Below are 144,179 nucleotides of genomic sequence, written 5' to 3'. Positions count from 1 at the left end.
CATGGTCGAGTTGCTCGTGAGCGGGCTCTTCTTACCTGGCGGATAAAGTCCTCGACTCCCATATCACCGGTGCCTCTTATTTCTCTAATCGTTCGTATTGATTCGGATGGGCTCATCAACCCATTGTCTTGGTATATCGACTCACCTGGAGGGGGACGTTGAAGCGACGCGTTATCTATCCCTCTGTTAACTGCCTGTTCCTCGTCCGATGTGACGTCACTGGCTGGTTGCTGGTGTGTCGGGCGTGGCTGTTGGACAGGGCCTTCGTCCTCTGTTACCAACCCAAGGGTTCGTCTTCCCAGGTCGTCTATTTCTTCTTGGCGTTTGCGGTTCTCTTCTTTAGTGTAAATCGCGAGTTTAGTAATCATTTCGCGTGTAGCTTTCATCTCACTCTGCAGGCTGGGAGTCTCAGCCTCTATTGGCGATGTGGCTCGTGACATTTTCGGTGGTGTAATATAGAGCAGATGTACTCCGGTATTCGAATCGTAATCGATTTCGGTATTCGAGCTCGTGGAAGATAGTATGGAACTCCGCGGTTCGCGATAGCGTTTAAATAATGAGTCCAGGGTTTTTACCTTGCTCTGCTGCGTAGTGGTCCTTTTGCCTGTTTTGTGCTTCGCTCTCCGGTTCTTCACACAAAGATCCGTGCCGTTGATCTCCGTAGATTGATCGTAGCAGACGGATCCTGGCATGATCGCCAAATTGTTACGCAGTGATTGAAGCACTTGTTTTTTTTTTAAAGGAGCTGGAAAGCTATAGCTTTCCAGCGTGTCTTTTATTTTACAATATTCCACAAATTAATTCACGCCGGTCTGGGACCTTGTCCGCCGCGCACAATATGTACCTCCGGATTACCGATTGTAATGTCAATCAATCACTGCTGCGCGCATAATTAGCTCCCTACTTATACCCGCGTCTTATCTCTTGTAGGGACTGAGAGTGGGGCGGGAAGGGTCAGCGTTACATGAGTGATGCGAAATGTTCGAGTACTCCTGCGGAACCGGGTTCATTTTTATGTAAATTAAAAGAATCAGAAAACAAGTGCGAAAGTGAGAGAATGTCACGTGTGCCGTATAGAGGAGCCATCGGATATAGAATATGCAGTCAACAGTGCCGCCAGTCAGTTTGTGGATTCGTATGGCGAGGAACATTGGCAAGCAGTTAAGAGAATAGTTAGGTATTAGACGGGCACTCGCTATCATGGGATAGTGTTCAGAAAGAGTGGGAGTTCAGTTCAACTTGAAGGATTTACTGATGCAGACTATGCAGGATGCACAGAAACTCGCAAGTCAAGAAGCGGTTTTATATTTATATTGAACGGTGGACCAGTTTCATGGTCGAGTAAACGACAGAGCGTCGTTTTTCTTTCAACTACCGAAGCCGAATATATTGCCCTAACATGTGGCACACAGGAAGCTCTTTGGCTTCGCCGCATTTTGTTGGAATTAAAATTAACATGCGAAACCGTGCTAATGTTTGTGGACAATCAGTCCGCCATTAAATTGTCGAAGAACAATGAATTCCACAAACAGCAGCTGATACCCGTTTCTGCTATTGTATTTAGTTGGTCCGGCGCAGCATTCGTAATTCTTTCGAGGCATTAACGGGGTTTGTTCTTCGCGCGCTCATTTTTCTTAGGAATGGGTAGAATCCGCAGTCTAAATTTATTCTTCGTGTCTCGAACGTGTTCCAAACGTGCAGTGTTTCAATCGTGTCATTCAGTTACACCGCTTCCACCGTTCAATTTCAATTTGAGACTGTTCTGTTGAGTTCAACAAGATAATCAGTGCCGTGCGGAAGTTGAGCAGCTGTGTGGCTTTGACAAGTCTGGCAATTTCATTGGAATAGCATTGTTTGATAAATACAAGATGTTTATTCAAGAAACGTTGTTACAGTGGTGATTCGCGCATCCTAGTGTGATATATGTATATGTATGCACCTGAACGCGAATATGTCTATCTTAGCAGCTGTTTTTTCCGTCCGTTTCTTGGGCTTCTTCAGTGGATCGTACCTAACGTTACAATTATCGAATAATTAATCGAACTTTGTTATTCTTCTGTTCCGTTTAGTTTTGAATAAAATATTTAATATTCATTTATTTTGTTTATTTCTGAATAACAAATTTAATATTCATTTATTTTATTTATTTTTGTATACAACTATTTAATATGCATTTATTTTGTTTATGTTTGAATACAAATATTTAATATACTTTTATTTTGTTTATTTCTGAATAACAAATTTAATGTATTTTATTGGATAAATATAAAATATAAAACAGTTATGTCCGAAAACAAACCAAAAGCACAGCAATTGGTCACCCCACAGTGACCCACAGCTTTGCGTATTCTAGTCGAAAAATGCCCACAAGTACGAGATCAGGGACTACAAGAAAATGTTGAAGATAAACTACAGACCAGATAGTCTCAGTAATTAAGGTACCAAGTCCGTACGATATTTTCCACTACTAACGACCTACTTTTGACATTTCTTTTTTCTACAGCCGCGACTCGTGGCTTCGAACGTAGAATAATGTATCGAACGGTCGAGTATCCGAAAAATCGAAGTTCCGCAGCATGACTCGACTGGAGGTCCGCGGAACGGAAGTCCTGTGCCGAAATTGATCTGGATTCGTGGTTTAGTATCGAGTCGGACGGCATCTCTATCTATCACCGGTGAAATATCCAGCCATCGGGCCGGCCTCGCGCAAAGAGGGCCGACGGGAGCGCAGAGGCCGGGGTCGCGTGAGATTTACAACGATTAATTCAAGCATGCCAGCTGTGTTTCCTGATCGCGTTGACGCCACCTTTGCCGCGGTGGCTCGTCGCTACGAGAAGATCGGGGCCAACTTCAATATTTGAGAAAGCCTGGAATCCCGGGCGCACGTTATCATGTTCGGGGTTACAAGGCACACGGAAATCGTGCAATCCTCTCCGCACCGCTCCGATCCGCGGTGAGTCCCCGCGCGCGCCCGGTGCAACCATTCCGTCCTTGCTCGCCTAGGCTCCTCCTCGCTGACTACCGAGATTTACAATGAGTTTCCGGTCCAAACTGGAAGGAAGTTTGCTCGCGCCAGACCGCTCGTACCAACCTCGCTACATAAACGTTATCGACGACGTATCGCGCATTCGGATCTCAAACAGTCCTTCCGCCAATGCGGAGACGCCTTCGTCGCGGTAGCACGCAAAGAGACGAGGACCTCTCGCGGGCTGCACGCCGTCCCCGACCGCAAAAATATATTGTTCCGCTCGAACAGACCGACTCGAACTTTTACTTCGACCACTGACGGTGAACGAGCCATTCCGCGCGTCCACACTCTTACTTTTTTTCGAGCGTTTTTCACAGTGGTACCTTTTCTCAAAAGACTGGCCAAAAACGCAATATTTGAGATATATAGCAGCAAGAAGCCCCTATGATACATATGCTGCATAGATTTTGGAGTAAAAAACGCCGTTTGAAATTTTAAAATGTCGTGCCTGGTTACTGAGACGTAGACCATCACTGTTGCCGTGCTTTGTAATAGCTCACAGGTGATAATGAGATGTTAATACGTCAAGATAATTTTAATCTGTAACGAATCGATTGTAGAATATTTTTAATCGTTGTCATATTACAGGGTGTCCCAAAATTAAGATACCTCCGGGAAATTAGAGATTCCTGCAGTTGTTCGAAGCAAGTTTTTCCTTGGCGAAAATGCAATCTGTGGCTTCGTTTACGACTTATTAACGAAAAACAATGACTAATGAAGGACGAGCTCGCCTCTCATTGGTGAGCGTTTTTCGTTAATAATTCGTTAACGATGATTCGGGGAAAATTTTTGTAAAGGAAAAAGTTGCTACGAATGACCTCAGGTATCTCTAATTTCCCGGAGGTACCATAATTTTGTGACACCCTGTATAATGTAACGGTAGAGGAAAATCAGTGATAATCACCGAAAGACCTGCTCTAACAAAAATTTTGGCTTACAGTAAAATATCAATTATGACATCCATTCGAAAGATTTTGCCCGTTTTTGACCATTTTTATTAATCATCATTAGATCATCATATTAATTTTTTATTCTAATTATATGATCATAGCTAAATATCAGAGATTTATTGATATTTACGAAAGATTAAGTTAAAAATCATGCTTGTGTCATCAGTGATTGATTTCCCATTTTGTATTTTGCATCTTGGATAACACATTCGAATTCAGCAACCTCGGAAACATAAGAGATACCACCGTGTAGCGTTTCGTTATCCTCTCGCGTCGGACAGTAAAATGCCGACTTAATTGATTATGGCAGCATTTTTCATTTCGTGAAATAGCAGCGAGAATTTGTATAAATTACAGTCGAAGATTCAGCAAAGTGTTCGACACGGTGTACCAATGCTGTTCAACATTTCTAGCAAGTTGTCCTGCAAGATGCACGTTGTTACTGCACAATGTTACTTTCCTCCGGGTTCCTGTAGTCTAAACATCTTTCGAAAACATCCATTTAGGTGTCAAATGATCGACTGCTAGATAGAAACTGCGTGAAAAGCCTAAGGGAAAGAGTCTAGGTGTCGCCGCATGCTTTCACACGCTTCATCGCGACGTACGCAACCTTCGCTTCAGCTGCATCAAATGCTACTTATGGTTCCAATAAACGTCGGCAGAGTTTGCGCGAAATGTCAGATGGTAGTAAGTTAAATGTGGGGGTCATTAAGAATGTAGCATCGAATGGTTGCACCTCCGATGCACGGAAATGCATCGCTGTACAACAATATTGCGATAGTCAATTCCTTCGCCGAGTCATCGCTTATCGGATGCGACGACCGATCGGGTAGATAATTAGGTGCAGACGAAACTTCGATTGAGTTGCGCGACTTTTAATGACGGTGCAGTTTCTGCGGTGGCGAGCAAAATACGCTATTCATGCATCATAGTTACATTGAACACGAAACGATTAGTGCACACTGCTGATTACTCGCCAATCTAATTATGTCATCATTTTGGAATCGTTTGTGCAAATGATAGTTTGAATAAACTAAATGAATATGATCGATGATAACTGTGATTCGTAGACTGCGGATTTTATGCAATTATGACAAAAGCGAGTAGATTAGAATGCAAAACAGTAAATGCAGAGGATACAAAAAATGCTGTTAGATTATTTTCAGCTCGTTAAAAATATTACGAATAAAAATTAATTTTTATTTATCTCCTGTTCGATGCAATCGAGGTAGAGAATTTTTATGCAAAACAATAATTGTCTGCAATATTCACAAATCACAGAAACTGCATAGGCATTTATTGCTTTCTTTAATTATCTTATTCGGTTGAAAATAATGCAATAGTATTTTTAAATTCCTTAAATGTTTTCACTGTTTTCTGTTTGATCCATTCATCCTCGTCATAAATACGTAAAGTTATTGGTCTGGTTATCACTGATAACCAACGATCGTGCGACAATTCCTCCCACGCCAGAAAAATTCACGAAAGGTATAAAGATACGGTCCAGACTTAAATGCTGCCACTGGAGCTTCGATGCGCACCTTGACCGACTCGTCCCCCGAGGGGATGGGATGGCGGTCTCGTTAGGCCGCCTATTGCCCAACCCCGGGGGACCAGGGGATTGGGTGCGCCGCCTGTACTTGGGCGTGGTGCGCTCCATGGCCTTGTATGGCGCTCCGATTTGGGCGCCAGCCGTGATGGCCAGCCGGCGCAGGGTCATATTACTGCGCCGGCTGCAAAGGCGGATGGCCATCCGCATTATCAGAGGCTACCGCACCACGTCCACCGTGGCGGCGCTTGCTCTGGCGGGAGAAATTCCCTTCGAGCTACAGGCGGCGATGCGCGCCTATATTTATAGGCGCATACGCGTCGCTGCCCAGGCTCGGGGGGAACCGCCAGAGCGAGAGGCGGTCGAGCGGTACGAGCTCCGGACCCGGCGACTAGCGCTCGCCAAATGGCATGCGGAACTCTGTTCCCACGCCGGCGAGCGGGTCGCCGGGGCCCTCCTGCCACACTTTACCTCGTGGCGGGAGAGGCGGCATGGCAGGCTCACCTACCGGGCGACGCAGGTTTCACCGGGCATGGCAGCTTCGGTGTTTATCTGTGTCGCATCGGTAGGGAAGCGACGACGGTGTGCCACCACTGTGGCGTGGAGGAGGACTCGGCGCGGCATACGCTGGAGGAATGCCCCACCTTTTCAGCGCTGCGCCGAGTCCTAAAACGGGAAGTCGGTCACGACCTCGCTCTCTCCAGCTTAGTTGGGGCCATGCTGGAGAGCCCTAGAAAATGGGCGGCAGCAATCTCCTTCTGCGAACAGGTAATGTTGCGGAAGGAGGCTGCCAGGCGAGGTCGTGAGCTGGACCGACTAGCTCGGGGGCGTCGTGTGCGCCCACGCCTCGAGCCCCCGTGCAGCTGAGGGTAGGCGGGCGGCGGGAGAACCAGCTCTTGCTGGACTTAGTGCACGCCGTCCGCCAATAGAAGAGGTCCTCCCCTGTTGGGAGTGGGGGGTGACGACTCGCCTCTTCTTTGAGGTGACTCGTCGCCCCCCCCCCCCCCCCGGCGGCCGCCGTGCCCAGGAGAACTTCTCGCCCGTGAACTTCTTTGTGCGGCGGCCGTGACGCGGCGGTGCGGGGTGCGACCCCTCGCACCGCCGAATCAAGAAGATTCAAGGGGAGAGGATTCATCTCCCCTTGGGACGCGGCCGGCCACCGCTTTTCCATCCTGGTGGCCGGCCAGGCGAGGGGGAGCCATGGTAGTGTTCTACAAGAGTTCCCGTTGCTCCCCCGTAATCCGCCAGCGACAGGCACAGCGTCCCTAGGTCGCCGTGGGGGTTTTAGCGGGTCAAACCTCGTACTACCCCCGCTCCGCTCCCCCGGGCCGGGCCGGGGTGTCTGGCCAGCTGATTTCCCCCACGTTAAAAAAAAAGACTTAAATGCTCATTTATCCCAGGGCGTAACGGTTGACCCAGCGGTTAAGTAGCCGTATCGCAGCATTCGAACAAAAACCAAGCCGAGAAGCAAAAAGGGCAGGGCTTCTGACAAGAAGTCAAATTCAGAAAACAGAAACCCGTCGTGTTTACAAGTATAAATTTATTACGACACGGGGACAATGATCACGCCGAAGGAATAAATCTCCGCCGGCTGTCCACTGGCTAGTCAACGTTTGTCATTGACACAGCACTTATGTTCCGCGGTCCAATATCCTTGCCCGTTTTATTTATCGTTCCAGTGAAAGCCAGCGTTGACGTCTCGGGCTGGGTAAGTGAATTATGAATTCTGGAGATAAGGCGACCGCCCAGGAAATCTATCGATCGATCACTGTCGGATCCCTCAGGATCAATGCTCAAACCGTGTCTGTTAACACGCGTTTCCACTCTGATTTCGTCTAATCCCGCCCTCCTTATTTTCGCAACTTATTCTCTTATACTGCTATTAATCTTTGAAATATGCCCTGTGGGAACCGTGTCCCAATTATGTTGTCAAAGTATAGAAATGATTCTGCAAGTAGTAAGAAAGTTTTCAAAATTATGTACATTATGTAAAAGAAGAGACCGGGATTACACATTCTAAAGCCCACGGTGCCATGTATCGGACCAATTACTTCTATGCAAGTATGCACCACTATACAACAAATTCTCCCTAATTTTTCTTCTGCTTGTAAACAAAAATGGACAATTTGGAAAGAGGTGATACGATTATTCGAGCCTTGCGGCTCATTTTTATAGTTGCCTATTGTCAATAATTATAAAAACAAGGTGCAAGGCTCGAATATTCGTATCTCCTCTTCCCAATTTGTCCATTTTTGTTCACAAGCTGAAGGAAAATTAGGGACAATTTATCGTAATCAGTTATGACGCGCAATTAGATTGCGTTCCATCGACCATCGTATTTACATCAATCTACGATTTAGAACAGAAAAAGTAGAACAAAATATTCGTCCCAATTTGTACATTTCAAACGAAATTTCCTGTGCCGATTTCGAGTGACTCTACATTCATGAAAAGCGTCATAATAAACAAGTCAACGAATCTTCAGAATATCGCTTCGGAAACGAACGCAAACCAAAAAGCAGCGTCAAAAACGCTAAAAATTTGTGGTCGCGCTCATTAGTTTTTTTTTATTATCGTGTCTCTGTTATATGTAAATCAGAAATATTGGTCGGAAACGATGAGATTTATGCAAAGACGATTCTTGCTACAAATCGCACTCGTTGATTTCGGAACGCAAATTTTTAACCAAAATCGAGCATTCACAAGATATGACCCTGTGCGACTTTCTTATATTTTGTAAACTGAAATTCCCACTTGGAGAAGACATTTTGAATCGATTGAAGCCATACAGGAGAATTCGCAGAAGGGATTGAAGAACAATCTTCTTCAGCGTTTGGAAAATGTTATGAAAATTGGCGGAGACGTTAACGTATTTTGAAAACGACGAAATAAATTTTCATGAATAAATAAGTAGTTTGCGTTTCATTTATAAATTCCGGGTACCTTTTTTTACACAGTGTACGTTCACCGAAAAAATAAATCGAGCAAGAACCGAGGATCATTCACGACTGCGCCGAATATATCATTGTTTGAATTAGCTGTTTCAACAGATAAATTTCGAATGACAAGATTCATCGTCGAAAGCACGGTATCGCATAATAATAGTGTCGGTTCCCTTCTCTCTCTCTCTCTCTCTCTCTCTCTCTCTCTCTCTCTCTCTCTCTCTCTCTCTCGCTGGAGAATTTTCTGCATGAACACCCATAATAATAAAGTTAATACATACTTGCGATTCGAGCGCGGCAAACGAGATAAACCGCCATAGCGCCGCGTCTTATAAATATTGTTCCGATAGTCCACAAATAATAAAGCATACGGGTCAGGGCGCAGATGAGCCGTTCGGTTGTCAAACAAGCACGGCGCGTAATATTTCGCGTGTAATAAACTGGCCCTTCGTCCGCGCTCCGGTAACGAGATCGCGATCCCCGGCCCGCAGCTTCTTCATTTCCATTTCCCTCGTCGCGCGACATTCTTCACGAACTTCACGATCCCGGCCGTTGAATTTATTCCGCAATAGAGTCCGCAGAAATACGATCCGCCGGCTCGCGCTGATTCGAGGGCCGCGCTCGAAATCGCGGAAGAGTTAATTAAAGCTTGCCACGCGGAGAGACGTATCCAGCAATCTCTCGGTCGCGCGTAGCTACTCTCGAAATTTCGAAATAAGAATCGAGACGAAACCACGGGATTAGCGACGCGGCAGACCCGGGTCGACAGTGAAGAAGAATAACGATCTGGTCGATGTCCTCTCTCTTTCTCTCTTTCTCGACGCCTCCCTTTCTCGTCGCGCCGCGCCGCGCCGTTTCGCGAGCCGGATCGGCGTTGTATCGGTCGAACCAGTTCCGAGCGGAACAAAATTACGCTCGAATTTCACGGTGCCGCGTAAACGAAAGGCGCGTGTCGCCGATGGACGAAGAAAGAACGCCGGCGGAGCTTTTTACGAGTCATAAAACCACTCGTGCTTCTCACGAGCCGCTTCCGAAGAGCAGAACTCGACCCTCTTCTGCTCTTTCCTCCCTGGTCCTCAACCTTACGCCGGCTAACTGATAGTAATGCCACTTTTATTGTACAATAACCCTTAAACGGCCCGATAAAACGTCCCTTTATGACGCCAAAAATGAGCCAGTTCGATGCGCGTTAGTTTGCGGGGGAATCGAATATGCGGAACACGCTAAAATCCTGGGACTCTCGGCCGTTATTCGGGTGACTGTCTTCGTCGGGCGAGGATCGTTTAGTAATGATTTATTTTGGAGGAACGATTCACTCAATTACGAACTCGTCTCGATGTCTGTACTACTGTAGCAGTTGTCCCGAAGACAGACTATTTTATACTTCGAGTAATACTGTTTCAGAATTATTACAACCACCGGTTTCACATTTTCTATTTTACAATTATTCAAATCGTGAAGCTGCTTCCATTGAAAGTCGTTGAATATATTTCTTTATTCAGCCACACACTGTCGTCAAAATTCTGATAAATATTAATCAATTTAATCTTGTGATTCTTATAAGGTAATACACACATACATCGGTTCACTTTTAAACCTCGGTACGACCTCCGTACGCCAAAATAAAATTACATAGAGTTCGTTTGCAGGTGGCACAAAGAAATATCGGAGTCTCAATTCCAGAACAGTGCAGATTGACTTCCTATGAATATTTAATCAATCGTTGCAACCGGCAATTAAATAAGAAAGATAATCAATAACCCTGGGAAATATTTATATCGCCCGGTGCTGCATCGAATCGTCTCATATTCAACACGAACTCAATGCAAAATGAAATTGCAATCAGCATCGAACCGCCGACAAGGAGTCACTCAATATCTCATTAACATTCAATCTATTCTTAAATTGTTGCAGAATTCCCTCTGCAGATGGGTTGCACTAATGCAATTACAAAATGCACTTTCAAATCGGCTAACATGACGGGGGTTTTACCACAATATTTTCAGGCAATTTATAACGTTATTAATCTAATTAAGAGCTAAACAATACTCGAGGCGATACCGCTCGCTGCATCTCCCGGCACCCAATGGAACTATGTTCCGTTCGCCATCGCAATCGCGTCGCTCACCGGCTATCCGCGGCACCATTTTTGCCGCTGGTACAGCGATTTATGCGATAGCTTCATTAATACGTAATGAATATTAATTATTTGCCAACGGAGGCGACCGGCACGACGACAAGGGGGGTGCCGGGTACGGGACCGGTACCGTAATTTGTAATCTGACGGCGTGAAGCCGCGTATCCACGCGGTCCGCTGCGTGCTCTCTGCATCAACGCCTGCCGTCGCTTCGTTAACGTGTAATAAACCGACGTGCCAGGACACGTTACGTAACGATGACAAATTTTTGTCGAATCGAGTAGCTCTGCACGCCATTCCGTTGCTCGCCCTCCACTCCCGATTTAAAAAAAAAAACACGCAACGTGCTAAAAACGCACATTTCAGACATCAAAGGAGAACGATTTTCGTGCGAACAGAATTCACCTGGCTGTATTATTGCTTTTTAGCACTGATTTACTGTATAATTTTGTCCATTAACCCTTCGCGGTACCATTCACTTCGAAAGCAAATGCTTAAATATTCACAAAAGAACAAATTTTTATTCTAGCTTAAAGAACGGAACAACATTCATGTTTAATAGGTTATTTCTAGACGTTTGCATCGCAAGTCAGTGATATTGCACAGATTCTATAATACTTGTGCATCGTTCGGATCAATACGTTTTTTATTATATGTTTTACTAGAGAAATATACAAGGCAAGTTTCATTCTTTGATCGAATTACAATTTTGTTCAAACAAATTTCCTTATTCACTAATTTAACAACTTTGAACTAAATTATTTATTTACCATAGTAGTTCGTGTGGCTATTGACAATGCACGTCTTTTCTTTCATCCGTCAAAGAATCGCACGAATTTCTTGGACAATCTAATATAACTATTTTTGATGTTATGTAAATAATAAGTGCAAATAAATATCAGATAATATAAAAAAAGGAACGTATGAGGGAAAAAAAGAACGCTTTATCCGTATTCCAAATTAAACATTTCCAATCCGAGAATCTGCGATCATGTTTTAAATGAAACGCGAAGAAGAAATTAACCGAAGCCGAAACAAATTCGCAAACTCGAACTAAGAGAGAGAGAGAGATAGAGAGAGGCAGTGCGAGGCTGAAGCATTTCGGCCCCGTTATCCTGCGAAAATCTAATAATTGATTCGCAGATGAAGAAGAAACGCGCGAAAACGAACGAGGGCAGAAGAGAAGAGGAAAATGAAGCCGGTGGAAAGGCGGCGGAAGGGAAGGGAAGCTGGATGATGGAAGAGGAGAAGAGAAGACAGCAACAACAGCAGCAGCGGCGGCAGCAGCACGGGCCAGTAGTTGGTGCTCGGCTGTATTTTAATTATACCGCAGGCTGCGCGAGAGCGCCTCGACCAATCTCGTTGCTCCTCTCTCTCTCCTTTCTCTCGCCTTTCGGTCCTCATCTCTCCGTGGCTCTTCTGGTTTCGCAGGCCGGCCACCGAAACGCCAAGAAACAAAAGCAAAGGAACCGAGGACGGCCCACCGCTTCAGCCCCTGAACCGTGCAGCTCCGCTCGTCTTACCGCCTCCGTTCGTTTCTAGCATTTTGCTGTTTCCTTTCTTCAAAGAATTTATTACTCGGTAAAAAAGAGGGAACGCGTCTTTACGAATTCTACCGAAAGCCGCGGGAAGCAGAGGACTAGAGCCTTGCGGAATTTCTGAACGCAAATTCTGTTGGGTCGTTATGTTGTTCTACACATTTGCGGAGTACAGTCTGTGTTCTTCAATGGAATTGAATGGAAACTCCATTCAGTCAACTCTTTGCTAGACCAAATTTTAAAACGTATATGTATACTTTAGATAGGTATTGTGTAGACAATGGGATTATTACTAGGCTACCTATCTCTTTCGAAAATAAGAAGATTCTTCATCAGGTTCTGATGACATATTTGCAGTTGGTATTAATCGCGTCATCTATCGTGTAACGATAGGCGAAACGATAAGCGAGACGATATCGAGTCTCTCGTGAAACATTTTTCTGTGCGAATATCCTGCTTCTTGCTTCGGCAGCCGTACAGTAAACACATATTGCATTATATATAAGAGTGAAATTTCGAAGTCATATTTACACATGATTGAACTTCGAACGGGACGAAAGAAAATTGTCAGAAACCAAGATAATTTGATTGCGTTGCCCTCGGCTGTCAAGTTTCGTTACAAGTTCTGTAACGTGCCGGAAGAACCGCTGTCAATCTCGCCCGATCGACCGAAATCCGTTGAATATTCAACCGACGCAAATAGGACAAACGAAGCACTTGAGAATCTCTCGCGTCGAGATGCCAGCGGATAGCGTCCGAGGCAGAAAACCAGACAAATTAGAACTCCGCCGGGAGATCGTGTCGAGTTCCATAATCGTGTTACGTTCCTCGTTTGACTCTAATCGACGATCGCGACGGGAATCCGATATAAACGGAGGACCGGTTGCGCGAATGTTGCGAGCGGTACGCGGTCGATCGATTATGAATCACGCTCAGATAATTAGGCCGGTCGGATGAATGATCCAGTCGCCACGGCGGTATTCCGCAATGAATCCTCGTCTATTTCTGTAGCCACGGAAGACGCGACCTCCATTAGCGGCTATTAGCTTCCTCCGTGTTTGAATTTGTCCCAACTGTCATTCGCGGCCTTGGCTTGGACCGAATCACATCGGACCGGACCTGTCACGATTGTCTCTTCCGCGAGGGACATCGGATGGTCCAATTTGGAACGTTTTCCGCTGACGAATCCCATCACTCTTCCATTTTCTTATACCGCCTAATGGGATTCCGCTGTACACATTGCTTCCCGATCTTAATTGAAGGAATAGAGATAATAGCGTTCCGGAGTAAAACGTCCAGAAATACGGAAATTAATTCGACGAACAGTGTGCTTTCTTCCCGCCGTTCTACATATTTATTCTCTCGTTTCGCCTCTACTGGCGAGCCTTCTTCGTTGATACTTCCCTCTCGAGTGATATTTTAGGCAGGCCCTAGCGTCGTTCCTTAATCTCGACACGTTTTCCTTACACCAACAGAATTCATTCGTACATCAAACTGCGGATTTGATGCATTCGTGACAAAAACGAGTAGAGTAGAACTTCATTTGTGCGAACTCGACGGGAGACTGCCATGAACCGGATAGGTTCATTACAAGTCCGCGGATTATCCCTGCTATTTATTACTTTTCATTGAAATAACCGGATTTCGCGTTCTGGCAAATGGATTTAAACAAACACTTAACTCGTTTCTCAGATGATAACAATATTTAAACCCTAGGTGGTCACGTAATTGGAGCAACGCTCGACGATATAATGGGTCAGATAATAGAGTTCAACAGAAGTTCACATCGGGTACTGCTCAAGATTTCGTTCCAGTAAATCGAATTCGGATAATGGAGTTCTACCGTAGCTGCTAAAAACTCGAAGAGAATACAGTAAATTCTCCCTAATCGATGCTCAGATTGTACACAAAAATGGACAATTTGAAAAGCAGAGATACGATTATTCGAACCTTGCGGCTCGTTTTTATAGTTACCGATTGTCAACAACTATAAAAACGAGCCACAAGGCTCGAATAATCGTATATCCTCTTCCCAAATTTTTTCTTTTTTGTGCACAATTTGAGAGTCAGTTAGGGAGAATTCACTGTACCTAAATGACTCCTGTTTCTTTCAATAGAATGACTTGATCCCGCACAGCGATGTACAGTCTACAGTCATTACAAATTACGAATGTTCCAGAATTATATACTTATCACCGCAGTAGAAAATCCGTCGCGTCTCCAATTTTCTGTTTGTTTCGAAGCTTGCGAAATTCTCTAGAAATTGGAAGCATCGCGCAGTTCATTGATCTTCTAAAGGTAAAACATATTCGCGTTTCCCGCGGAAATTTAAATTTTCCACTAATCTAATCAGGAATCACAAGTTTTCAAGAATCACAAAATAACCGTCTCCCATTTTCTGTTTGTTTGGAACCTTGAGAAAATATCTCTAAAAATCCGGGGCAGTGTGCAGATCGCTGTCCTCGTACAGCTGTTGGAACATCGTGTTTCCCGCGGAAATTGCAGCGACGCTGGTCGAATGGTTGACAAACCGAGCCGACGCGTGATTCGGAGACCACTGACGCTGTGCCTCGCTTCCGTGCAAGTTTACAAGTCCGTCCGGTGCGTGATTTATCGTTTTTTCATGAGCGAACCGCGCCGCGTTTGATACGACGCGGGTTTCCGATCGAAATATCTGGACCGAGATATTCTTGCATGAGCCGGGCGCGGGCATTCACGAGTGTCGGGTATAAATCTTCGTTGAATTACGGTATACGTAGACGGCGATGTACCCGCGGCGTAAAAGCCAGCGACAGCTCGAGAGCGGGAACGCCGCGCTGAGCCAAGCCGAGCCGAGCCGAGCCGAGCCGCACCGCGTAGCGCCGCGCCGCGTTCCGCGCGTGTGTGGCGGGGCTTATTATTTCACGGTCCGTGCATACTCATTATAGGCGCTTTACATGGCGGCCTGTTACGTTTACTGGCCAATTTGGTGGTGAGTTGCCTCGTCTTCTGCCAACTGTTCGCCTCGGCAAGCAGATAGTCTCGTCCGCGGCTTTCTCTGGATACCGCCCACCAACGATCCACCGCTATTCAACTACGGATCCGAGATTTCTATTGATCATTCTACCAGGTTTTGGGATTAACCGATCGAAGACTGAGCGATTGTTCTCGGATTTCGAGCGCTGTCTACCCCAGGCATTTTATACGATCAATGGTATTCTTTGTAATCGAAAAAATTACTTTTCTAAGTTTTAAGAGTTTTTTTGATACTTTTATCTATCGCAACTCTGCTGTTAATCGTTGATTAGCAGTCGCTTTATGTTGTTCTGATAAACCGAGGTTGAAAGAACTCTCCTCATTTTTGTTTCTGAGACCAGACTTGAATGAAAATTTATCTAGACAAAAGTGTATTCGAATAAGAATTTATTCGAATAGGAATTTATTCGTACAGGAATTCGTATGGAAAATAATCGATTTGAATAAGAATGATCGAATGGAAGGCGTTCTTTTCATAGTTTATCGATATGTTTCTTGTCGTTATTCGAATAAAATATTTGACTAAAAATAATTCATTCGGATAATTATCTTAGATAAATATTTATTCGAAACAATTCGAATAATAATCAACTCTGTGTGAGACAATGATTAATGCAGGTTTTGTGCGTTCCCGACAAAAATGAGAATGGTGCAGTTTAAAACAATAAAGTATAATTTTAAAAGCATTTTAACAATCGCTTCTTTAAATTCGCTTGTGTTCGCTCTTACTAAACGTTGACGTATGAATTTTTCACTTTGTTCAGTTAACTGCAGCGAATATCTGTTTTAAAAAAATAGTTCAACGCTTTAGATTATCGTGCGTTTCCATTTTCTTTCGAACGAAGAGTTTCGCGACAAGAGCAAATTTCGACGGTGACCGCGGCGAACGCATTAGCGCTAATGCGTTCATTAAGTCTTTAAGAATGATTCATACGAGCCGGTGAGAGAACAGGGACTTTTTTCCCGGCGAAGATGAATCCGCCGACTGAAAATGATATACAGTGGTTTGGCAAGGTGATACGTGGGATCCCTTTCAAGCTTGTCGTCGTCGGTTGTCGTCGCGCTCTCTTTACAACGCTTCTACAACGCGGTCGACATCAATCTCGTCATTAGTCTTCCTTTTCCTTAGTCTTCCTTCCTTTTTTTCTCGCTGGAGTGTCTTGCTAGACTCTCGCTGAAGTTATTGATAATTTGTCACAGAACCTCCGACTGCAAGCCATCCATCCATCATCCGCCTCGACCATGGACGAACCGTTATTCTGCGATCACTTCTGCCAGATCGCTGAGCGGCGTTTACTTTTCGGTGACCTATTATGATTATCGTGTCATTGCAGGAATCTTTTAACGTTAATGGTGAAACGATCGGCGAATCAGAGCCTCGACATTTCGAACTTTCTCTTTCGCGCTAGTGTCACATGACGGAACTTTCTGCGTTTATGGTGATCAAAATAATTGGTGGAAAGCAATAAGTGCAATATTTAGTAAATGATACCGAACATCAATATGATCAGTAAGGACAAAATCATAAAATGTTACGAATTCGGACAGGACACGCTAAAGTGTCACGATTATATGTACAGTGGCCCACAAAAGTGTTCGTACACCTTTTAAAACGCAATAACTATTTTAAAATCGAACTAAATCACTCGATTCTTTTTTATATGATGGAAGGACTAGTCTACTAGATGATGACTGAAATGATCTTTTTTTTGAATTTTGCTATTCCTTGGAGTGGCAAAAGAATAAAAATCTCTCGTTTTTTTAACGTTTCCATCGGAGTCTATAACGGAAATTTAAAAAATGCCTTTCGTAGATCTCGATAACTTATACGCGTGCTGAAAATTTCATCGGAATCGGTTAACCCAGAGTCGATTTCTTCCAGTCTGCAGATTTCTTCCAGGTTTTAGTCAAAAACGTGATAAAACTACAATTTCTTCCAGATTTAATTTGTTGTAATTCATAACAACGTCAACCATTTTCGATAAAATTTTCAGCATGCATATAAGTTACCGAGATCTACGAGAGGTATTTTTAAAATTTCCGTTATAGGCTCAGATAAAAAAAATTAAAAAACGAGTTTAAAAAAATTTTTTTCTGTCATTCGAAACAATAGCAAAATTCAAAAGAAGCATTTTAGTCATCATTATCATCCAAAAAAATATTCAAGTCACTCGGTCCAGTTTTAAAAAAGTTATTGCGTTTTAAAAGGTGTACGAACACTTTTGTGGGCCACTGTATTAATTAAAAGAGACAGAAGCCGCCACTACACTAAACATTTTTCTATTCACATTTTTCTCACCCTGTATAGATCTTTGATACGCTCGATTTTAGAATATGGATCTGTGTTATAGTCACCCTGCTTTAAAAATCACATTACATTAATCGAGGACGTACAACATAGATTTGTCAGGATGGCTTTTTATTATATAAATACACCAATATCAATTTACTGCCACGACTATGCCCATACATTGTCAGATCTCGGATTAATGACCCTCGAGCAACATCAAACAACAGCAAATCTCTTCTTTATACATAGCATCATTAATCACCTGATCATGTCATCTGAAATTCTACGATTGCTTTCCGCATTCCCTCACGTTGCCTTAAACACCGTTTCCATTTTGTTCCTCTGACTCATTGGACTACATTCGGCAAATATAGTTGTTTAAATCGTATATGTATAAATGCTAACGTTTATATTGACTCTTTAAAAGCTCTGTCACGAATGTGATACGACAAATCAAAATTTTCTTTAACCTCGTAGCATCCGCTTTTATCTCACTCTTATGTTATTGTTTAATCATCAATTATAAACATATGATGTTGTTATCCTTGTAACAATCGGATTTAATCCGTATGTATTAAATAAATAATAATAATAATTTTAAAAATCACGATTAAACACCTACTGTACAGTAAAACCTAAAAATAGCAACATTGCTAATAAGCTAGCAATAGATGCGACGCTAAACCAGGAAAAAGTTATAAAGGGTGGACTGGAATTCATAGTAAAACCGTGCAGAGGGTGATCCTACGTGAAAAAATAAGAAAGAAATTTGGTATAACATTTTTTTATTCGGAGCGCCGTTTTCGAGAAAATCGACTTTATTTAGTTTCTTCATCTTGGTAAAGGATTCAGTTGTGGTCCATTCTTCTACCCCAAGTGTTTCCATTCAAGTTTACAAACATTGACAACGATGGAAACATTCTGTTTACTACTTACGTAGTTCGCAACAATTAATGTTTGTAAACACTATCTCGGACGGAGGCAACTGCAGTAATATAGACACTTAAATCCTTTACAAAGTTGTACAAAATTTAAAGTCGATTTTCTCGAAAAGGAAGCCCTGTATAAAAAAATGTTATACCAAATTTGTATCTAATTTTGTCCCGCAGATTCATCCTCTGCTCGGTTGTACTACAAATTCCGACCTATTCTCTATAGGAAAACAATATATGAGTAACAAAATATTTAGTAATATTCGATGCGGTTTTGTTTAATTTGTACTTTACTATATATTAGATACACCTTTTTTATTCGATTTTCTAGCACCTTCTTAATTTTGCTGGATTACCTATTCATCTATTCCTCTAGGGCTCCCATTAATTGTCCTGTCTTCGCGGAAACTACGGTCAGAAGTGTTCCCGATAGACTAAGAAACAAGGGGGGGGGCACAAGAACAGCCGGTGAACGAGTGAATACCAGAGGAAACGAGTTCCCCGCCCTGAGACGCCTCCTGTCCGTCACCGCGTCATCCCCACCCCTACTGACTCATTTTATTTCCCAGCGTGACCTCAACGATTTTCGTTCCGTCCCCACCCAGCCACCTACCTGGACATAATTACAATTGACGAAACAACCGCGTGAAACGTATCTTTTCATTCCCCGTCATCTTCTGTTATTAATTTGCTAGATGGAATTGATCCTCGAATTCCGCGCTTGACAGATTGAATCTCGACGTCCGAGTCAATCTATTAACGTTTCTAATTTCCTCTGACGACGGCGTTTCGTAGTATCCAAGTAATAAGAACTTGTGCATTATCACGCTCTAGTTGACAATTATATCAGTATTCGCATACACCGAGGAATTTGCATTTAACATACTAATGTGGCCGCTACTAGAATCTGTACAAGAATTTAATCGACTCCACTTTGCTCCTTTTGTAATGCATCATTTCAGGCTTTCCTCTGTAAGGTTCCATGGTGCTTGACGCTTTAGCATGAAACGCTTATAATTAACTCGATTATCATTGCACGTATCTTCACTAATTATACAGTCGCAGCAATTTATAATCTTAAAATGATGGATATCCTGCATACACGCCAACACAAAACAGTTTATCAGATTGCGGATATCCGTGCAAATTAAGATAACTCGAAGTTTCATAGCAAATATGTTGTAAAAGAATGAAGAGAGGGCAAGCAAGAAGATGCTTCGAACGGCCAACGAAACTACTGTAGAACCACAATGACATGAACGACTTGAGGCCGGACCTTGAGGTCTTTATTTAAACCCTCAAGTGAACCTAACCTCTATTATCTGTGCTTACTGAATACTCTTGATTATATGATGGCGTGTTCTATGTGGGTCACTGATATATAATATTTTGCTCTTATGTATGTATATGTGCATGAGCACAATTTATGCCAGAACGATATACCATGTGTATACTCATTTCCATAATGCAAGATACATATTCAGTATAATAAAACATAATAATAAACATTGTGATGAAAATTTTACTCTCCATCTTCATAGAATTAAATAAAAAATTAACTTCTATCATACTTCCTCTCGTAATAGTTAACCGATAGCCAGATATATTTTACACTCTAAATGACAACAATGAACATTCGAGAATTCTCGTGATTGATCATAAGCTCTAGAACAGAAGAACGGAAGAGTTTTCGTGATCCGTTCGCAACGTGTTATAACGTCAGTGACAATAATTAAATTTCATCCGAAAGCTTTGAGCTTGCAAGTCGCTTTGAATTATTCAAATATTGTGCTTTTAGTTATGGGGTGTTCTTATAAATAATTGGTGCGTGCGGTGTAATTACTAACTTTATTGGATAAGTCTTTCTTTCGTCAGAGGTATGAGAGGTATGACAGGTATCAGAGGTATGAGGTATGAGAGGTATGAGTAGTATGAGGTATCAGGTATGAGGTATGAGAGGTATCAGAGGTATGAGAGCGAGCGTTTCACTACTGCTCTTTTTATATTATCCTGTTTGCCCCCGGCAAGGGCTCTGGACACCTCCTGATTGGTTGACCCGCGAATGGGTTTTCCCAATCAGCGTTGTCCATTTCCTTCTCACCGCCTTGTCCCTTACACCCTGAGCGCGTCCTGTTTTGGGACCGCGTGGTGGTCGGAGTGGGTGCGTTTTTTATGATGTAACGGCCTGGGTTTTCCTCAGGGCTGTTGCGCTCGGACGTCCGGCGTTCAGGTCCGTTTTGCGTGCCCTTCGGAATTTCCGCTTATTTATGACGGTCTCATTGACTATCGAGAATCAGGTAAAAAAACTCTACTGGCTTATTGCCATCCGGACAAGAAACAGCTTACTCAAAGATAGCCTTTTCGAAGGAGAGTCATAAATATGCTAGTCGTTTGCACGAAAAATAAATCTTTTCTTATGCGCGCCGACTGGCCGCTACATGCTGTATCAACTGTATCAGATTTTGTTTGTGCTTCAAACCATTTATTAGCTGTCGTTGACGCTGCCAGTGCGACATTGTCAGTAGGAGTTGACTCGGTATAGTTACTGTAAAACGTTTAACCGAAATAAGTAACGCGAATAAGTAAGTTGCACCGAATACAAGATACGAACAAACCGACCATTGTTTACGGACATATCTATTACCCAAACTATATGAATGATGGGAATAGCATCATACCTCGATTAACTGAACATAAGGACCTCTATTATCTGAACCGCTCGATTATCTGAACTGCCTTGTCCCCCGAACTGTTCACATGAACGAGGTTCTAGCGTAGAACCAAGGAAGCACGATCTTCTCCGACGATCAGGAAAGACCAGCAAAGCCCGGGGTGCAAAGCTGAGAAAGAGAGAAGCAGGCGATTTTCGTTCCAGGATAAGCCGTCTGGTGCCCCTCGATTTCATGATTTAGGGGATCGCCTCGAAAGTACCACTTTTATGCCATTCCGCTACCAGCCTATCCCACAAGTCATTTCCACACCTAGGCATTAGGAGAAACGAGCCGAGCCGAGCGGAGCGAAGAGCCGAAAGGGAGACGAAGCGGCCGCGCGAGACACGAACAGACTGTCCGTGTCCGTGAACGGATCACAGCTGCGCGCCACGAAATTGCAGCTTACAAAACCGGCCCGGGAATCATTTCCACCGTTTAATCGCGGTAATGGTAGCCCACGCGACGGAACAAATTTTCCGGCCGCGAAGATTACGATGCTTCGCACGCCGGATAAAAGTTGCTCGCCGATCTTCGGCCCGTCACTGTCGCTCGGCTATGATTAGGCGAGTTGTTACAGGGGTATCGTCCGCTCCTATGCTACCGTTCGCACCCCCTTTGCCCACTCCACCGAACGGACGCACCTCGTGTAGTTTTATTTATCGGATATCCATAGACATCTAAGAAATATCGTCTATTTGCATTCAGCCGCGCCGTACAATTAACGTCACACGCCGCGATATTTATCGCTAGACAACGAACGTTATAAATTCATAACGCGGGATAAATTCACCTCACGTCCAAGTGCGTGGAACGTAATGAAATAAAGCCCCTAGCGAGAACAAATAGTACTTTTATGCTGGTACCGAGTTAATAAAATCCTTGATTTACGAATCGGCGGTTTCGCTCGCCCGGGCACCGCTCTGAAAATTTATGTAAACATTCGCGGACGTTTACCGCTCCTGTCGGCGGGGTGATCAAAGATCCCGGGCTTGTGCTCGTAAGAGCTCGTAAGAGCTCCGGCTGGGAGGCAGAGCCGGGACGAAAAAGAGAGAACGTGAGGGAAAAAGGACGGAGAAAAATCGAAAAAATATTGCGGGTGTCGGGGCTGCCGGTGGAAGGAGAGAGAGGAGGGAGAGGGGTGCACCGGAGGATCATAGGGTGAGGCGACAAACCGTGACCAATATGATACTAAATCAACTGACGTGCGCTTCGTGCTCGATCACCCGCGCGCGTACCAGCCCGGAGCCTATGTAAACGATATCGCGCGATGCGAATACGCTCGAGGAAGTATCAGGTGAAACGGGGCGTCGCGCACGATTCGGTCGGGGCCGGAGCTCTCGTCGACATTTTCTTTCCTGGGAGCAACCGGGCTTCCAATTCGTGGCTCTCGCGTTTCTTCCGATACATTGACAAATTCGAATCGGTTGTCTAGAGTGCCTTCTGATCCGCACTTTTGTGCTGTGTGTTTCTTGGTTTTTGCGTGAAATCTTACGTTGTGTCTGTAGGCCATTTGTTTTCGCATCTTTGTGCCGTATCGCTTTGGCTTACAAATATCAACGGACAAACGCTGCATTATTGCCTATACGTATACAATTGAACGCACGGAATTATGATAAACAACGGCGAGACACAGATAGGAAGCTTTTGATTTTAAATTTGATTTCGGTGAATGAATGCAGCAGAGAAATTGCAAACAACCATGGCAGAAAAGTACATTTTGAATTTCTCTTTTGTAACTTCGTGTTTTAATTGGATTATTCATAGCAGGAACACAAAAAGTTCTAAGCGCAATCAACTTCAATGACATCGATCATATTCTTCATTCTTGTTTATTCTTCATTCACGTTGCTTTACTATTTGTGCATGATGCAAATAATTATGATGTTGGCTTCATTTTACCACAGTTTCAAAGAAAAAACTCCATTATAATTAAATATTATAGGAAAAATTTATAAAAATTGGTTCTACCCCTATCTAAAATCAATTACAATTTAAATTTCTATTAAAAATCTATTACAATTTAAACTTCCATTAAAAATCTGTTAGAATTTAAATTTTCTATTTGTCCGTTATAATTGCGTATGTTGATGCAAATATAATACATCAACGTCCATGCTTACTTACGGATGATCAAAATGAACACAAAAAATAAAGGATGTCTAATCTGTTGTCTCATCGTAGCTGCTGTTGTAGCATAGATCGTATTGTAGCAAACACCGTGAAGCAAATAACACATTTTACGCACAACAATTGCACGATTCTCCAATTATAATTCGAATTAAGAATATGCCCTTCTCTGACGACTCCTATCAACCACCTTCACGCGTTCGAACACCCTATAGAAAAGTTTGCAAACAGCGCTAACAAGCCCGGCATGTGTGCAGATGGGACTGTGCTGGGAAACATTCAGTGCGCCGTCCATTTTATTATTCCCCGCGTGAACCCGTGTGCGAGCAGCGCGGAATATTACCAAGCTTCAAATATTTGCCCGCGCGTTCATACGGAATCCCCGGTCGGACGGAATGATAACCGGCCGCGCAACATGAATATCGGCCCGCGGATGCGTCCGCCATTTTTTTCGTTCTCGTTCAACCGCACGGAAACGTTAATGCATAAATTATGGAAAGCGGGCGCAGCCGAGGCGAGCGCTCGCGAGCTGGTTTGAAATTGAAACGGGACCGGGCCTTGTTAGGGCTGATCTTACTCGCGAATGAGCCAATTCCTGCGCCTGGCTCGGCTACCAGATCACCTTGTCGTGATTGAGTCCTAAGAGCTATGGAAACACAGGAAACGGTTTAACGTTGATCTAAAACCGATGGAGAAGAAGACGCCGCGCCGGCGAGCAAAAAGCAGGAAGCACGCGATGATGGCCGAGGACGTGAAATCGGATCCGCAGTTAATGAACCCGATAAACGCTGTTTTACGGAAGCTTGTAAAAGTTAATAACGAGCGCCGTATTATCTCGTTACACCGTATACGACGCAATCCTTTGGAAACATGATTGAATTTATTTCGAACGAAATTAAATACGAGTACAAACCGTGCCGAGTCGATAACTTTTTCAACGGATCAAAACTGAGACATCCAACAGTCCCATCGTAAGAGCCTCTTACTAAGAGGTCGCTAAACTTCTCGTCCGGATAACAAATCTGCGCAACTCCGAGCCGAATTCCCCGATCCGAGACCGGGGTCGAGCCATTGCTTACAATTTGTCGGCCATTACTTCAACATAAAACTAATATTATTTACATAAAGGCGCGATAGTGTTGCGCCGGAAAGAAAAGATACCGGCGGGAGCACAAACCGCGGCGTTCATTAACCGGCCGACGTATGCATCATCGCGGAGCGGAGCACCGGCGCGCATTAAAGATAAAGTTCGTCGGTAAATCAGCGCGGGCCGGGATGTATGCTGACAATCTCGGCCGCCGTATAAACCGTAATCGACGTTTATTAATCAGAATCCCGGGGTCCGTTGTGGGACAAAAAGGAAAAAGAGCAAAAAGTAGACCGTCCCCGTTTAAACGATCGCGGCGATCGTTCCGTTCCGCGGGTGAAATTTGTCTAAAGCGCGCGCACCGCGACACTTCATCGTGCAGAATTATGGTCGGTTCGTGGCCAGCGTCGCGTAAAAAATCAGCACGATCCTTGAGCAATTTGAAACATAAATAAGCTCCGCGGACTTCGTTTCTTCCCTCTTGGACCCTCCGATTCTCGCAATCTTCGGCTGCGCGCTGCGCCGCGAAAATTACAAGCGTCGTCTCCCGCGGCGCTTCGCGTCGTCGCGTTGGTCCGCGGCCATCCTCATGGATTATTATTGCCAACCAAACGAAAATGAATCACGGGATGCCTCAGGGCAGACAGTGGTCCCGGTTTACACGCGAATCCGCGGGATTCGGCCACGCCAAGGAACGCAGAAGCGTTTCGCGTGATCGTCCGATAAATTAGGGTACTCCAGTGTCTTTACGGACTCGCCGTTCCGAGTATTGCTGTGGGAGGAATTATTATGTTGCTCGATGTAATTTGGGTTTCGATGGGAATTAATAAATGCCCGGATCAGCTGCGATTCGGTTCGGTCGTAGAAAAAATTGAAATGATTAGCGCTCGATATCATCGGCTCGCGTTTTTTGGATTTGCTAGTTTGAGAAGATTTTGACACGATTTTGATGAAATTTGTCATTGAGTTTAGTGCAAGAGCAGATTACTCGATGGGGAACCCTGCGGTCCGATGATACAAGAGTTTTGTCGGTAAGAGACCTTTTACTCCTTGCATTGTGCTTTTTGAATCGCAACTTTGAATTCAGAGCTTCCTAGTTGTTGAAACTCTTAATCGTTCCATATTCTGCTTCCTATACAGTTATAAAGTAACATGAAATGATATTGTCATGACGTGTGTATCCTTGCGCCCACTGTACACGTGGTTTCTTCAAGCTGCGGTGACGCTGCAAAATACTTACACACCCACACTTCTCCCGTAATAAGAACTCAGACACTTGCTAACCCTTCAGTTTCATCGACATTATCACCTTCATCAACATTGGCAATTGTGTCACCATCTACATCTTTCACTGTCTCAGAAAATCATTCGAATCCAAAGAGAAAAATGGGCTATCAGTTTTTCACTGGATTTGTTTTTGTATAGTGTTGTATATTTTTAATTAGTTAAGTTCTGTTTGTGTTTGTGTTCGGGTTATTTTAGTTGCAATTTAAAGATTAAAGTAAGTTACGTTGATTGGTTTTTACTTTATTTAAATATAAATTAGGATATTACGTTACGTTCGATATAAAACCAGATTTGATTTCAATACATTCTTTTGGATGTTTTAGTGATATGTGTATTGTTTTTTTCTTAAGACAATATTGATATATAAATGTTTTAGTAAACACGTTAGACATGATTTCTCTTTCGGTAACGCGTGATCGCCGTACGTTTCAGAAATTTCGAACGTAATTCCAACAACGCGGCGTGAAAAAACGCATTCGTTCAACCTGCCGCGATCAATAATAGGCACAACGATAAACAATCGTCTTTACAGAAGAAACTGTACGAAACACGTGTAGGACTTGTTAAGAAAGTTTGATACAAGGGACTGGCGATACGAATTCACATGATCGCGGGTCTGATCTCGCGGGAATCGAAGGGTGCAAGGGCGGCGGAGAGGCGAGACTTGTCAAGCAGACTCTCACTAATTTTAAGTGACGCGCAATGAAGGCGTCGTCGAGTGTATCTCACGGAGTAAGGAGGGTTATTTATCGTTCTGGAAATTGCGAGGAGCTTCTTCAGAGTTAATATCGTCAGAGTATAATTCTATCTTTATAATGACAACGATCTTTTCTCGCGGACGAGTCCGAGCATATTGCCGGTAGTTTATTTTCTACTGGGAAATTTACGTTCTCTCGAGAGGATCTTTGGCCCCTCTCCGGTCTTCGCTCTGCTCTCCTCTGCTCTCCTCTGCTCTCCTCTGCTCTCCTCTGCTCTCCTCTGCTCTCCTCTGCTCTCATCTGCTCTCCTCTGCTCTCATCTGCTCTCCTCTGCTCTCCTCTGCTCTCCTCTGCTCTCCTCTGCTCTGCCCTGCTCTGCTGTGCAGAGCAGAGCATTGGAAACGTTGCAACAGCGTGTTCGAGCAGATAATTCGGTCGCGATTAAAACTGTTATTTATATGCATTTACGAAAACTGTTCCAAAGCGGAACAAAGTTCGCGCATCTCCCGTCGGTGGACTGCATCCCAGGAACTTTTAATGCCCCAAAAACATTCATGTCATCCCGCTAAACATTAACCAAGATTGCCGCGATATTATTTCCCGAAAGTTTCTTATTCCTTATATTTGGAAGCTACGTGTACTTAATTCAGTAATTAAGAAACTTCCACCTGATGTCTAACATGCGCCGGTAATCGCTTCAGCGAGGACGGCGTCGCGCTGAAGCAGCGCGCGTAGATGTCTGCAACAAATTTTCGAAAACATCGGAGGGAGACTAAATCCCTGAGTTGCCGACGTTATGAATAATTATGTCCAAATGGTAACAGAAGAATCCTCATTCTGGAGAGGTTCTTTATGCATGTACTGAAGCTATTTTTTGAAAATAGTTTTAGTTTACACCTGGGCTTGGTAGAGGACCTATCAGCATCTAGGAGACCCTAGCTGAACGACTGGACACAATTGTAACAAAGAATGCTAGAGACTTGTTTGTAGCAAGCAGAGTCTTGTAAAGGACTCATCCAGGATTTTTAGAAGGCCCTAGAAGTGGTCGCAGAAGTATCTGGCAGACTGTGGACTCATCAGTCTCTTGCAGATCCTAGTTGAAGACTCATCAGTATTTTGACTAGCGCTGCTAGAAGACTAATTAGAGTCTAGCAGGTCATGGCACGAAAAATAAAGAAATTGGAATTGGAATAATTCTCGTTTTATTTATAAATTCCAATATTCAGTCATCAGAATGCACGTTCAAAAAAACAAAAGCTTCCCGCATCTCTCGATCCGAGTCCACGGCTCCTTCACGGACGTTGTGGCCGGGAAACCGACCGAACGAAGATTTCGTCGAGCGAAGATTTGATCGTGCAGAAGCGCGGTTTCCTTTTCGCAGAGGCGTGCACGTTTGCGGAGAATCAATCGCCGAGGATACCGGCGAGGGGCAAAAGCTCTGTTTCCCGGGCGGCTGCATTCCGCCGTGTAAAAAGCGGCTTCCCCGTGGCCGCTATTTCACGAGGTACCCATTTTTCTCATTACCACTCATTGCTACGTTCTTAATGAAAGCCGTTTTTCTCGGCGCCGCTCGCTGCTGCATTCTTAGCCCAAGCGCTCTCGAACATGCGCGCACAGCCCCACGGCCGCCGTTTTATGAGCCATTATTGGCCGACCTGCTCCCTCGTTACGGGCCACTGATCTCCCGATGAATGTCAAGGAATCGGAGGCCGGGGATTTGCGGTCACTTCGTTGTTCCGTTGTCGCGTATTCATAGTCACGGCGTGCGCGATGCGTTCCCGTTGGCATTGCCTTCCGTTAATATCGTCTAACGATCGCCGGTCGGCGACTCCATGTTTTTCATTTGCCCCTTTCAAATCCACGCTTTCTCTACGGGCATTCAGTTAAATTACCCTCGAGCAGGTGTTTTGAGAAATTATATTTTTCTTTCAGTCGATTATGATAAGCTGGATGATATTTATGGGGTAATAATTGAACTTCTTGAAATTAAAATAATTGAACTTGTAGGAATTTGTAATTGTTTATTTACTAATAATGCAATACAAATATGTTGATTATTTGCTTGCAAATAATCAAAGGCAGAGTTTTAGGTAAGAGTATATTTATTGAACACATAAAATCTAATCTACAGGTTTGCTCGTAAGAGCTTAGAGACAACGAGTGTACTCGTAAGCTGATCACCGACGACTGCTTGAAAACGCGGAAGACCAGCAAACTGTGTGTCGAAAAATCCTTGGTGGTCATAAATAACCAATCCGTGTAACGGACTTTCGAGTCAACGCAGGTTTAGCGCTCACGTACCCTGCAGATGGACAGCAAGGGCCGTTTTACCTAAAAAATTTTATTAAAAATTAACCTTTTCGATAGCATCGAAAATGCCAGACATTTACACTCCCAATTAATTTGTATGTTCTATTACTCTAAGTTTTTCTCGCAACCCAATGAATATCTGCTTAGGCAAGGGTTTCGTAAATATATCCGCAATCTGCTCCTTTGACGGGACATATATAATTTCAATTTCTTTTTGACTCACAATATCTTTTACGAAATGGAACTGAATATCTATGTGTTTTGAACGTTTGTGAAATTCGGAATTCTTAGCAATACTTATGGCTGATTGATTGTCTACATGAATTTTCGTGATCTTACATGGTGATTCTAGTTCTTTTAACATCCGTCGTAACCAGAGGGCCTCTTTTGTACCATGAGCTAAAGCTACGTACTCCGCTTCTGCAGTTGATAGAGAAACAATACTTGGTTTTTGACTCGACCAGGAAATAGGACCCCCTTTATAAAAGAAAACAAAACCACCTCTTGATTTTCTCGTGTCGATACAACCAGCAAAATCTGCATCGGTATAACTAACTAAATCACGTTGACTCCTGCTGCATCCATATATTATCACGAAATTTTGCGTAGCCATCAAATGTCTTATTATTCTTTTAGCAGCATTCAAATGCTCTCTACCGTAAGATTCGAAAAACTGACTCATATAATAACCGAATATTCTATATCGGGACGAGATACTCTTGCAGTAAACATTAAAGATCCAATCAACTCTCTATATCGCACACTATCATACTTCTCATTCGATACATTCTTTCGCAGACATAAACTGGTTCCGCAGGTACATTTATATGTATCGCGTTGCACTCATTAAATTTAGCTACAATTTTCTCGATATAAGATCATTGGCTTATTTTAATCATACCTTTCTCACGATTTCGCTCAATTTCCATACCTACGAATTCGCGCACATTATCAGTAGTAATTTTAAAATTTTTGTTCAAATCCTGTATGACCATATCGATTGCACATTGACTCTTACTTATTACTAAACCGTCATCAACGTACAATGCTAAAAACACTCGCACTTCGTCGACAACACCAACAAACACACACTTATCACTTTGGATGTTCTTCTTCATCGTCTTCCGTACCATATTCTCCGTGGAATTTTTTTTCTTTTTTTTCATATTTTAAAGTTTCCTCCTCGATTCTTCTTTTATCAGCCTCTTCTTTGATCTTCAATTGCGCTATTCTTCTAGATTGTCTAACAGGTGTCTCGTTTTGGGTTGCTCCCGACTGTTCTTCGGCGATGTCTCTTCCAACCTCGAGACTCAGTACCATTTTTCGTTTCTTTCACTTTTTCTGAGATATTGGCGTTAAATTCAAAGAATCGTTGACATTGTTTATTAAAAAACTCTATTCATTGTACACTTTGCTTGTTGTGTACAAGGCTCGAACATTCATATGTGCCATCCTCTCGTGCCAAAGTTTTAGTCTTTGTACTTGAGAATTAGTCGAAATCGCACTACTGCACTGTTCCGGAGCAATTTTCACTTCAAATAACATCCGAAATAGCTTGCCGTACCGTACACCAATTGAGGAGAGATTTCCATGCTTATCACGAATTTCGCATCTCTTTGCATATGCATGGAATGAGTACTGTTTATCAATTATCGCACCAATTGAAAAAAGATTTCGTTTCAACTCTGGCACATATAAAACATTTTCAAGTCTTCTTTCTTGATTTCGATTGTTCACTTTCTCTAATACTACTATCGTTCCTCTTCCTGCTGCTTCTGACACTTTGTCATCTACTATTTTCACAAAATGATTATTGGTCAACGATACAAGCGAGGTAAAGAAGTCTTTGCAACACGACATATGCATATTCGCACCAGAATCCGTGATCCATATGTCTTTATCACTGCTAGTAGTTTGCGAAGAATACGCCGTGACTTCACTGATGTAAGTAGAAACTATTAATTTCAATTCTGTTGCGTCTTCAGTTCGCTTCTTTTGTCCTCTCTTCAGGCACTCTCTCACCCAATGACCCTTTTCTTTGCAGCAATTACATATTGTTCTTTTCTTGAGGTCTTCTATCATCTTTGCTTCGCTTTTGCTGAATTTACTGTTCCTTTTTGCATCTTTGTCGTCCGAATACTTCTTCAATTCGAGCGCTTGCACTCGAACTATAAGAGATGACCCATTCTCTCCTTCGGATTCAGAGAGTCGTTTATCCTCGGGAATGAGCTTTTTTCGTTAGCGAAAATGCAATTCGCGGCCTCCGAGTAATTAATTCGTAAATGAATTACTTCGAAATCGATGAATTACTTTAAACTAAAATCAATTAATTACTATATCGATCTACTTTGTAAATCTTTGAGCAAACTTTGTCCACGAGTTACTAACAAGGAACACTGACCAATGAGAGACGAGAAGCTCGCCTAGCGCTAGGAGACCGAGCCAATCAGCAGAACTGGGCTCTGTCCACTAATTGTCACGGCCGCCTCGCGCCAGACGATCTCTCGCCTCTCATTGGTCACAGTTTTTCGCTAATAACTCGCAAACGAAGCCGCGGACTGCATTTTCGCCAAGGAAAAAGACTACTTCAAATGACCTCGGTAACCCATCTCATTTCCCGCAAGTACCATAATTCTGGACACGCATATTTCAAACAAGCGTCATAAATTTCAGTGCATTCTTCGTCGCAACGCTAACATATTGAACTCAAAAAATGGAAAGCTCCCGTGCACTATCATTTTTTACCGCGCAACTCTAAATGTAAACGCAACGCGACGAGACTCTAAATGCAAACGCGACGCGACGCGACGCGAACTATTTAATTCATTTGCAATGTATCATCCTCCCTGCACACTCAATACAATCGTAATTCCATTTTAACTTCACATCTCACAAATTCATCGCAACTCTATCATCCGAATAATCAATTTCACACCGGAAAATCGATTTTGCAAGTCGCAACGAACCCCTCATTCCCTCCATCGATCTACACCTGTTTCGTTACCTTGTCCCTTCTTTCGAAAACGACAAGTCACGAAACAGGTTGCACTGCGTTTTTTTCGAACCACTGCGTTTTTTTCGAAAAGTATGACATGCGGTGAAACGCGTTGTTACGTTCCCAGCATTTGACGCTCACGCACCATCGATTGGCAAAGATACACGTCGCTATGTCCAAAAGAAATCTACACACGATTTACTCCTCGAATCGCAAGGCGCTTTGATACCACGGCACCCTCTGCATTAGATGCTAATGCAACGGTTGCAACGGTTACAACGGTATCGTCGCGCGTGCCGACATAGGTGACACAACTCAATGCGTCTTTTTTTTACGTCGACACTTTCGCACGATCGAGGACACGTACACAAAGGATTGCGCGTTGTATCGCGCCGCGAAAACTTGTTAATCTCGGAACGCAACAACGAGTTTATGTTCTACGCAATGGTCCGGTGGGCGTACGCACCACGTGTTCACACCCCTCCCCCCACAAAAAAGAAAAGAGAAGGAATAAAACATTCGTGCTCCCTGTACCGATCTTCCGGTGTCTCGCAAGAACAACCCGAACAAGCGAATTACGATTATATCTCGCGTGCAGAGAGGAAATCGAAGCGAAAGGGGTGGAAAGAAACGCGCAATTTTCGCAACGCTAGTCTATAAAATTTCGTTAAATAGTATCTTAGTTAAATAGTATCTTAGTTAAATAGTAAGTTAAATATTATCTGTCAACAGCAACACGAGCAATGCATTCTTGATTTCGATGTTAATTAGCTCGATTGATAATGATGATGAAGCTGCGATCCTTGGAACGGCTACTCGCAGCGCGGCATTTGTTTCGCAACGCTAAAAAGCAACGCGTTGGCAAATATGATCGCGACGCTAAGACAACGCGTGGAGGTATCATCGCGACGCTATTATTTCGATATAGCCTAGCGACAGGGTCTGTCCCCAGATCCTTGGAATCCACCCCGGATTCCTACGCTACGCACCACCCACCCGCCTGGACGTCGTAACGCCAGGACGGATGCGCCTCTTCGTCCGGGACGGTTGTTCCAGCAAGCGGAATGAAGATTCCGCAAGCCGGCCGTCCCGGATATAGACCGAGGTCTAGAAACGATGTGTTTTTTGCACAGAGATGGTGTTTCGCGGTCTTATGCTGCGAGGCCCGGCGCCTCCGACTATCTCGTTTAAAAATGAAACACGTGTGTTTGCAATCGCAACGCTAACTCAAAACCGTCTTCAATTTCATCTCGTGACACTAAAAGCATCGCGAATGCCGGCGCTGCGGAGGGTTGCAGCTGCAGCCTGGGATCTGAAAGACGAACGAAGCTATACACTTGGCAACGCGATTATGCAGACGCAACGCTAATCCTTTGAAATCGGTTCAAAGAGACAAACACCGCGACAATTGGTTTCGCAACGCTAGGATGGAAAAATCGCGATGGGCCCAACTGAGCTGTTCGCTGGGACCTCGGTCCATTGTTGCAGCTCCGGCATGGGCGCCTGGAAGGTCGAACGAAGCTACTGGCAACGTGATTACATGGACGCGACCCTAATGCAACGAATAGAAATCCAGAAGACTTGACTTGACTTGACTTTACTTTACTTTCTGGGAAGAACGAGTCTGGAGACTCTGAAATATCTGATGGAATTGCAAAGTTACAACGCGGTCAGTTCGCAACGCTATGTTCAAAGCTATTGTACTTGATAATTCAAAGGAAAATCGCGTCTATTTTATATTCGCAACGCTACGATTTCTGTTCAAAATTAATTATAGCAACGCGTGAATAATTCGCAACGCTACGGCAAAAGTCGCGGATGTGCCCATCCGAGGCTGTTGTTGGGGCGGCGAGGCCTGCCCTTTGTGGCAGCCGCAGCATGGGCGCCTGCAAGGTCGAAGGGCAAACTAATTTCAACGCGATTACGTGGACGCGATGCTAATGCAACGAACACAGAGATCCAAGAAAGAGACTGCGCTCTCTCCGAATGGGAGCGGAATTGCAAAAATCTTGAAAACAGATCAAATCACAACGCGAGATCGTATTCGCAACGCTATCTTTAAAGCTACGATGCACAAGAAATACAAAGAAATCGCGATCGTTTCGTTCGCAACGCTATCTTTAAAGCTACGATGCACACAAGAAATAAAAGGAAATTGCGATCGTTTCGTTTCGTTCGCAACGCTATATTGGAACTCGCGATTATTTGATTCGCAACGCTAATTTACGTGTCTCTGTTCAAAATGAATTCAAGCAACGCGTGATCGTTTCGCAACGCTACTCGCAAGTCGCGGAAGTGCCCATCTGCGCTGATCGTTGGGACGGCGAGGCCTGCCCATGTTCAAACTACTATACTACTACTACACTATTGTTACAACTAATATTTCTACGTACGAGTACAGTGACGAAATGGTAACGACAATTGGCCCCTCGACAGTTTGTCGGAGGGGCCTCTTCAGCCTCTTTAGGCCTCTTCTTTTCTTCGGCGATTCGCCTCATAACCCTAGAACCTTACACGTGCTCCGCAGCTATGTGCAATGCTGTTGGTGCAATGGAGCCGGTATCGTTTCGCCCCGGCCCTACCTAACCATTTAAACACACACACACACCGATAAGGCAAGTTACCTGTCCTGCCTAACGCTATATTTAAAAATATGGCAAAGCAATCGTACCAACACATTCACTCCACGGTTCTCACACATACGCTGAGGTGCTAGCCTGCGGAGCATGTCTCGGGACACACTCTGACACCCCAACATGACCCATTTATTCGATTCTAAGGTACATGTTAGTTACTGAAATCGACTGACAATGGTAGCGATCATTGCGATAACATCGAATTTCAATTGGGAAGTTTGTATCACGGACGAGACTCTAACAGACTAATAATAATAGTCGTGTATCGTTTCGTTGAATTTCTTTAAGGGCTCTTACGAGAGCTTCGATTATATTTTCATATATATTATATTTATTATATTTGTATATTATATTATTATATATTTCAACCGGTGAGAATGGAAAATAAGCATTCTGTGCACACATATTTCATAGATCCGCGTTGCACGGCGCGGATCGTATGGAATATGCTCAAGGTTAAAGCTAGCTCTGATCTCAAAGAGAACCGACACAAAATCCACTAAAGCCTAACACACCATACAAGTGGAGATTATGTCGTGCACGATGCGCTAGTCATTGTCAGTCGCGGTATATAATTGTTATTAATACCGTCCCATGCGCCGTTGCTCGCACCCAACCGAGCACGCTTGTGCACTCGAGAAGGATTCGAGCAACGAGCATGGAACCTCGGATCTCTGAAAATCCTAACTAAAAAGGGTTATTAGTCTTTCGGGCTAAGATGCTAAATCAAGTTATTGAAAAATGAATGTACTAGTTTGAAAAGATGTTTGAATTTATTGAAGCAAGATTTAATTGAAGCATGCAAGAGAATAGATATGTAATATATATATATGAAGTGACAAAATGAAACATTTTTAATAAATTCACAACATTTACAAACAATATAATTTAAGAAACTCCATTATTTGGAAACTTTAATCAAATATTGATTTACCTATCGCGAAACGTCTTTTCGCACGTGACCGCTAATGTAATTAGGCGGAACAACGTTATTATTTGATAAATTGGTGCAGCAATTACACCAACGTAATTCTTCAAACATTCGTATTATGACAATCGCGTATGCAAAAGATCAATTTTTCGGCAGCTTCGAGATAATAATATTTACAATATGAAACAATCCAAGGAAATCGCGACGTGCGAAAAGACCCTACCTACCTAGAAAACTGATTACCACTCAAAGGATTGCAGGGCAATCCTTTGGTCATTGTACTCGTCAAAATTGTCTACGTTATCTACGTAATAAAAAAAGGAAAACGCTGAACATTCACTCACTACTTGTTGGGCGGTGAGCGCTACGTTAGAGTCCTGGAACAAAAAGAAAAGCAGAGACATATTAAAATACCGTCCGTCATCGTTCACGAAATAATTATTCAATTTTAATTGAATAATTGAAATAATTGAAAATTATACTAACAACCCTGTCTCCTCGACGAAGCCCGACACGTTGCCTCTCGATCTCAGCAGTCATTTGCAGTAGCCATTTGCAGCAGTCATTAACAGTAGCCATTTGCAGCAGTCATTTGCAGCAGCCATCGTCTTCAGATCTGCAACAGCAATACAAAATTCGGTTAAATTCAATCGCAATGCGAAAACAGATTAGAATGAATAAGCAAAGAGCTGCGACGTACCACGTAGCAATCTTTGTTATCGCGATTGATTTTGTCCTTCTTGGATTTCGAGGAAAATGATGCAACGGTCAGCCGAAAACCCACTCGAATACGGTGTAACCGAGGCCCACGGTCGAATACATAAATAGAACGACGAATCTGCGACGTGAGAATCGCGGCCGCGAGCGCGATCAAGCGCGATCTCAAGCGCGATCTCAACGGAGAGATCAGGCGCGATCTCAAGCCGGATGATCGAACGCAATTTCAAGCGAAATTAAGCGTGACTTCGGGCGAGATGAAGCGCGATCAAGCGCCAATTATCCCGGCGAGCCGATGTGCCAATTAAATATTTCAGCGGATGATATTCAAAAATAATATATAATAAATATCACGAAATAACCGGAGAAAAGAATTTAGCGAACGCCGAGAATGCCGGAGGATAAGGTGACCGAGAATATAGCGGACCAACCCCTTTCGATTCGAAATCGCCGAGCAAATGATTCGAGGAATGACGGAGCACGCGATCGCGGTCCGCGGACCCACCCTTCGCGAACCGAGGCTGCCGAGCAAATGACTTCGCGAATGTCGGACTAGCGGTTGCGTCGCCCCACCCGTTCGACAGGGTGGCTCGTAATTAATCTCTTCCCGTCGCGTTACCGTATTACGTTTTCGAAATCCTCACGACGTATTTACAGAAGCGCCCCGATTTATTAGGGTATACAGGCGACCGCGAGTCGGCACAAAAAATACAACTGTTACTATTCTCCCTTAAAACGGGTCGAAAACAGAAACACTGCGCAATTTACTTGCGTACGCGTGGAATGAGAAAACAGACCCCGTTGTGTCCCCACTACCGTGTTACTGCGTCGTTCCACGCGAAGTCGAACATTGCGTTGTGCAATCATTTTTCAAGTAATATGTCAACCGGTTTCATATCGGAAGACATTTTAACTGTGAATATAATATAGAATGAATGTTTCAATAATTTCTCCGATTTGTAGGATTTTCATTTTGTCTAATTTAAGTGCGTTTTATAGATGCGTATGAAAATGAATATTGCGACTCGTAATTAACTTAGAGTTTGACGTATTGTTTTCGACATCCTCGTGACATATTACAGCCGCGCCCCGATTTATTAGAGTATACAGACGACCGCGAATCGGCACCAAAAATACAACTGTTACTATTCTCCTTTGAAACAAGTCGAAACCGAAACGCTGCGCAATTCGCGCAATAAAAAACTAACCCCCGTTAAGTCACCCTGTTGTTGCGTCGTTACGCGCGAAATCAAATATTTCGTTGTGCAATCATTTTTTCGGACCGTTATTCAGATATTATTATATCATTATTGCGATTATTATAACATTAAAATTATGTTGGAACGTATTATATTGTCACCGGTCGAACGCGAAGGATTAAATGATTGAGAGGATTAAATGATGAAGATAGGAAATATAAAATTACGTACGTTCACGTGCGACAGCGCTATATGTAAAATTACATATTTATAAACAGATATATTATTGCGTAATTGCAATTAACGGTCACGTACACTATTTTTACAGATAGCTCCATGGGATGCCACATCAACGCGCAAACGGATTTAAAAAACGAATACGTACAGGCTGTCGATACGTAAGTAAATTTTCTCGTCTTCCAAAGAATATATTATAATTTCACCTAATATTATTATTATTAAAACTGTATATTATTTCTTAATACATTTTTCTCAACCGCTGGCAAAAAGGATTCGAACATCTTCCAAAACGCAATTAACTTCTTCGATACTGGACCGAACGCGACTTTAATGTCTCAATGTTTTCGAAGTCTTACTTATTAATTTATTATTTTTTAATTCGCGATTTTCAATTCGGTTGCATCGTCATTTGCGATTCATGCAATTTAATTGTCCAGTATTTTGCAATTGTGCTGCAATTGCAATTACGAATTGCATTGTAATTGAATCAAATTGAATAGAGATCCGAATCACAGATTACAATCGAATTACAATGTAATTGAATCACGATGTGACAGAATTACAACGCGATTGAATTGCGATGTAACCTTTATTCATTAAAATTCCTCGAGCAATTCGGTCGTAACTCTGCGCGAGCCTGGCCAAGGGGAAGCTAATTAAAAAACTTGAATAAACTACATTCAGTCAAAAAATATGCAAGTTACACTTCGACATAAATATTCCGTCGTCATCTCAGATTGACCTCGATCTCCCAAAGAAGATTCCTAAACGTCTGGATGTCTTTCGATCCAATCTTCAAATTAACGAGATGGGGCAAAAATCACTAGCGCGCATTGCGCGTCGTTCACGGCTTCGTCGACAAAGTAAATATTCTCATCCCACCGTCTAACCCGAACGAGGTGCATAAAGGGTGAATGGCGTCGAGGGCCACGTGTGTCACGTACAATGATCTTGTTCGCAGATCATCGCGGGGAGGAAGGGCCAGTGGCAAGCGAAGGAGAAGAGAAACGCGGAGGAACGAGTTACCAAGTACCAGACTTTGCTGGACTTGCTGTTAGATCTGTCGCAGAACGGCGACGCCCTCACCGACGAGGACATTCGGAACGAGGTGAACACGTTCATGTTCGCCGGTCACGATACCACGGCCACCAGCGTGTCCTGGATCCTTTATGCGTTAGGCCGCTATCCGGAGTATTAGGCGAGTGTACTGGCAACGCTCGTCGCGCCAGCGAATTCAACCCTTCTGGTATCGACCATGAAAATCGTGTGCACGCGAGCGAAAAATTATCGAGCACGTTCGAGACGCAGTTCGGGCAAAGACTCGACGAGTAAAATCGTATAAACTTTACAAACCTTTTTGTAAACGAGTGGAACAACATTCAAAGAGGAACATACATGCGGAGATAAAACTGTTATTGGAAGTATGTATTAACCCTTTGCGAGTTAACCCTCGAGTGGTGCACTCCGAGGCACCGCTAGAATTTTTGTATCGTCGAAATAATTCTTATATCAAGAAAGTCTAGATTTGCACCCTGTCATGTAAAATGGGAACACTGTAAGACGGAACAATTATTTTAGGTTTACAGTTGAAACGGCTTCGAGCGCAAAGGGTTAAGAAAACAACAACGTTTTCCCATCAATTTTACCGATGGAAAAGGAAGAACGTGGATGATAAAAGAGGGACGGCGGACAGCGAAGCAATTTATCCGATATTTGTCCGACGTCGCGTATTTAGTTTATTTGATTAGTATTTATACTGTTCTGCGAGAGGAACAGCGAGATGTTCGTCGAGTTTTTACCGAGTGTCACAAGATGCTTGTCTATGTGGACGAATCTAAATGAAGCTATCTTTCTTTCTCTACAGGAGAAAATTCTGGACGAATATTATAACGTTGCGGGAACTGCTCTGGTCTGCTCTGCTCTGCTCTGCTCTGCTCTGCTCCGCTCTGCTCCTCTGACTGACGCGAGCCAGATTAGGGTGTCAGAGTCCTGTAGCGCGCCCGTGGCGCAGCTACCACGACTCCCATTGCCAAGGTTCGCCGGCTGCTACACGGAGTGGCCGAGCTTCTCGGATCAGTTTGAGTCGCTGATCGTGAAGAACCGGATTCTTTACGACGTCCAGCGACTACAGTACCTCAAGGGTGCTTTAGAGGGGGAAGCAGTGTCCGAGATTGCTCACTACTCCGTGACAGCGGTGAACTTTGGCATCGCGTGGACGCCCTTGGTCAGAAGGTATGACCGGAAGCGGCTGGTCGTCAGTGCGCTCCTGTCGAGCTTCCTGGCCCTTGCGCCGCTCACCGCGATCGCGAGGGCAGCGGTCTCGCCTTGCTGCGTCGTCGCACTAACGAGGCGTTGGCCCAGCTGCGAAATTTGGGGCGGCCGGTGGACCACTGGGACGACCTGCTGATCCACCTAACGGTGGAAAAGCTCGATCCAAAGTCGAGAGAGGCGTGGATCCACGAAATCCGCGCCGCCGTTGATCCACCCACGTACGCCAGTCTCGACGAGTTCCAGAAGCATCGGGCCGGGTCCTTCGCGGAGCTCAGGATGGCTCCAGAGCCCTCGGCCACCTCCGCGGAGCGTAAGCCGGCCCGACCTCCACTACCGGTACGCTCCCACGCGATGGCGACGACGACGGCGAGCCGCTGCCGGAAGTACGGCGACATCCACCCGCTGTTCCGGTGCCCTGCGTTCAGGGGCATGGCGCTCAACCTGCGCCGGGATTTCGTTAGGGCGCGCGGTTGCTGCTTCAACTGCCTCCGTTCGGGACACCCCGCGACATCGTGTCCCTCCGCGTCGCGCTGCTCCGTTTGTAACGGCTCGCACCACACCCTGATTCACCAGGATTCCGGGGTTGGTGGCGGACCAGAGTCAACCGTGGTAGAACCCGGGCGGGAGGCAGCGATGAACATCTCCGCATCGTCCGCGGTCCACAACTGCATCGCACGCTGGAGCGGGAGCAGGTCCGTACTGCTTGCGACCGCTCTAGTATGGGTAGAAACACGCGACGGGGGGAGGGGGTAAGGCCGGTGAGGGCCTTGTTGGACCAAGGATCGGAGGCGACCTTCGTCTTCGAATCCCTCGTCCCGGCCCTCCGCATTCCTTAGCGGCCCGCGGCTATCACCGTGACGGTTGCGGGGGACGCGTCGGTGGGTCGCGTGACTTCGCGGGTCGACCTGGTCTTACGGTTGACCGGGCGCGGGAACGCTCCTGTGCCGCTTTCCGCGTTCGTCCTCCGGAGACTAACCGGGTACGCGCCCAAGACGACCGTCGATATTCGCGTTTACCCGCATCTGCAGGACCTCGTTTTAACGGACCCTGATTCGACTTTAGATCTCCCAGTAGATCTCTTAATCGGGGCCGATCGTTACGGTGATGTGATCGGTCCCGGCCTGCGCCGCGGAACAACCGGCCAGCCCATCGCGCAGGAAACGGTATTCGGTTAGGTCGTCTCGGGCGCCGCGTCGACACTCGCGAACGATCCCGATCCCTCCGTGGCGTCCCTGCACTGTCGCGCGTAGGAGAATTTGGAGCATCAATTGCGATTGTTCTGGGAGCTCGAGGTGGCGAGTCCCAAATCTGTTCTCTCCCCTGACGAGTCGAGGTGCGAGGAACATTTCGTCAAAACCGTCTCACGGCGGGCGGACGGACGATACGTGGTTCGGTTACCCCTGCGTACCGAACCACCCCTCGCTCTCGGCTCGTCAAAGGGCCGTGCCCTAGCCATGCTCCGTGGAGTCGAGCGGCGTCTCAGGGGCGACAGTCAGTTGGAGACCGCGTACCGGGACTTTCTGGCCGAATATGAGGTCCTCGAGCATATGGAGGAGGCCCCACAGGGACCGCAGGATGGCGCGGTGTTCCTTTCGCACCACCCAGTGGTCAAGCGGAACGTGGACGGATCCGTAGAGTCGAGCGGCGACTCAGGGGCGACAGACACCTTGACATAATCTTGACATAACCGTCTTTGTACGTACCTTATCTACTGGACTTCGGTTGTGAATTTTCGATTCGAGCTCTATATCTCTCGATATTTACGAAAAACTGTTAGCGGCGGCCATCTTGTGACGTCATGCTCGTGAGATTGACACCACTCTGGCCGAATATTGCAAATATCTCCGCAATAACTGCAAAACGGATATTTCTACAACCGAAGTCCAGTCGTTTAGTCTTTTCGGAATCTAAATTTTCCACTTGTGAACTGCATACTTCGATATTAAAGCGTCAGTTTTGGTTGATAGAAACCTCTAAAACTAATATACGTATATGGTTTTCTTCTATGTGTGGGTCGTCATAGTGTGCGGCGACCCGGACCCTTAAGCGCCGCGCGTGTGCCACGCTGATTTGGCACCTTTTTTGTCGAATAAACGACGAGGCGGCAAGACAATAACACAATCAACGTGCATTGGCCCGACCGTCAAACGCTCGCCTCGGCCGTATGTATACGCGGCGTTTTTGCCTTAGAAGGCAATGACCCGGTCATCGACACCTGACGATGCTTCCCCTTGAACATCAGCCAGGTGTCTACATATACTGCCGCACATTTCGATAACCGTTACAATTCGATACAATACAGTGCAACGCAATACAATTTGGATTGTCAAGATTTCGGTCGTTAACGTCACGTGTTTAATTCTGCGCCTTTGCGCCCATCCGAAGCCGTGCTTCACTTTTCTACGTTGAACGGAGCCGTGCTCCAACAATCGTAATTACTAACAATACTTTTGCGCCGTGCGCAACACATTTTAAACAAGTTTACGTGGACTGACTGTGGAGTCCGAAATATCTCAGCGAGCGACAAGTCGTCGGACTACATCATTTCATCTCCTTATGACCTCCGGCAATTATTTTGTGCCGTACACATCAATAATAAAATTGATATCTATAAAAGTAAAAGGATTAGCGTTTACTTCTAGTATTTACATCAATACTACTACTAGTATTTACATTTCGGCTCGTATTGCCACTGTCCTCGAGCATCAGTCTGGTCTGATCTGTTCAGCGCGCTTTGACGGCTACCGCTTGGGTAGTCGAGTTTCGTCGAGCTAAATGGCATGGGATGGAATTAGTGTTCGCATGTCCGGAAATGATTTTCTTCTTTTACTACTTTCACGTACACGGCGGATTTCGCTGATAAAATCATCGCCAACCGCGTACCGCCACGGGGCTGAGCGGCCGCACGGTCAGCGTTGCCTCGTAAAATCCCCAAAATTAGCATTAGAAAAATATGGTAAGGCGATGACCATTTCCCCCGCCAAACAGGACAGAGGTACAAGAAAAAGTACCTAGTAAGAAACCACAAGGGTGTTCCTTAGTTACATGTGTAAAAAATGATTTTTGAGAGTGAAGAAATAATGTGCGCAAAATTTCGAAGCGACTGGACAACGGTAACCGGTGTCGCATCGGGATCAAAGATTTGAAATTTCTATTATTTACGTTAATTTTAATATAAATGTGTTCCACTGTTTTAGAGGCAGTACTAAATATTTTTTAATGAAAATATAATCTTACATGTATATAATATTATCGAGACTTAATTTAAAATTATACGTTAGAATAAAATTAATTGAAATATCTTATAAAATGTTACATACTGGTCAATATACGGCTTTTATTCAGATTGATTTGCTGGCATCTGGATGACGTCACCGATAATCTTCTAATACTTGTAAAATGAATTGTTCATTATATTCATTTTTCTTTAATAAGTTAGTACATTCGGTGATAAACTTCAAGCCTCGTCCTACATGGTCATTAACTAATTTTAAATTCCTTACTATTTCTAAGGCTCTTTTATACGTTTCATCGCTTTTCGGAATGGAAGGATCTTTATATAAAAATGCTCATCCCATTCAATCAGACACGAGAAAGCTTGAACATGATTAACTAGACATTATAAGTACGATTACAGGAGAACGATGCACCCCAACACATGTTACACAATTTTTATTAGGCTCTCAGGAGGAAGAAAGAAGAAACGTAAACTACAACGATAATAAAATAAAATGAATTACACATTAAGTATTTGATAAATAAATGTAATCGAAATTATATCGTCTTTGATTTTATTGTAAACAGAAATATTTGTCCAAACTATATCATGTTTGGTGTCATTTTAATCAGATAAGTATCAGGAATATGTTTAAAAAATAAGTATTAAAATGTTAAAATTAAAAAAAAGTTATGTCATTGTATTATGAGTTGTCTTCCGGGAATTCGAGTCAAAGGAGGCGCGGCGCGTGCCACAACACACGTATTCGCAGACTCCGTCGAACCTTAGTATTCGCGTAGCGAGAAAATTGATAAAATACAAGGCCATATCAATATCACGGCGTCAGTGATGACACACTAAAATTATGCGAGGATGAGAGAAACTACTACAACTTCTTTAAAACTGGATCAAATGATTTGAATTTTTTCTAGATGATAGAAAAACTAATATACTAGACAATAACTAAATTACTTTGATACAATTTTGCTATTACAGTAGACCTCCGTTTATTTGGACTCTGTTTATCCGACATAGTAACATGTTTACCGACAAGTAGATGTCAGGAACGATGCTCCTCTTACCCGACTCTAGTCTACGCGACATACCGATTGTACGACGCACTGTTTTTGCTTCTTACTTAAAAATTCTAACATAGTCTTTCTGCGAAGAATGTGAGATAAGTAACGATTTAATTAAGTTACTCGTATCTGTTTGATTCATCCAGAAACTATATTTTCAGTATGACTTCTCATAAATCAAATGAAAAAGAAAAAGTAAGTGCTTTGTATTGACGAAAAATATACCAATGTCATATTTACGAGACAAAGAATTAATTGTTTAATTAATTTTTTCCCAAGCGTAAAATAGAAAATAAAATAAAAAACATCAAAATAGATAAGGAATACATATCAAATACTATTGAGAATTAAATATACAGAAATTAAAGTTTATACAAAACACATATTAAAAATATTATAAAGATTATTTTGATGTTCAATATTTTAGTGTATACAAAAATTTAGATACAGATGATAACTAGAAAAGGCTCAATAACAAGCACGCAGTAGTTAACTTCTCATTCTTACAAGGCACAGTAACTCGATCGAAAACTACTATTTATATTTTGTTAAATATTTTGTGTTCCTTATATATTTTAATTCTAATAAAATTCGTATTTATGTAAAAGATATAAACATATATTTTAAATGTTTTTTACGAAGTGCACCATAGATAAAGAAAACCATATAATTTGTCGAAAACTTCGGACGCCACTTTAATGGGCACAGTAATTAACACACTTAACCTATCTGACTATCACACTGAACTGGAAATTAACAGTCATGGAATCCATATAATATCGGTTTTAAACAATGGAAACTGTTTGATGAGAATTTTTGGGTTCTCCATAATTCTTCCACGAACTGAAACCGATGTCATAATAGTTTTCAATCCCTACTTTATGAAGGTATATTCAAGTATGTGTAAAAGTTTGAATCATCTAAATTCTGGCAAAAGTCATCCGCAAATCTATTCGTAGCCTTCAAATAAAGATACAGATAAAAGATGAAAATTTTATTCGACGCCACGAATAAATGTGCTTTGCATAAAGAATGTATGTATTGGAAGTGTATGTAAAATGAAATGTGCACTGATACTTTCTGGTAGAAAAATATCTTTACTTCGCGACATGTGAAGAAGCTCAAAGAAGAAGAAACTCAACGGGCTACAGTGCCGGACGAATAGATAGCACACTTTAAAATTAACGTAATTTAGATTTATTTAAGGTAATAACCAAGATTCTAATACTATACAGATTTGTAAATTACTGTTATGAACATACTCAAATGAAATAAATTACGTTACGCCAGTTTAAACAATTTTACTTAGAAAAAAAGAATTTTTATGGAAATATAGCGGGAAAAGTGATAGCATATTTAACTAAGAATTATGTTGCGGCGCCATGTAATTCCAAATAAAAAAACATGAAGAAAGTGTAGAAGAATATTTTTTGTTTGGGATTTAGTATTCGAGAAAATCGAGATTGAAAATTTGCTAAGCGATGTACATCGCTTATAGCTGGAAAAACGTATGTATGAAGCAAGGATTCAAATCTGGTTTTCTCGAAAACAAAATCCTAAAAAAAAGATGTTATTCCATATCATTTTCATTTCTTTTTTATGAAGAATAACCCGGTTCCCGCTTGTATATAGATTCAGGAATACCCTGTATTTTTCAACAGGATGATGCCGCGAATTTTTTTCTCGAGGATTGATCAGCAAGGTCATATCGCTGAAAATTGTTGCGAAATTCATAACCTGGCATTATGCAAATGACAGACAATTTCGAAACATTTCCGAATGACAAAAATGTATTTAAGATGAGAAGGAGCAAGAAGAGCAAAAACTAATAAAGAAACTACGTAGATAATAATGACTGTTAATAAATGGAAAGATGGAGTCACAAAACACTAGGCATTCGATATAATTCCTTGATTTATTGACATACATAATTTTTAGTTATGTGTGCCAATATTTTGTCCCATTGTATTTCTATAAAAATTCTCTTTTTCAAATAAAATTGTTTACACTTGCGAAATGCCATTTTATTTCATTTGTGTATGTTTATAGTGGTATGTTGCAAATTTATATAGAAACAGGATTTTGTTTGTAATGTTACGTAAATAAAAATTACATTAGTTTTAAAGTATGCCATCTTTTTGTCGGGTACGGTATGTGGCGGCCACGGCGACGGGCACCGCACCGCGCTTGGCGAGCGTGAGCCGCGGGGATGCGAACGGCGGCCGATCCGCTGGCGCCAACGATCTTTTGTCCGTGATTTGTTCGATCAGTCGTACTGAGACGCGGCCCGGGTGTAAAAAGTTAGTTAGTTTCGTTAACCCTTTCGCTCTGAACGACGGATATATCCGTCATCCATATGAACACTCGCGGAGCCGAACGCCGGATATATCCGACATCCACATGATCGCCCTCTGGGGACGAACGCCGGATATATCCGACATGCTGGTAAAATCGCGACCTAATTTTTGGACTGCACCGCCTCTTGTTACTATTGCGTGAATCTTTTGACGAAACAAACAAACGACAGTCCGAAATAAACGACACACCATTCAAGTTATATTTGTTCTACCTGCATTTCCCATTATTATTGTGTTACATGTCATAAAGGGATAGAAAATCGAAAGTACTAACTTTAGGACTAATTATTATGTATTATGTTTTGTGTATTATGAATATTATGTTTTATTTTATTACTGTATATTATATATTATTTCTTCACTTTTTCCATTGTTAATGAAACTTTTTTTACCTATTAAATAACTTTATACCTTATGCAGAAATTATAACTATATTGTTTTAAAGAAAAATCCCTTTTCTTCCCAAATACACTATCCACGCGCAATGTGCACAATTTCGGCGGGTGGTTCCGTTCAGGAGGGGCGCTACGGCGGACTGAACCGCCGTAGCGAAAGGGTTAACGTTGATTCTCGAGCGATCACGAATAAACGGTTAATCACGAATGGCTCTCGACTCCCACACTATATTACCTCGAAACGAAAACCAGGATGCTTAGAACGCATAATCGGAGTCTTGAGACCAATCATCCACACCTTCCTATCTTTATTTGAAAAACGATTTTATGAATGTTGATTTGTTTTTGTTCTCAATCAATATAACGTACGTGTTGATAATTAAATAGTATTTTTATTAGTCGGGCAAATTCTCGACGAATAAAATTATTTATTTCGTACTCGTCGAATAAAGATACTTATTTTATTCGGACTCTCCAATATCCAATAAAGATAAAGTATCTTTTGTTCGAAAAGTTTTTATAATTTATTGTCTAAATAATGTACAACTTTGTTGGGTTGTCATTTGTTTCGCAATTACAATAATCTGCAATTTTTAATATCTTTTTTTATACAGCAAATTATACAGCATACTATTCGGAAGATGCAAATGAATATCAGCATAAAGTATCCTGTAAAAATATCGTACCGTATTCATGATGAAATAGTCGAAAATGTAAAATGGTAGATGTTTTTAATCGAGTAGTACATATTTTTAATCGATCCAAAAGTTTCAGATATGTTACTACGAGATCAGAGTTGTAGAGCAGAGGGCATTTATATTTACAAAGATTTTCAATCCAAACCACTATAGAACATATTGTCCCTTAAATTTATGAGCAGTCGAAATAACATTTATATATATAGCTTTTTATAAACAAGTTATATATAATTTATCAGGATATGGCGTTTTAATAAAAAGCAAAAATGATGAACAAATGGATAATAAAAAGAAAAGTTTTGTTTTCTACCCGTACTGAATATAAATTTTTATATATCATGTTTTTTTTAAAAGGAACAATAATAATTAAATAAATTTAGGTAATGGCCCGGCAATGGAGGAGAGGGGGACAAAAAATATATTAAAAAATAATCCCTAAAAATTTTCAAAAATATAAAAATATTGAAGACTTTGGAAGAGGTATTTTTACAAGAAAATTTCATACAAAATAAATTTTTTTAACATATTTACCAATTTGTTCATAATCTATTGCAGTATATTTGACCTTTATATCTTCAAATAACGTTATCACTATGTATAGAAAGATAACTTTTGGTCGGTTTTTTATTTTACCCTTCATTTTTCATGAAAGTTAAAACAAAAAGTATAGAAAACATCAAAAAAACCCTTTTAAAGTTTTAAAACCGTGTTTATCCCGTTTCGATCGATATGATAAGGGGGGTACCGTAAAATTTTATGCTACTCATATATTAAGCAAGTTATGAAACTTTTTACATCTTTCTATTATTTAGAATTTTATTTATTTTTAGTGCTTCCTTACTTTTTTTAACCCCTATTTTTGAAAAATTTTAAAATTTTAAAATAAAAGTGCCAAAAATAGTGTTAATGTTTATTTTATGAATAATAAAGGCGTTTAGAAGGATGCAAATAATTGTTTATTCCCATTTTCAAAACAGGCTAGCTTTGCTAGTCACTATATATAAAAAGACAACTTTTGGCCTATTTATTTATTTTTACCCTTCGTTTTTTCATGAAAGTTAAAACAAAAAGAGCGAAAACTGTTTTTAAATGCACTTAAATTAATGTTTTCGTTTTTATCTTATTCTTATCGATAAGATAAGTTACCATAAAGTTTTATATTGCTTCTTTATTTGGCGACTTATCTAACTTATAAAAAACAAGTCTTTCTATTTTTAAAAATTTTCATTATTTTTGGTCCCTTTTTATTTTTTTAACCCCTATTTTTGAAAAATACGAAAAAATATAAAAAATTCAAAAAACAACGATGACATTTATTTTATGAACAACAAAGACATTTAAAACGATACAGGTAATAATTCATTCCCGTTTTTAAAACGGGCTAGCTTTGCTAGTACTTGTATAATAGTTGAAATTTCAAATATGGATTTGTGAAAAATAGTATTTTAAAACATTTAATAGATCTTCCTACACATCTCAAAACCACAACTCCAGCTTCCATGTATCGAGTGTCTGGTTTTGCCTTTTTCAATCCTCATACTTCAGCAACAAACACGATATTTATGACCTATATTTATTAATATTAACTCCGCTGCAAATTTAAAAACTTCTTTCTCAGTCTGTGTTCTTAAAAAATTATTTTTTTCATATTTTAGGGGTTATTTTTTGCCCCCCCCCCCTCATTGCCGAGCCATTACCAAACAAACTTCCTTAAAATATAAAAATTAAACCAAAATGATAAAAAAATTTTAAAACAAAATAAATAACCATCATTTATTCACGACTGTATTATATCATAATTATAAGTAAACTATATTTTGAAGACTTCTCGTGCATTTTTAAAATGTCTTTGCAAATTTCATGTCCATTTGTATTACAGAAACTACTTATTTTATCACACATTATATTGGGGTAGTTCTTATAGGTTACATAAAGCAAGTTTAAATGTGCAAGTCTAATTTTTCCATCTAAACACTCCAAAATATATTTTTTAACAGGAACAAGATTTATATTACTCTTCTTATATAGTACAGATGCTAAAAGAATAGGCACAGTATCGTCTTTTTTATTAATTCTAAGTTTTATAACATCATCGACGTGTCCAAATGAAGTTTTAATCATGGCATTACGCAAAATTCTAGCCTCTTTAGTATTTAAGTCTAAGCGGATTATATCATATAAATCACTTTTGTGTGGACTATACTGCACAAATCCTTCCATTCATTCTGAGGAAGCTTCTTCTTGTTACTCAATGTTTTACGAAATTTGTCAAATAGTGTTTTAGTTGAAAGAGATGAAAGTATTTTTTCGCTTATATTCATTAGGGGGTTATCAAAAAATAAAAAATGTAAAAAGATAGAAATTCTCCAATAATAACAATGTATTTAAAAAAAACCAAAACACTATTTTTTATAACAACTGATGTGGCTTTGTTTTTCTCTGAATTTTCTGAAAATATAGTTCTAAATTTTAACTTATTAATTTCAAAAACTACAATTGTTAGACAAGATGAATTTTTGCTTTTCATTATAGACTTAATGGCTATTATCAAGGCATTAAATGTCAAAAATTTTTATCGAAAATATATTTTATTTTATAACGGAATTTTATGTTTTTATAATAATAAGGATCGTCCTTCTAGGAGGTGAAATGAGTGCAATGTACATAGGCCCGCGATTGAGGGGACTACATTTTATAAAAGTCATGCTAATGTAACTTATAATGCGAAAAATAAAAAATGAAGGGGCCCAATTTGTTTCTTGCACCGGTTCTAAAATATAGAAAGACGGACCTGATACTAATCATTATTTTAAAACAATACAAAAAACAGATACTATTTAAATTCTACGTATGAAAATCAATAATCGAATTTTTTAGAAATTCCTTTTTAGTTATTTTTTAAACTCAATATTTAGGTTTTAAAATTTTTTATTTTTTTATCCCAGTCAAATGGACTTTTCTTCGACACTAATAATAAAAAGTCCTTCGAAGTCTGATATATCACTATCTTACACATCTAAGATTATAATTGATCCAAGAAGCCATTCCATTTACGAAAACCATTTCAATAGATATGTATATTACTTTCATGAAAACAAAATCACGATTTACAAATTATTTCCATATACTCTTGTTAAGGAAATCTCCTATAAACACAAAGTAAAGGATATCTGCTTTATAAAAGATTTTACTGTCATTCTTAACGAGAAAAAGGTTTCAATACATTCGAAGGAAGGATCTCGTGATATTGGTGGAAATTTTACTAATTGCCATCTGTATGATTTTGATGGAAAACTAATTATTAAGCATTCGCAAAAAATAGAAATTTACGACTTACATAGTCTTTGTTATGATAATGATTATAAGCCACAGTCATATTCTTGTATTGCTTTTTGTACAGTAAGAGATATTCTTGTTATATCATTTAATAATAAGGTTCCTATTTATATAAAAGACTAGAGAGAGAGTGAGAGAGAAAACTTAAAACAATATTTTACCACAACGACAACGTTGAGCTCATTACTCTCGATAAGGTGGTTACAAATTTATATTTTGCTTTAAATAACAATGACATAATATGCTATCCTTTATGTGACAAGAAGCCGCACATTATTAAGTATCATAAAGATAAAGTTGTCAGACTCGCACACAGTTTCTGTGGTAAATTTGTTTATTCATGTGATAGAAGTGGATTAATATGTTTATGGAATGGATATGTAGTTATTGATAAAATAAACATTGAGTGCGAAATTGGATCCTTGAGTGTGTTGAGTGTTGTTCCGATTCGTGTATATCAGAAGAGTTACCACTAACGGAATACTGTGTATTATTTTAAGAATCAAAAATATACATTAAAATATTTTAAATATATGTGGTAGACAATTTGTTTTAATTTTTAGAACGTATTATAAAAAACGGCTATATAGATTGCGAAAGTTATGAAATTACGGTCGTATATTACTGAAATAAAGGATTTTTAGGTAAAGTAACATTTGAGTGTGTATCTTTTTTCTTGTTGTAAAATTCCAAGGTATATAGTATTATAACGGCATTACTCCTTTTCCATTTATTTTAGTTTAAGTATAATGAAAAAGATATTTTTGAGTATGTACCAAAATGTGTTTGCACAGGATAGCGTCGAATTATAAGATCACTTTTGGAGTTTAAAAACTTGAAAACTTTTTAAAACAGAATTTGCTTTTATTTAGGCAGATAACAGTTTTTTGTATCTTTAAATTAAAAGTTTTCTTTGTTTAAAATTTTTATATTGAATTTTTTTGAATGAAATATTTAGGCTTTAAATATCAAATAATTTTTTTGGAATTAAATATAGCAATGAAATAAAGGTAAATATGATTTAATCATGTTAGATGACAATCTATTATAAATTTTCATCATTTTTACTTATTCATAATTCTCCCCTATGGCAGTTTTTTATTACATATTCATTTTGTTTATAAAAAAATGAAGCTAATTTGCTTTAAATATTTCTACATTTATAATAAATAAGAAAAATATGTAAAATATTAATCATACTCTATTTATCAATTATGGAATTAAAAGCAAATTATAAAGTGTCTCTCAAGTGGCTGTAAATGATATATTAAAAACATATTATTAAAAGTTTTATTATGGAATACATGTATTGACATTATTAAGTTGTGTAATAATACATAATTTATATCTTTGTTTGTAAAAAATATATTTGCATCTTCTAAAAAAATGTAAAAATTTTTTTATTATATTAAAGAAATAAAAATTACATTATAACACGCACGTTTTATAACGCAATTTGAATTGAATTGTGGCATTTTGCGTATTTATTTAATTGTTTAACAATTATTAGAATAACAACGTATTAAATATTAGATGTAATAAAAAGCTTGTTTACTAGAACAAAAATAAAAAACATTCAATTATGACAAATTATAAGAAATTATATAATTTGACAATTATTATAAATAGATGCAGAGGTAACTCTTTTTTTCACTTGTAAACAATCGGATCCAAATTTAAAAATATTTTATTTAATATGCAAGCAGTAAACCACTTCACAAATTGGGTATTAAAATGCGATACAATTTTTTTATTTAATTTAAAAATTCATTGAAATAATAAAATTTATTAACAGCACCATTTTCTACGTGACTTAATCCTAACTCTACTAGAAACGTTTTCAACTGGCTCTTTACGAGTAGTCTTAGTTAACTTTACAGCCATATCCTCAAAAATAGCACTAACACCCACATTTTCTTTTGTACTAGTGGCATGAAATTCCGTTCCCATTTGATGTGCTTTTTCAACATATACATTTCATATATCATCAATATTCGGTATTTGATCAGATTTGTTTCCCACAAGAAAGAGAGGTGTATTAGGAGATTCTTCTTGTAAGCTGTTGTACTGTTAGGGCCGTACGAATGTGTCGCACGGTGCACAGATTGAAGGTTGCTCCTCCAAATACTGCGCCTCCAACGTCAACTTAATGGCGGTGAAGTTGATTTGTAAAAAAGGTTTAAAGTATATTGTAACTCAAAGCACCACAGTTTATTTGAAGAAGGTCCAGGGGTTTACAAGTTGTGTGTGAGAGTGTTTGACCATCTCTCGTGAGAGTTACCGAAAAGACTGACTGACTCAACAAGTTTTGGGTTGCAGGTTGACTTGCTCGGGGTGGAGTCAATTTTGTGCGGCCCATTTTTGGAGCCTGATTGGCTTCACCCCCAACCTGCCCCCACTTCCGAAGACGTTGCTCTAGGGCCTTGAAAAAGGGGCAAGTCGACGGAAGGCAGTTGGAGACCACCTTGGGTCTCCGGCTAAACTGCAGCAATAAAAATGTCGTTACAGCGGGTTGTCGTTGTAAATCCGAAATATTGACCCTTGTCCCGTAGGGTTCGGTTTATTTTATAGGTCTGTCAGGCACCTTTTCTCGGGGTCGTAGTTTAGGCCCCGTAGGCCCTCGAGTGACCTGACAGATTGTTCGGTGTTGTTCCGTCCAGCACGGAACATGTACCATTTATCGATACAAGCAAATGTGCGCTCATCAGTAAGATAACAAGCTAACAAAACACCGTCAATGTTTCTATAATAATTTTTTGTTATAGATCTGAACCTTTCTTATCCAGCTGTGTCCCACATATTTAGCATAATAACCTTAGAATCAATAACCAGCTTCTTGGACATAGTATTGTAGAAATTGTTCAATATTTAAACAATATAGAATATGTATTGATTAGGAAAGAACTAAACGTGAAGAAAACAGGAAATATCGCGTACTGTATCTACAACTAGGATTACAACTATTGCACTTAATTCTACAACTCGCAACGCTCCTCACTCGACGACTCTCGAACACACTCTGTCCACTCCCAGCACGCTCCTTTGACACACTGTTTGCCTTTTCCAAAAACGTGACAATCGCATCCGCCGGCTCTCCATCGCCAAGGGTTTTTTTCATCTACGGTCTCCTAAGCCTAAACACTCCTCGTCCTAAACGCGTACCCATTAAATTACGATACTACACTCGGCCGTCCTGACCGAACATCTGCCCTCAGATGTTCTCATCGCCATTGCACGAACTTTCACTTTCACTGGAAAAATCGTCCTCTTCGTTGGTGACCCATAGCTTCATGTAATCGGCTGCAGTGGATGTTTTCTGCGGCCCTTCATGATTACCCACCTTCTGCACCACGTAGCGGTCATTCCGCAGTACTCTTATCACACGGTATGGCCCAAGAAACTTCGGGTAGAATTTTAACCCCGGACCAGCCTGTGTCCTTTTCACTGCTACCAAATCTCCCTCTCTATATCGTGCTGCTTCCTTTCGCCTTTTGTTGAAAGTTCTCCGGTTTTGAGCCTGAATCTCAGCAATTTTATTCCTTGCTTTCGCACGTAATTGGTCACGATCTTCTTGAAACATCATAACTCACTCATCCTCGATTAGCTTTCGAATTTCGAAATCTTCTCGCAGCTTCATGTGTGTTCCAAATAACAAATGAAACGGTGTAGTGTTGGTACTCCTACTAGGTGTTGCATTCAAATATTTCTGCGCCGTCTCGAGGTGTTTATACGAGTATCCACACCAATTGTATTCATTACGTCTGTGTGAAACTCGTCTAGTTTATATCTGCGTAAAAGAGATGTTTTTCCTACGTTACTTTCTCCTATCACTATCAATTTGTATCTGTAGTCTATTTTTTGATTTGACATTTTTAGGGGATAGGTAGAAATGATGTTAAGGAGAGAAGGATTTATAATCGTCGCAGAGAATTGTTTATAAGAAATATATTACTTGATAGATGATTTGATCATGAATTTTGATGAAATAAGTAGAAAATAATGAATGTATTGATAGTTTTGAAATATTTTGATTGTTTTTGTTTATAAAATTTTATTACAAAATATTTGGCATAAATTTAAAAAATTAAATATCAGAGAATGTGCTGTTTTATGAATATACTATATTAATTTATATAAAAAAAAAATTTGATTTATTTGTTACAAAGAATTTTAAGAGATTATTTTAGTAGTAAAAAGGGAGGAAAAATATCATCTTTTTTTGTCTCAATACTACCTTAACTCTTGTACTCAAGTGCAATTATAATCAATAATAATAAATAATTATTTATTATTAATGAAGTACTCTTTATTTAAACAATATTTAGCAGTTGAGTAGTTTAATGAGGATTTATATATGAAATATAAATAAACCATGATTATATATGATTTATAAGCTTTAAAAACCACTGTATAATTAATTATACTGCGCTTTTAAAGACTTTTATTTACAATCTTAAACAAAATAGCATTTAATATTGTATGAATTATTTAAAACATAAAAAAATGAGTAGCATCTAACATGAATATGTTTTATATCGTTAAAATCAATATCCAACTCGTCATTTACATTCTCTTTTAATTAAAGGAAACAAAAGTTCATAGAAGTAATTTTAAAGTAAAAACAATCCAAGAAAAATAAATTAAGTGCTTCATTTTTTAATATTTATAGTGTGATATAATATAGAAGCAATTTTTAAAAAATTATTTTGATTAGAATTATATCTACAATTCGGAAAAAAGTATCGTCTTACATGTATATTTTTTCATGTAAAAAAAATTTATTGTTAAAATTTTGAATACTTTAGTCGATATATTTCAAAACAGATTGTTTAACAGTTTAATGCCATGATAAAACATAAAAACAGACAAGTTAAGATACGTTCTTTTTTAGTATAGATAAAAATGATTTACAAATTTAGTACTCTGATTAAAGGCTTAAAGATCTTTAAATAGATGCAGATTTATCCCCTCTATTATAATTGGCTTTTTCAACATTAACATCTTGTACAGGATCTTACTTTCAATTGTATGCGTCTTGTGACAGTTTATAATCTGTCTAATCAGAAACTTTATAAGAATTCTTTATTTTTTTACTTTCCTCAATTTGGCCATCATTCAGAGCCTCAATTTTATACCACTGTATTTAAAAATAAAATTGTTTTTATTTTTAAGTTAAATAACTCAATACAATATCATCTTCTTTTTTAAAAAATAAAAATTCCATTGAGATGCTATGTTGATTTTATAAATAGAGACTGTGTAATTCGTGTGTAATTTATTTCATCATGCAATTTTTAAAAAATCCAAAGAGGTATAGGAGCTTGTATATTGAGTATCCCCCCCGTGTCCGCTACCTTGTCGTGGTGGGGGGGGGGGGCTTCGTGCCCTAATGATCCTCAAGGCTGTGCCAGCGGGAATTTATTCCCTGGCAGGTTCTACCTAGCTGGAGTGGCTTGAGGTGAGGGGCCTACTAAAGTCGGACACATACCGTAAACCTGTGGTCATGTTTTACAGGAACGGGGGTCTTGCCTTAGCCGGCCGGGCCGCGAGGATGACAACCTCTCTAAAAAATCCCTAGCCCCAAGCAGTGTTGCGCGGTGAAGAGGGCGTAGCTGGAGTAAGCGCCAGCTATGGTTGGTGGATGCACCAATCGTTAGCGGACAACCCCGGGGTACCTGGCGACCCCCCGAGCGTATTAGCCTTCCCCGGGTATGGCGGCTCTACCCGGGGTGACCTCCTTTCCGACCACACTCGTGGGATCAGTTATGGATTCATTTACAAAAACAACCGGGGAGGGGGGTAACGAGCGTGAGGTGGAGGCGTGCGAACCCATCGTGCGCCTCGAGAGATATGTGGAGCCGGTGTCGCGAAGACACAGAGCAATGAAGAGGCCGGCAGAGGGCCTTGGCGACTGCGATGGGGGGGAGGAGTCACACTTTTCTGTCTCCTCCCATCACTCAGCGCAGAGCGTCCCGGGCACCTCTTCAACAAGGAAGAGAGGCCGGCCACCGTCGACTGGCGTGTACGTTGGTCTCCACGAGGCCAAGCGTAAGCAGGCTGAGGCCGAAAAAAGCCTCATCGCGGGCATCTTTGACCCGGTTGCCCCGGGGCCGAGGCCCGCGAGTTCGAGCGACCCACTTCCCGATGAGGTGGAAGTCGCTGCGGATTTCCGCGGCCGCCCGACGCGGGACGTAGCGGCGGCAGTGATGGAGTGCCTGGGCGACGTGGCCAGGATCTCCATCTCTGCAATGGGTCTAAAGGCCAGTACGGTCAGGTCCCTGCGGACGGCGGCCCTGAACAGCCGGGTGGGTGTTGCGGAGCTGACAATTAGGTCAGCTCCCAACGCTGCCCGGCTGTTGGAGGCGGAAAACGCCCAATTGAAGGACCAGATGGCGGAGTTGCGGGCTGAGGTTGCCCGACTCCGTCAAGCGGTGGAGGCGGGGCCGGCTGTTGCCGGGATGCCTCCGCCGCTGTCCCCCGGGGGGGACACGGGGCAGCTGCCGGTTGCCGATGTCCGAGGGCCCAAATGCCCTGGACGAGGAAGGTCCTTCCCCCCGCCCGCGGCTGCGCCAGCAGACTTGCTGGCGCAGATCGGCTCCCTGATTGATGCCAAACTGGCATCATTCAGGAGGGAGCTGGTTCCGCGGGTGCGGGGCCCGCAGTCGGTGGCACCCGTGCCATCTGCCCCCCCCCCACTGCCGACGAACAGGTAGGGGGGAAAAAAGGATGGCGGTAAGGGGGGGCTGTGACCGCTAAGGCGGCCCAGAGTCAGCCCGCTCAGCCGCGGGCCGCCCCTGCGGTTGCGCTGCCTTCCACCACACCTCCAACTGAGGTGTGGTCCCAGGTAGTTGGCCGGAAGGCCAAAAAGGCGGCTGCCGCAGGTAAATCTGCGGCAGCTGCCAAGGCCGCTCCGAACGGGAGGGCGGCCAAACGGATGGCACCGGCTGCCCCCAGAAGGGCTCCTCTGCCGCCGCGTCCGCCCCGCACGGCTGCCGTTACAATAACGGTACCGGCCGGCGGGGCGATGAGTTATGCCGATGCGATGACCACTGCCAGGTCCAAAATAGACCTGGCAGAAATTGGCATCGCCTCATTGAAGCCCAGGAGGGCGGTGACGGGGGGGATTATTTTGGAGGTCCCCGGAGCAGATGGGGCTGCCAAGGCCACTGTCCTTGCCGCAAAGATGGCGGACGCGCTGGCGGGAACCGGCATGAAGGTCGCGCGCCCAATAAAGAAGGCCGACCTTAGGGTGCGCGGCCTGGTCGACTCGACCACGCCGGCGGAGGTTGCCACAGCTGTCGCCCGTGTGGGAGGGTGCGACCAGGGGGATGTGAGGACCGGCGAAATCCGGCCTTCCCCCTCTAGTTTGGGCACCCTCTGGGTCCAGTGCCCTGCTGCGGCCGCACGCCAAGTTGCGGTCGCGGGCAAAATCACGGTGGGCTGGACTCAGGCGACGGTGGAGGCCCTCAGCGCCCCGCCCTTGCAGTGCTATCGCTGCCTTGGCCTGGGCCACACTAGGCAGCGGTGCACTGCGGCCGAGGATCGTTCCGACTGCTGCTTTGGGTGCGGCAGTCGGGACCACAAAGTGACCGGCTGTATGGCAAAGCCAAATTGCCCGCTTTGTGCGAGCGTAGGCAAGCCAGCCGATCACCGCCTCGGTAGCCGGGAGTGCCCTGCCAGCGCGAGATGCGGCAGAGGGAGCAGGGGAAGAAAGACCACGGTGGCTAAGGCGGCGGCCACCGTGGTCAACAAACCGAAGGAGGCACCAAAAGGTGCCATCGTCGCGCCCGCGGGGGCGGATGGGGCCAAAGAGACCCCAGACGCCACCGCTCCCGCGGCGGCGATGGATGTTGAGGCCTGCCTATAATGGGGCCCAAGGGCCCTATAATACAGGCCAACCTGAACCGCTCGGCCAGGGCACAGGACCTTCTTGTGCAATTCATGGCCGAGCGGGGTGCCGGGTTGGCCGTAGCGGCGGAGCCGTACAGGATTCCCGACCATCCACATTGGATGGGGGACCTGAGCGGCTCCGCCGTTATAATATGGGGAGGCCGGCCGGGGTCCCCGGCGTGCTCCGTTATCGAGCGCGGCCGGGGATACCTGGCCGTTGACTGGGGCGGCACCGCGGTTGTGGCGATCTACGCACCTCGAGGAATTCGAGCAGTATCTGGACGTGGTGGGGAGATGCGTCTCCCGCTGCCAGCCACGTCCGGTGCTGGTCCTGGGGGATTTCAACGCCAAGTCTACAGCTTGGGGTTCCCCCAGGACAGACCCGAGGGGCCGGGAGGTGCTTGATTGGGCGGCGGAACTCGAGCTCCGTCTTTTAAACTCGGGCTCGGTCCATACGTGCGTGCGGCACAATGGGGGGTCCATCGTTGACCTTTCATGGGCAACGCCCCCAGCCGCGCGCTGTATTACGGGGTGGAGGGTGGCGGAGGAGGTCGAGACGCTGTCCGACCACAGGTACATTGTTCTCGGCCTCTCCGCCGCCCCATCGTCGCCCCGACGTCGCCCCGCTGATGAGGGATCGCCTCAGCCGCGGTGGGCGCTGAAGCGCCTCGACCAGGACGCTCTGATGGCGGCAGCCCACGTCGTGGCCTGGCCGGCAACACCGGCCGGGCCAGTCGACGGGACAAGGGAGGCCCATTGGTTCCGGGGCGCAATGACGTCGATTTGCGATGCCGCGGGCCAAGGTCTTCCCGAGGAAGGCGGTGTACTGGTGGTCGCGCGCGATAGCGGATTTGCGCACAGAGTGCGTCCGCGCGCGACGCCAGTACGCCCGCGCCCGTCGACGACGACGTTCCGACGTGGAGCTGGCCAGCTGTATGGGCGATACAGGGAGAAGGTGGTCGCCCTGCAGCATCAGGCAGGCGAAGAGCCAGGCCTGGCGCGACCTTCTCGGTACCTTAAACCGAGACCCATGGGGGCGAGAATACTGCCCCGGGGCCGGACGGTATCCCCGGCCGGGTCTGGTTGCTTGCCATGAGCGTCCTGGGCGAGAGGCTGAGAAGCCTCTACTCCGGGCTCCTGAGGTCCGGGGTGTTCCCGGACCTCTGGAGGAGAAGTCGGATGGTCCTCTTAAGGAAGGATGGGAGGCCTGCGGATTCTCCCTCCGCGTACCGGCCCATTTGTCTCCTGGACGAGGTGGGCAAGATCTTTGAGAAGATCATTGCCGCCCGCCTCGCCAGGCACCTGTCCCGCGATGGCCCCGATCTGGCGGACTGCCAGTTCGGCTTCCGAGAGGGACGGTCGACGATCGACGCAATAGATCGTCTTAAGTCCCTCTCGGACAGTGCCGTGGCACGGGGCGGGGTGTGCTTGGCGGTGTCCATTGACGTCGTCAATGCCTTCAACACCCTGCCCTGGTCCGCCATTAGGGAGGCCCTGGTTGAGCATCAGGTGCCTCCCTATCTGAGGCGGGTCCTCCACGTGGCCCCCGCTGTAAACACTGCTCCACTCACCTCCAAGCGAGGCTTGCACAGTGGAGCAGTGGCTAAGTGGGTTGTCTCCTGAAAAGGACAGTCCTCCTTCCTGATGATCTCCACCAAAGGTGATGGAAGGGTTTTTCACAGCAGGTTCCCCTCGTACTGGTTTCGCTACTTTAACACCGCCAGTATAAGCCGCACTTTGCGGCTTCGGTATGGCAGAGCCGGCTAACGCCCCATTAGCTCAATACGTAGACATTCTACTATCTGAGGCGGGTGATTGGGGCCTACCTGCGGGACAGGTGGGTAGAATACCCGGGCCGGTACGGGATGATTCGGAAGGAGGTGGACTGCGGGGTCCCACAGGGGTCCGTGCTAGGACCACTCCTGTGGGACCTGGGGTATAACGCGGTCCTGGAGAAGGCCTTCCTGCCCAACGGTGCCACTCTTGTCTGCTATGCAGACGACACGTTGGTGGTCACCGTCGGTGACACATTCGAGAGGACCATCCGACGAGCGGAGGTTGCGGTGGCAGCCGTCATCGCGAGGATCCACGATCTGGAGCTGAAGATGGCCCCGGAGAAGGCCGAGGCCGTCTGGTTTGGACGGCCTCGGTCGCGGCCACCGGCCGGATCGTGGATCCGGGTTGGAGAAGCCTGCGTCGAGGTGAAGTCTGAGATCAAGTATCTCGGACTGATCCTCGACAGCCACTGGAGGTTCGGAGCACATTTCGGCCGCCTCGTCCCCCGAGTTGAGAGGGCGGAGGCTGCGCTAGGCCGCCTGTTGCCCAATCTCGGGGGGCCGGGCGATATGGTGCGCCGCCTATACCTGGGCGTGGTGCGGTCCATGACCTTGTACGGCGCCCCGATTTGGGCGCCGTCCGTGAGGGCAAACCGGCGCAACACACTGTTGTTGCGCCGGCTTCAGAGGCAGATGGCCCTTCGCCTCATAAGAGGCTACCGCACCACGTCTACCGTGGCGGCGCTTGCTCTGGCGGGAGAAATTCCCTTCGAGCTGCAGGCGGCGATGCGCGCCTATATTTATAGGCGCATATGCATCGCTGGCCGGGCTCGGGGGGACCCGCCGGAGCAGGAGGCGGTCCAGTGCTTCGAGCTCCAAGCCCGGGGACTTGCGCTCGCCAGATGGCATGCGGAGCTTTGTTCCCATGCCGGCGAGCGCGTCCCTGGGGCTCTCCTGCCGCACTTCACCTCGTGGCGGGAGAGGCGGTTTGGCAGGCTCTCCTACCGTGCGACGCAGGTATTCACCGGGCATGGCTGCTTCGGTGTCTACCTGTGTCGCATCGGTCGGGAAGCGACGACGGTGTGCCACCACTGTGGCGCGGAGGAGGACTCGGCGCAGCATACACTAGAGGTATGCCCCGCCTTTTCAGTGCTGCGCCGAGTCCTAAGAAGGGAAGTTGGTCGCGACTTCGCTCTCTCCAGCTTAGTTGGGGCCATGCTGGAGAGCCCGAGAAAATGGGCGGCAGCCATCGCCTTCTGCGAACAGGTAATGTTGCAGAAGGAGGCTGCCGAGCGGGGTCGCCGTGAGCGGGGGGTGCGGCGTGTGCGCCCACGCCTAGAGCCCCCTCTCCCCCGAGCAGCTGAGAATAGGCGGGCGGCGGGTGTACCAGATTATGCTGGTTTAATTGCCCGCCGCCCGCCAACCGAAGATGTCCTCCCTATACCGGGAGTGGGGCGACGAACATCGTCGCCCCCGACGGCCGTCGTGACGAGGCGGTGCGGGGAGCGGTCCCCCGCACCGCCGAACCAAGATTATTCATGGGGGAGGATAAATCTCCCCCCGGGACGCGGCCGGCCACCGCCATTCCATCCTGGTGGCCGGCCAGGCGAGGGGCAGCCGCGGTTGTGTTCGTTAAGAGTTCCCGTGGCTCCCCCAGTAATCGCCAGCGCCCTAGGCCGCCGTGGGGGTTTTAGCGGGTCAAACCTCGCACTACCCTCGTCCCGCCCCCCCCCCCGGGCGGGGCGTGGGTGTCTGGCCAGCAGATGTGTATTGAGTATTATATGCAGAGTCCATCTTCGTGATAAAGACACGTTTAGTGCTATATTTTAATCAACATTCCTCCTTGTATATGCGCGTTGTTTCCAAATGGAATTAAGTTGAACGAAGTCGCTGGTTGCCTTTATGTACACTTTAATAATATTACAGTACAGCTATGGTGTTAGCGATGCGTTATTTGCGTTCTATCTGCGTTCTTAGAGTTCTACGAGTTCTGGAGTTCTAACAGTTCTGGCTAACGTTCTAGGTGCCTTTCCGCTTGTCACCTCGGTTTTTTGTTGATTGGTGGATGGTGGGTTTTGGTGGAGGAAATGAAGCGTTTTTGATTGGAGATGGGTGTGTCGGAAGGAACTTGAAATGAGGAGTGGGAAACTGTTCGAAAGTTCGGGTTGTAATTTTTCCGTTTTGTGAAATATGGAATTTATGAGTCTGTCGCACGTGTTGTCCGTTCGTCGGGTCGAAGGGTATTTTCGTTCGGATGCATTTTTTACTGTCGCAGGTATATTGCTTAATTGCTCAAGGGATGGCCAGGGACGTTCGACCTTCGGTGTTGCCGTCGCAACACTCCTTATAATACAATTTTTAATTGACCTATGAGTGTTTAATATATTTAAAAATGGAACATTTTTTTTTTAGTAAAATTTTTAGAATTCGAAATTGATTACATAAACTATATTTATAGGGATAGTTATATAAATATTTTTTGGTTTTACAGTCTCAATACATCATATCGCATGGGTTAATTTATAATATTATCTTATCAACCTTTTATGATATCGATTTAACTCATTAAACTTTAAACTCTATGTTGACGTATATTTTAGACTTAGATATAACAAACTATCTTAATTATAATCACAAACTAATTTTGACATTCTTACGAAACAACTTTTTTTCAAATAAAATAAAAATTATTCCATGGATAAAAAAGAATTTGAAGACAAATATTCGGAGGAAATTGCGAAATATAATTCATTACTTGAAGAATACAAAGAAAACATTAAAAAGTCTATAACTCTCCTTCATAGATTTAAACAACGATTTAAGAGAGGCAAGACCAATTAAATCATATGTTCGAAAAGTCAACTATATTAGAATGTTACCGATCCATGCCTCTTGTTTATTTGGAATCAATGAGGACTATGTTTTTTTATATAACTCCTTTAACTATGTAGTTCTTGTTTAGAAAATCACGGGTTTAATTTTGATACTTTTTTAGTTTATTAAATGTATTTTTTGAATTTATGGCAGTTTCTTATCATATTAGACATTTTTTATCATTTTATATTTTCAACGCCATCCTGTAAATATTTATGAAGTATTTTTATATGATTTTTAAATTTATAACTAAAAATTTGTTTAATTCATTTCTTCTGTTAACCACGATATTTGTATTTTGTAATAATTACCTTTACATGCCATCATTTAAACATTCATAGACAATTATAAAACCTAAATTATTCTTTTTTTAAAGTATACAATTTATAAAATTTTTTTTGCTTTTTTTATTTGATCATTCTACTCTAACTTCTTTTTTTCCACATGTAGTTTTGAAAAAATATACAAATTACAAACCAAATAATAAAAGAACAACTATTGACCGGATGTATATATTTCAAAATTGCAAGACGCACTCATCACTGCCTTTATTAAGAATATGTATAATATTTGTAAATATTTAAATTTAAGCATACCAACTATTTAATTTTTTTATTTTAACGTCAAAATGTTTAATTTAGCATTATAAAAATAAAAAAACTGTTGAAAATACGCCCTAATATACATGTGAGCAATGCCTGCAGGTTGTGTGATCGAGCGTGTTTTGTGTTGCGACTGTCCTTCACTTCCGTGTGAGCTTCGCATCAAGTAGAACCGTGAGAGCGAGTGTGCTTATAACTTTTCTATTATACAGGGTGTTCCACAATTATTTTAACAGCCGAAAATGAGGGGTAGCTGAGGTCATTTGAAGTAACTTTTTCCTTTGCGAAAATGCAATCTAGGGCTTTGTTTACGAGTTATTAACGAAAAACACTGGCCAATGAGAGGTGACGGTGCGAGAGAGAGGGTCCGCGAGAGAGTCTGCAGCACGAGGCTTTGACAGAAGGTCGGGACGGACTCGAGCCGCGTTCGAAGTATTGAACAAGTCACAAGGTGAGAACTTTCCGGATTTTTTTTACTACATAACAGTGATATTTTTAAGAAAAACGCTGTTCACCTTTACTTTAGAACGTCTGAAGAATATTTACTAATTTTTCGGACCCGAAATAATATGAAGTTTAACCGTGACAGCCGTTTTAATTTTCTGGTGTGCATGACACCTCGTGTGTACTATATGAAATTTTTATGCAAGGTGTACAGTGAAGATTAACGAATGATTTCCTAAGCTGATTTAATAATAAATAAGGGACATAAAGGATTTGTTTATTAGAGAGATATGAAAAATATTATCAGTAAGAAACTCACCCATTTAGTTGAGGATGCATTTGCTGGCTGAAATTCACGATGTCGAAGGGCACTGACCTTGTACAACGTACAGCTGATCTTTCACTGCACTGTCACCAAACACTGATCACTTAATTAATCACTGATAATCCGAAACATTTGTAGATTTTATACAAGTTTACGTGGACTGTGGAGTCCAAAAATAAATCAGCAAGCGACACGACGTCGGACTAAATCGTTTTCGTCTCCTTACGACCTCCGGCAATTATTTTGTGTCGTACGCAACATTCACCATCTTCTTCTATTGGTTGACTATTAAACTTCATTATTGGATAAGTTTGCTGAGTTTATAATTGGATCGTTGTTATTTTCTTCTGGTAAGTTCTTTTTAGAATCTTTAGATGTAGAGTTTGTATAAACCCAATCATATACCTCACTTCTTATAGAAGCGTTTACGAGTTCTGCATTCTCAGATTTTTTATTGGAATCATTTGTCAGTAACTTCAATAAATCATCAAAAAACATTGGGTTTCTTCAGCTTAACATCCGCTAAATCATTTTCATTGAGCTCTCCAATAATAAGCATCCCCTTAAACGAGTAAATATCTTTATGTATCTCTTCCGCCAAAACAATTATATCTTTTAATTGTTCGAAAGGTACTGTTTGTGTACTTGGAACAGCAGTACAAAGCTTCCAGTCGGTTTCTCCATCAAGTTGATCGGTTCTAAGAAATATTTGCCCCGTTATGTCCAGATGTCTTAAGAAGAACCATATCAGCAGGAATTCTCTCATCTTTCTCTAAAGATATTATGTCCCCAACTTTAATATCTGAGCTATGAACACGTTTAAATCCCTCATTTTCAGTATATTTTATATAGAATTGATTGTTTATAAAACAATCTCTAATATATCTTCTGTAATCATTATAAGATTCTTTAAACAAACATGCAATAATAACCATTATCCAAGGACCAAGAGATGAAATTGGTGAGAATATTCTAAACCTGTCAAAGCATTGTGTAACTGATATTACAAAAAATTAAGTGTTAAAAAAGAATTTGAACTACTGAAGAAGAATCCAGAATGGTAGTGTGTACCAACAGTAATTTTGATTGCATACTGCATTATTTTCCTGGCATACCCTTTGAGATGATTTGAGTTTTTTTAAAAATAAAGGAGAACAGCAACAAATAAAAAACAAGATTCTATTTTTTATTTATGTAAAATAAAATATAATCTTTCTAAAATACATTACTATTTGTTCTTCTAAATAAAACATTTATATTCATTTCTTAATCTTTGAAGAATAATAAACTGTAAGCCTTTTTTACTTATTAATTTTGAATTTTAGAATAATAGCAAAGTTCTTATGCATAACATTTAAAAAATGTTCTACCTAATAAAGAAATTTAAGTGTTTAATTTTCAGAAAAAAGACGTTTACCATTATACTATAAAACTTTATGATAGAAAATGTTTTTTTAAAAAATAATGTTTTTACTGTCAAACAGAGATGTTTTTAAAAAAAAAATAGTATTTTTACTGTCAAAAAGAGTATCATGTTACTATAAAAAACAACAGCGGATTAAAAATATTTAAAACACGTCATAATTTTAAATATCAGTACAAAACGCTATAAAAAATTTACAAAATTTAATGGTTTGTTAAAATTAATAGAATTAAAAACTTAAAACAATTTTATTATTTTGCTGAAAATAGTAACATATCAAGTAAAACTTATAGTATTCTACTAAATAAAAAGGAATAAATAATAAAGTAAACCAGCAAGCAATTTATGTTATACTAAATGAGAAATCTCTCTTGAAAATTGTATTTATGTGTAAATATTGGCCTTCTTGTTATTCTTAATGTTCATGTATAAAATACTATGCAAATTTTTCGATTTTGTAATTTATATAATGATACAAAGAAAGGGTTAAAAACTGTGAAGTAAAACAAAAAAAAATTTAAACCTTAAAGAGATATATAAGGCCTTTAATTATATATACAATATAGATTTAAAAAAACTCTTTATAGATACCGTATTATAATTATTTTAACAGTCACTTTTCCAAAATATTTTTTTTTTATTTTAGCTGTAAAATTTATAAATAACAGTTTGATAAAAAAACAAAAACTTAACCCTTTTCTATATTAGAACGAGATTATCATTGAAATTTTAATGTTAATATATAAAAACAAGTTTTATGTTCTACTTTTACTATTTTTTATAATGTTCTTAAAATATTTGAGTTTTAATGACTATTTTTTTTCATGAATTATTTTTTAATGATAACAAGAAAATAAAAGTATAAACAGGATTATTACATATATATTTGTTTAAAATTATTTATTTAAAAAAAAAACTTACAAACCGCTTACGATTAATCGATAAGGCTGCTTTAAATACATAAAGAAAAACATTTTACTTTAAATACATATCAAAACATTAAAATTATTGTTTTGGTTGTAGTGAGTCGTAATTTTATGTTATGTTGAGTTTAAAACTAAAAGATTATTAACTAAATTAAATTTTTAATATCGAATATTGAACCGGTTAATATCTATAAATGTTATTAATGAGCGGTTTAAATAAACAAAATATAAAAATACAACGTGTTCGACAATTAAGCTTAAAAGTTAATTTTCCAAAATATTTTATAAATTTGAAGGTTCGACAGAAAAAACTAGTTTATTGAATATACTAAAAAAATGTTAGGTAAACAGTCAAATAAAACAAGTAGATTCATTTTCCCCTGTAGTGATATCATCTTAGTCAATAAACCAGAAGGTATAAATGTTATATTAGATAATTTGTATATTGGAATTAAAAAAAACAAAATTCCTACATTTGCACAAAATAAAAAATATTATTAAGAATGGTTATGAACTATAATGAACTAATAAAAATGTATGCAGCAAAATGTGATATAATTTGTACATAAAATTTTCTATAAACACTGTAACTATTTAATTCGTTTGAAGACAATTTAAACAAGACATAGGAGAACTTAATTCAATTTATAAAAAAACATCAAAAAGCGTTTTTTAAGTATTCTAAATACACTTAATAACAAAACTAATGTTTTCATAATACAAAACTATCGTATAAAGTAAATATATATTTGAATCATTTTTCAAGGTAGAGAGAGGTTTTTATATGGCATTCACATATATGGCATTATCGAAAACATGAGTGGCTTCGTGTGACCCTCGTGTTAGGGTAGTAAAAGATTTGGTTTTCTCTCGTAATCTGGTGACCGGAACGTAGCTAATCACCTATGTAATCACTCACACGATAATCTGCCAAGATGCCAGATGCCGAGATAAAATTCTTAAATATCTATACGTACTACTAACTCCAGTATCTTGCCTCTGTGATGTTAAATTTGATATTTCCCACGCCGTCGTGCAGCAATTTTTTATATCCCACTTTTTTTGTCTCTTATTAGTCTGCTTATTTCAACAGATATCAAAGTATAAATACTCCACCTGTGGCAAACAAGTGAAGCTCTCAAACTCTAATATGATCGAACAATGGAAACTTTGTAAATAATTAGATTCTGTTAAAATTCTTGCCCTCCAAATAAATCCTCAAAGATTGAAAATTTCTCCCTCAAAATTCAGTTTTATTGTAGGACGCACTTGCATTATAAAAGATGGAAATGGAAAAATTCTAAGGTAACATCTTCGCTTGTAAATTTCAATAGGTTTGAGCAGATATAAAAATCCGTAGGGTGTGTTAAGTAAACATATCGAGTATATCAATAATATATTTCTTTATTTCCTTTAATCAATATTGCTGTTTGTATAACTGAAAACTCGATGCTCATCGAGATATTTGAGAGCCTTTCTAAAAACGCATTACCGCACCACGTGCGATAACATCAAAAATCCAGTATCTTTCGCTTAAAATAGACTTGTTTCATTTATTTCCCCAGCCCCGTAAACCTTTAACGAATCCTGCGAGTCCAGCCTGGCCGCCCTTCTTGGCTTGATCTCCCAATTTCTCACTCAAATCCGGAAACTCGACCATGTTGCAGGCCAAGTCGAAGAACAACGGTTTGCAAGGGATAGGCTGCATGGATGATGCTATTAGTTTATAATTGGAAAATACTTTTTATTTCAATCGTTTTTTGTAAGCAGTCCAAAGTTCCTTCTTATATTCCAACGCGGCAGCTAACTTGTCCTTTGCCTCGGTGATACCTCTACCAACAACAGCTAAATCTGCTCCAGATTTTACAACAGATTCTGGAGTATTGTACTGTTGACCGAAATTGTCGGAACTATGGCCGAGCTTCACTCCAGGGGTCAGCTGAACGAGACCTGGATTCGTGAATATATTCGACTGACAAACGATGCCAGCGACTATGTTCGAATTTTGTGCGATCGACACTGCGTGCCGAACGTACTCGTCATTTGTTAACGCGCCTTTAGAGGACATCTGCGCCAATATAAAAATACCACGCGGTTCGTTAACATTTCCTAACGCATTTTTTAATCCATCTACTATGCTCTTTCCTGCTATCGCATGCACAGTAACAATATCTGCCCATTCCGCAATTTTGTAAATACCCTTTTGGTATTGCAAAGACACCGTGTTGCCGATATCCGCGAACTTCCGGTCCTCCATTAAAAGAAAATCGTGCTTCTTAGCCAAATCTTGCAAACGCTTTATAAAATCGCAGCTGAAGTCTTCTACTATATCTACGTGCGTTTTTAGTACCACAATGTGTGGTCCTACCAAATTTGCTAATTGTAAAATAGAGTCTGCTTTGGTCAAGTCTGCTGCCAAGCACAAAGTAGATTCTTTTGTTTCCATTAGATTGAATATTTTAGATGCAATCTCGTTTGTAGCCTTATTAGCGCGACAGTAAAATGGTATTTTCAGTCTGCATTCTGGAACTTTAAAAGAAGCTATTTAATATTCTATGAAGCAGAAAATGACGCAGCGTAAAATGTTATTTACCTTGATTAACGATAACAGGAGCTTGAGATAGCGACAAGTAGTTTAGTACATCTTTTCTTATCGTTGGCGTAATCTTGTCGGCTTCCACGAGGTAAGCCAAGAGACTGGTGACCGAGTACAAACTCCACATGTTTATACCATCAGCTTCAATATTCTTTTTGCCACCCTGTTCTCTGTCAATCACTACAAGAGCATCTGTTACCTTCAAACCCTCTTTCCTTAAAGTTTGTACAGTCTCTAGGATACTGCTGCCGCTAGTGACTACATCCTCAATGATCACACAATTATCTCCTAATTTAAAATGGCCTTCTATCATTTTCTTTGTGCCATATGCCTTTTCCTCTTTTCTTTTGATTAACATGGGGATATTAAAATCGACAGATATCAAAGTAGCTAATGGTAAAGCAGTGTAAGGTACACCACAGATCTGAGATACGTTTCCACGGTCCTCTGACAGTCTCCACAGTGCCTTCGCCAGTTGAGCCTTTGAAATATCAAAGAATATAAACAATTTAAAAATTATACAAATGACAGAGTATGCTTGATAGAATTTATAAATTACTCATACCATAACTTTTGGCTGAGAGATTATTACTCTCAAGTCAAAATACACTGGACTTTTCAAACCAACTTTGGTCACAAATTCTCCAAATTTGATCGCGTCGATCTCAAAAAGTGAAATGGCTAACTTCTTCAATTCTACGTCCATGGCACTCGATTTTTCGCACATGATTTCTGTCTATTGAAATTAAAACACCGCGTGCTCCCTGAAAGCATGATGCACAGAGCGATATTTAACCTGTTGCACATAGCTGTTTCTATTTCGTATTATATTTCATTCAAGTGTACAGTTCATTTTAGGATAAGAATAAATTATGCAATACGTACAGATTAATAACAATTTTAACGTTAACGATGAGGGATTAGGTTTTCTGGCACTGCGTGATCGGAACGGCAGCTTCTCACCTATGTAATCGCTTTGCTGCAGATATCAAAGTATAAATACTCCACCTGTGGCAAACAAGTGAAGCTCTCAAACTCTAAAATGATCGAACAATGGAAACTTTGTAAATAATTAGATTCTGTTAAAATTCTTGCCCTCCAATTTCATCCTCAAAGATTGAAAATTTCTCCCTCAAAATTCAGTTTTATTGTAGGACGCACTTGCATTATAAAAGATGGAAATGGAAAAATTCTAAGGTAATATCTTCGCTTGTAAATTTCAATAGGTTTGAGCAGATATAAAAATCCGTAGGGTGTGTTAAGTAAACATATCGAGTATATCAATAATATATTTCTTTATTTCCTTTAATCAATATTGCTGTTTGTATAACTGAAAACTCGATGCTCATCGAGATATTTGAGAGCCTTTCTAAAAACGCATTACCGCACCACGTGCGATAACATCAAAAATCCAGTATCTTTCGCTTAAAATAGACTTGTTTCATTTATTTCCCCAGCCCCGTAAACCTTTAACGAATCCTGCGAGTCCAGCCTGGCCGCCCTTCTTGGCTTGATCTCCCAATTTCTCACTCAAATCCGGAAACTCGACCATGTTGCAGGCCAAGTCGAAGAACAACGGTTTGCAAGGGATAGGCTGCATGGATGATGCTATTAGTTTATAATTGGAAAATACTTTTTATTTCAATCGTTTTTTGTAAGCAGTCCAAAGTTCCTTCTTATATTCCAACGCGGCAGCTAACTTGTCCTTTGCCTCGGTGATACCTCTACCAACAACAGCTAAATCTGCTCCAGATTTTACAACAGATTCTGGAGTATTGTACTGTTGACCGAAATTGTCGGAACTATGGCCGAGCTTCACTCCAGGGGTCAGCTGAACGAGACCTGGATTCGTGAATATATTCGACTGACAAACGATGCCAGCGACTATGTTCGAATTTTGTGCGATCGACACTGCGTGCCGAACGTACTCGTCATTTGTTAACGCGCCTTTAGAGGACATCTGCGCCAATATAAAAATACCACGCGGTTCGTTAACATTTCCTAACGCATTTTTTAATCCATCTACTATGCTCTTTCCTGCTATCGCATGCACAGTAACAATATCTGCCCATTCCGCAATTTTGTAAATACCCTTTTGGTATTGCAAAGACACCGTGTTGCCGATATCCGCGAACTTCCGGTCCTCCATTAAAAGAAAATCGTGCTTCTTAGCCAAATCTTGCAAACGCTTTATAAAATCGCAGCTGAAGTCTTCTACTATATCTACGTGCGTTTTTAGTACCACAATGTGTGGTCCTACCAAATTTGCTAATTGTAAAATAGAGTCTGCTTTGGTCAAGTCTGCTGCCAAGCACAAAGTAGATTCTTTTGTTTCCATTAGATTGAATATTTTAGATGCAATCTCGTTTGTAGCCTTATTAGCGCGACAGTAAAATGGTATTTTCAGTCTGCATTCTGGAACTTTAAAAGAAGCTATTTAATATTCTATGAAGCAGAAAATGACGCAGCGTAAAATGTTATTTACCTTGATTAACGATAACAGGAGCTTGAGATAGCGACAAGTAGTTTAGTACATCTTTTCTTATCGTTGGCGTAATCTTGTCGGCTTCCACGAGGTAAGCCAAGAGACTGGTGACCGAGTACAAACTCCACATGTTTATACCATCAGCTTCAATATTCTTTTTGCCACCCTGTTCTCTGTCAATCACTACAAGAGCATCTGTTACCTTCAAACCCTCTTTCCTTAAAGTTTGTACAGTCTCTAGGATACTGCTGCCGCTAGTGACTACATCCTCAATGATCACACAATTATCTCCTAATTTAAAATGGCCTTCTATCATTTTCTTTGTGCCATATGCCTTTTCCTCTTTTCTTTTGATTAACATGGGGATATTAAAATCGACAGATATCAAAGTAGCTAATGGTAAAGCAGTGTAAGGTACACCACAGATCTGAGATACGTTTCCACGGTCCTCTGACAGTCTCCACAGTGCCTTCGCCAGTTGAGCCTTTGAAATATCAAAGAATATAAACAATTTAAAAATTATACAAATGACAGAGTATGCTTGATAGAATTTATAAATTACTCATACCATAACTTTTGGCTGAGAGATTATTACTCTCAAGTCAAAATACACTGGACTTTTCAAACCAACTTTGGTCACAAATTCTCCAAATTTGATCGCGTCGATCTCAAAAAGTGAAATGGCTAACTTCTTCAATTCTACGTCCATGGCACTCGATTTTTCGCACATGATTTCTGTCTATTGAAATTAAAACACCGCGTGCTCCCTGAAAGCATGATGCACAGAGCGATATTTAACCTGTTGCACATAGCTGTTTCTATTTCGTATTATATTTCATTCAAGTGTACAGTTCATTTTAGGATAAGAATAAATTATGCAATACGTACAGATTAATAACAATTTTAACGTTAACGATGAGGGATTAGGTTTTCTGGCACTGCGTGATCGGAACGGCAGCTTCTCACCTATGTAATCGCTTTGCTGCAGATATCAAAGTATAAATACTCCACCTGTGGCAAACAAGTGAAGCTCTCAAACTCTAAAATGATCGAACAATGGAAACTTTGTAAATAATTAGATTCTGTTAAAATTCTTGCCCTCCAATTTCATCCTCAAAGATTGAAAATTTCTCCCTCAAAATTCAGTTTTATTGTAGGACGCACTTGCATTATAAAAGATGGAAATGGAAAAATTCTAAGGTAATATCTTCGCTTGTAAATTTCAATAGGTTTGAGCAGATATAAAAATCCGTAGGGTGTGTTAAGTAAACATATCGAGTATATCAATAATATATTTCTTTATTTCCTTTAATCAATATTGCTGTTTGTATAACTGAAAACTCGATGCTCATCGAGATATTTGAGAGCCTTTCTAAAAACGCATTACCGCACCACGTGCGATAACATCAAAAATCCAGTATCTTTCGCTTAAAATAGACTTGTTTCATTTATTTCCCCAGCCCCGTAAACCTTTAACGAATCCTGCGAGTCCAGCCTGGCCGCCCTTCTTGGCTTGATCTCCCAATTTCTCACTCAAATCCGGAAACTCGACCATGTTGCAGGCCAAGTCGAAGAACAACGGTTTGCAAGGGATAGGCTGCATGGATGATGCTATTAGTTTATAATTGGAAAATACTTTTTATTTCAATCGTTTTTTGTAAGCAGTCCAAAGTTCCTTCTTATATTCCAACGCGGCAGCTAACTTGTCCTTTGCCTCGGTGATACCTCTACCAACAACAGCTAAATCTGCTCCAGATTTTACAACAGATTCTGGAGTATTGTACTGTTGACCGAAATTGTCGGAACTATGGCCGAGCTTCACTCCAGGGGTCAGCTGAACGAGACCTGGATTCGTGAATATATTCGACTGACAAACGATGCCAGCGACTATGTTCGAATTTTGTGCGATCGACACTGCGTGCCGAACGTACTCGTCATTTGTTAACGCGCCTTTAGAGGACATCTGCGCCAATATAAAAATACCACGCGGTTCGTTAACATTTCCTAACGCATTTTTTAATCCATCTACTATGCTCTTTCCTGCTATCGCATGCACAGTAACAATATCTGCCCATTCCGCAATTTTGTAAATACCCTTTTGGTATTGCAAAGACACCGTGTTGCCGATATCCGCGAACTTCCGGTCCTCCATTAAAAGAAAATCGTGCTTCTTAGCCAAATCTTGCAAACGCTTTATAAAATCGCAGCTGAAGTCTTCTACTATATCTACGTGCGTTTTTAGTACCACAATGTGTGGTCCTACCAAATTTGCTAATTGTAAAATAGAGTCTGCTTTGGTCAAGTCTGCTGCCAAGCACAAAGTAGATTCTTTTGTTTCCATTAGATTGAATATTTTAGATGCAATCTCGTTTGTAGCCTTATTAGCGCGACAGTAAAATGGTATTTTCAGTCTGCATTCTGGAACTTTAAAAGAAGCTATTTAATATTCTATGAAGCAGAAAATGACGCAGCGTAAAATGTTATTTACCTTGATTAACGATAACAGGAGCTTGAGATAGCGACAAGTAGTTTAGTACATCTTTTCTTATCGTTGGCGTAATCTTGTCGGCTTCCACGAGGTAAGCCAAGAGACTGGTGACCGAGTACAAACTCCACATGTTTATACCATCAGCTTCAATATTCTTTTTGCCACCCTGTTCTCTGTCAATCACTACAAGAGCATCTGTTACCTTCAAACCCTCTTTCCTTAAAGTTTGTACAGTCTCTAGGATACTGCTGCCGCTAGTGACTACATCCTCAATGATCACACAATTATCTCCTAATTTAAAATGGCCTTCTATCATTTTCTTTGTGCCATATGCCTTTTCCTCTTTTCTTTTGATTAACATGGGGATATAAAATCGACAGATATCAAAGTAGCTAATGGTAAAGCAGTGTAAGGTACACCACAGATCTGAGATACGTTTCCACGGTCCTCTGACAGTCTCCACAGTGCCTTCGCCAGTTGAGCCTTTGAAATATCAAAGAATATAAACAATTTAAAAATTATACAAATGACAGAGTATGCTTGATAGAATTTATAAATTACTCATACCATAACTTTTGGCTGAGAGATTATTACTCTCAAGTCAAAATACACTGGACTTTCAAACCAACTTTGGTCACAAATTCTCCAAATTTGATCGCGTCGATCTCAAAAAGTGAAATGGCTAACTTCTTCAATTCTACGTCCATGGCACTCGATTTTTCGCACATGATTTCTGTCTATTGAAATTAAAACACCGCGTGCTCCCTGAAAGCATGATGCACAGAGCGATATTTAACCTGTTGCACATAGCTGTTTCTATTTCGTATTATATTTCATTCAAGTGTACAGTTCATTTTAGGATAAGAATAAATTATGCAATACGTACAGATTAATAACAATTTTAACGTTAACGATGAGGGATTAGGTTTTCTGGCACTGCGTGATCGGAACGGCAGCTTCTCACCTATGTAATCGCTTTGCTGCAGATATCAAAGTATAAATACTCCACCTGTGGCAAACAAGTGAAGCTCTCAAACTCTAAAATGATCGAACAATGGAAACTTTGTAAATAATTAGATTCTGTTAAAATTCTTGCCCTCCAATTTCATCCTCAAAGATTGAAAATTTCTCCCTCAAAATTCAGTTTATTGTAGGACGCACTTTCATTATAAAAGATGGAAATGGAAAAATTCTAAGGTAATATCTTCGCTTGTAAATTTCAATAGGTTTGAGCAGATATAAAAATCCGTAGGGTGTGTTAAGTAAACATATCGAGTATATCAATAATATATTTCTTTATTTCCTTTAATCAATATTGCTGTTTGTATAACTGAAAACTCGATGCTCATCGAGATATTTGAGAGCCTTTCTAAAAACGAACGCATTACCGCACCACGTGCGATAACATCAAAAATCCAGTATCTTTCGCTTAAAATAGACTTGTTTCATTTATTTCCCCAGCCCCGTAAACCTTAACGAATCCTGCGAGTCCAGCCTGGCCGCCCTTCTTGGCTTGATCTCCCAATTTCTCACTCAAATCCGGAAACTCGACCATGTTGCAGGCCAAGTCGAAGAACAACGGTTTGCAGGGATAGGCTGCATGGATGATGCTATTAGTTTATAATTGGAAAATACTTTTTATTTCAATCGTTTTTTGTAAGCAGTCCAAAGTTCCTTCTTATATTCCAACGCGGCAGCTAACTTGTCCTTTGCCTCGGTGATACCTCTACCAACCAACAGCTAAATCTGCTCAGATTTTACAACAGATTCTGGAGTATTGTACTGTTGACCGAAATTGTCGGAACTATGGCCGAGCTTCACTCCAGGGGTCAGCTGAACGAGACCTGGATTCGTGAATATATTCGACTGACAAACGATGCCAGCGACTATGTTCGAATTTTGTGCGATCGACACTGCGTGCCGAACGTACTCGTCATTGTTAACGCGCCTTTAGAGGACATCTGCGCCAATATAAAAATACCACGCGTTCGTTAACATTTCCTAACGCATTTTTTAATCCATCTACTATGCTCTTTCCTGCTATCGCATGCACAGTAACAATATCTGCCCATTCCGCAATTTTGTAAATACCCTTTTGGTATTGCAAAGACACCGTGTTGCCGATATCCGCGAACTTCCGGTCCTCCATTAAAAGAAAATCGTGCTTCTTAGCCAAATCTTGCAAACGCTTTATAAAATCGCAGCTGAAGTCTTCTACTATATCTACGTGCGTTTTAGTACCACAATGTGTGGTCCTACCAAATTTGCTAATTGTAAAATAGAGTCTGCTTTGGTCAAGTCTGCTGCCAAGCACAAAGTAGATTCTTTTGTTTCCATTAGATTGAATATTTTAGATGCAATCTCGTTTGTTAGCCTTATTAGCGCGACAGTAAAATGGTATTTTCAGTCTGCATTCTGGAACTTTAAAAGAAGCTATTTAATATTCTATGAAGCAGAAAATGACGCAGCGTAAAATGTTATTTACCTTGATTAACGATAACAGGAGCTTGAGATAGCGACAAGTAGTTTAGTACATCTTTTCTTATCGTTGGCGTAATCTTGTCGGCTTCCACGAGGTAAGCCAAGAGACTGGTGACCGAGTACAAACTCCACATGTTTATACCATCAGCTTCAATATTCTTTTTGCCACCCTGTTCTCTGTCAATCACTACAAGAGCATCTGTTACCTTCAAACCCTCTTTCCTTAAAGTTTGTACAGTCTCTAGGATACTGCTGCCGCTAGTGACTACATCCTCAATGATCACACAATTATCTCCTAATTTAAAATGGCCTTCTATCATTTTCTTTGTGCCATATGCCTTTTCCTCTTTTCTTTTGATTAACATGGGGATATTAAAATCGACAGATATCAAAGTAGCTAATGGTAAAGCAGTGTAAGGTACACCACAGATCTGAGATACGTTTCCACGGTCCTCTGACAGTCTCCACAGTGCCTTCGCCAGTTGAGCCTTTGAAATATCAAAGAATATAAACAATTTAAAAATTATACAAATGACAGAGTATGCTTGATAGAATTTATAAATTACTCATACCATAACTTTTGGCTGAGAGATTATTACTCTCAAGTCAAAATACACTGGACTTTTCAAACCAACTTTGGTCACAAATTCTCCAAATTTGATCGCGTCGATCTCAAAAAGTGAAATGGCTAACTTCTTCAATTCTACGTCCATGGCACTCGATTTTTCGCACATGATTTCTGTCTATTGAAATTAAAACACCGCGTGCTCCCTGAAAGCATGATGCACAGAGCGATATTTAACCTGTTGCACATAGCTGTTTCTATTTCGTATTATATTTCATTCAAGTGTACAGTTCATTTTAGGATAAGAATAAATTATGCAATACGTACAGATTAATAACAATTTTAACGTTAACGATGAGGGATTAGGTTTTCTGGCACTGCGTGATCGGAACGGCAGCTTCTCACCTATGTAATCGCTTTGCTGCAGATATCAAAGTATAAATACTCCACCTGTGGCAAACAAGTGAAGCTCTCAAACTCTAAAATGATCGAACAATGGAAACTTTGTAAATAATTAGATTCTGTTAAAATTCTTGCCCTCCAATTTCATCCTCAAAGATTGAAAATTTCTCCCTCAAAATTCAGTTTTATTGTAGGACGCACTTTCATTATAAAAGATGGAAATGGAAAAATTCTAAGGTAATATCTTCGCTTGTAAATTTCAATAGGTTTGAGCAGATATAAAAATCCGTAGGGTGTGTTAAGTAAACATATCGAGTATATCAATAATATATTTCTTTATTTCCTTTAATCAATATTGCTGTTTGTATAACTGAAAACTCGATGCTCATCGAGATATTTGAGAGCCTTTCTAAAAACGCATTACCGCACCACGTGCGATAACATCAAAAATCCAGTATCTTTCGCTTAAAATAGACTTGTTTCATTTATTTCCCCAGCCCCGTAAACCTTTAACGAATCCTGCGAGTCCAGCCTGGCCGCCCTTCTTGGCTTGATCTCCCAATTTCTCACTCAAATCCGGAAACTCGACCATGTTGCAGGCCAAGTCGAAGAACAACGGTTTGCAAGGGATAGGCTGCATGGATGATGCTATTAGTTTATAATTGGAAAATACTTTTTATTTCAATCGTTTTTTGTAAGCAGTCCAAAGTTCCTTCTTATATTCCAACGCGGCAGCTAACTTGTCCTTTGCCTCGGTGATACCTCTACCAACAACAGCTAAATCTGCTCCAGATTTTACAACAGATTCTGGAGTATTGTACTGTTGACCGAAATTGTCGGAACTATGGCCGAGCTTCACTCCAGGGGTCAGCTGAACGAGACCTGGATTCGTGAATATATTCGACTGACAAACGATGCCAGCGACTATGTTCGAATTTTGTGCGATCGACACTGCGTGCCGAACGTACTCGTCATTTGTTAACGCGCCTTTAGAGGACATCTGCGCCAATATAAAAATACCACGCGGTTCGTTAACATTTCCTAACGCATTTTTTAATCCATCTACTATGCTCTTTCCTGCTATCGCATGCACAGTAACAATATCTGCCCATTCCGCAATTTTGTAAATACCCTTTTGGTATTGCAAAGACACCGTGTTGCCGATATCCGCGAACTTCCGGTCCTCCATTAAAAGAAAATCGTGCTTCTTAGCCAAATCTTGCAAACGCTTTATAAAATCGCAGCTGAAGTCTTCTACTATATCTACGTGCGTTTTTAGTACCACAATGTGTGGTCCTACCAAATTTGCTAATTGTAAAATAGAGTCTGCTTTGGTCAAGTCTGCTGCCAAGCACAAAGTAGATTCTTTTGTTTCCATTAGATTGAATATTTTAGATGCAATCTCGTTTGTAGCCTTATTAGCGCGACAGTAAAATGGTATTTTCAGTCTGCATTCTGGAACTTTAAAAGAAGCTATTTAATATTCTATGAAGCAGAAAATGACGCAGCGTAAAATGTTATTTACCTTGATTAACGATAACAGGAGCTTGAGATAGCGACAAGTAGTTTAGTACATCTTTTCTTATCGTTGGCGTAATCTTGTCGGCTTCCACGAGGTAAGCCAAGAGACTGGTGACCGAGTACAAACTCCACATGTTTATACCATCAGCTTCAATATTCTTTTTGCCACCCTGTTCTCTGTCAATCACTACAAGAGCATCTGTTACCTTCAAACCCTCTTTCCTTAAAGTTTGTACAGTCTCTAGGATACTGCTGCCGCTAGTGACTACATCCTCAATGATCACACAATTATCTCCTAATTTAAAATGGCCTTCTATCATTTTCTTTGTGCCATATGCCTTTTCCTCTTTTCTTTTGATTAACATGGGGATATTAAAATCGACAGATATCAAAGTAGCTAATGGTAAAGCAGTGTAAGGTACACCACAGATCTGAGATACGTTTCCACGGTCCTCTGACAGTCTCCACAGTGCCTTCGCCAGTTGAGCCTTTGAAATATCAAAGAATATAAACAATTTAAAAATTATACAAATGACAGAGTATGCTTGATAGAATTTATAAATTACTCATACCATAACTTTTGGCTGAGAGATTATTACTCTCAAGTCAAAATACACTGGACTTTTCAAACCAACTTTGGTCACAAATTCTCCAAATTTGATCGCGTCGATCTCAAAAAGTGAAATGGCTAACTTCTTCAATTCTACGTCCATGGCACTCGATTTTTCGCACATGATTTCTGTCTATTGAAATTAAAACACCGCGTGCTCCCTGAAAGCATGATGCACAGAGCGATATTTAACCTGTTGCACATAGCTGTTTCTATTTCGTATTATATTTCATTCAAGTGTACAGTTCATTTTAGGATAAGAATAAATTATGCAATACGTACAGATTAATAACAATTTTAACGTTAACGATGAGGGATTAGGTTTTCTGGCACTGCGTGATCGGAACGGCAGCTTCTCACCTATGTAATCGCTTTGCTGCAGATATCAAAGTATAAATACTCCACCTGTGGCAAACAAGTGAAGCTCTCAAACTCTAAAATGATCGAACAATGGAAACTTTGTAAATAATTAGATTCTGTTAAAATTCTTGCCCTCCAATTTCATCCTCAAAGATTGAAAATTTCTCCCTCAAAATTCAGTTTTATTGTAGGACGCACTTGCATTATAAAAGATGGAAATGGAAAAATTCTAAGGTAATATCTTCGCTTGTAAATTTCAATAGGTTTGAGCAGATATAAAAATCCGTAGGGTGTGTTAAGTAAACATATCGAGTATATCAATAATATATTTCTTTATTTCCTTTAATCAATATTGCTGTTTGTATAACTGAAAACTCGATGCTCATCGAGATATTTGAGAGCCTTTCTAAAAACGCATTACCGCACCACGTGCGATAACATCAAAAATCCAGTATCTTTCGCTTAAAATAGACTTGTTTCATTTATTTCCCCAGCCCCGTAAACCTTTAACGAATCCTGCGAGTCCAGCCTGGCCGCCCTTCTTGGCTTGATCTCCCAATTTCTCACTCAAATCCGGAAACTCGACCATGTTGCAGGCCAAGTCGAAGAACAACGGTTTGCAAGGGATAGGCTGCATGGATGATGCTATTAGTTTATAATTGGAAAATACTTTTTATTTCAATCGTTTTTTGTAAGCAGTCCAAAGTTCCTTCTTATATTCCAACGCGGCAGCTAACTTGTCCTTTGCCTCGGTGATACCTCTACCAACAACAGCTAAATCTGCTCCAGATTTTACAACAGATTCTGGAGTATTGTACTGTTGACCGAAATTGTCGGAACTATGGCCGAGCTTCACTCCAGGGGTCAGCTGAACGAGACCTGGATTCGTGAATATATTCGACTGACAAACGATGCCAGCGACTATGTTCGAATTTTGTGCGATCGACACTGCGTGCCGAACGTACTCGTCATTTGTTAACGCGCCTTTAGAGGACATCTGCGCCAATATAAAAATACCACGCGGTTCGTTAACATTTCCTAACGCATTTTTTAATCCATCTACTATGCTCTTTCCTGCTATCGCATGCACAGTAACAATATCTGCCCATTCCGCAATTTTGTAAATACCCTTTTGGTATTGCAAAGACACCGTGTTGCCGATATCCGCGAACTTCCGGTCCTCCATTAAAAGAAAATCGTGCTTCTTAGCCAAATCTTGCAAACGCTTTATAAAATCGCAGCTGAAGTCTTCTACTATATCTACGTGCGTTTTTAGTACCACAATGTGTGGTCCTACCAAATTTGCTAATTGTAAAATAGAGTCTGCTTTGGTCAAGTCTGCTGCCAAGCACAAAGTAGATTCTTTTGTTTCCATTAGATTGAATATTTTAGATGCAATCTCGTTTGTAGCCTTATTAGCGCGACAGTAAAATGGTATTTTCAGTCTGCATTCTGGAACTTTAAAAGAAGCTATTTAATATTCTATGAAGCAGAAAATGACGCAGCGTAAAATGTTATTTACCTTGATTAACGATAACAGGAGCTTGAGATAGCGACAAGTAGTTTAGTACATCTTTTCTTATCGTTGGCGTAATCTTGTCGGCTTCCACGAGGTAAGCCAAGAGACTGGTGACCGAGTACAAACTCCACATGTTTATACCATCAGCTTCAATATTCTTTTTGCCACCCTGTTCTCTGTCAATCACTACAAGAGCATCTGTTACCTTCAAACCCTCTTTCCTTAAAGTTTGTACAGTCTCTAGGATACTGCTGCCGCTAGTGACTACATCCTCAATGATCACACAATTATCTCCTAATTTAAAATGGCCTTCTATCATTTTCTTTGTGCCATATGCCTTTTCCTCTTTTCTTTTGATTAACATGGGGATATTAAAATCGACAGATATCAAAGTAGCTAATGGTAAAGCAGTGTAAGGTACACCACAGATCTGAGATACGTTTCCACGGTCCTCTGACAGTCTCCACAGTGCCTTCGCCAGTTGAGCCTTTGAAATATCAAAGAATATAAACAATTTAAAAATTATACAAATGACAGAGTATGCTTGATAGAATTTATAAATTACTCATACCATAACTTTTGGCTGAGAGATTATTACTCTCAAGTCAAAATACACTGGACTTTTCAAACCAACTTTGGTCACAAATTCTCCAAATTTGATCGCGTCGATCTCAAAAAGTGAAATGGCTAACTTCTTCAATTCTACGTCCATGGCACTCGATTTTTCGCACATGATTTCTGTCTATTGAAATTAAAACACCGCGTGCTCCCTGAAAGCATGATGCACAGAGCGATATTTAACCTGTTGCACATAGCTGTTTCTATTTCGTATTATATTTCATTCAAGTGTACAGTTCATTTTAGGATAAGAATAAATTATGCAATACGTACAGATTAATAACAATTTTAACGTTAACGATGAGGGATTAGGTTTTCTGGCACTGCGTGATCGGAACGGCAGCTTCTCACCTATGTAATCGCTTTGCTGCAGATATCAAAGTATAAATACTCCACCTGTGGCAAACAAGTGAAGCTCTCAAACTCTAAAATGATCGAACAATGGAAACTTTGTAAATAATTAGATTCTGTTAAAATTCTTGCCCTCCAATTTCATCCTCAAAGATTGAAAATTTCTCCCTCAAAATTCAGTTTTATTGTAGGACGCACTTGCATTATAAAAGATGGAAATGGAAAAATTCTAAGGTAATATCTTCGCTTGTAAATTTCAATAGGTTTGAGCAGATATAAAAATCCGTAGGGTGTGTTAAGTAAACATATCGAGTATATCAATAATATATTTCTTTATTTCCTTTAATCAATATTGCTGTTTGTATAACTGAAAACTCGATGCTCATCGAGATATTTGAGAGCCTTTCTAAAAACGCATTACCGCACCACGTGCGATAACATCAAAAATCCAGTATCTTTCGCTTAAAATAGACTTGTTTCATTTATTTCCCCAGCCCCGTAAACCTTTAACGAATCCTGCGAGTCCAGCCTGGCCGCCCTTCTTGGCTTGATCTCCCAATTTCTCACTCAAATCCGGAAACTCGACCATGTTGCAGGCCAAGTCGAAGAACAACGGTTTGCAAGGGATAGGCTGCATGGATGATGCTATTAGTTTATAATTGGAAAATACTTTTTATTTCAATCGTTTTTTGTAAGCAGTCCAAAGTTCCTTCTTATATTCCAACGCGGCAGCTAACTTGTCCTTTGCCTCGGTGATACCTCTACCAACAACAGCTAAATCTGCTCCAGATTTTACAACAGATTCTGGAGTATTGTACTGTTGACCGAAATTGTCGGAACTATGGCCGAGCTTCACTCCAGGGGTCAGCTGAACGAGACCTGGATTCGTGAATATATTCGACTGACAAACGATGCCAGCGACTATGTTCGAATTTTGTGCGATCGACACTGCGTGCCGAACGTACTCGTCATTTGTTAACGCGCCTTTAGAGGACATCTGCGCCAATATAAAAATACCACGCGGTTCGTTAACATTTCCTAACGCATTTTTTAATCCATCTACTATGCTCTTTCCTGCTATCGCATGCACAGTAACAATATCTGCCCATTCCGCAATTTTGTAAATACCCTTTTGGTATTGCAAAGACACCGTGTTGCCGATATCCGCGAACTTCCGGTCCTCCATTAAAAGAAAATCGTGCTTCTTAGCCAAATCTTGCAAACGCTTTATAAAATCGCAGCTGAAGTCTTCTACTATATCTACGTGCGTTTTTAGTACCACAATGTGTGGTCCTACCAAATTTGCTAATTGTAAAATAGAGTCTGCTTTGGTCAAGTCTGCTGCCAAGCACAAAGTAGATTCTTTTGTTTCCATTAGATTGAATATTTTAGATGCAATCTCGTTTGTAGCCTTATTAGCGCGACAGTAAAATGGTATTTTCAGTCTGCATTCTGGAACTTTAAAAGAAGCTATTTAATATTCTATGAAGCAGAAAATGACGCAGCGTAAAATGTTATTTACCTTGATTAACGATAACAGGAGCTTGAGATAGCGACAAGTAGTTTAGTACATCTTTTCTTATCGTTGGCGTAATCTTGTCGGCTTCCACGAGGTAAGCCAAGAGACTGGTGACCGAGTACAAACTCCACATGTTTATACCATCAGCTTCAATATTCTTTTTGCCACCCTGTTCTCTGTCAATCACTACAAGAGCATCTGTTACCTTCAAACCCTCTTTCCTTAAAGTTTGTACAGTCTCTAGGATACTGCTGCCGCTAGTGACTACATCCTCAATGATCACACAATTATCTCCTAATTTAAAATGGCCTTCTATCATTTTCTTTGTGCCATATGCCTTTTCCTCTTTTCTTTTGATTAACATGGGGATATTAAAATCGACAGATATCAAAGTAGCTAATGGTAAAGCAGTGTAAGGTACACCACAGATCTGAGATACGTTTCCACGGTCCTCTGACAGTCTCCACAGTGCCTTCGCCAGTTGAGCCTTTGAAATATCAAAGAATATAAACAATTTAAAAATTATACAAATGACAGAGTATGCTTGATAGAATTTATAAATTACTCATACCATAACTTTTGGCTGAGAGATTATTACTCTCAAGTCAAAATACACTGGACTTTTCAAACCAACTTTGGTCACAAATTCTCCAAATTTGATCGCGTCGATCTCAAAAAGTGAAATGGCTAACTTCTTCAATTCTACGTCCATGGCACTCGATTTTTCGCACATGATTTCTGTCTATTGAAATTAAAACACCGCGTGCTCCCTGAAAGCATGATGCACAGAGCGATATTTAACCTGTTGCACATAGCTGTTTCTATTTCGTATTATATTTCATTCAAGTGTACAGTTCATTTTAGGATAAGAATAAATTATGCAATACGTACAGATTAATAACAATTTTAACGTTAACGATGAGGGATTAGGTTTTCTGGCACTGCGTGATCGGAACGGCAGCTTCTCACCTATGTAATCGCTTTGCTGCAGATATCAAAGTATAAATACTCCACCTGTGGCAAACAAGTGAAGCTCTCAAACTCTAAAATGATCGAACAATGGAAACTTTGTAAATAATTAGATTCTGTTAAAATTCTTGCCCTCCAATTTCATCCTCAAAGATTGAAAATTTCTCCCTCAAAATTCAGTTTTATTGTAGGACGCACTTGCATTATAAAAGATGGAAATGGAAAAATTCTAAGGTAATATCTTCGCTTGTAAATTTCAATAGGTTTGAGCAGATATAAAAATCCGTAGGGTGTGTTAAGTAAACATATCGAGTATATCAATAATATATTTCTTTATTTCCTTTAATCAATATTGCTGTTTGTATAACTGAAAACTCGATGCTCATCGAGATATTTGAGAGCCTTTCTAAAAACGCATTACCGCACCACGTGCGATAACATCAAAAATCCAGTATCTTTCGCTTAAAATAGACTTGTTTCATTTATTTCCCCAGCCCCGTAAACCTTTAACGAATCCTGCGAGTCCAGCCTGGCCGCCCTTCTTGGCTTGATCTCCCAATTTCTCACTCAAATCCGGAAACTCGACCATGTTGCAGGCCAAGTCGAAGAACAACGGTTTGCAAGGGATAGGCTGCATGGATGATGCTATTAGTTTATAATTGGAAAATACTTTTTATTTCAATCGTTTTTTGTAAGCAGTCCAAAGTTCCTTCTTATATTCCAACGCGGCAGCTAACTTGTCCTTTGCCTCGGTGATACTTCTACCAACAACAGCTAAATCTGCTCCAGATTTTACAACAGATTCTGGAGTATTGTACTGTTGACCGAAATTGTCGGAACTATGGCCGAGCTTCACTCCAGGGGTCAGCTGAACGAGACCTGGATTCGTGAATATATTCGACTGACAAACGATGCCAGCGACTATGTTCGAATTTTGTGCGATCGACACTGCGTGCCGAACGTACTCGTCATTTGTTAACGCGCCTTTAGAGGACATCTGCGCCAATATAAAAATACCACGCGGTTCGTTAACATTTCCTAACGCATTTTTTAATCCATCTACTATGCTCTTTCCTGCTATCGCATGCACAGTAACAATATCTGCCCATTCCGCAATTTTGTAAATACCCTTTTGGTATTGCAAAGACACCGTGTTGCCGATATCCGCGAACTTCCGGTCCTCCATTAAAAGAAAATCGTGCTTCTTAGCCAAATCTTGCAAACGCTTTATAAAATCGCAGCTGAAGTCTTCTACTATATCTACGTGCGTTTTTAGTACCACAATGTGTGGTCCTACCAAATTTGCTAATTGTAAAATAGAGTCTGCTTTGGTCAAGTCTGCTGCCAAGCACAAAGTAGATTCCTTTGTTTCCATTAGATTGAATATTTTAGATGCAATCTCGTTTGTAGCCTTATTAGCGCGACAGTAAAATGGTATTTTCAGTCTGCATTCTGGAACTTTAAAAGAAGCTATTTAATATTCTATGAAGCAGAAAATGACGCAGCGTAAAATGTTATTTACCTTGATTAACGATAACAGGAGCTTGAGATAGCGACAAGTAGTTTAGTACATCTTTTCTTATCGTTGGCGTAATCTTGTCGGCTTCCACGAGGTAAGCCAAGAGACTGGTGACCGAGTACAAACTCCACATGTTTATACCATCAGCTTCAATATTCTTTTTGCCACCCTGTTCTCTGTCAATCACTACAAGAGCATCTGTTACCTTCAAACCCTCTTTCCTTAAAGTTTGTACAGTCTCTAGGATACTGCTGCCGCTAGTGACTACATCCTCAATGATCACACAATTATCTCCTAATTTAAAATGGCCTTCTATCATTTTCTTTGTGCCATATGCCTTTTCCTCTTTTCTTTTGATTAACATGGGGATATTAAAATCGACAGATATCAAAGTAGCTAATGGTAAAGCAGTGTAAGGTACACCACAGATCTGAGATACGTTTCCACGGTCCTCTGACAGTCTCCACAGTGCCTTCGCCAGTTGAGCCTTTGAAATATCAAAGAATATAAACAATTTAAAAATTATACAAATGACAGAGTATGCTTGATAGAATTTATAAATTACTCATACCATAACTTTTGGCTGAGAGATTATTACTCTCAAGTCAAAATACACTGGACTTTTCAAACCAACTTTGGTCACAAATTCTCCAAATTTGATCGCGTCGATCTCAAAAAGTGAAATGGCTAACTTCTTCAATTCTACGTCCATGGCACTCGATTTTTCGCACATGATTTCTGTCTATTGAAATTAAAACACCGCGTGCTCCCTGAAAGCATGATGCACAGAGCGATATTTAACCTGTTGCACATAGCTGTTTCTATTTCGTATTATATTTCATTCAAGTGTACAGTTCATTTTAGGATAAGAATAAATTATGCAATACGTACAGATTAATAACAATTTTAACGTTAACGATGAGGGATTAGGTTTTCTGGCACTGCGTGATCGGAACGGCAGCTTCTCACCTATGTAATCGCTTTGCTGCAGATATCAAAGTATAAATACTCCACCTGTGGCAAACAAGTGAAGCTCTCAAACTCTAAAATGATCGAACAATGGAAACTTTGTAAATAATTAGATTCTGTTAAAATTCTTGCCCTCCAATTTCATCCTCAAAGATTGAAAATTTCTCCCTCAAAATTCAGTTTTATTGTAGGACGCACTTTCATTATAAAAGATGGAAATGGAAAAATTCTAAGGTAATATCTTCGCTTGTAAATTTCAATAGGTTTGAGCAGATATAAAAATCCGTAGGGTGTGTTAAGTAAACATATCGAGTATATCAATAATATATTTCTTTATTTCCTTTAATCAATATTGCTGTTTGTATAACTGAAAACTCGATGCTCATCGAGATATTTGAGAGCCTTTCTAAAAACGCATTACCGCACCACGTGCGATAACATCAAAAATCCAGTATCTTTCGCTTAAAATAGACTTGTTTCATTTATTTCCCCAGCCCCGTAAACCTTTAACGAATCCTGCGAGTCCAGCCTGGCCGCCCTTCTTGGCTTGATCTCCCAATTTCTCACTCAAATCCGGAAACTCGACCATGTTGCAGGCCAAGTCGAAGAACAACGGTTTGCAAGGGATAGGCTGCATGGATGATGCTATTAGTTTATAATTGGAAAATACTTTTTATTTCAATCGTTTTTTGTAAGCAGTCCAAAGTTCCTTCTTATATTCCAACGCGGCAGCTAACTTGTCCTTTGCCTCGGTGATACCTCTACCAACAACAGCTAAATCTGCTCCAGATTTTACAACAGATTCTGGAGTATTGTACTGTTGACCGAAATTGTCGGAACTATGGCCGAGCTTCACTCCAGGGGTCAGCTGAACGAGACCTGGATTCGTGAATATATTCGACTGACAAACGATGCCAGCGACTATGTTCGAATTTTGTGCGATCGACACTGCGTGCCGAACGTACTCGTCATTTGTTAACGCGCCTTTAGAGGACATCTGCGCCAATATAAAAATACCACGCGGTTCGTTAACATTTCCTAACGCATTTTTTAATCCATCTACTATGCTCTTTCCTGCTATCGCATGCACAGTAACAATATCTGCCCATTCCGCAATTTTGTAAATACCCTTTTGGTATTGCAAAGACACCGTGTTGCCGATATCCGCGAACTTCCGGTCCTCCATTAAAAGAAAATCGTGCTTCTTAGCCAAATCTTGCAAACGCTTTATAAAATCGCAGCTGAAGTCTTCTACTATATCTACGTGCGTTTTTAGTACCACAATGTGTGGTCCTACCAAATTTGCTAATTGTAAAATAGAGTCTGCTTTGGTCAAGTCTGCTGCCAAGCACAAAGTAGATTCTTTTGTTTCCATTAGATTGAATATTTTAGATGCAATCTCGTTTGTAGCCTTATTAGCGCGACAGTAAAATGGTATTTTCAGTCTGCATTCTGGAACTTTAAAAGAAGCTATTTAATATTCTATGAAGCAGAAAATGACGCAGCGTAAAATGTTATTTACCTTGATTAACGATAACAGGAGCTTGAGATAGCGACAAGTAGTTTAGTACATCTTTTCTTATCGTTGGCGTAATCTTGTCGGCTTCCACGAGGTAAGCCAAGAGACTGGTGACCGAGTACAAACTCCACATGTTTATACCATCAGCTTCAATATTCTTTTTGCCACCCTGTTCTCTGTCAATCACTACAAGAGCATCTGTTACCTTCAAACCCTCTTTCCTTAAAGTTTGTACAGTCTCTAGGATACTGCTGCCGCTAGTGACTACATCCTCAATGATCACACAATTATCTCCTAATTTAAAATGGCCTTCTATCATTTTCTTTGTGCCATATGCCTTTTCCTCTTTTCTTTTGATTAACATGGGGATATTAAAATCGACAGATATCAAAGTAGCTAATGGTAAAGCAGTGTAAGGTACACCACAGATCTGAGATACGTTTCCACGGTCCTCTGACAGTCTCCACAGTGCCTTCGCCAGTTGAGCCTTTGAAATATCAAAGAATATAAACAATTTAAAAATTATACAAATGACAGAGTATGCTTGATAGAATTTATAAATTACTCATACCATAACTTTTGGCTGAGAGATTATTACTCTCAAGTCAAAATACACTGGACTTTTCAAACCAACTTTGGTCACAAATTCTCCAAATTTGATCGCGTCGATCTCAAAAAGTGAAATGGCTAACTTCTTCAATTCTACGTCCATGGCACTCGATTTTTCGCACATGATTTCTGTCTATTGAAATTAAAACACCGCGTGCTCCCTGAAAGCATGATGCACAGAGCGATATTTAACCTGTTGCACATAGCTGTTTCTATTTCGTATTATATTTCATTCAAGTGTACAGTTCATTTTAGGATAAGAATAAATTATGCAATACGTACAGATTAATAACAATTTTAACGTTAACGATGAGGGATTAGGTTTTCTGGCACTGCGTGATCGGAACGGCAGCTTCTCACCTATGTAATCGCTTTGCTGCAGATATCAAAGTATAAATACTCCACCTGTGGCAAACAAGTGAAGCTCTCAAACTCTAAAATGATCGAACAATGGAAACTTTGTAAATAATTAGATTCTGTTAAAATTCTTGCCCTCCAATTTCATCCTCAAAGATTGAAAATTTCTCCCTCAAAATTCAGTTTTATTGTAGGACGCACTTTCATTATAAAAGATGGAAATGGAAAAATTCTAAGGTAATATCTTCGCTTGTAAATTTCAATAGGTTTGAGCAGATATAAAAATCCGTAGGGTGTGTTAAGTAAACATATCGAGTATATCAATAATATATTTCTTTATTTCCTTTAATCAATATTGCTGTTTGTATAACTGAAAACTCGATGCTCATCGAGATATTTGAGAGCCTTTCTAAAAACGCATTACCGCACCACGTGCGATAACATCAAAAATCCAGTATCTTTCGCTTAAAATAGACTTGTTTCATTTATTTCCCCAGCCCCGTAAACCTTTAACGAATCCTGCGAGTCCAGCCTGGCCGCCCTTCTTGGCTTGATCTCCCAATTTCTCACTCAAATCCGGAAACTCGACCATGTTGCAGGCCAAGTCGAAGAACAACGGTTTGCAAGGGATAGGCTGCATGGATGATGCTATTAGTTTATAATTGGAAAATACTTTTTATTTCAATCGTTTTTTGTAAGCAGTCCAAAGTTCCTTCTTATATTCCAACGCGGCAGCTAACTTGTCCTTTGCCTCGGTGATACCTCTACCAACAACAGCTAAATCTGCTCCAGATTTTACAACAGATTCTGGAGTATTGTACTGTTGACCGAAATTGTCGGAACTATGGCCGAGCTTCACTCCAGGGGTCAGCTGAACGAGACCTGGATTCGTGAATATATTCGACTGACAAACGATGCCAGCGACTATGTTCGAATTTTGTGCGATCGACACTGCGTGCCGAACGTACTCGTCATTTGTTAACGCGCCTTTAGAGGACATCTGCGCCAATATAAAAATACCACGCGGTTCGTTAACATTTCCTAACGCATTTTTTAATCCATCTACTATGCTCTTTCCTGCTATCGCATGCACAGTAACAATATCTGCCCATTCCGCAATTTTGTAAATACCCTTTTGGTATTGCAAAGACACCGTGTTGCCGATATCCGCGAACTTCCGGTCCTCCATTAAAAGAAAATCGTGCTTCTTAGCCAAATCTTGCAAACGCTTTATAAAATCGCAGCTGAAGTCTTCTACTATATCTACGTGCGTTTTTAGTACCACAATGTGTGGTCCTACCAAATTTGCTAATTGTAAAATAGAGTCTGCTTTGGTCAAGTCTGCTGCCAAGCACAAAGTAGATTCTTTTGTTTCCATTAGATTGAATATTTTAGATGCAATCTCGTTTGTAGCCTTATTAGCGCGACAGTAAAATGGTATTTTCAGTCTGCATTCTGGAACTTTAAAAGAAGCTATTTAATATTCTATGAAGCAGAAAATGACGCAGCGTAAAATGTTATTTACCTTGATTAACGATAACAGGAGCTTGAGATAGCGACAAGTAGTTTAGTACATCTTTTCTTATCGTTGGCGTAATCTTGTCGGCTTCCACGAGGTAAGCCAAGAGACTGGTGACCGAGTACAAACTCCACATGTTTATACCATCAGCTTCAATATTCTTTTTGCCACCCTGTTCTCTGTCAATCACTACAAGAGCATCTGTTACCTTCAAACCCTCTTTCCTTAAAGTTTGTACAGTCTCTAGGATACTGCTGCCGCTAGTGACTACATCCTCAATGATCACACAATTATCTCCTAATTTAAAATGGCCTTCTATCATTTTCTTTGTGCCATATGCCTTTTCCTCTTTTCTTTTGATTAACATGGGGATATTAAAATCGACAGATATCAAAGTAGCTAATGGTAAAGCAGTGTAAGGTACACCACAGATCTGAGATACGTTTCCACGGTCCTCTGACAGTCTCCACAGTGCCTTCGCCAGTTGAGCCTTTGAAATATCAAAGAATATAAACAATTTAAAAATTATACAAATGACAGAGTATGCTTGATAGAATTTATAAATTACTCATACCATAACTTTTGGCTGAGAGATTATTACTCTCAAGTCAAAATACACTGGACTTTTCAAACCAACTTTGGTCACAAATTCTCCAAATTTGATCGCGTCGATCTCAAAAAGTGAAATGGCTAACTTCTTCAATTCTACGTCCATGGCACTCGATTTTTCGCACATGATTTCTGTCTATTGAAATTAAAACACCGCGTGCTCCCTGAAAGCATGATGCACAGAGCGATATTTAACCTGTTGCACATAGCTGTTTCTATTTCGTATTATATTTCATTCAAGTGTACAGTTCATTTTAGGATAAGAATAAATTATGCAATACGTACAGATTAATAACAATTTTAACGTTAACGATGAGGGATTAGGTTTTCTGGCACTGCGTGATCGGAACGGCAGCTTCTCACCTATGTAATCGCTTTGCTGCAGATATCAAAGTATAAATACTCCACCTGTGGCAAACAAGTGAAGCTCTCAAACTCTAAAATGATCGAACAATGGAAACTTTGTAAATAATTAGATTCTGTTAAAATTCTTGCCCTCCAATTTCATCCTCAAAGATTGAAAATTTCTCCCTCAAAATTCAGTTTTATTGTAGGACGCACTTGCATTATAAAAGATGGAAATGGAAAAATTCTAAGGTAATATCTTCGCTTGTAAATTTCAATAGGTTTGAGCAGATATAAAAATCCGTAGGGTGTGTTAAGTAAACATATCGAGTATATCAATAATATATTTCTTTATTTCCTTTAATCAATATTGCTGTTTGTATAACTGAAAACTCGATGCTCATCGAGATATTTGAGAGCCTTTCTAAAAACGCATTACCGCACCACGTGCGATAACATCAAAAATCCAGTATCTTTCGCTTAAAATAGACTTGTTTCATTTATTTCCCCAGCCCCGTAAACCTTTAACGAATCCTGCGAGTCCAGCCTGGCCGCCCTTCTTGGCTTGATCTCCCAATTTCTCACTCAAATCCGGAAACTCGACCATGTTGCAGGCCAAGTCGAAGAACAACGGTTTGCAAGGGATAGGCTGCATGGATGATGCTATTAGTTTATAATTGGAAAATACTTTTTATTTCAATCGTTTTTTGTAAGCAGTCCAAAGTTCCTTCTTATATTCCAACGCGGCAGCTAACTTGTCCTTTGCCTCGGTGATACTTCTACCAACAACAGCTAAATCTGCTCCAGATTTTACAACAGATTCTGGAGTATTGTACTGTTGACCGAAATTGTCGGAACTATGGCCGAGCTTCACTCCAGGGGTCAGCTGAACGAGACCTGGATTCGTGAATATATTCGACTGACAAACGATGCCAGCGACTATGTTCGAATTTTGTGCGATCGACACTGCGTGCCGAACGTACTCGTCATTTGTTAACGCGCCTTTAGAGGACATCTGCGCCAATATAAAAATACCACGCGGTTCGTTAACATTTCCTAACGCATTTTTTAATCCATCTACTATGCTCTTTCCTGCTATCGCATGCACAGTAACAATATCTGCCCATTCCGCAATTTTGTAAATACCCTTTTGGTATTGCAAAGACACCGTGTTGCCGATATCCGCGAACTTCCGGTCCTCCATTAAAAGAAAATCGTGCTTCTTAGCCAAATCTTGCAAACGCTTTATAAAATCGCAGCTGAAGTCTTCTACTATATCTACGTGCGTTTTTAGTACCACAATGTGTGGTCCTACCAAATTTGCTAATTGTAAAATAGAGTCTGCTTTGGTCAAGTCTGCTGCCAAGCACAAAGTAGATTCCTTTGTTTCCATTAGATTGAATATTTTAGATGCAATTTCGTTTGTAGCCTTATTAGCGCGACAGTAAAATGGTATTTTCAGTCTGCATTCTGGAACTTTAAAAGAAGCTATTTAATATTCTATGAAGCAGAAAATGACGCAGCGTAAAATGTTATTTACCTTGATTAACGATAACAGGAGCTTGAGATAGCGACAAGTAGTTTAGTACATCTTTTCTTATCGTTGGCGTAATCTTGTCGGCTTCCACGAGGTAAGCCAAGAGACTGGTGACCGAGTACAAACTCCACATGTTTATACCATCAGCTTCAATATTCTTTTTGCCACCCTGTTCTCTGTCAATCACTACAAGAGCATCTGTTACCTTCAAACCCTCTTTCCTTAAAGTTTGTACAGTCTCTAGGATACTGCTGCCGCTAGTGACTACATCCTCAATGATCACACAATTATCTCCTAATTTAAAATGGCCTTCTATCATTTTCTTTGTGCCATATGCCTTTTCCTCTTTTCTTTTGATTAACATGGGGATATTAAAATCGACAGATATCAAAGTAGCTAATGGTAAAGCAGTGTAAGGTACACCACAGATCTGAGATACGTTTCCACGGTCCTCTGACAGTCTCCACAGTGCCTTCGCCAGTTGAGCCTTTGAAATATCAAAGAATATAAACAATTTAAAAATTATACAAATGACAGAGTATGCTTGATAGAATCTATAAATTACTCATACCATAACTTTTGGCTGAGAGATTATTACTCTCAAGTCAAAATACACTGGACTTTTCAAACCAACTTTGGTCACAAATTCTCCAAATTTGATCGCGTCGATCTCAAAAAGTGAAATGGCTAACTTCTTCAATTCTACGTCCATGGCACTCGATTTTTCGCACATGATTTCTGTCTATTGAAATTAAAACACCGCGTGCTCCCTGAAAGCATGATGCACAGAGCGATATTTAACCTGTTGCACATAGCTGTTTCTATTTCGTATTATATTTCATTCAAGTGTACAGTTCATTTTAGGATAAGAATAAATTATGCAATACGTACAGATTAATAACAATTTTAACGTTAACGATGAGGGATTAGGTTTTCTGGCACTGCGTGATCGGAACGGCAGCTTCTCACCTATGTAATCGCTTTGCTGCAGATATCAAAGTATAAATACTCCACCTGTGGCAAACAAGTGAAGCTCTCAAACTCTAAAATGATCGAACAATGGAAACTTTGTAAATAATTAGATTCTGTTAAAATTCTTGCCCTCCAATTTCATCCTCAAAGATTGAAAATTTCTCCCTCAAAATTCAGTTTTATTGTAGGACGCACTTTCATTATAAAAGATGGAAATGGAAAAATTCTAAGGTAATATCTTCGCTTGTAAATTTCAATAGGTTTGAGCAGATATAAAAATCCGTAGGGTGTGTTAAGTAAACATATCGAGTATATCAATAATATATTTCTTTATTTCCTTTAATCAATATTGCTGTTTGTATAACTGAAAACTCGATGCTCATCGAGATATTTGAGAGCCTTTCTAAAAACGCATTACCGCACCACGTGCGATAACATCAAAAATCCAGTATCTTTCGCTTAAAATAGACTTGTTTCATTTATTTCCCCAGCCCCGTAAACCTTTAACGAATCCTGCGAGTCCAGCCTGGCCGCCCTTCTTGGCTTGATCTCCCAATTTCTCACTCAAATCCGGAAACTCGACCATGTTGCAGGCCAAGTCGAAGAACAACGGTTTGCAAGGGATAGGCTGCATGGATGATGCTATTAGTTTATAATTGGAAAATACTTTTTATTTCAATCGTTTTTTGTAAGCAGTCCAAAGTTCCTTCTTATATTCCAACGCGGCAGCTGAAGTCTTCTACTATATCTACGTGCGTTTTTAGTACCACAATGTGTGGTCCTACCAAATTTGCTAATTGTAAAATAGAGTCTGCTTTGGTCAAGTCTGCTGCCAAGCACAAAGTAGATTCCTTTGTTTCCATTAGATTGAATATTTTAGATGCAATCTCGTTTGTAGCCTTATTAGCGCGACAGTAAAATGGTATTTTCAGTCTGCATTCTAGAAATTTAAAAGAAGCTATTTAATATTCTATGAAGCAGAAAATGACGCAGCGTAAAATGTTATTTACCTTGATTAACGATAACAGGAGCTTGAGATAGCGACAAATAGTTTAGTACATCTTTTCTTATCGTTGGCGTAATCTTGTCGGCTTCCACGAGGTAAGCCAAGAGACTGGTGACCGAGTACAAACTCCACATGTTTATACCATCAGCTTCAATATTCTTTTTGCCACCCTGTTCTCTGTCAATCACTACAAGAGCATCTGTTACCTTCAAACCCTCTTTCCTTAAAGTTTGTACAGTCTCTAGGATACTGCTGCCGCTAGTGACTACATCCTCAATGATCACACAATTATCTCCTAATTTAAAATGGCCTTCTATCATTTTCTTTGTGCCATATGCCTTTTCCTCTTTTCTTTTGATTAACATGGGGATATTAAAATCGACAGATATCAAAGTAGCTAATGGTAAAGCAGTGTAAGGTACACCACAGATCTGAGATACGTTTCCACGGTCCTCTGACAGTCTCCACAGTGCCTTCGCCAGTTGAGCCTTTGAAATATCAAAGAATATAAACAATTTAAAAATTATACAAATGACAGAGTATGCTTGATAGAATTTATAAATTACTCATACCATAACTTTTGGCTGAGAGATTATTACTCTCAAGTCAAAATACACTGGACTTTTCAAACCAACTTTGGTCACAAATTCTCCAAATTTGATCGCGTCGATCTCAAAAAGTGAAATGGCTAACTTCTTCAATTCTACGTCCATGGCACTCGATTTTTCGCACATGATTTCTGTCTATTGAAATTAAAACACCGCGTGCTCCCTGAAAGCATGATGCACAGAGCGATATTTAACCTGTTGCACATAGCTGTTTCTATTTCGTATTATATTTCATTCAAGTGTACAGTTCATTTTAGGATAAGAATAAATTATGCAATACGTACAGATTAATAACAATTTTAACGTTAACGATGAGGGATTAGGTTTTCTGGCACTGCGTGATCGGAACGGCAGCTTCTCACCTATGTAATCGCTTTGCTGCAGATATCAAAGTATAAATACTCCACCTGTGGCAAACAAGTGAAGCTCTCAAACTCTAAAATGATCGAACAATGGAAACTTTGTAAATAATTAGATTCTGTTAAAATTCTTGCCCTCCAATTTCATCCTCAAAGATTGAAAATTTCTCCCTCAAAATTCAGTTTTATTGTAGGACGCACTTGCATTATAAAAGATGGAAATGGAAAAATTCTAAGGTAATATCTTCGCTTGTAAATTTCAATAGGTTTGAGCAGATATAAAAATCCGTAGGGTGTGTTAAGTAAACATATCGAGTATATCAATAATATATTTCTTTATTTCCTTTAATCAATATTGCTGTTTGTATAACTGAAAACTCGATGCTCATCGAGATATTTGAGAGCCTTTCTAAAAACGCATTACCGCACCACGTGCGATAACATCAAAAATCCAGTATCTTTCGCTTAAAATAGACTTGTTTCATTTATTTCCCCAGCCCCGTAAACCTTTAACGAATCCTGCGAGTCCAGCCTGGCCGCCCTTCTTGGCTTGATCTCCCAATTTCTCACTCAAATCCGGAAACTCGACCATGTTGCAGGCCAAGTCGAAGAACAACGGTTTGCAAGGGATAGGCTGCATGGATGATGCTATTAGTTTATAATTGGAAAATACTTTTTATTTCAATCGTTTTTTGTAAGCAGTCCAAAGTTCCTTCTTATATTCCAACGCGGCAGCTAACTTGTCCTTTGCCTCGGTGATACCTCTACCAACAACAGCTAAATCTGCTCCAGATTTTACAACAGATTCTGGAGTATTGTACTGTTGACCGAAATTGTCGGAACTATGGCCGAGCTTCACTCCAGGGGTCAGCTGAACGAGACCTGGATTCGTGAATATATTCGACTGACAAACGATGCCAGCGACTATGTTCGAATTTTGTGCGATCGACACTGCGTGCCGAACGTACTCGTCATTTGTTAACGCGCCTTTAGAGGACATCTGCGCCAATATAAAAATACCACGCGGTTCGTTAACATTTCCTAACGCATTTTTTAATCCATCTACTATGCTCTTTCCTGCTATCGCATGCACAGTAACAATATCTGCCCATTCCGCAATTTTGTAAATACCCTTTTGGTATTGCAAAGACACCGTGTTGCCGATATCCGCGAACTTCCGGTCCTCCATTAAAAGAAAATCGTGCTTCTTAGCCAAATCTTGCAAACGCTTTATAAAATCGCAGCTGAAGTCTTCTACTATATCTACGTGCGTTTTTAGTACCACAATGTGTGGTCCTACCAAATTTGCTAATTGTAAAATAGAGTCTGCTTTGGTCAAGTCTGCTGCCAAGCACAAAGTAGATTCTTTTGTTTCCATTAGATTGAATATTTTAGATGCAATCTCGTTTGTAGCCTTATTAGCGCGACAGTAAAATGGTATTTTCAGTCTGCATTCTGGAACTTTAAAAGAAGCTATTTAATATTCTATGAAGCAGAAAATGACGCAGCGTAAAATGTTATTTACCTTGATTAACGATAACAGGAGCTTGAGATAGCGACAAGTAGTTTAGTACATCTTTTCTTATCGTTGGCGTAATCTTGTCGGCTTCCACGAGGTAAGCCAAGAGACTGGTGACCGAGTACAAACTCCACATGTTTATACCATCAGCTTCAATATTCTTTTTGCCACCCTGTTCTCTGTCAATCACTACAAGAGCATCTGTTACCTTCAAACCCTCTTTCCTTAAAGTTTGTACAGTCTCTAGGATACTGCTGCCGCTAGTGACTACATCCTCAATGATCACACAATTATCTCCTAATTTAAAATGGCCTTCTATCATTTTCTTTGTGCCATATGCCTTTTCCTCTTTTCTTTTGATTAACATGGGGATATTAAAATCGACAGATATCAAAGTAGCTAATGGTAAAGCAGTGTAAGGTACACCACAGATCTGAGATACGTTTCCACGGTCCTCTGACAGTCTCCACAGTGCCTTCGCCAGTTGAGCCTTTGAAATATCAAAGAATATAAACAATTTAAAAATTATACAAATGACAGAGTATGCTTGATAGAATTTATAAATTACTCATACCATAACTTTTGGCTGAGAGATTATTACTCTCAAGTCAAAATACACTGGACTTTTCAAACCAACTTTGGTCACAAATTCTCCAAATTTGATCGCGTCGATCTCAAAAAGTGAAATGGCTAACTTCTTCAATTCTACGTCCATGGCACTCGATTTTTCGCACATGATTTCTGTCTATTGAAATTAAAACACCGCGTGCTCCCTGAAAGCATGATGCACAGAGCGATATTTAACCTGTTGCACATAGCTGTTTCTATTTCGTATTATATTTCATTCAAGTGTACAGTTCATTTTAGGATAAGAATAAATTATGCAATACGTACAGATTAATAACAATTTTAACGTTAACGATGAGGGATTAGGTTTTCTGGCACTGCGTGATCGGAACGGCAGCTTCTCACCTATGTAATCGCTTTGCTGCAGATATCAAAGTATAAATACTCCACCTGTGGCAAACAAGTGAAGCTCTCAAACTCTAAAATGATCGAACAATGGAAACTTTGTAAATAATTAGATTCTGTTAAAATTCTTGCCCTCCAATTTCATCCTCAAAGATTGAAAATTTCTCCCTCAAAATTCAGTTTTATTGTAGGACGCACTTTCATTATAAAAGATGGAAATGGAAAAATTCTAAGGTAATATCTTCGCTTGTAAATTTCAATAGGTTTGAGCAGATATAAAAATCCGTAGGGTGTGTTAAGTAAACATATCGAGTATATCAATAATATATTTCTTTATTTCCTTTAATCAATATTGCTGTTTGTATAACTGAAAACTCGATGCTCATCGAGATATTTGAGAGCCTTTCTAAAAACGCATTACCGCACCACGTGCGATAACATCAAAAATCCAGTATCTTTCGCTTAAAATAGACTTGTTTCATTTATTTCCCCAGCCCCGTAAACCTTTAACGAATCCTGCGAGTCCAGCCTGGCCGCCCTTCTTGGCTTGATCTCCCAATTTCTCACTCAAATCCGGAAACTCGACCATGTTGCAGGCCAAGTCGAAGAACAACGGTTTGCAAGGGATAGGCTGCATGGATGATGCTATTAGTTTATAATTGGAAAATACTTTTTATTTCAATCGTTTTTTGTAAGCAGTCCAAAGTTCCTTCTTATATTCCAACGCGGCAGCTAACTTGTCCTTTGCCTCGGTGATACCTCTACCAACAACAGCTAAATCTGCTCCAGATTTTACAACAGATTCTGGAGTATTGTACTGTTGACCGAAATTGTCGGAACTATGGCCGAGCTTCACTCCAGGGGTCAGCTGAACGAGACCTGGATTCGTGAATATATTCGACTGACAAACGATGCCAGCGACTATGTTCGAATTTTGTGCGATCGACACTGCGTGCCGAACGTACTCGTCATTTGTTAACGCGCCTTTAGAGGACATCTGCGCCAATATAAAAATACCACGCGGTTCGTTAACATTTCCTAACGCATTTTTTAATCCATCTACTATGCTCTTTCCTGCTATCGCATGCACAGTAACAATATCTGCCCATTCCGCAATTTTGTAAATACCCTTTTGGTATTGCAAAGACACCGTGTTGCCGATATCCGCGAACTTCCGGTCCTCCATTAAAAGAAAATCGTGCTTCTTAGCCAAATCTTGCAAACGCTTTATAAAATCGCAGCTGAAGTCTTCTACTATATCTACGTGCGTTTTTAGTACCACAATGTGTGGTCCTACCAAATTTGCTAATTGTAAAATAGAGTCTGCTTTGGTCAAGTCTGCTGCCAAGCACAAAGTAGATTCTTTTGTTTCCATTAGATTGAATATTTTAGATGCAATCTCGTTTGTAGCCTTATTAGCGCGACAGTAAAATGGTATTTTCAGTCTGCATTCTGGAACTTTAAAAGAAGCTATTTAATATTCTATGAAGCAGAAAATGACGCAGCGTAAAATGTTATTTACCTTGATTAACGATAACAGGAGCTTGAGATAGCGACAAGTAGTTTAGTACATCTTTTCTTATCGTTGGCGTAATCTTGTCGGCTTCCACGAGGTAAGCCAAGAGACTGGTGACCGAGTACAAACTCCACATGTTTATACCATCAGCTTCAATATTCTTTTTGCCACCCTGTTCTCTGTCAATCACTACAAGAGCATCTGTTACCTTCAAACCCTCTTTCCTTAAAGTTTGTACAGTCTCTAGGATACTGCTGCCGCTAGTGACTACATCCTCAATGATCACACAATTATCTCCTAATTTAAAATGGCCTTCTATCATTTTCTTTGTGCCATATGCCTTTTCCTCTTTTCTTTTGATTAACATGGGGATATTAAAATCGACAGATATCAAAGTAGCTAATGGTAAAGCAGTGTAAGGTACACCACAGATCTGAGATACGTTTCCACGGTCCTCTGACAGTCTCCACAGTGCCTTCGCCAGTTGAGCCTTTGAAATATCAAAGAATATAAACAATTTAAAAATTATACAAATGACAGAGTATGCTTGATAGAATTTATAAATTACTCATACCATAACTTTTGGCTGAGAGATTATTACTCTCAAGTCAAAATACACTGGACTTTTCAAACCAACTTTGGTCACAAATTCTCCAAATTTGATCGCGTCGATCTCAAAAAGTGAAATGGCTAACTTCTTCAATTCTACGTCCATGGCACTCGATTTTTCGCACATGATTTCTGTCTATTGAAATTAAAACACCGCGTGCTCCCTGAAAGCATGATGCACAGAGCGATATTTAACCTGTTGCACATAGCTGTTTCTATTTCGTATTATATTTCATTCAAGTGTACAGTTCATTTTAGGATAAGAATAAATTATGCAATACGTACAGATTAATAACAATTTTAACGTTAACGATGAGGGATTAGGTTTTCTGGCACTGCGTGATCGGAACGGCAGCTTCTCACCTATGTAATCGCTTTGCTGCAGATATCAAAGTATAAATACTCCACCTGTGGCAAACAAGTGAAGCTCTCAAACTCTAAAATGATCGAACAATGGAAACTTTGTAAATAATTAGATTCTGTTAAAATTCTTGCCCTCCAATTTCATCCTCAAAGATTGAAAATTTCTCCCTCAAAATTCAGTTTTATTGTAGGACGCACTTGCATTATAAAAGATGGAAATGGAAAAATTCTAAGGTAATATCTTCGCTTGTAAATTTCAATAGGTTTGAGCAGATATAAAAATCCGTAGGGTGTGTTAAGTAAACATATCGAGTATATCAATAATATATTTCTTTATTTCCTTTAATCAATATTGCTGTTTGTATAACTGAAAACTCGATGCTCATCGAGATATTTGAGAGCCTTTCTAAAAACGCATTACCGCACCACGTGCGATAACATCAAAAATCCAGTATCTTTCGCTTAAAATAGACTTGTTTCATTTATTTCCCCAGCCCCGTAAACCTTTAACGAATCCTGCGAGTCCAGCCTGGCCGCCCTTCTTGGCTTGATCTCCCAATTTCTCACTCAAATCCGGAAACTCGACCATGTTGCAGGCCAAGTCGAAGAACAACGGTTTGCAAGGGATAGGCTGCATGGATGATGCTATTAGTTTATAATTGGAAAATACTTTTTATTTCAATCGTTTTTTGTAAGCAGTCCAAAGTTCCTTCTTATATTCCAACGCGGCAGCTAACTTGTCCTTTGCCTCGGTGATACCTCTACCAACAACAGCTAAATCTGCTCCAGATTTTACAACAGATTCTGGAGTATTGTACTGTTGACCGAAATTGTCGGAACTATGGCCGAGCTTCACTCCAGGGGTCAGCTGAACGAGACCTGGATTCGTGAATATATTCGACTGACAAACGATGCCAGCGACTATGTTCGAATTTTGTGCGATCGACACTGCGTGCCGAACGTACTCGTCATTTGTTAACGCGCCTTTAGAGGACATCTGCGCCAATATAAAAATACCACGCGGTTCGTTAACATTTCCTAACGCATTTTTTAATCCATCTACTATGCTCTTTCCTGCTATCGCATGCACAGTAACAATATCTGCCCATTCCGCAATTTTGTAAATACCCTTTTGGTATTGCAAAGACACCGTGTTGCCGATATCCGCGAACTTCCGGTCCTCCATTAAAAGAAAATCGTGCTTCTTAGCCAAATCTTGCAAACGCTTTATAAAATCGCAGCTGAAGTCTTCTACTATATCTACGTGCGTTTTTAGTACCACAATGTGTGGTCCTACCAAATTTGCTAATTGTAAAATAGAGTCTGCTTTGGTCAAGTCTGCTGCCAAGCACAAAGTAGATTCCTTTGTTTCCATTAGATTGAATATTTTAGATGCAATCTCGTTTGTAGCCTTATTAGCGCGACAGTAAAATGGTATTTTCAGTCTGCATTCTAGAAATTTAAAAGAAGCTATTTAATATTCTATGAAGCAGAAAATGACGCAGCGTAAAATGTTATTTACCTTGATTAACGATAACAGGAGCTTGAGATAGCGACAAATAGTTTAGTACATCTTTTCTTATCGTTGGCGTAATCTTGTCGGCTTCCACGAGGTAAGCCAAGAGACTGGTGACCGAGTACAAACTCCACATGTTTATACCATCAGCTTCAATATTCTTTTTGCCACCCTGTTCTCTGTCAATCACTACAAGAGCATCTGTTACCTTCAAACCCTCTTTCCTTAAAGTTTGTACAGTCTCTAGGATACTGCTGCCGCTAGTGACTACATCCTCAATGATCACACAATTATCTCCTAATTTAAAATGGCCTTCTATCATTTTCTTTGTGCCATATGCCTTTTCCTCTTTTCTTTTGATTAACATGGGGATATTAAAATCGACAGATATCAAAGTAGCTAATGGTAAAGCAGTGTAAGGTACACCACAGATCTGAGATACGTTTCCACGGTCCTCTGACAGTCTCCACAGTGCCTTCGCCAGTTGAGCCTTTGAAATATCAAAGAATATAAACAATTTAAAAATTATACAAATGACAGAGTATGCTTGATAGAATTTATAAATTACTCATACCATAACTTTTGGCTGAGAGATTATTACTCTCAAGTCAAAATACACTGGACTTTTCAAACCAACTTTGGTCACAAATTCTCCAAATTTGATCGCGTCGATCTCAAAAAGTGAAATGGCTAACTTCTTCAATTCTACGTCCATGGCACTCGATTTTTCGCACATGATTTCTGTCTATTGAAATTAAAACACCGCGTGCTCCCTGAAAGCATGATGCACAGAGCGATATTTAACCTGTTGCACATAGCTGTTTCTATTTCGTATTATATTTCATTCAAGTGTACAGTTCATTTTAGGATAAGAATAAATTATGCAATACGTACAGATTAATAACAATTTTAACGTTAACGATGAGGGATTAGGTTTTCTGGCACTGCGTGATCGGAACGGCAGCTTCTCACCTATGTAATCGCTTTGCTGCAGATATCAAAGTATAAATACTCCACCTGTGGCAAACAAGTGAAGCTCTCAAACTCTAAAATGATCGAACAATGGAAACTTTGTAAATAATTAGATTCTGTTAAAATTCTTGCCCTCCAATTTCATCCTCAAAGATTGAAAATTTCTCCCTCAAAATTCAGTTTTATTGTAGGACGCACTTGCATTATAAAAGATGGAAATGGAAAAATTCTAAGGTAATATCTTCGCTTGTAAATTTCAATAGGTTTGAGCAGATATAAAAATCCGTAGGGTGTGTTAAGTAAACATATCGAGTATATCAATAATATATTTCTTTATTTCCTTTAATCAATATTGCTGTTTGTATAACTGAAAACTCGATGCTCATCGAGATATTTGAGAGCCTTTCTAAAAACGCATTACCGCACCACGTGCGATAACATCAAAAATCCAGTATCTTTCGCTTAAAATAGACTTGTTTCATTTATTTCCCCAGCCCCGTAAACCTTTAACGAATCCTGCGAGTCCAGCCTGGCCGCCCTTCTTGGCTTGATCTCCCAATTTCTCACTCAAATCCGGAAACTCGACCATGTTGCAGGCCAAGTCGAAGAACAACGGTTTGCAAGGGATAGGCTGCATGGATGATGCTATTAGTTTATAATTGGAAAATACTTTTTATTTCAATCGTTTTTTGTAAGCAGTCCAAAGTTCCTTCTTATATTCCAACGCGGCAGCTAACTTGTCCTTTGCCTCGGTGATACTTCTACCAACAACAGCTAAATCTGCTCCAGATTTTACAACAGATTCTGGAGTATTGTACTGTTGACCGAAATTGTCGGAACTATGGCCGAGCTTCACTCCAGGGGTCAGCTGAACGAGACCTGGATTCGTGAATATATTCGACTGACAAACGATGCCAGCGACTATGTTCGAATTTTGTGCGATCGACACTGCGTGCCGAACGTACTCGTCATTTGTTAACGCGCCTTTAGAGGACATCTGCGCCAATATAAAAATACCACGCGGTTCGTTAACATTTCCTAACGCATTTTTTAATCCATCTACTATGCTCTTTCCTGCTATCGCATGCACAGTAACAATATCTGCCCATTCCGCAATTTTGTAAATACCCTTTTGGTATTGCAAAGACACCGTGTTGCCGATATCCGCGAACTTCCGGTCCTCCATTAAAAGAAAATCGTGCTTCTTAGCCAAATCTTGCAAACGCTTTATAAAATCGCAGCTGAAGTCTTCTACTATATCTACGTGCGTTTTTAGTACCACAATGTGTGGTCCTACCAAATTTGCTAATTGTAAAATAGAGTCTGCTTTGGTCAAGTCTGCTGCCAAGCACAAAGTAGATTCCTTTGTTTCCATTAGATTGAATATTTTAGATGCAATCTCGTTTGTAGCCTTATTAGCGCGACAGTAAAATGGTATTTTCAGTCTGCATTCTGGAACTTTAAAAGAAGCTATTTAATATTCTATGAAGCAGAAAATGACGCAGCGTAAAATGTTATTTACCTTGATTAACGATAACAGGAGCTTGAGATAGCGACAAGTAGTTTAGTACATCTTTTCTTATCGTTGGCGTAATCTTGTCGGCTTCCACGAGGTAAGCCAAGAGACTGGTGACCGAGTACAAACTCCACATGTTTATACCATCAGCTTCAATATTCTTTTTGCCACCCTGTTCTCTGTCAATCACTACAAGAGCATCTGTTACCTTCAAACCCTCTTTCCTTAAAGTTTGTACAGTCTCTAGGATACTGCTGCCGCTAGTGACTACATCCTCAATGATCACACAATTATCTCCTAATTTAAAATGGCCTTCTATCATTTTCTTTGTGCCATATGCCTTTTCCTCTTTTCTTTTGATTAACATGGGGATATTAAAATCGACAGATATCAAAGTAGCTAATGGTAAAGCAGTGTAAGGTACACCACAGATCTGAGATACGTTTCCACGGTCCTCTGACAGTCTCCACAGTGCCTTCGCCAGTTGAGCCTTTGAAATATCAAAGAATATAAACAATTTAAAAATTATACAAATGACAGAGTATGCTTGATAGAATCTATAAATTACTCATACCATAACTTTTGGCTGAGAGATTATTACTCTCAAGTCAAAATACACTGGACTTTTCAAACCAACTTTGGTCACAAATTCTCCAAATTTGATCGCGTCGATCTCAAAAAGTGAAATGGCTAACTTCTTCAATTCTACGTCCATGGCACTCGATTTTTCGCACATGATTTCTGTCTATTGAAATTAAAACACCGCGTGCTCCCTGAAAGCATGATGCACAGAGCGATATTTAACCTGTTGCACATAGCTGTTTCTATTTCGTATTATATTTCATTCAAGTGTACAGTTCATTTTAGGATAAGAATAAATTATGCAATACGTACAGATTAATAATAATTTTAACGTTAACGATGAGGGATTAGGTTTTCTGGCACTGCGTGATCGGAACGGCAGCTTCTCACCTATGTAATCGCTTTGCTGCAGATATCAAAGTATAAATACTCCACCTGTGGCAAACAAGTGAAGCTCTCAAACTCTAAAATGATCGAACAATGGAAACTTTGTAAATAATTAGATTCTGTTAAAATTCTTGCCCTCCAATTTCATCCTCAAAGATTGAAAATTTCTCCCTCAAAATTCAGTTTTATTGTAGGACGCACTTTCATTATAAAAGATGGAAATGGAAAAATTCTAAGGTAATATCTTCGCTTGTAAATTTCAATAGGTTTGAGCAGATATAAAAATCCGTAGGGTGTGTTAAGTAAACATATCGAGTATATCAATAATATATTTCTTTATTTCCTTTAATCAATATTGCTGTTTGTATAACTGAAAACTCGATGCTCATCGAGATATTTGAGAGCCTTTCTAAAAACGCATTACCGCACCACGTGCGATAACATCAAAAATCCAGTATCTTTCGCTTAAAATAGACTTGTTTCATTTATTTCCCCAGCCCCGTAAACCTTTAACGAATCCTGCGAGTCCAGCCTGGCCGCCCTTCTTGGCTTGATCTCCCAATTTCTCACTCAAATCCGGAAACTCGACCATGTTGCAGGCCAAGTCGAAGAACAACGGTTTGCAAGGGATAGGCTGCATGGATGATGCTATTAGTTTATAATTGGAAAATACTTTTTATTTCAATCGTTTTTTGTAAGCAGTCCAAAGTTCCTTCTTATATTCCAACGCGGCAGCTGAAGTCTTCTACTATATCTACGTGCGTTTTTAGTACCACAATGTGTGGTCCTACCAAATTTGCTAATTGTAAAATAGAGTCTGCTTTGGTCAAGTCTGCTGCCAAGCACAAAGTAGATTCCTTTGTTTCCATTAGATTGAATATTTTAGATGCAATCTCGTTTGTAGCCTTATTAGCGCGACAGTAAAATGGTATTTTCAGTCTGCATTCTAGAAATTTAAAAGAAGCTATTTAATATTCTATGAAGCAGAAAATGACGCAGCGTAAAATGTTATTTACCTTGATTAACGATAACAGGAGCTTGAGATAGCGACAAATAGTTTAGTACATCTTTTCTTATCGTTGGCGTAATCTTGTCGGCTTCCACGAGGTAAGCCAAGAGACTGGTGACCGAGTACAAACTCCACATGTTTATACCATCAGCTTCAATATTCTTTTTGCCACCCTGTTCTCTGTCAATCACTACAAGAGCATCTGTTACCTTCAAACCCTCTTTCCTTAAAGTTTGTACAGTCTCTAGGATACTGCTGCCGCTAGTGACTACATCCTCAATGATCACACAATTATCTCCTAATTTAAAATGGCCTTCTATCATTTTCTTTGTGCCATATGCCTTTTCCTCTTTTCTTTTGATTAACATGGGGATATTAAAATCGACAGATATCAAAGTAGCTAATGGTAAAGCAGTGTAAGGTACACCACAGATCTGAGATACGTTTCCACGGTCCTCTGACAGTCTCCACAGTGCCTTCGCCAGTTGAGCCTTTGAAATATCAAAGAATATAAACAATTTAAAAATTATACAAATGACAGAGTATGCTTGATAGAATCTATAAATTACTCATACCATAACTTTTGGCTGAGAGATTATTACTCTCAAGTCAAAATACACTGGACTTTTCAAACCAACTTTGGTCACAAATTCTCCAAATTTGATCGCGTCGATCTCAAAAAGTGAAATGGCTAACTTCTTCAATTCTACGTCCATGGCACTCGATTTTTCGCACATGATTTCTGTCTATTGAAATTAAAACACCGCGTGCTCCCTGAAAGCATGATGCACAGAGCGATATTTAACCTGTTGCACATAGCTGTTTCTATTTCGTATTATATTTCATTCAAGTGTACAGTTCATTTTAGGATAAGAATAAATTATGCAATACGTACAGATTAATAACAATTTTAACGTTAACGATGAGGGATTAGGTTTTCTGGCACTGCGTGATCGGAACGGCAGCTTCTCACCTATGTAATCGCTTTGCTGCAGATATCAAAGTATAAATACTCCACCTGTGGCAAACAAGTGAAGCTCTCAAACTCTAAAATGATCGAACAATGGAAACTTTGTAAATAATTAGATTCTGTTAAAATTCTTGCCCTCCAATTTCATCCTCAAAGATTGAAAATTTCTCCCTCAAAATTCAGTTTTATTGTAGGACGCACTTGCATTATAAAAGATGGAAATGGAAAAATTCTAAGGTAATATCTTCGCTTGTAAATTTCAATAGGTTTGAGCAGATATAAAAATCCGTAGGGTGTGTTAAGTAAACATATCGAGTATATCAATAATATATTTCTTTATTTCCTTTAATCAATATTGCTGTTTGTATAACTGAAAACTCGATGCTCATCGAGATATTTGAGAGCCTTTCTAAAAACGCATTACCGCACCACGTGCGATAACATCAAAAATCCAGTATCTTTCGCTTAAAATAGACTTGTTTCATTTATTTCCCCAGCCCCGTAAACCTTTAACGAATCCTGCGAGTCCAGCCTGGCCGCCCTTCTTGGCTTGATCTCCCAATTTCTCACTCAAATCCGGAAACTCGACCATGTTGCAGGCCAAGTCGAAGAACAACGGTTTGCAAGGGATAGGCTGCATGGATGATGCTATTAGTTTATAATTGGAAAATACTTTTTATTTCAATCGTTTTTTGTAAGCAGTCCAAAGTTCCTTCTTATATTCCAACGCGGCAGCTAACTTGTCCTTTGCCTCGGTGATACCTCTACCAACAACAGCTAAATCTGCTCCAGATTTTACAACAGATTCTGGAGTATTGTACTGTTGACCGAAATTGTCGGAACTATGGCCGAGCTTCACTCCAGGGGTCAGCTGAACGAGACCTGGATTCGTGAATATATTCGACTGACAAACGATGCCAGCGACTATGTTCGAATTTTGTGCGATCGACACTGCGTGCCGAACGTACTCGTCATTTGTTAACGCGCCTTTAGAGGACATCTGCGCCAATATAAAAATACCACGCGGTTCGTTAACATTTCCTAACGCATTTTTTAATCCATCTACTATGCTCTTTCCTGCTATCGCATGCACAGTAACAATATCTGCCCATTCCGCAATTTTGTAAATACCCTTTTGGTATTGCAAAGACACCGTGTTGCCGATATCCGCGAACTTCCGGTCCTCCATTAAAAGAAAATCGTGCTTCTTAGCCAAATCTTGCAAACGCTTTATAAAATCGCAGCTGAAGTCTTCTACTATATCTACGTGCGTTTTTAGTACCACAATGTGTGGTCCTACCAAATTTGCTAATTGTAAAATAGAGTCTGCTTTGGTCAAGTCTGCTGCCAAGCACAAAGTAGATTCTTTTGTTTCCATTAGATTGAATATTTTAGATGCAATCTCGTTTGTAGCCTTATTAGCGCGACAGTAAAATGGTATTTTCAGTCTGCATTCTGGAACTTTAAAAGAAGCTATTTAATATTCTATGAAGCAGAAAATGACGCTGCGTAAAATGTTATTTACCTTGATTAACGATAACAGGAGCTTGAGATAGCGACAAGTAGTTTAGTACATCTTTTCTTATCGTTGGCGTAATCTTGTCGGCTTCCACGAGGTAAGCCAAGAGACTGGTGACCGAGTACAAACTCCACATGTTTATACCATCAGCTTCAATATTCTTTTTGCCACCCTGTTCTCTGTCAATCACTACAAGAGCATCTGTTACCTTCAAACCCTCTTTCCTTAAAGTTTGTACAGTCTCTAGGATACTGCTGCCGCTAGTGACTACATCCTCAATGATCACACAATTATCTCCTAATTTAAAATGGCCTTCTATCATTTTCTTTGTGCCATATGCCTTTTCCTCTTTTCTTTTGATTAACATGGGGATATTAAAATCGACAGATATCAAAGTAGCTAATGGTAAAGCAGTGTAAGGTACACCACAGATCTGAGATACGTTTCCACGGTCCTCTGACAGTCTCCACAGTGCCTTCGCCAGTTGAGCCTTCGAAATATCAAGGAATATAAACAATTTAAAAATTATACAAATGACAGAGTATGCTTGATAGAATTTATAAATTACTCATACCATAACTTTTGGCTGAGAGATTATTACTCTCAAGTCAAAATACACTGGACTTTTCAAACCAACTTTGGTCACAAATTCTCCAAATTTGATCGCGTCGATCTCAAAAAGTGAAATGGCTAACTTCTTCAATTCTACGTCCATGGCACTCGATTTTTCGCACATGATTTCTGTCTATTGAAATTAAAACACCGCGTGCTCCCTGAAAGCATGATGCACAGAGCGATATTTAACCTGTTGCACATAGCTGTTTCTATTTCGTATTATATTTCATTCAAGTGTACAGTTCATTTTAGGATAAGAATAAATTATGCAATACGTACAGATTAATAACAATTTTAACGTTAACGATGAGGGATTAGGTTTTCTGGCACTGCGTGATCGGAACGGCAGCTTCTCACCTATGTAATCGCTTTGCTGCAGATATCAAAGTATAAATACTCCACCTGTGGCAAACAAGTGAAGCTCTCAAACTCTAAAATGATCGAACAATGGAAACTTTGTAAATAATTAGATTCTGTTAAAATTCTTGCCCTCCAATTTCATCCTCAAAGATTGAAAATTTCTCCCTCAAAATTCAGTTTTATTGTAGGACGCACTTGCATTATAAAAGATGGAAATGGAAAAATTCTAAGGTAATATCTTCGCTTGTAAATTTCAATAGGTTTGAGCAGATATAAAAATCCGTAGGGTGTGTTAAGTAAACATATCGAGTATATCAATAATATATTTCTTTATTTCCTTTAATCAATATTGCTGTTTGTATAACTGAAAACTCGATGCTCATCGAGATATTTGAGAGCCTTTCTAAAAACGCATTACCGCACCACGTGCGATAACATCAAAAATCCAGTATCTTTCGCTTAAAATAGACTTGTTTCATTTATTTCCCCAGCCCCGTAAACCTTTAACGAATCCTGCGAGTCCAGCCTGGCCGCCCTTCTTGGCTTGATCTCCCAATTTCTCACTCAAATCCGGAAACTCGACCATGTTGCAGGCCAAGTCGAAGAACAACGGTTTGCAAGGGATAGGCTGCATGGATGATGCTATTAGTTTATAATTGGAAAATACTTTTTATTTCAATCGTTTTTTGTAAGCAGTCCAAAGTTCCTTCTTATATTCCAACGCGGCAGCTAACTTGTCCTTTGCCTCGGTGATACCTCTACCAACAACAGCTAAATCTGCTCCAGATTTTACAACAGATTCTGGAGTATTGTACTGTTGACCGAAATTGTCGGAACTATGGCCGAGCTTCACTCCAGGGGTCAGCTGAACGAGACCTGGATTCGTGAATATATTCGACTGACAAACGATGCCAGCGACTATGTTCGAATTTTGTGCGATCGACACTGCGTGCCGAACGTACTCGTCATTTGTTAACGCGCCTTTAGAGGACATCTGCGCCAATATAAAAATACCACGCGGTTCGTTAACATTTCCTAACGCATTTTTTAATCCATCTACTATGCTCTTTCCTGCTATCGCATGCACAGTAACAATATCTGCCCATTCCGCAATTTTGTAAATACCCTTTTGGTATTGCAAAGACACCGTGTTGCCGATATCCGCGAACTTCCGGTCCTCCATTAAAAGAAAATCGTGCTTCTTAGCCAAATCTTGCAAACGCTTTATAAAATCGCAGCTGAAGTCTTCTACTATATCTACGTGCGTTTTTTTTTAGTACCACAATGTGTGGTCCTACCAAATTTGCTAATTGTAAAATAGAGTCTGCTTTGGTCAAGTCTGCTGCCAAGCACAAAGTAGATTCTTTTGTTTCCATTAGATTGAATATTTTAGATGCAATCTCGTTTGTAGCCTTATTAGCGCGACAGTAAAATGGTATTTTCAGTCTGCATTCTGGAACTTTAAAAGAAGCTATTTAATATTCTATGAAGCAGAAAATGACGCAGCGTAAAATGTTATTTACCTTGATTAACGATAACAGGAGCTTGAGATAGCGACAAGTAGTTTAGTACATCTTTTCTTATCGTTGGCGTAATCTTGTCGGCTTCCATGAGGTAAGCCAAGAGACTGGTGACCGAGTACAAACTCCACATGTTTATACCATCAGCTTCAATATTCTTTTTGCCACCCTGTTCTCTGTCAATCACTACAAGAGCATCTGTTACCTTCAAACCCTCTTTCCTTAAAGTTTGTACAGTCTCTAGGATACTGCTGCCGCTAGTGACTACATCCTCAATGATCACACAATTATCTCCTAATTTAAAATGGCCTTCTATCATTTTCTTTGTGCCATATGCCTTTCCCTCTTTTCTTTTGATTAACATGGGGATATTAAAATTGACAGATATCAAAGTAGCTAATGGTAAAGCAGTGTAAGGTACACCACAGATCTGAGATACGTTTCCACGGTCCTCTGACAGTCTCCACAGTGCCTTCGCCAGTTGAGCCTTCGAAATATCAAGGAATATAAACAATTTAACCCTTAAATGCATAGAGTCCCAAAAATGAATCAATAACTTTTTGCGCGGATACCCGACAACAGTTTTGATATCGATACATTTGGCTGAATGGCAGTGATTCCTTTGTCCATTGACTTATCAAAAATTAACTAAAATAATTACATTTGACTTCAATATTTGTATCTTTCTGACGTTATACCAATTGGCGCGCATTTTTGATAGCGGGTTCATTTACGTACTTTTGGAAGTGGATTATTTAGAAATATTTTGGTGTATTCATTAAACAAACAATATTTTCTAAAGGTAAGGCTCTTATTTATTAACCCTTAAATGCATATTTTTGCCAATTGTCTACATTCTAGTTCAACTTAATTTTATTCAAAAACCTGAGTATGTGCGTTTCCGAACACACGTTGACAACAATAGAAAATAGACCATGTGTGAAATAAAAGACTTGACATTACTTTTGGCGAGTAAGTTATATATTTTTTGACATTTGAATGTGGTGGGTGGTAACCTTCAATGTGTTACTTGAAGAGATATTTTCTTTTTTTGAGTTTCCTATAAATGAGTGATTTATCTAATTGAAAAAGAGAGAGAGAGAAAATTACTTCTCATCTGTTGTCAGATAAGCTATGAATGTTTGATGTTGCATTTGATTCCTATACTAATAGATAATATAAATACATGACCATTTGTTTACGTCTACAATAATTTTCGAAATAAACGCATATTTTTGCCAAAAGTCTACGTACAACTTTTTTTCAAAATAAATACTCAATATTATTACCTAGATTTTTTTATTTATTTTTTACGTAACCTATGACTACATTCCTATAAAAAACAATTTTTTAAAATTCAAAACAAAAAATCATGCATTTAAGGGTTAAAAATTATACAAATGACAGAGTATGCTTGATAGAATTTATAAATTACTCATACCATAACTTTTGGCTGAGAGATTATTACTCTCAAGTCAAAATACACTGGACTTTTCAAACCAACTTTGGTCACAAATTCTCCAAATTTGATCGCGTCGATCTCAAAAAGTGAAATGGCTAACTTCTTCAATTCTACGTCCATGGCACTCGATTTTTCGCACATGATTTCTGTCTATTGAAATTAAAACACCGCGTGCTCCCTGAAAGCATGATGCACAGAGCGATATTTAACCTGTTGCACATAGCTGTTTCTATTTCGTATTATATTTCATTCAAGTGTACAGTTCATTTTAGGATAAGAATAAATTATGCAATACGTACAGATTAATAACAATTTTAACGTTAACGATGAGGGATTAGGTTTTCTGGCACTGCGTGATCGGAACGGCAGCTTCTCACCTATGTAATCGCTTTGCTGCAGATATCAAAGTATAAATACTCCACCTGTGGCAAACAAGTGAAGCTCTCAAACTCTAAAATGATCGAACAATGGAAACTTTGTAAATAATTAGATTCTGTTAAAATTCTTGCCCTCCAATTTCATCCTCAAAGATTGAAAATTTCTCCCTCAAAATTCAGTTTTATTGTAGGACGCACTTGCATTATAAAAGATGGAAATGGAAAAATTCTAAGGTAATATCTTCGCTTGTAAATTTCAATAGGTTTGAGCAGATATAAAAATCCGTAGGGTGTGTTAAGTAAACATATCGAGTATATCAATAATATATTTCTTTATTTCCTTTAATCAATATTGCTGTTTGTATAACTGAAAACTCGATGCTCATCGAGATATTTGAGAGCCTTTCTAAAAACGCATTACCGCACCACGTGCGATAACATCAAAAATCCAGTATCTTTCGCTTAAAATAGACTTGTTTCATTTATTTCCCCAGCCCCGTAAACCTTTAACGAATCCTGCGAGTCCAGCCTGGCCGCCCTTCTTGGCTTGATCTCCCAATTTCTCACTCAAATCCGGAAACTCGACCATGTTGCAGGCCAAGTCGAAGAACAACGGTTTGCAAGGGATAGGCTGCATGGATGATGCTATTAGTTTATAATTGGAAAATACTTTTTATTTCAATCGTTTTTTGTAAGCAGTCCAAAGTTCCTTCTTATATTCCAACGCGGCAGCTAACTTGTCCTTTGCCTCGGTGATACTTCTACCAACAACAGCTAAATCTGCTCCAGATTTTACAACAGATTCTGGAGTATTGTACTGTTGACCGAAATTGTCGGAACTATGGCCGAGCTTCACTCCAGGGGTCAGCTGAACGAGACCTGGATTCGTGAATATATTCGACTGACAAACGATGCCAGCGACTATGTTCGAATTTTGTGCGATCGACACTGCGTGCCGAACGTACTCGTCATTTGTTAACGCGCCTTTAGAGGACATCTGCGCCAATATAAAAATACCACGCGGTTCGTTAACATTTCCTAACGCATTTTTTAATCCATCTACTATGCTCTTTCCTGCTATCGCATGCACAGTAACAATATCTGCCCATTCCGCAATTTTGTAAATACCCTTTTGGTATTGCAAAGACACCGTGTTGCCGATATCCGCGAACTTCCGGTCCTCCATTAAAAGAAAATCGTGCTTCTTAGCCAAATCTTGCAAACGCTTTATAAAATCGCAGCTGAAGTCTTCTACTATATCTACGTGCGTTTTTAGTACCACAATGTGTGGTCCTACCAAATTTGCTAATTGTAAAATAGAGTCTGCTTTGGTCAAGTCTGCTGCCAAGCACAAAGTAGATTCTTTTGTTTCCATTAGATTGAATATTTTAGATGCAATCTCGTTTGTAGCCTTATTAGCGCGACAGTAAAATGGTATTTTCAGTCTGCATTCTGGAACTTTAAAAGAAGCTATTTAATATTCTATGAAGCAGAAAATGACGCAGCGTAAAATGTTATTTACCTTGATTAACGATAACAGGAGCTTGAGATAGCGACAAGTAGTTTAGTACATCTTTTCTTATCGTTGGCGTAATCTTGTCGGCTTCCACGAGGTAAGCCAAGAGACTGGTGACCGAGTACAAACTCCACATGTTTATACCATCAGCTTCAATATTCTTTTTGCCACCCTGTTCTCTGTCAATCACTACAAGAGCATCTGTTACCTTCAAACCCTCTTTCCTTAAAGTTTGTACAGTCTCTAGGATACTGCTGCCGCTAGTGACTACATCCTCAATGATCACACAATTATCTCCTAATTTAAAATGGCCTTCTATCATTTTCTTTGTGCCATATGCCTTTTCCTCTTTTCTTTTGATTAACATGGGGATATTAAAATCGACAGATATCAAAGTAGCTAATGGTAAAGCAGTGTAAGGTACACCACAGATCTGAGATACGTTTCCACGGTCCTCTGACAGTCTCCACAGTGCCTTCGCCAGTTGAGCCTTCGAAATATCAAGGAATATAAACAATTTAAAAATTATACAAATGACAGAGTATGCTTGATAGAATTTATAAATTACTCATACCATAACTTTTGGCTGAGAGATTATTACTCTCAAGTCAAAATACACTGGACTTTTCAAACCAACTTTGGTCACAAATTCTCCAAATTTGATCGCGTCGATCTCAAAAAGTGAAATGGCTAACTTCTTCAATTCTACGTCCATGGCACTCGATTTTTCGCACATGATTTCTGTCTATTGAAATTAAAACACCGCGTGCTCCCTGAAAGCATGATGCACAGAGCGATATTTAACCTGTTGCACATAGCTGTTTCTATTTCGTATTATATTTCATTCAAGTGTACAGTTCATTTTAGGATAAGAATAAATTATGCAATACGTACAGATTAATAACAATTTTAACGTTAACGATGAGGGATTAGGTTTTCTGGCACTGCGTGATCGGAACGGCAGCTTCTCACCTATGTAATCGCTTTGCTGCAGATATCAAAGTATAAATACTCCACCTGTGGCAAACAAGTGAAGCTCTCAAACTCTAAAATGATCGAACAATGGAAACTTTGTAAATAATTAGATTCTGTTAAAATTCTTGCCCTCCAATTTCATCCTCAAAGATTGAAAATTTCTCCCTCAAAATTCAGTTTTATTGTAGGACGCACTTGCATTATAAAAGATGGAAATGGAAAAATTCTAAGGTAATATCTTCGCTTGTAAATTTCAATAGGTTTGAGCAGATATAAAAATCCGTAGGGTGTGTTAAGTAAACATATCGAGTATATCAATAATATATTTCTTTATTTCCTTTAATCAATATTGCTGTTTGTATAACTGAAAACTCGATGCTCATCGAGATATTTGAGAGCCTTTCTAAAAACGCATTACCGCACCACGTGCGATAACATCAAAAATCCAGTATCTTTCGCTTAAAATAGACTTGTTTCATTTATTTCCCCAGCCCCGTAAACCTTTAACGAATCCTGCGAGTCCAGCCTGGCCGCCCTTCTTGGCTTGATCTCCCAATTTCTCACTCAAATCCGGAAACTCGACCATGTTGCAGGCCAAGTCGAAGAACAACGGTTTGCAAGGGATAGGCTGCATGGATGATGCTATTAGTTTATAATTGGAAAATACTTTTTATTTCAATCGTTTTTTGTAAGCAGTCCAAAGTTCCTTCTTATATTCCAACGCGGCAGCTAACTTGTCCTTTGCCTCGGTGATACTTCTACCAACAACAGCTAAATCTGCTCCAGATTTTACAACAGATTCTGGAGTATTGTACTGTTGACCGAAATTGTCGGAACTATGGCCGAGCTTCACTCCAGGGGTCAGCTGAACGAGACCTGGATTCGTGAATATATTCGACTGACAAACGATGCCAGCGACTATGTTCGAATTTTGTGCGATCGACACTGCGTGCCGAACGTACTCGTCATTTGTTAACGCGCCTTTAGAGGACATCTGCGCCAATATAAAAATACCACGCGGTTCGTTAACATTTCCTAACGCATTTTTTAATCCATCTACTATGCTCTTTCCTGCTATCGCATGCACAGTAACAATATCTGCCCATTCCGCAATTTTGTAAATACCCTTTTGGTATTGCAAAGACACCGTGTTGCCGATATCCGCGAACTTCCGGTCCTCCATTAAAAGAAAATCGTGCTTCTTAGCCAAATCTTGCAAACGCTTTATAAAATCGCAGCTGAAGTCTTCTACTATATCTACGTGCGTTTTTAGTACCACAATGTGTGGTCCTACCAAATTTGCTAATTGTAAAATAGAGTCTGCTTTGGTCAAGTCTGCTGCCAAGCACAAAGTAGATTCTTTTGTTTCCATTAGATTGAATATTTTAGATGCAATCTCGTTTGTAGCCTTATTAGCGCGACAGTAAAATGGTATTTTCAGTCTGCATTCTGGAACTTTAAAAGAAGCTATTTAATATTCTATGAAGCAGAAAATGACGCAGCGTAAAATGTTATTTACCTTGATTAACGATAACAGGAGCTTGAGATAGCGACAAGTAGTTTAGTACATCTTTTCTTATCGTTGGCGTAATCTTGTCGGCTTCCACGAGGTAAGCCAAGAGACTGGTGACCGAGTACAAACTCCACATGTTTATACCATCAGCTTCAATATTCTTTTTGCCACCCTGTTCTCTGTCAATCACTACAAGAGCATCTGTTACCTTCAAACCCTCTTTCCTTAAAGTTTGTACAGTCTCTAGGATACTGCTGCCGCTAGTGACTACATCCTCAATGATCACACAATTATCTCCTAATTTAAAATGGCCTTCTATCATTTTCTTTGTGCCATATGCCTTTTCCTCTTTTCTTTTGATTAACATGGGGATATTAAAATCGACAGATATCAAAGTAGCTAATGGTAAAGCAGTGTAAGGTACACCACAGATCTGAGATACGTTTCCACGGTCCTCTGACAGTCTCCACAGTGCCTTCGCCAGTTGAGCCTTTGAAATATCAAAGAATATAAACAATTTAAAAATTATACAAATGACAGAGTATGCTTGATAGAATTTATAAATTACTCATACCATAACTTTTGGCTGAGAGATTATTACTCTCAAGTCAAAATACACTGGACTTTTCAAACCAACTTTGGTCACAAATTCTCCAAATTTGATCGCGTCGATCTCAAAAAGTGAAATGGCTAACTTCTTCAATTCTACGTCCATGGCACTCGATTTTTCGCACATGATTTCTGTCTATTGAAATTAAAACACCGCGTGCTCCCTGAAAGCATGATGCACAGAGCGATATTTAACCTGTTGCACATAGCTGTTTCTATTTCGTATTATATTTCATTCAAGTGTACAGTTCATTTTAGGATAAGAATAAATTATGCAATACGTACAGATTAATAACAATTTTAACGTTAACGATGAGGGATTAGGTTTTCTGGCACTGCGTAATCGGAACGGCAGCTTCTCACCTATGTAATCGCTTTGCTGCAGATATCAAAGTATAAATACTCCACCTGTGGCAAACAAGTGAAGCTCTCAAACTCTAAAATGATCGAACAATGGAAACTTTGTAAATAATTAGATTCTGTTAAAATTCTTGCCCTCCAATTTCATCCTCAAAGATTGAAAATTTCTCCCTCAAAATTCAGTTTTATTGTAGGACGCACTTGCATTATAAAAGATGGAAATGGAAAAATTCTAAGGTAATATCTTCGCTTGTAAATTTCAATAGGTTTGAGCAGATATAAAAATCCGTAGGGTGTGTTAAGTAAACATATCGAGTATATCAATAATATATTTCTTTATTTCCTTTAATCAATATTGCTGTTTGTATAACTGAAAACTCGATGCTCATCGAGATATTTGAGAGCCTTTCTAAAAACGCATTACCGCACCACGTGCGATAACATCAAAAATCCAGTATCTTTCGCTTAAAATAGACTTGTTTCATTTATTTCCCCAGCCCCGTAAACCTTTAACGAATCCTGCGAGTCCAGCCTGGCCGCCCTTCTTGGCTTGATCTCCCAATTTCTCACTCAAATCCGGAAACTCGACCATGTTGCAGGCCAAGTCGAAGAACAACGGTTTGCAAGGGATAGGCTGCATGGATGATGCTATTAGTTTATAATTGGAAAATACTTTTTATTTCAATCGTTTTTTGTAAGCAGTCCAAAGTTCCTTCTTATATTCCAACGCGGCAGCTAACTTGTCCTTTGCCTCGGTGATACTTCTACCAACAACAGCTAAATCTGCTCCAGATTTTACAACAGATTCTGGAGTATTGTACTGTTGACCGAAATTGTCGGAACTATGGCCGAGCTTCACTCCAGGGGTCAGCTGAACGAGACCTGGATTCGTGAATATATTCGACTGACAAACGATGCCAGCGACTATGTTCGAATTTTGTGCGATCGACACTGCGTGCCGAACGTACTCGTCATTTGTTAACGCGCCTTTAGAGGACATCTGCGCCAATATAAAAATACCACGCGGTTCGTTAACATTTCCTAACGCATTTTTTAATCCATCTACTATGCTCTTTCCTGCTATCGCATGCACAGTAACAATATCTGCCCATTCCGCAATTTTGTAAATACCCTTTTGGTATTGCAAAGACACCGTGTTGCCGATATCCGCGAACTTCCGGTCCTCCATTAAAAGAAAATCGTGCTTCTTAGCCAAATCTTGCAAACGCTTTATAAAATCGCAGCTGAAGTCTTCTACTATATCTACGTGCGTTTTTAGTACCACAATGTGTGGTCCTACCAAATTTGCTAATTGTAAAATAGAGTCTGCTTTGGTCAAGTCTGCTGCCAAGCACAAAGTAGATTCCTTTGTTTCCATTAGATTGAATATTTTAGATGCAATCTCGTTTGTAGCCTTATTAGCGCGACAGTAAAATGGTATTTTCAGTCTGCATTCTAGAAATTTAAAAGAAGCTATTTAATATTCTATGAAGCAGAAAATGACGCAGCGTAAAATGTTATTTACCTTGACTAACGATAACAGGAGCTTGAGATAGCGACAAATAGTTTAGTACATCTTTTCTTATCGTTGGCGTAATCTTGTCGGCTTCCACGAGGTAAGCCAAGAGACTGGTGACCGAGTACAAACTCCACATGTTTATACCATCAGCTTCAATATTCTTTTTGCCACCCTGTTCTCTGTCAATCACTACAAGAGCATCTGTTACCTTCAAACCCTCTTTCCTTAAAGTTTGTACAGTCTCTAGGATACTGCTGCCGCTAGTGACTACATCCTCAATGATCACACAATTATCTCCTAATTTAAAATGGCCTTCTATCATTTTCTTTGTGCCATATGCCTTTTCCTCTTTTCTTTTGATTAACATGGGGATATTAAAATCGACAGATATCAAAGTAGCTAATGGTAAAGCAGTGTAAGGTACACCACAGATCTGAGATACGTTTCCACGGTCCTCTGACAGTCTCCACAGTGCCTTCGCCAGTTGAGCCTTTGAAATATCAAAGAATATAAACAATTTAAAAATTATACAAATGACAGAGTATGCTTGATAGAATTTATAAATTACTCATACCATAACTTTTGGCTGAGAGATTATTACTCTCAAGTCAAAATACACTGGACTTTTCAAACCAACTTTGGTCACAAATTCTCCAAATTTGATCGCGTCGATCTCAAAAAGTGAAATGGCTAACTTCTTCAATTCTACGTCCATGGCACTCGATTTTTCGCACATGATTTCTGTCTATTGAAATTAAAACACCGCGTGCTCCCTGAAAGCATGATGCACAGAGCGATATTTAACCTGTTGCACATAGCTGTTTCTATTTCGTATTATATTTCATTCAAGTGTACAGTTCATTTTAGGATAAGAATAAATTATGCAATACGTACAGATTAATAACAATTTTAACGTTAACGATGAGGGATTAGGTTTTCTGGCACTGCGTGATCGGAACGGCAGCTTCTCACCTATGTAATCGCTTTGCTGCAGATATCAAAGTATAAATACTCCACCTGTGGCAAACAAGTGAAGCTCTCAAACTCTAAAATGATCGAACAATGGAAACTTTGTAAATAATTAGATTCTGTTAAAATTCTTGCCCTCCAATTTCATCCTCAAAGATTGAAAATTTCTCCCTCAAAATTCAGTTTTATTGTAGGACGCACTTGCATTATAAAAGATGGAAATGGAAAAATTCTAAGGTAATATCTTCGCTTGTAAATTTCAATAGGTTTGAGCAGATATAAAAATCCGTAGGGTGTGTTAAGTAAACATATCGAGTATATCAATAATATATTTCTTTATTTCCTTTAATCAATATTGCTGTTTGTATAACTGAAAACTCGATGCTCATCGAGATATTTGAGAGCCTTTCTAAAAACGCATTACCGCACCACGTGCGATAACATCAAAAATCCAGTATCTTTCGCTTAAAATAGACTTGTTTCATTTATTTCCCCAGCCCCGTAAACCTTTAACGAATCCTGCGAGTCCAGCCTGGCCGCCCTTCTTGGCTTGATCTCCCAATTTCTCACTCAAATCCGGAAACTCGACCATGTTGCAGGCCAAGTCGAAGAACAACGGTTTGCAAGGGATAGGCTGCATGGATGATGCTATTAGTTTATAATTGGAAAATACTTTTTATTTCAATCGTTTTTTGTAAGCAGTCCAAAGTTCCTTCTTATATTCCAACGCGGCAGCTAACTTGTCCTTTGCCTCGGTGATACTTCTACCAACAACAGCTAAATCTGCTCCAGATTTTACAACAGATTCTGGAGTATTGTACTGTTGACCGAAATTGTCGGAACTATGGCCGAGCTTCACTCCAGGGGTCAGCTGAACGAGACCTGGATTCGTGAATATATTCGACTGACAAACGATGCCAGCGACTATGTTCGAATTTTGTGCGATCGACACTGCGTGCCGAACGTACTCGTCATTTGTTAACGCGCCTTTAGAGGACATCTGCGCCAATATAAAAATACCACGCGGTTCGTTAACATTTCCTAACGCATTTTTTAATCCATCTACTATGCTCTTTCCTGCTATCGCATGCACAGTAACAATATCTGCCCATTCCGCAATTTTGTAAATACCCTTTTGGTATTGCAAAGACACCGTGTTGCCGATATCCGCGAACTTCCGGTCCTCCATTAAAAGAAAATCGTGCTTCTTAGCCAAATCTTGCAAACGCTTTATAAAATCGCAGCTGAAGTCTTCTACTATATCTACGTGCGTTTTTAGTACCACAATGTGTGGTCCTACCAAATTTGCTAATTGTAAAATAGAGTCTGCTTTGGTCAAGTCTGCTGCCAAGCACAAAGTAGATTCCTTTGTTTCCATTAGATTGAATATTTTAGATGCAATCTCGTTTGTAGCCTTATTAGCGCGACAGTAAAATGGTATTTTCAGTCTGCATTCTAGAAATTTAAAAGAAGCTATTTAATATTCTATGAAGCAGAAAATGACGCAGCGTAAAATGTTATTTACCTTGATTAACGATAACAGGAGCTTGAGATAGCGACAAATAGTTTAGTACATCTTTTCTTATCGTTGGCGTAATCTTGTCGGCTTCCACGAGGTAAGCCAAGAGACTGGTGACCGAGTACAAACTCCACATGTTTATACCATCAGCTTCAATATTCTTTTTGCCACCCTGTTCTCTGTCAATCACTACAAGAGCATCTGTTACCTTCAAACCCTCTTTCCTTAAAGTTTGTACAGTCTCTAGGATACTGCTGCCGCTAGTGACTACATCCTCAATGATCACACAATTATCTCCTAATTTAAAATGGCCTTCTATCATTTTCTTTGTGCCATATGCCTTTTCCTCTTTTCTTTTGATTAACATGGGGATATTAAAATCGACAGATATCAAAGTAGCTAATGGTAAAGCAGTGTAAGGTACACCACAGATCTGAGATACGTTTCCACGGTCCTCTGACAGTCTCCACAGTGCCTTCGCCAGTTGAGCCTTTGAAATATCAAAGAATATAAACAATTTAAAAATTATACAAATGACAGAGTATGCTTGATAGAATTTATAAATTACTCATACCATAACTTTTGGCTGAGAGATTATTACTCTCAAGTCAAAATACACTGGACTTTTCAAACCAACTTTGGTCACAAATTCTCCAAATTTGATCGCGTCGATCTCAAAAAGTGAAATGGCTAACTTCTTCAATTCTACGTCCATGGCACTCGATTTTTCGCACATGATTTCTGTCTATTGAAATTAAAACACCGCGTGCTCCCTGAAAGCATGATGCACAGAGCGATATTTAACCTGTTGCACATAGCTGTTTCTATTTCGTATTATATTTCATTCAAGTGTACAGTTCATTTTAGGATAAGAATAAATTATGCAATACGTACAGATTAATAACAATTTTAACGTTAACGATGAGGGATTAGGTTTTCTGGCACTGCGTGATCGGAACGGCAGCTTCTCACCTATGTAATCGCTTTGCTGCAGATATCAAAGTATAAATACTCCACCTGTGGCAAACAAGTGAAGCTCTCAAACTCTAAAATGATCGAACAATGGAAACTTTGTAAATAATTAGATTCTGTTAAAATTCTTGCCCTCCAATTTCATCCTCAAAGATTGAAAATTTCTCCCTCAAAATTCAGTTTTATTGTAGGACGCACTTGCATTATAAAAGATGGAAATGGAAAAATTCTAAGGTAATATCTTCGCTTGTAAATTTCAATAGGTTTGAGCAGATATAAAAATCCGTAGGGTGTGTTAAGTAAACATATCGAGTATATCAATAATATATTTCTTTATTTCCTTTAATCAATATTGCTGTTTGTATAACTGAAAACTCGATGCTCATCGAGATATTTGAGAGCCTTTCTAAAAACGCATTACCGCACCACGTGCGATAACATCAAAAATCCAGTATCTTTCGCTTAAAATAGACTTGTTTCACTTATTTCCCCAGCCCCGTAAACCTTTAACGAATCCTGCGAGTCCAGCCTGGCCGCCCTTCTTGGCTTGATCTCCCAATTTCTCACTCAAATCCGGAAACTCGACCATGTTGCAGGCCAAGTCGAAGAACAACGGTTTGCAAGGGATAGGCTGCATGGATGATGCTATTAGTTTATAATTGGAAAATACTTTTTATTTCAATCGTTTTTTGTAAGCAGTCCAAAGTTCCTTCTTATATTCCAACGCGGCAGCTAACTTGTCCTTTGCCTCGGTGATACCTCTACCAACAACAGCTAAATCTGCTCCAGATTTTACAACAGATTCTGGAGTATTGTACTGTTGACCGAAATTGTCGGAACTATGGCCGAGCTTCACTCCAGGGGTCAGCTGAACGAGACCTGGATTCGTGAATATATTCGACTGACAAACGATGCCAGCGACTATGTTCGAATTTTGTGCGATCGACACTGCGTGCCGAACGTACTCGTCATTTGTTAACGCGCCTTTAGAGGACATCTGCGCCAATATAAAAATACCACGCGGTTCGTTAACATTTCCTAACGCATTTTTTAATCCATCTACTATGCTCTTTCCTGCTATCGCATGCACAGTAACAATATCTGCCCATTCCGCAATTTTGTAAATACCCTTTTGGTATTGCAAAGACACCGTGTTGCCGATATCCGCGAACTTCCGGTCCTCCATTAAAAGAAAATCGTGCTTCTTAGCCAAATCTTGCAAACGCTTTATAAAATCGCAGCTGAAGTCTTCTACTATATCTACGTGCGTTTTTTTTTAGTACCACAATGTGTGGTCCTACCAAATTTGCTAATTGTAAAATAGAGTCTGCTTTGGTCAAGTCTGCTGCCAAGCACAAAGTAGATTCTTTTGTTTCCATTAGATTGAATATTTTAGATGCAATCTCGTTTGTAGCCTTATTAGCGCGACAGTAAAATGGTATTTTCAGTCTGCATTCTGGAACTTTAAAAGAAGCTATTTAATATTCTATGAAGCAGAAAATGACGCTGCGTAAAATGTTATTTACCTTGATTAACGATAACAGGAGCTTGAGATAGCGACAAGTAGTTTAGTACATCTTTTCTTATCGTTGGCGTAATCTTGTCGGCTTCCACGAGGTAAGCCAAGAGACTGGTGACCGAGTACAAACTCCACATGTTTATACCATCAGCTTCAATATTCTTTTTGCCACCCTGTTCTCTGTCAATCACTACAAGAGCATCTGTTACCTTCAAACCCTCTTTCCTTAAAGTTTGTACAGTCTCTAGGATACTGCTGCCGCTAGTGACTACATCCTCAATGATCACACAATTATCTCCTAATTTAAAATGGCCTTCTATCATTTTCTTTGTGCCATATGCCTTTCCCTCTTTTCTTTTGATTAACATGGGGATATTAAAATCGACAGATATCAAAGTAGCTAATGGTAAAGCAGTGTAAGGTACACCACAGATCTGAGATACGTTTCCACGGTCCTCTGACAGTCTCCACAGTGCCTTCGCCAGTTGAGCCTTCGAAATATCAAGGAATATAAACAATTTAACCCTTAAATGCATAGAGTCCCAAAAATGAATCAATAACTTTTTGCGCGGATACCCGACAACAGTTTTGATATCGATACATTTGGCTGAATGGCAGTGATTCCTTTGTCCATTGACTTATCAAAAATTAACTAAAATAATTACATTTGACTTCAATATTTGTATCTTTCTGACGTTATACCAATTGGCGCGCATTTTTGATAGCGGGTTCATTTACGTACTTTTGGAAGTGGATTATTTAGAAATATTTTGGTGTATTCATTAAACAAACAATATTTTCTAAAGGTAAGGCTCTTATTTATTAACCCTTAAATGCATATTTTTGCCAATTGTCTACATTCTAGTTCAACTTAATTTTATTCAAAAACCTGAGTATGTGCGTTTCCGAACACACGTTGACAACAATAGAAAATAGACCATGTGTGAAATAAAAGACTTGACATTACTTTTGGCGAGTAAGTTATATATTTTTTGACATTTGAATGTGGTGGGTGGTAACCTTCAATGTGTTACTTGAAGAGATATTTTCTTTTTTTGAGTTTCCTATAAATGAGTGATTTATCTAATTGAAAAAGAGAGAGAGAGAAAATTACTTCTCATCTGTTGTCAGATAAGCTATGAATGTTTGATGTTGCATTTGATTCCTATACTAATAGATAATATAAATACATGACCATTTGTTTACGTCTACAATAATTTTCGTAATAAACGCATATTTTTGCCAAAAGTCTACGTACAACTTTTTTTCAAAATAAATACTCAATATTATTACCTAGATTTTTTTATTTATTTTTTACGTAACCTATGACTACATTCCTATAAAAAACAATTTTTTAAAATTCAAAACAAAAAATCATGCATTTAAGGGTTAAAAATTATACAAATGACAGAGTATGCTTGATAGAATTTATAAATTACTCATACCATAACTTTTGGCTGAGAGATTATTACTCTCAAGTCAAAATACACTGGACTTTTCAAACCAACTTTGGTCACAAATTCTCCAAATTTGATCGCGTCGATCTCAAAAAGTGAAATGGCTAACTTCTTCAATTCTACGTCCATGGCACTCGATTTTTCGCACATGATTTCTGTCTATTGAAATTAAAACACCGCGTGCTCCCTGAAAGCATGATGCACAGAGCGATATTTAACCTGTTGCACATAGCTGTTTCTATTTCGTATTATATTTCATTCAAGTGTACAGTTCATTTTAGGATAAGAATAAATTATGCAATACGTACAGATTAATAACAATTTTAACGTTAACGATGAGGGATTAGGTTTTCTGGCACTGCGTGATCGGAACGGCAGCTTCTCACCTATGTAATCGCTTTGCTGCAGATATCAAAGTATAAATACTCCACCTGTGGCAAACAAGTGAAGCTCTCAAACTCTAAAATGATCGAACAATGGAAACTTTGTAAATAATTAGATTCTGTTAAAATTCTTGCCCTCCAATTTCATCCTCAAAGATTGAAAATTTCTCCCTCAAAATTCAGTTTTATTGTAGGACGCACTTGCATTATAAAAGATGGAAATGGAAAAATTCTAAGGTAATATCTTCGCTTGTAAATTTCAATAGGTTTGAGCAGATATAAAAATCCGTAGGGTGTGTTAAGTAAACATATCGAGTATATCAATAATATATTTCTTTATTTCCTTTAATCAATATTGCTGTTTGTATAACTGAAAACTCGATGCTCATCGAGATATTTGAGAGCCTTTCTAAAAACGCATTACCGCACCACGTGCGATAACATCAAAAATCCAGTATCTTTCGCTTAAAATAGACTTGTTTCATTTATTTCCCCAGCCCCGTAAACCTTTAACGAATCCTGCGAGTCCAGCCTGGCCGCCCTTCTTGGCTTGATCTCCCAATTTCTCACTCAAATCCGGAAACTCGACCATGTTGCAGGCCAAGTCGAAGAACAACGGTTTGCAAGGGATAGGCTGCATGGATGATGCTATTAGTTTATAATTGGAAAATACTTTTTATTTCAATCGTTTTTTGTAAGCAGTCCAAAGTTCCTTCTTATATTCCAACGCGGCAGCTAACTTGTCCTTTGCCTCGGTGATACCTCTACCAACAACAGCTAAATCTGCTCCAGATTTTACAACAGATTCTGGAGTATTGTACTGTTGACCGAAATTGTCGGAACTATGGCCGAGCTTCACTCCAGGGGTCAGCTGAACGAGACCTGGATTCGTGAATATATTCGACTGACAAACGATGCCAGCGACTATGTTCGAATTTTGTGCGATCGACACTGCGTGCCGAACGTACTCGTCATTTGTTAACGCGCCTTTAGAGGACATCTGCGCCAATATAAAAATACCACGCGGTTCGTTAACATTTCCTAACGCATTTTTTAATCCATCTACTATGCTCTTTCCTGCTATCGCATGCACAGTAACAATATCTGCCCATTCCGCAATTTTGTAAATACCCTTTTGGTATTGCAAAGACACCGTGTTGCCGATATCCGCGAACTTCCGGTCCTCCATTAAAAGAAAATCGTGCTTCTTAGCCAAATCTTGCAAACGCTTTATAAAATCGCAGCTGAAGTCTTCTACTATATCTACGTGCGTTTTTTTTTAGTACCACAATGTGTGGTCCTACCAAATTTGCTAATTGTAAAATAGAGTCTGCTTTGGTCAAGTCTGCTGCCAAGCACAAAGTAGATTCTTTTGTTTCCATTAGATTGAATATTTTAGATGCAATCTCGTTTGTAGCCTTATTAGCGCGACAGTAAAATGGTATTTTCAGTCTGCATTCTGGAACTTTAAAAGAAGCTATTTAATATTCTATGAAGCAGAAAATGACGCTGCGTAAAATGTTATTTACCTTGATTAACGATAACAGGAGCTTGAGATAGCGACAAGTAGTTTAGTACATCTTTTCTTATCGTTGGCGTAATCTTGTCGGCTTCCACGAGGTAAGCCAAGAGACTGGTGACCGAGTACAAACTCCACATGTTTATACCATCAGCTTCAATATTCTTTTTGCCACCCTGTTCTCTGTCAATCACTACAAGAGCATCTGTTACCTTCAAACCCTCTTTCCTTAAAGTTTGTACAGTCTCTAGGATACTGCTGCCGCTAGTGACTACATCCTCAATGATCACACAATTATCTCCTAATTTAAAATGGCCTTCTATCATTTTCTTTGTGCCATATGCCTTTCCCTCTTTTCTTTTGATTAACATGGGGATATTAAAATTGACAGATATCAAAGTAGCTAATGGTAAAGCAGTGTAAGGTACACCACAGATCTGAGATACGTTTCCACGGTCCTCTGACAGTCTCCACAGTGCCTTCGCCAGTTGAGCCTTCGAAATATCAAGGAATATAAACAATTTAACCCTTAAATGCATAGAGTCCCAAAAATGAATCAATAACTTTTTGCGCGGATACCCGACAACAGTTTTGATATCGATACATTTGGCTGAATGGCAGTGATTCCTTTGTCCATTGACTTATCAAAAATTAACTAAAATAATTACATTTGACTTCAATATTTGTATCTTTCTGACGTTATACCAATTGGCGCGCATTTTTGATAGCGGGTTCATTTACGTACTTTTGGAAGTGGATTATTTAGAAATATTTTGGTGTATTCATTAAACAAACAATATTTTCTAAAGGTAAGGCTCTTATTTATTAACCCTTAAATGCATATTTTTGCCAATTGTCTACATTCTAGTTCAACTTAATTTTATTCAAAAACCTGAGTATGTGCGTTTCCGAACACACGTTGACAACAATAGAAAATAGACCATGTGTGAAATAAAAGACTTGACATTACTTTTGGCGAGTAAGTTATATATTTTTTGACATTTGAATGTGGTGGGTGGTAACCTTCAATGTGTTACTTGAAGAGATATTTTCTTTTTTTGAGTTTCCTATAAATGAGTGATTTATCTAATTGAAAAAGAGAGAGAGAGAAAATTACTTCTCATCTGTTGTCAGATAAGCTATGAATGTTTGATGTTGCATTTCATTCCTATACTAATAGATAATATAAATACATGACCATTTGTTTACGTCTACAATAATTTTCGAAATAAACGCATATTTTTGCCAAAAGTCTACGTACAACTTTTTTTCAAAATAAATACTCAATATTATTACCTAGATTTTTTTATTTATTTTTTACGTAACCTATGACTACATTCCTATAAAAAACAATTTTTTAAAATTCAAAACAAAAAATCATGCATTTAAGGGTTAAAAATTATACAAATGACAGAGTATGCTTGATAGAATTTATAAATTACTCATACCATAACTTTTGGCTGAGAGATTATTACTCTCAAGTCAAAATACACTGGACTTTTCAAACCAACTTTGGTCACAAATTCTCCAAATTTGATCGCGTCGATCTCAAAAAGTGAAATGGCTAACTTCTTCAATTCTACGTCCATGGCACTCGATTTTTCGCACATGATTTCTGTCTATTGAAATTAAAACACCGCGTGCTCCCTGAAAGCATGATGCACAGAGCGATATTTAACCTGTTGCACATAGCTGTTTCTATTTCGTATTATATTTCATTCAAGTGTACAGTTCATTTTAGGATAAGAATAAATTATGCAATACGTACAGATTAATAACAATTTTAACGTTAACGATGAGGGATTAGGTTTTCTGGCACTGCGTGATTGGAACGGCAGCTTCTCACCTATGTAATCGCTTTGCTGCAGATATCAAAGTATAAATACTCCACCTGTGGCAAACAAGTGAAGCTCTCAAACTCTAAAATGATCGAACAATGGAAACTTTGTAAATAATTAGATTCTGTTAAAATTCTTGCCCTCCAATTTCATCCTCAAAGATTGAAAATTTCTCCCTCAAAATTCAGTTTTATTGTAGGACGCACTTGCATTATAAAAGATGGAAATGGAAAAATTCTAAGGTAATATCTTCGCTTGTAAATTTCAATAGGTTTGAGCAGATATAAAAATCCGTAGGGTGTGTTAAGTAAACATATCGAGTATATCAATAATATATTTCTTTATTTCCTTTAATCAATATTGCTGTTTGTATAACTGAAAACTCGATGCTCATCGAGATATTTGAGAGCCTTTCTAAAAACGCATTACCGCACCACGTGCGATAACATCAAAAATCCAGTATCTTTCGCTTAAAATAGACTTGTTTCATTTATTTCCCCAGCCCCGTAAACCTTTAACGAATCCTGCGAGTCCAGCCTGGCCGCCCTTCTTGGCTTGATCTCCCAATTTCTCACTCAAATCCGGAAACTCGACCATGTTGCAGGCCAAGTCGAAGAACAACGGTTTGCAAGGGATAGGCTGCATGGATGATGCTATTAGTTTATAATTGGAAAATACTTTTTATTTCAATCGTTTTTTGTAAGCAGTCCAAAGTTCCTTCTTATATTCCAACGCGGCAGCTAACTTGTCCTTTGCCTCGGTGATACCTCTACCAACAACAGCTAAATCTGCTCCAGATTTTACAACAGATTCTGGAGTATTGTACTGTTGACCGAAATTGTCGGAACTATGGCCGAGCTTCACTCCAGGGGTCAGCTGAACGAGACCTGGATTCGTGAATATATTCGACTGACAAACGATGCCAGCGACTATGTTCGAATTTTGTGCGATCGACACTGCGTGCCGAACGTACTCGTCATTTGTTAACGCGCCTTTAGAGGACATCTGCGCCAATATAAAAATACCACGCGGTTCGTTAACATTTCCTAACGCATTTTTTAATCCATCTACTATGCTCTTTCCTGCTATCGCATGCACAGTAACAATATCTGCCCATTCCGCAATTTTGTAAATACCCTTTTGGTATTGCAAAGACACCGTGTTGCCGATATCCGCGAACTTCCGGTCCTCCATTAAAAGAAAATCGTGCTTCTTAGCCAAATCTTGCAAACGCTTTATAAAATCGCAGCTGAAGTCTTCTACTATATCTACGTGCGTTTTTAGTACCACAATGTGTGGTCCTACCAAATTTGCTAATTGTAAAATAGAGTCTGCTTTGGTCAAGTCTGCTGCCAAGCACAAAGTAGATTCTTTTGTTTCCATTAGATTGAATATTTTAGATGCAATCTCGTTTGTAGCCTTATTAGCGCGACAGTAAAATGGTATTTTCAGTCTGCATTCTGGAACTTTAAAAGAAGCTATTTAATATTCTATGAAGCAGAAAATGACGCAGCGTAAAATGTTATTTACCTTGATTAACGATAACAGGAGCTTGAGATAGCGACAAGTAGTTTAGTACATCTTTTCTTATCGTTGGCGTAATCTTGTCGGCTTCCACGAGGTAAGCCAAGAGACTGGTGACCGAGTACAAACTCCACATGTTTATACCATCAGCTTCAATATTCTTTTTGCCACCCTGTTCTCTGTCAATCACTACAAGAGCATCTGTTACCTTCAAACCCTCTTTCCTTAAAGTTTGTACAGTCTCTAGGATACTGCTGCCGCTAGTGACTACATCCTCAATGATCACACAATTATCTCCTAATTTAAAATGGCCTTCTATCATTTTCTTTGTGCCATATGCCTTTTCCTCTTTTCTTTTGATTAACATGGGGATATTAAAATCGACAGATATCAAAGTAGCTAATGGTAAAGCAGTGTAAGGTACACCACAGATCTGAGATACGTTTCCACGGTCCTCTGACAGTCTCCACAGTGCCTTCGCCAGTTGAGCCTTTGAAATATCAAAGAATATAAACAATTTAAAAATTATACAAATGACAGAGTATGCTTGATAGAATTTATAAATTACTCATACCATAACTTTTGGCTGAGAGATTATTACTCTCAAGTCAAAATACACTGGACTTTTCAAACCAACTTTGGTCACAAATTCTCCAAATTTGATCGCGTCGATCTCAAAAAGTGAAATGGCTAACTTCTTCAATTCTACGTCCATGGCACTCGATTTTTCGCACATGATTTCTGTCTATTGAAATTAAAACACCGCGTGCTCCCTGAAAGCATGATGCACAGAGCGATATTTAACCTGTTGCACATAGCTGTTTCTATTTCGTATTATATTTCATTCAAGTGTACAGTTCATTTTAGGATAAGAATAAATTATGCAATACGTACAGATTAATAACAATTTTAACGTTAACGATGAGGGATTAGGTTTTCTGGCACTGCGTGATCGGAACGGCAGCTTCTCACCTATGTAATCGCTTTGCTGCAGATATCAAAGTATAAATACTCCACCTGTGGCAAACAAGTGAAGCTCTCAAACTCTAAAATGATCGAACAATGGAAACTTTGTAAATAATTAGATTCTGTTAAAATTCTTGCCCTCCAATTTCATCCTCAAAGATTGAAAATTTCTCCCTCAAAATTCAGTTTTATTGTAGGACGCACTTGCATTATAAAAGATGGAAATGGAAAAATTCTAAGGTAATATCTTCGCTTGTAAATTTCAATAGGTTTGAGCAGATATAAAAATCCGTAGGGTGTGTTAAGTAAACATATCGAGTATATCAATAATATATTTCTTTATTTCCTTTAATCAATATTGCTGTTTGTATAACTGAAAACTCGATGCTCATCGAGATATTTGAGAGCCTTTCTAAAAACGCATTACCGCACCACGTGCGATAACATCAAAAATCCAGTATCTTTCGCTTAAAATAGACTTGTTTCATTTATTTCCCCAGCCCCGTAAACCTTTAACGAATCCTGCGAGTCCAGCCTGGCCGCCCTTCTTGGCTTGATCTCCCAATTTCTCACTCAAATCCGGAAACTCGACCATGTTGCAGGCCAAGTCGAAGAACAACGGTTTGCAAGGGATAGGCTGCATGGATGATGCTATTAGTTTATAATTGGAAAATACTTTTTATTTCAATCGTTTTTTGTAAGCAGTCCAAAGTTCCTTCTTATATTCCAACGCGGCAGCTAACTTGTCCTTTGCCTCGGTGATACCTCTACCAACAACAGCTAAATCTGCTCCAGATTTTACAACAGATTCTGGAGTATTGTACTGTTGACCGAAATTGTCGGAACTATGGCCGAGCTTCACTCCAGGGGTCAGCTGAACGAGACCTGGATTCGTGAATATATTCGACTGACAAACGATGCCAGCGACTATGTTCGAATTTTGTGCGATCGACACTGCGTGCCGAACGTACTCGTCATTTGTTAACGCGCCTTTAGAGGACATCTGCGCCAATATAAAAATACCACGCGGTTCGTTAACATTTCCTAACGCATTTTTTAATCCATCTACTATGCTCTTTCCTGCTATCGCATGCACAGTAACAATATCTGCCCATTCCGCAATTTTGTAAATACCCTTTTGGTATTGCAAAGACACCGTGTTGCCGATATCCGCGAACTTCCGGTCCTCCATTAAAAGAAAATCGTGCTTCTTAGCCAAATCTTGCAAACGCTTTATAAAATCGCAGCTGAAGTCTTCTACTATATCTACGTGCGTTTTTTTTTAGTACCACAATGTGTGGTCCTACCAAATTTGCTAATTGTAAAATAGAGTCTGCTTTGGTCAAGTCTGCTGCCAAGCACAAAGTAGATTCTTTTGTTTCCATTAGATTGAATATTTTAGATGCAATCTCGTTTGTAGCCTTATTAGCGCGACAGTAAAATGGTATTTTCAGTCTGCATTCTGGAACTTTAAAAGAAGCTATTTAATATTCTATGAAGCAGAAAATGACGCTGCGTAAAATGTTATTTACCTTGATTAACGATAACAGGAGCTTGAGATAGCGACAAGTAGTTTAGTACATCTTTTCTTATCGTTGGCGTAATCTTGTCGGCTTCCACGAGGTAAGCCAAGAGACTGGTGACCGAGTACAAACTCCACATGTTTATACCATCAGCTTCAATATTCTTTTTGCCACCCTGTTCTCTGTCAATCACTACAAGAGCATCTGTTACCTTCAAACCCTCTTTCCTTAAAGTTTGTACAGTCTCTAGGATACTGCTGCCGCTAGTGACTACATCCTCAATGATCACACAATTATCTCCTAATTTAAAATGGCCTTCTATCATTTTCTTTGTGCCATATGCCTTTCCCTCTTTTCTTTTGATTAACATGGGGATATTAAAATCGACAGATATCAAAGTAGCTAATGGTAAAGCAGTGTAAGGTACACCACAGATCTGAGATACGTTTCCACGGTCCTCTGACAGTCTCCACAGTGCCTTCGCCAGTTGAGCCTTCGAAATATCAAGGAATATAAACAATTTAACCCTTAAATGCATAGAGTCCCAAAAATGAATCAATAACTTTTTGCGCGGATACCCGACAACAGTTTTGATATCGATACATTTGGCTGAATGGCAGTGATTCCTTTGTCCATTGACTTATCAAAAATTAACTAAAATAATTACATTTGACTTCAATATTTGTATCTTTCTGACGTTATACCAATTGGCGCGCATTTTTGATAGCGGGTTCATTTACGTACTTTTGGAAGTGGATTATTTAGAAATATTTTGGTGTATTCATTAAACAAACAATATTTTCTAAAGGTAAGGCTCTTATTTATTAACCCTTAAATGCATATTTTTGCCAATTGTCTACATTCTAGTTCAACTTAATTTTATTCAAAAACCTGAGTATGTGCGTTTCCGAACACACGTTGACAACAATAGAAAATAGACCATGTGTGAAATAAAAGACTTGACATTACTTTTGGCGAGTAAGTTATATATTTTTTGACATTTGAATGTGGTGGGTGGTAACCTTCAATGTGTTACTTGAAGAGATATTTTCTTTTTTTGAGTTTCCTATAAATGAGTGATTTATCTAATTGAAAAAGAGAGAGAGAGAAAATTACTTCTCATCTGTTGTCAGATAAGCTATGAATGTTTGATGTTGCATTTCATTCCTATACTAATAGATAATATAAATACATGACCATTTGTTTACGTCTACAATAATTTTCGAAATAAACGCATATTTTTGCCAAAAGTCTACGTACAACTTTTTTTCAAAATAAATACTCAATATTATTACCTAGATTTTTTTATTTATTTTTTACGTAACCTATGACTACATTCCTATAAAAAACAATTTTTTAAAATTCAAAACAAAAAATCATGCATTTAAGGGTTAAAAATTATACAAATGACAGAGTATGCTTGATAGAATTTATAAATTACTCATACCATAACTTTTGGCTGAGAGATTATTACTCTCAAGTCAAAATACACTGGACTTTTCAAACCAACTTTGGTCACAAATTCTCCAAATTTGATCGCGTCGATCTCAAAAAGTGAAATGGCTAACTTCTTCAATTCTACGTCCATGGCACTCGATTTTTCGCACATGATTTCTGTCTATTGAAATTAAAACACCGCGTGCTCCCTGAAAGCATGATGCACAGAGCGATATTTAACCTGTTGCACATAGCTGTTTCTATTTCGTATTATATTTCATTCAAGTGTACAGTTCATTTTAGGATAAGAATAAATTATGCAATACGTACAGATTAATAACAATTTTAACGTTAACGATGAGGGATTAGGTTTTCTGGCACTGCGTGATCGGAACGGCAGCTTCTCACCTATGTAATCGCTTTGCTGCAGATATCAAAGTATAAATACTCCACCTGTGGCAAACAAGTGAAGCTCTCAAACTCTAAAATGATCGAACAATGGAAACTTTGTAAATAATTAGATTCTGTTAAAATTCTTGCCCTCCAATTTCATCCTCAAAGATTGAAAATTTCTCCCTCAAAATTCAGTTTTATTGTAGGACGCACTTGCATTATAAAAGATGGAAATGGAAAAATTCTAAGGTAATATCTTCGCTTGTAAATTTCAATAGGTTTGAGCAGATATAAAAATCCGTAGGGTGTGTTAAGTAAACATATCGAGTATATCAATAATATATTTCTTTATTTCCTTTAATCAATATTGCTGTTTGTATAACTGAAAACTCGATGCTCATCGAGATATTTGAGAGCCTTTCTAAAAACGCATTACCGCACCACGTGCGATAACATCAAAAATCCAGTATCTTTCGCTTAAAATAGACTTGTTTCATTTATTTCCCCAGCCCCGTAAACCTTTAACGAATCCTGCGAGTCCAGCCTGGCCGCCCTTCTTGGCTTGATCTCCCAATTTCTCACTCAAATCCGGAAACTCGACCATGTTGCAGGCCAAGTCGAAGAACAACGGTTTGCAAGGGATAGGCTGCATGGATGATGCTATTAGTTTATAATTGGAAAATACTTTTTATTTCAATCGTTTTTTGTAAGCAGTCCAAAGTTCCTTCTTATATTCCAACGCGGCAGCTAACTTGTCCTTTGCCTCGGTGATACCTCTACCAACAACAGCTAAATCTGCTCCAGATTTTACAACAGATTCTGGAGTATTGTACTGTTGACCGAAATTGTCGGAACTATGGCCGAGCTTCACTCCAGGGGTCAGCTGAACGAGACCTGGATTCGTGAATATATTCGACTGACAAACGATGCCAGCGACTATGTTCGAATTTTGTGCGATCGACACTGCGTGCCGAACGTACTCGTCATTTGTTAACGCGCCTTTAGAGGACATCTGCGCCAATATAAAAATACCACGCGGTTCGTTAACATTTCCTAACGCATTTTTTAATCCATCTACTATGCTCTTTCCTGCTATCGCATGCACAGTAACAATATCTGCCCATTCCGCAATTTTGTAAATACCCTTTTGGTATTGCAAAGACACCGTGTTGCCGATATCCGCGAACTTCCGGTCCTCCATTAAAAGAAAATCGTGCTTCTTAGCCAAATCTTGCAAACGCTTTATAAAATCGCAGCTGAAGTCTTCTACTATATCTACGTGCGTTTTTAGTACCACAATGTGTGGTCCTACCAAATTTGCTAATTGTAAAATAGAGTCTGCTTTGGTCAAGTCTGCTGCCAAGCACAAAGTAGATTCTTTTGTTTCCATTAGATTGAATATTTTAGATGCAATCTCGTTTGTAGCCTTATTAGCGCGACAGTAAAATGGTATTTTCAGTCTGCATTCTGGAACTTTAAAAGAAGCTATTTAATATTCTATGAAGCAGAAAATGACGCAGCGTAAAATGTTATTTACCTTGATTAACGATAACAGGAGCTTGAGATAGCGACAAGTAGTTTAGTACATCTTTTCTTATCGTTGGCGTAATCTTGTCGGCTTCCACGAGGTAAGCCAAGAGACTGGTGACCGAGTACAAACTCCACATGTTTATACCATCAGCTTCAATATTCTTTTTGCCACCCTGTTCTCTGTCAATCACTACAAGAGCATCTGTTACCTTCAAACCCTCTTTCCTTAAAGTTTGTACAGTCTCTAGGATACTGCTGCCGCTAGTGACTACATCCTCAATGATCACACAATTATCTCCTAATTTAAAATGGCCTTCTATCATTTTCTTTGTGCCATATGCCTTTTCCTCTTTTCTTTTGATTAACATGGGGATATTAAAATCGACAGATATCAAAGTAGCTAATGGTAAAGCAGTGTAAGGTACACCACAGATCTGAGATACGTTTCCACGGTCCTCTGACAGTCTCCACAGTGCCTTCGCCAGTTGAGCCTTTGAAATATCAAAGAATATAAACAATTTAAAAATTATACAAATGACAGAGTATGCTTGATAGAATTTATAAATTACTCATACCATAACTTTTGGCTGAGAGATTATTACTCTCAAGTCAAAATACACTGGACTTTTCAAACCAACTTTGGTCACAAATTCTCCAAATTTGATCGCGTCGATCTCAAAAAGTGAAATGGCTAACTTCTTCAATTCTACGTCCATGGCACTCGATTTTTCGCACATGATTTCTGTCTATTGAAATTAAAACACCGCGTGCTCCCTGAAAGCATGATGCACAGAGCGATATTTAACCTGTTGCACATAGCTGTTTCTATTTCGTATTATATTTCATTCAAGTGTACAGTTCATTTTAGGATAAGAATAAATTATGCAATACGTACAGATTAATAACAATTTTAACGTTAACGATGAGGGATTAGGTTTTCTGGCACTGCGTGATCGGAACGGCAGCTTCTCACCTATGTAATCGCTTTGCTGCAGATATCAAAGTATAAATACTCCACCTGTGGCAAACAAGTGAAGCTCTCAAACTCTAAAATGATCGAACAATGGAAACTTTGTAAATAATTAGATTCTGTTAAAATTCTTGCCCTCCAATTTCATCCTCAAAGATTGAAAATTTCTCCCTCAAAATTCAGTTTTATTGTAGGACGCACTTGCATTATAAAAGATGGAAATGGAAAAATTCTAAGGTAATATCTTCGCTTGTAAATTTCAATAGGTTTGAGCAGATATAAAAATCCGTAGGGTGTGTTAAGTAAACATATCGAGTATATCAATAATATATTTCTTTATTTCCTTTAATCAATATTGCTGTTTGTATAACTGAAAACTCGATGCTCATCGAGATATTTGAGAGCCTTTCTAAAAACGCATTACCGCACCACGTGCGATAACATCAAAAATCCAGTATCTTTCGCTTAAAATAGACTTGTTTCATTTATTTCCCCAGCCCCGTAAACCTTTAACGAATCCTGCGAGTCCAGCCTGGCCGCCCTTCTTGGCTTGATCTCCCAATTTCTCACTCAAATCCGGAAACTCGACCATGTTGCAGGCCAAGTCGAAGAACAACGGTTTGCAAGGGATAGGCTGCATGGATGATGCTATTAGTTTATAATTGGAAAATACTTTTTATTTCAATCGTTTTTTGTAAGCAGTCCAAAGTTCCTTCTTATATTCCAACGCGGCAGCTAACTTGTCCTTTGCCTCGGTGATACCTCTACCAACAACAGCTAAATCTGCTCCAGATTTTACAACAGATTCTGGAGTATTGTACTGTTGACCGAAATTGTCGGAACTATGGCCGAGCTTCACTCCAGGGGTCAGCTGAACGAGACCTGGATTCGTGAATATATTCGACTGACAAACGATGCCAGCGACTATGTTCGAATTTTGTGCGATCGACACTGCGTGCCGAACGTACTCGTCATTTGTTAACGCGCCTTTAGAGGACATCTGCGCCAATATAAAAATACCACGCGGTTCGTTAACATTTCCTAACGCATTTTTTAATCCATCTACTATGCTCTTTCCTGCTATCGCATGCACAGTAACAATATCTGCCCATTCCGCAATTTTGTAAATACCCTTTTGGTATTGCAAAGACACCGTGTTGCCGATATCCGCGAACTTCCGGTCCTCCATTAAAAGAAAATCGTGCTTCTTAGCCAAATCTTGCAAACGCTTTATAAAATCGCAGCTGAAGTCTTCTACTATATCTACGTGCGTTTTTAGTACCACAATGTGTGGTCCTACCAAATTTGCTAATTGTAAAATAGAGTCTGCTTTGGTCAAGTCTGCTGCCAAGCACAAAGTAGATTCTTTTGTTTCCATTAGATTGAATATTTTAGATGCAATCTCGTTTGTAGCCTTATTAGCGCGACAGTAAAATGGTATTTTCAGTCTGCATTCTGGAACTTTAAAAGAAGCTATTTAATATTCTATGAAGCAGAAAATGACGCAGCGTAAAATGTTATTTACCTTGATTAACGATAACAGGAGCTTGAGATAGCGACAAGTAGTTTAGTACATCTTTTCTTATCGTTGGCGTAATCTTGTCGGCTTCCACGAGGTAAGCCAAGAGACTGGTGACCGAGTACAAACTCCACATGTTTATACCATCAGCTTCAATATTCTTTTTGCCACCCTGTTCTCTGTCAATCACTACAAGAGCATCTGTTACCTTCAAACCCTCTTTCCTTAAAGTTTGTACAGTCTCTAGGATACTGCTGCCGCTAGTGACTACATCCTCAATGATCACACAATTATCTCCTAATTTAAAATGGCCTTCTATCATTTTCTTTGTGCCATATGCCTTTTCCTCTTTTCTTTTGATTAACATGGGGATATTAAAATCGACAGATATCAAAGTAGCTAATGGTAAAGCAGTGTAAGGTACACCACAGATCTGAGATACGTTTCCACGGTCCTCTGACAGTCTCCACAGTGCCTTCGCCAGTTGAGCCTTTGAAATATCAAAGAATATAAACAATTTAAAAATTATACAAATGACAGAGTATGCTTGATAGAATTTATAAATTACTCATACCATAACTTTTGGCTGAGAGATTATTACTCTCAAGTCAAAATACACTGGACTTTTCAAACCAACTTTGGTCACAAATTCTCCAAATTTGATCGCGTCGATCTCAAAAAGTGAAATGGCTAACTTCTTCAATTCTACGTCCATGGCACTCGATTTTTCGCACATGATTTCTGTCTATTGAAATTAAAACACCGCGTGCTCCCTGAAAGCATGATGCACAGAGCGATATTTAACCTGTTGCACATAGCTGTTTCTATTTCGTATTATATTTCATTCAAGTGTACAGTTCATTTTAGGATAAGAATAAATTATGCAATACGTACAGATTAATAACAATTTTAACGTTAACGATGAGGGATTAGGTTTTCTGGCACTGCGTGATCGGAACGGCAGCTTCTCACCTATGTAATCGCTTTGCTGCAGATATCAAAGTATAAATACTCCACCTGTGGCAAACAAGTGAAGCTCTCAAACTCTAAAATGATCGAACAATGGAAACTTTGTAAATAATTAGATTCTGTTAAAATTCTTGCCCTCCAATTTCATCCTCAAAGATTGAAAATTTCTCCCTCAAAATTCAGTTTTATTGTAGGACGCACTTGCATTATAAAAGATGGAAATGGAAAAATTCTAAGGTAATATCTTCGCTTGTAAATTTCAATAGGTTTGAGCAGATATAAAAATCCGTAGGGTGTGTTAAGTAAACATATCGAGTATATCAATAATATATTTCTTTATTTCCTTTAATCAATATTGCTGTTTGTATAACTGAAAACTCGATGCTCATCGAGATATTTGAGAGCCTTTCTAAAAACGCATTACCGCACCACGTGCGATAACATCAAAAATCCAGTATCTTTCGCTTAAAATAGACTTGTTTCATTTATTTCCCCAGCCCCGTAAACCTTTAACGAATCCTGCGAGTCCAGCCTGGCCGCCCTTCTTGGCTTGATCTCCCAATTTCTCACTCAAATCCGGAAACTCGACCATGTTGCAGGCCAAGTCGAAGAACAACGGTTTGCAAGGGATAGGCTGCATGGATGATGCTATTAGTTTATAATTGGAAAATACTTTTTATTTCAATCGTTTTTTGTAAGCAGTCCAAAGTTCCTTCTTATATTCCAACGCGGCAGCTAACTTGTCCTTTGCCTCGGTGATACCTCTACCAACAACAGCTAAATCTGCTCCAGATTTTACAACAGATTCTGGAGTATTGTACTGTTGACCGAAATTGTCGGAACTATGGCCGAGCTTCACTCCAGGGGTCAGCTGAACGAGACCTGGATTCGTGAATATATTCGACTGACAAACGATGCCAGCGACTATGTTCGAATTTTGTGCGATCGACACTGCGTGCCGAACGTACTCGTCATTTGTTAACGCGCCTTTAGAGGACATCTGCGCCAATATAAAAATACCACGCGGTTCGTTAACATTTCCTAACGCATTTTTTAATCCATCTACTATGCTCTTTCCTGCTATCGCATGCACAGTAACAATATCTGCCCATTCCGCAATTTTGTAAATACCCTTTTGGTATTGCAAAGACACCGTGTTGCCGATATCCGCGAACTTCCGGTCCTCCATTAAAAGAAAATCGTGCTTCTTAGCCAAATCTTGCAAACGCTTTATAAAATCGCAGCTGAAGTCTTCTACTATATCTACGTGCGTTTTTTTTTAGTACCACAATGTGTGGTCCTACCAAATTTGCTAATTGTAAAATAGAGTCTGCTTTGGTCAAGTCTGCTGCCAAGCACAAAGTAGATTCTTTTGTTTCCATTAGATTGAATATTTTAGATGCAATCTCGTTTGTAGCCTTATTAGCGCGACAGTAAAATGGTATTTTCAGTCTGCATTCTGGAACTTTAAAAGAAGCTATTTAATATTCTATGAAGCAGAAAATGACGCTGCGTAAAATGTTATTTACCTTGATTAACGATAACAGGAGCTT

At 39.8% G+C, this 144,179-nt stretch overlaps 2 protein-coding genes and 24 pseudogenes across 2 annotated transcripts; all 26 read right to left on the bottom strand.

The window, feature by feature from the left end:
• Nucleotides 1–68,675: 68,675 nt before the first annotated feature.
• Nucleotides 68,676–68,999, bottom strand: LOC143262289 (uridine 5'-monophosphate synthase pseudogene; annotated as a pseudogene).
• Nucleotides 69,000–71,163: 2,164 nt separating this feature from the next.
• On the bottom strand, nt 71,164–71,487 carry LOC143262288 (uridine 5'-monophosphate synthase pseudogene; annotated as a pseudogene).
• Nucleotides 71,488–81,112: 9,625 nt separating this feature from the next.
• LOC143262287 (uridine 5'-monophosphate synthase pseudogene) lies at nt 81,113–81,436 on the bottom strand (annotated as a pseudogene).
• A 2,164-nt stretch (nt 81,437–83,600) lies between these two features.
• On the bottom strand, nt 83,601–83,924 carry LOC143262286 (uridine 5'-monophosphate synthase pseudogene; annotated as a pseudogene).
• Nucleotides 83,925–86,088: 2,164 nt separating this feature from the next.
• On the bottom strand, nt 86,089–86,412 carry LOC143262285 (uridine 5'-monophosphate synthase pseudogene; annotated as a pseudogene).
• A 2,164-nt stretch (nt 86,413–88,576) lies between these two features.
• LOC143262284 (uridine 5'-monophosphate synthase pseudogene) lies at nt 88,577–88,900 on the bottom strand (annotated as a pseudogene).
• Nucleotides 88,901–91,064: 2,164 nt separating this feature from the next.
• Nucleotides 91,065–92,622, bottom strand: LOC143262283 (uridine 5'-monophosphate synthase pseudogene; annotated as a pseudogene).
• Nucleotides 92,623–93,552: 930 nt separating this feature from the next.
• Nucleotides 93,553–95,110, bottom strand: LOC143262282 (uridine 5'-monophosphate synthase pseudogene; annotated as a pseudogene).
• A 2,909-nt stretch (nt 95,111–98,019) lies between these two features.
• LOC143262281 (uridine 5'-monophosphate synthase pseudogene) lies at nt 98,020–99,577 on the bottom strand (annotated as a pseudogene).
• Nucleotides 99,578–100,507: 930 nt separating this feature from the next.
• Nucleotides 100,508–102,065, bottom strand: LOC143262280 (uridine 5'-monophosphate synthase pseudogene; annotated as a pseudogene).
• A 930-nt stretch (nt 102,066–102,995) lies between these two features.
• Nucleotides 102,996–104,553, bottom strand: LOC143262291 (uridine 5'-monophosphate synthase-like). The gene is made up of 3 exons (XM_076528179.1): nt 104,413–104,553; nt 103,845–104,328; nt 102,996–103,774 (listed from the first exon to the last, which is right to left on the bottom strand). The coding sequence occupies exons 1-3, from the start codon at nt 104,551–104,553 to the stop codon at nt 102,996–102,998; spliced, it is 1,404 nt and encodes a 467-aa protein (XP_076384294.1).
• A 930-nt stretch (nt 104,554–105,483) lies between these two features.
• Nucleotides 105,484–107,041, bottom strand: LOC143262279 (uridine 5'-monophosphate synthase pseudogene; annotated as a pseudogene).
• Nucleotides 107,042–108,303: 1,262 nt separating this feature from the next.
• Nucleotides 108,304–109,020, bottom strand: LOC143262278 (uridine 5'-monophosphate synthase-like). The gene is made up of 2 exons (XM_076528176.1): nt 108,880–109,020; nt 108,304–108,513 (listed from the first exon to the last, which is right to left on the bottom strand). The coding sequence occupies exons 1-2, from the start codon at nt 109,018–109,020 to the stop codon at nt 108,304–108,306; spliced, it is 351 nt and encodes a 116-aa protein (XP_076384291.1).
• A 930-nt stretch (nt 109,021–109,950) lies between these two features.
• On the bottom strand, nt 109,951–111,508 carry LOC143262277 (uridine 5'-monophosphate synthase pseudogene; annotated as a pseudogene).
• Nucleotides 111,509–112,438: 930 nt separating this feature from the next.
• Nucleotides 112,439–114,890, bottom strand: LOC143262276 (uridine 5'-monophosphate synthase pseudogene; annotated as a pseudogene).
• Nucleotides 114,891–115,800: 910 nt separating this feature from the next.
• On the bottom strand, nt 115,801–117,358 carry LOC143262275 (uridine 5'-monophosphate synthase pseudogene; annotated as a pseudogene).
• Nucleotides 117,359–118,288: 930 nt separating this feature from the next.
• LOC143262274 (uridine 5'-monophosphate synthase pseudogene) lies at nt 118,289–118,612 on the bottom strand (annotated as a pseudogene).
• A 2,164-nt stretch (nt 118,613–120,776) lies between these two features.
• Nucleotides 120,777–122,334, bottom strand: LOC143262273 (uridine 5'-monophosphate synthase pseudogene; annotated as a pseudogene).
• Nucleotides 122,335–123,264: 930 nt separating this feature from the next.
• Nucleotides 123,265–124,822, bottom strand: LOC143262272 (uridine 5'-monophosphate synthase pseudogene; annotated as a pseudogene).
• A 930-nt stretch (nt 124,823–125,752) lies between these two features.
• Nucleotides 125,753–128,223, bottom strand: LOC143262271 (uridine 5'-monophosphate synthase pseudogene; annotated as a pseudogene).
• Nucleotides 128,224–129,114: 891 nt separating this feature from the next.
• On the bottom strand, nt 129,115–131,566 carry LOC143262270 (uridine 5'-monophosphate synthase pseudogene; annotated as a pseudogene).
• A 910-nt stretch (nt 131,567–132,476) lies between these two features.
• Nucleotides 132,477–134,034, bottom strand: LOC143262269 (uridine 5'-monophosphate synthase pseudogene; annotated as a pseudogene).
• Nucleotides 134,035–134,964: 930 nt separating this feature from the next.
• On the bottom strand, nt 134,965–135,288 carry LOC143262268 (uridine 5'-monophosphate synthase pseudogene; annotated as a pseudogene).
• A 3,038-nt stretch (nt 135,289–138,326) lies between these two features.
• LOC143262267 (uridine 5'-monophosphate synthase pseudogene) lies at nt 138,327–139,884 on the bottom strand (annotated as a pseudogene).
• A 930-nt stretch (nt 139,885–140,814) lies between these two features.
• On the bottom strand, nt 140,815–142,372 carry LOC143258750 (uridine 5'-monophosphate synthase pseudogene; annotated as a pseudogene).
• Nucleotides 142,373–143,302: 930 nt separating this feature from the next.
• LOC143262292 (uridine 5'-monophosphate synthase pseudogene) lies at nt 143,303–143,626 on the bottom strand (annotated as a pseudogene).
• Between the last annotated feature and the right edge of the window lie 553 nt (nt 143,627–144,179).

Source organism: Megalopta genalis, unplaced genomic scaffold (genome assembly GCF_051020955.1).
Source record: "Megalopta genalis isolate 19385.01 unplaced genomic scaffold, iyMegGena1_principal scaffold0106, whole genome shotgun sequence".
In the NCBI taxonomy this organism is placed as follows: Eukaryota; Metazoa; Arthropoda; class Insecta; order Hymenoptera; family Halictidae; genus Megalopta; species Megalopta genalis.
Note: the sequence above shows the minus strand (reverse complement) of the source record. Positions and strands in the feature narration are given on the sequence as shown.

Excerpts from the sequence above, each read along its gene's own strand:
- LOC143262291 (XM_076528179.1), bottom strand. The coding sequence starts at position 104,553 with ATGGACGTAGAATTGAAGAAGTTAGCCATTTCACTTTTTGAGATCGAC. Across the intron at positions 104,329-104,412 it reads TCTCTCAGCCAAAAGTTATG|GCTCAACTGGCGAAGGCACT; the intron begins GTATGAGTAATT and ends GATATTTCAAAG. Across the intron at positions 103,775-103,844 it reads TCCTGTTATCGTTAATCAAG|AATGCAGACTGAAAATACCA; the intron begins GTAAATAACATT and ends TTAAATTTCTAG.
- LOC143262278 (XM_076528176.1), bottom strand. The coding sequence starts at position 109,020 with ATGGACGTAGAATTGAAGAAGTTAGCCATTTCACTTTTTGAGATCGAC. Across the intron at positions 108,514-108,879 it reads TCTCTCAGCCAAAAGTTATG|GTAACAGATGCTCTTGTAGT; the intron begins GTATGAGTAATT and ends GAGGGTTTGAAG.